The sequence below is a fragment of the Heterodontus francisci genome, chromosome 29 (genome assembly GCF_036365525.1).
Source record: "Heterodontus francisci isolate sHetFra1 chromosome 29, sHetFra1.hap1, whole genome shotgun sequence".
Taxonomy (NCBI): domain Eukaryota; kingdom Metazoa; phylum Chordata; class Chondrichthyes; order Heterodontiformes; family Heterodontidae; genus Heterodontus; species Heterodontus francisci.
Genome location: NC_090399.1, coordinates 13,899,129 through 14,042,266, shown reverse-complemented (window position 1 = coordinate 14,042,266; position 143,138 = coordinate 13,899,129). Strand labels below are relative to the sequence as shown.

General features: G+C 47.0%; 4 protein-coding genes across 14 annotated transcripts in view; 2 read left to right on the top strand and 2 right to left on the bottom strand.

Annotated features, from left to right (window-relative positions):
• csnk2b (casein kinase 2, beta polypeptide) overlaps nt 1-3,955 on the bottom strand; it is a 72,873-nt gene extending 68,918 nt beyond the window's left edge. For 2 of the 4 annotated variants that reach the window (XM_068009478.1, XM_068009479.1), the window contains exon 1: nt 3,791-3,955. The gene's annotated coding sequence lies outside the window, so the exon portion shown is untranslated. Of the gene's footprint in view, nt 1-2,912; nt 3,121-3,790 lie in introns of those variants that run through there. The other 2 variants (XM_068009480.1, XM_068009481.1) reach the window with 2 other exon arrangements.
• nfkbil1 (nuclear factor of kappa light polypeptide gene enhancer in B-cells inhibitor-like 1) lies at nt 3,235-34,180 on the top strand. Of its 5 annotated transcripts, none has more exons than XM_068009476.1 (6): nt 3,235-3,490; nt 14,678-14,756; nt 19,577-19,863; nt 21,157-21,269; nt 24,115-24,241; nt 33,565-34,180. In XM_068009476.1, the coding sequence occupies exons 3-6, from the start codon at nt 19,593-19,595 to the stop codon at nt 34,140-34,142; spliced, it is 1,089 nt and encodes a 362-aa protein (XP_067865577.1). In that variant the 5' UTR covers nt 3,235-3,490; nt 14,678-14,756; nt 19,577-19,592; the 3' UTR covers nt 34,143-34,180. The 5 variants fall into 5 exon arrangements, with proteins under 5 accessions (XP_067865577.1, XP_067865575.1, XP_067865574.1 ...); XM_068009474.1 differs by lacking the exon at nt 3,235-3,490 and adding an exon at nt 3,543-4,048; XM_068009473.1 differs by lacking the exon at nt 3,235-3,490 and adding an exon at nt 3,543-4,794.
• Nucleotides 34,181-42,250: 8,070 nt separating this feature from the next.
• On the bottom strand, nt 42,251-63,198 carry LOC137346144 (TNF receptor-associated factor 2-like). 3 transcript variants are annotated; one of them, XM_068009470.1, is made up of 9 exons: nt 62,951-63,198; nt 55,771-56,044; nt 52,785-52,863; nt 52,149-52,247; nt 51,161-51,232; nt 49,549-49,902; nt 48,011-48,188; nt 46,960-47,108; nt 42,251-43,585 (listed from the first exon to the last, which is right to left on the bottom strand). In XM_068009470.1, exons 2-9 carry the CDS (start codon nt 56,007-56,009, stop codon nt 43,370-43,372), a joined length of 1,386 nt encoding a protein of 461 aa, XP_067865571.1. In that variant the 5' UTR covers nt 56,010-56,044; nt 62,951-63,198; the 3' UTR covers nt 42,251-43,369. The 3 variants fall into 3 exon arrangements, with proteins under 3 accessions (XP_067865571.1, XP_067865572.1, XP_067865570.1); XM_068009471.1 differs by having other exon boundaries at nt 62,965-63,198; XM_068009469.1 differs by lacking the exon at nt 62,951-63,198 and adding an exon at nt 61,697-61,846.
• A 14,218-nt stretch (nt 63,199-77,416) lies between these two features.
• Nucleotides 77,417-139,318, top strand: abhd16a (abhydrolase domain containing 16A, phospholipase). Of its 2 annotated transcripts, none has more exons than XM_068009468.1 (20): nt 77,417-77,524; nt 89,609-89,665; nt 93,481-93,547; nt 95,713-95,799; nt 96,582-96,667; nt 97,821-97,894; nt 101,300-101,425; nt 104,719-104,833; nt 106,756-106,857; nt 109,236-109,299; nt 111,301-111,350; nt 114,362-114,485; nt 115,116-115,220; nt 118,012-118,075; nt 118,893-118,949; nt 125,563-125,625; nt 128,638-128,714; nt 132,376-132,474; nt 133,816-133,862; nt 135,582-139,318. In XM_068009468.1, exons 1-20 carry the CDS (start codon nt 77,456-77,458, stop codon nt 135,663-135,665), a joined length of 1,617 nt encoding a protein of 538 aa, XP_067865569.1. In that variant the 5' UTR covers nt 77,417-77,455; the 3' UTR covers nt 135,666-139,318. The 2 variants fall into 2 exon arrangements, with proteins under 2 accessions (XP_067865569.1, XP_067865568.1); XM_068009467.1 differs by having other exon boundaries at nt 89,606-89,665.
• Nucleotides 139,319-143,138: the final 3,820 nt, after the last annotated feature.

Below are 143,138 nucleotides of genomic sequence, written 5' to 3'. Positions count from 1 at the left end.
TTCTAGCTTTCATCCATTAGCCCACACTATTACAAAGGCTAATTAATTTTGTCACTGATTACTGTCTTAAAGATTCCCCACCACCGAGGTTAGAGTGACTGGCCTACTGTGGCTGGGTTTAGCCCTTGCGTTTTTTTTTAAACCGTTATAAATTTGACACTCCTCCACTCTGCTGGCACCACCGTCCTCTCTAAGGAAGACTTGAAGATTGTGGCCACAGCCTCTGCAATTTGAACAGTTACCCCTCTTATAACCTAGGATGCATCCCATTCAGACAAGGTGATGTTTCTCCTTTTGAGGACTGCCAACATTTTAACTACCCTCTATTTTTATTCAACATTAACACTATGGTATGTTAAGTTTATTGCTGTAATTTTCTAAGTGAAAGTTTCCCAATCTTCCTCTATAGTTACTGTTAAATTCCTGTCAATAAATACACATCGCCAACAGGAAGAATTGTTGAGTTTTGAAACCATACGCATTAATTAAAATCAAATTATTAACAGCTCATTAAAAATGAAATGGCGAAGTCATCTCGAGCTGCTGCTTACGTTGCAGGAACTGACTTGCAAACTCAGAAGACTTTCCAAGTTAACAGCCTTTTCAACACCATTCGCCTCATCTGAAGTGACGTGCCCAACTACAAAAGGAAGGTTTTGCCCAGACGTTTAATTCAATGTTAGGAAACATTGTGGAATGTAAATTTATTGCTGTAATTTTTTTTAATTAAAGCTTCCCCATCTTCTCTTAAGGTTGCTTTAAATTTGGTGCTGGCTGCTGCTGGAAAGCTTGATGTCTTTCAGTTGTGGGTACCACTCTCTCATCTCCGAGTCAGACTCTTGTGGGTTCAAGTCCCACTTCAGAGACTGAGCACAAATATAGAAGCTGACGCTTCAATGCACTGCTGAGGGAGTGCTGCACTGTCTTTTGGATGAGATACTAAACCTCATGGATTAACGTGGATATTTAATAAAAAACAAAATCAATCACTTGGCACTATTTTGAACAGCAGGGGAGTTCTCTTCAGTGTCCTGGCCAATATTTATCCCTCAATCAACATCACCAAAAAAATTATCTAGTCATTATCACAGTGCTGTTTGTGGGTGCTTGCTGTGAGCAAACAGTCTGCGCTTTTGCTGCATTACAAGTGACTACATTTCCAAAGTACATTTGGTGTCAGCAGTGACTCAGTTGGTAGCACTCTCACCTCTGAGTCACATGGTTCCAAGGTTCAAGTCCCATTCCAGACTGCGAGCACAAATATCAAGGCTAACACTCCGATGCAGTACTGAGGGAATGCTGCACTGTCAGAGGTGTCATCTTTCAGATGAGACAGTAAACCAGGGACCCATCTGCTTGCTTGGGTGGATGCAAGAGATCCCATGGCATTATTTCAAAGATGATCAGAGGAGTTATTCCCAGTATCAAAACAAAGTTCTGGAAATACTCAGCAGGTCTGGCAGCATCCGTGATGAAAGGTCAACTAAAATGTTAACTCTCTCTCTCTCCACAGATGCTGCCAGACCTGAGTATATCCAGCACTTAGTTTTTATTTCAGGTATTCAGCATATGCTTTTATTTTGGAGTTATTCCTGAAGTTCTCCAGTCAACGGGCAGAGTATGCTGTCCAAAACGTTGAGATCTGTCAGTTCTTCTTAGAACTCCTATATTTTGCAAGGGAACAACTGCTCTTTTAGAGCTAACTGACATGGTGTAAACCATAAAATCATCTTCCCATGAAAACCTTTAAAGAACTTTGTTTCCCCACAATAAAATCTCGAAAGCTACATAACACTCTGAAGATTTGTAGTCAGCCAAGAGTGACTTGTGAAAGTCACATTAGAAAGTTACAAAAGCATACACCTGTACAGTCTGAATTTGCCCGATAAGAGTGCCCAATCTCAACTTGCCGGGACATAATCCACCACTCCAAGCTCAGAAGTTAGGACAGGCTCTTGTTCACAATGCACATGGGTGTACTGCTCGAGGTTAACCAGATAAAACCAAACACTATCAATGCAGAGAATCGATAAGCCTTTGGCTGCCGTACCTGTTGGGGTGCTGACGTGCAGAGCTTGCTCTTCCAGGCTCTGTGACAGCTTCTCCGTCGTGTTACATTAGTGAGCCAGGCTTGATGGTCAATCCTAAATACTACCTAAAGTACTTCAGACTTGCCTCGTTCATGCACTGGATCACTAGGTCTGCCACTGATTGTCGACTTAATCCTGAATTTTCATCTTGGAGACATTGTGACCCCAAATGACACCTCCATATCTCACCCACTATTCCTAAGATTATCTTTTTAGTTAATTTTTTATGAACCATAGAAAAACAGAAACCCCTTCAGTAAGGTATGCAGAGACTAAAAATACTTAAAACAATCAGCACGATGCCATACATCCAAAACACAGCAATAACTAAGAAGCCCCTACTTTCAACAATAAAACGTTATTTCGTGATTCAAGCAACAAAAAAGACACAATTGCAGATCTAAACATGTGTCATTACTACACACATGAATAAGGAGGCAGAAATGAGCGGTAATTATGACTTACCTGAGCAAAGTATCTTTCACCTAGAAAAACTTTAAAATATCTAATGATGCACAAGATTGCAGTGCTATTAATGAAACAATTTACTCAAATTTATCTTTATAGAAGTTTATATAACTGTGAAATTAAAAACTCGTTGCACCTTCCAAACCTATTTTAGGATTTAAATAAGTGCGATGCTTGCCTACAATTACTCTATTTCCTGGGCTCGTTATCAACATGGCTGCTGCTAACACAACCTGTCGCCCACCAGTTTCACCTGAAAACACCTACAAAACCACCCAGCCCCCTCCACAAAAAAAGACATTCATAAATTTGAAACAGATAATGATCAATTTAAGAGAGAAGTTAGAGCAATACCTCACAAAATGAGACCAAAAAGGCACCAAGAGATTTGAATATATCGGCAGGGAAAGTAGCGGGAGGTAGTCAGGCGCTCTGTTCGGCTTAATCTTTGAACTTACACGCAATATCTTGGGGATTTTTGCACCAAAAGATCCAGCCAACTACCAGCAATACCACAGAATGTGGCCCTGCTCGCCTTGGCTTGGGGGAGGGGCGGGAGCAGCGAGGGAACGCAGTGCTCTGCCGCAGCGCCTGCGCACGGGTGACGCCAGAGCACGCCGGGACTTGTAGTCCGGAAATGGCATCACACCGGCCGCTCCCGCCATGCACCACGGGACAGCCACCTCGCGTCGGCCCCCCGCTCAGGTTGTTCAACACAACGGTGCCTTCGGAATTATACAACGAATTTAAAACCGAAATTATCAAAAAGACAGTTCGCGAACAAAGAAATGAAAAATCTTCCATTGCTACACCGACAGGGTCTGAGTGCGGGTCCCCCCTCCTCTTGACTACCGGAAACGGGCTTTGGTTGAGCGACGTCGCCGACGGACCAATCGGCATACACCATCCCCGGCAGCCTCGCCCACCGATTGGTCAGTTAAGAGAAATGGGCGGGCACGGCTTACGCAACGTTCTCGGTTGCTCCCTGGCTCCCCCCTAGCAACACGGCCTAGCTCGAACAGGCTTCACCGACAGAAACCCCTCCTCCTCCCACGGAGTGAGACGTTTTAAAAGATCGCTTATTACCCCTTTTTTTTCCGCTCTGTTTCAAAAACGTTTTTTTCTACCTGCTTTGGCTAACGCAGCTCTCCGATTTAAATCGCTAGCATTTTCCATTGGAGGGTTTGGTGACATAAGTAAAAGAAATACATTAAGATTTGTAAAAGATTTACCAGTCAGGAGAGTCGCTGATTGTTTTAATATTATATATATAATTTTTTTTTTTGGTGTGTGTGTGTGACTCTCTTGATAACCAGCGACAGGGTCCGCGATTCCCCGGATTGTCCTCAGTCCCCGATCCGCGCGCTCGCCCCCCAACTCAAGTCAGGTCCAACTTCCGCCCCCAGCAGGAAGTGACGACACCTGGGCAACCAGCTCCTGACAACTAGAAACAAGGCCTCAGGCTTCACTTCTTCCCCAAAAAAAAACTGGTAGTAAAAGATATGTCATAATTATGATAACCAAAATTGCTAGTACAGGTAGTTCAAAAGACATACTGGATATTTTCCTTTATGGGCCGAGGAAAAGAATACAAGAGTAGGGAGGCTCTGCTGAAATAAACTGTGGAAGGAGATTTTAAAAAAGATAGGAACAGGAGTAGGATACAACCCCTCAGGTCCGCTCTCACATTCAGTACGATTATGGCTGAGCTCAGCTTCACTGTTCTGCCCGCTCCCCTTATTCCTTGATTCCCTGAGAGATCAAAAAAAATCCATCTCACTCAGCTTTGGGCGTGCAGGCCACAATTTCAGAATTTGTTGGTGAGCCAAGTATTGTGAACTGTGAGGAGGTTAGTATGAGACTTCACAAGGACAGAGACAGGCTGGTGGAATGGGCGGACATGTGACAGATAAAATTTAGGACGTAGCAGTGCGAAGTTGACCGCCTCTTTCACGACGCCTCCACTGTTGCTAAACTTTCAGATTGCAAATCTGACATTCAGTACTAAATGAGCAAAAATTTCTTCAAATTAAATATTGGGAAGACTGAGACCGCTGTTGCCTCCCGGGGGAGGAGCGGGCCTGCGGGAAGAACAAGGAGCGGATAAATAAAGCCCGAGGATCGCAGCCTAGAGTATTTACTTTCCGGGAGAGCAGCGGAGAGGAGTCCAGGCGCTCCGGAGTTTGAAAACAAAGTGAGCATTGACGTCACAGGAAAGCTGTAAGGTGATTGCTTGGTGAGTAACTGCTGTTCGGGAATAACTAAATAGCTGGGTTAGTACACTACTGTTAGGGTGTGTGTGTCTTGTTTGGCCTCCTTGTCTCAAGAGACGATGGGTAAACGCCTGGAGGTGGTCAGTGGTATGTGAAGCAGTGCCTGGAGTGGCTATACGTCTTTAAAGCGGAGACATGGACGGCCGGTGGGTCTGATACCAGTGACGAGCTCGCTGTACAATGTGTCCTTGGGGATCCTGCCATCTTCCATGCGGCGCACATGGCCAAGCCATCTCAAGTGCCGTTGGCTCAGTAGGGTGTATATGCTGGGGATGTTGGCCGCCTCGAGGACATATGTAGTGTGTATGTAAATAGCTTAATAATACCCCCTTACTACAGTTCTTGAGCTTTTGGAATTACAAGAACAAAATTGCACACGATACAGAGTTTGGCTTAACTATGAATTGTTGTTTTATTGAATCCAATAATATCCCTAATACAGACGCCTCTGTGGTTAGTTGAAACAGATATAAAACAAAACTGTCCTCAGTACAAAACCTGCCGCAGTAACTTAAAATTGACACCCCAATTCCCAGCTGAACCCTTCAGCGATTTGACCAGTGTTCCCAGTTACCCAAAACAAAGTCACTACGATTTGGCTGAACCACAAATACGGGCAAAACACTACGCTTTGTCCCAAACCCTCAGACCAATATCACGTCAAATTGGCTGAACACAAATACGGGCAAAACACTATGCTTTTGTCCCAATCCCTCAGAACAAGATCACTACGATTTGGTTGAAAACACTTACAATCACCCACACGGCCTGTCGGTCCTGGTGTTGATTGTAGGTCCTGCGTCAAGATGACCAGCTTTGACCCTTCTTCCGACTGCAGCCCCCACAGTACAAACCCCTTCAAGATTTGACTGAAAAACTTACAATCACGCACACGGCTAGTCATTACCAATGTTGATTGTCAGCCTGGACCTGAGATGACCAGTCCCCGTCTGTCTTCACATAACTGCAGTGCCAAACCCGTCGATCTTGTCCTTTTTATGATGATCCTTATCGAAATATCATGAACACATCTCCTGAAGCCATCCTGCTGGATGGTCAGCACTTAGCACCTTTTAATCTCTTTCCTCTGTTACCTGCCTGGTCCAGACAGATCCATTTAGTGCTGATATTTCCCTGACCGAGAGCAATGAACTCCACCAAGGTGAAGTAGCCCAGGCTCCAGAGCTGATATACATGAAAAAGGTTTCTCTCCTGTCTTGACAGGAGTAAATGCTGTGATCTGGCGATGGTTAGTTGTATCAGTGGCCTCCCCAATTACTTAACATGATGGCAGTTATCCTCTGTCACTGTTACGATAATGTCCCAAATTCCTGACCTTTAACAGTATCAGTTTTGTTGTGATGTTGGAATGTTTGAAATTGACCCATTGGAATGCTGCCTGCCTCTATGTGTTTTGTGTTGAGGTTTGGCTCTCATTCACAGTACTATTGTCCATGGGGGTTGGGATTCCTTCCCCATAATCCACAAAGTCCAGTTTTAAAGTCCAATTGTGGGGGAGGGATTCCAATCCTACAGGGTGTGTGTGTAAATAGATTAATAATAAGGAACAAGTGAGTCGCTGTATTTTTTTAAGTAAGGTTTATTTTAACTAGTGAACTGTATTGATTTTTAGTAGGATTTATCAGTACTAGTCAGGTTTATTAATAATTCTAAGGTGTTGTAGTATTGGTAACTTTTTAGCAGCAAAGGGTCGACCAATAAATAAAGGAATGGCAGGGTTGCTTCAACCTTGAGATTGCACTTCCTGTGCTATGTGTAAGTTCCAGGATGCTTCCCATATCCTGGAGAACCATTTGTGCAGGAAGTGTCGTCAATTGAAGCAGCTTGAGCTCCGAGTTTTGAAACTTGAGCGGCAGCATTCATGAGGATGAGAGCTACGTGGATAGCACGTTTATAGATGTGGTCACCCCACAGCTTAAGAGTATGCAGGGAAAGAGGGATCACCAGACAGTCAAAAAGAATCAGGCAGGTAGTGCAGGAGACCCCTGAGTGCATCTCACTCTCCAACTGGTATTCAGTTCTGAATACTGAGGAAAGTGATGCTTCACCTGGGGAGTGCAGCCAGAGCCTAATCCATGGCTGGAAGAGCCATAGTGATAGGTGATTCAATAGTCAGGGGAGCAGACAGATGTTTCTGTGGCCACAGACGTGAATCCAGGATGATGTGTTGCCTCCCTGGTACCAGGGTCAAAGATGTCAGTGAGCGGCTGCAGAGCATCCTGAAGGGGGAGGATGAACAGCCAGCAGTCGTGGTCCACATCGGAATCAAGGACAGGTAGAAAGAGGGATGTGGTCTTGCAGTCCGAATTGAGAGAGCTAGGTAAGGAATTAGCAAGCAGTACCTCAAAAGTAGTAATCTCCAGATTACTCCCGGTGCCACACGTAATTCAGTATAGAAATAGAAGGATAAGACAGAAGAATGTATGGCTGGAAAGATGGTGCAGGAGGGAGGGTTTCAGTTTCCTGGGACATTGGGACCGGCTCTGAGGAAGATGGGACCTGTACAGCCGGACAGGTCGCACTTGAACAGAGCTGGGACTGCGTTCCTTGTGGGACGTTTTGTTAGTGCTATTGGTGAGGGTTGAAACTTGTTTGGCAGGGGGATGGGGACCTGAGGGTAGACTCGGCTGGAGCAAAATCAGAAATTAAAATGGAAGTCGGAAAATTAATGGATGAGTCTGGAAGACAGAGAAAATGAGGGTTAGAAAATAAAAACAAGAGTTTGGCATTGCTCAAGTGTATCTATTCCAATGCAAGGAGTATAGCAAATAAAGCAGATGAGCTGAGGGCACTGATAGACACATGACAGTATGATATCATAGCTATCATAGCTATTACAGAAACATGGCTTAAGAAGGGGCAGGAATGGCAGCTCAATGTTCCTGATTACAGGGTTTTCAGACGTGATAGGTAGGGGGATAAGAAAGGAGGGGGAGTGGCAATTTTGGTCAAGAAAACTATTACAGCTGTGAGGAGGGATGATATGTTGGAAGGTTCATTAAAGAAGCAAGAGAGGAAATAGCAGAGGGTCTGACCATCATTTTCCATTCCGCACTGGATACAGATGTGGTACCGGAGGATTGGAGAATTGCTAACATTGTACCTCTGTTTAACAAGGGAGCAAAGGATAGACCAAATAATTACAGGCCAGTCAGTCTAACCTCAGTAGTGGGCAAATTATTGGAATCTATTCTGAGAGACAGGATAAACTATTATAACTATTTGGACATAAATGTAGGGGGCATGATCAGATAGTTTGCAGATGACACAAAGATTGGCCATGTGGTAGATAGCGAGGATGATAGCTGTAGGCTGCAGAAAGATATTGATGGTCTGTTCAGATGGGCCAAAAAGTGGCAAATGGAATTCAACTTGGAGAAATGTGAGGTGATGCATTTGGGGAGGTCAACCAAGACAAACGAATACACGATTAATGGAAAAATACTGAGAAGGGTAGAGGAAGTAAGGGACCTTGGAGTGAATGTCCACAGATCCCTGAAGGTAGCAGGACAGGTCGATAAGGTGGCTAATAAAGCATATGGAATCTTTTCCTTTATTAGCTGAGGTATAGAATACAAGAACAAGGAGGTTAGGCTGGAACTGTATAACTCATTGGTTAGGCCACAACTTGAGTACCGTGTGCAGTTCTGGTCACCTCATTCTTTTGGGCCTCCTTATCTCGAGAGACAATGGATACGCGCCTGGAGGTGGTCAGTGGTTTGTGAAGCAGCGCCTGGAGTGGCTATAAAGGCCAATTCTGGAGTGACAGGCTCTTCCACAGGTGCTGCAGAGAAATTTGTTTGTTGGGGCTGTTGCACAGTTGGCTCTCCCCTTGCGCCTCTGTCTTTTTTCCTGCCAACTACTAAGTCTCTTCGACTCGCCACAATTTAGCCCTGTCTTTATGGCTGCCCGCCAGCTCTGGCGAATGCTGGCAACTGACTCCCACGACTTGTGATCAATGTCACACGATTTCATGTCGCGTTTGCAGACGTCTTTATAACGGAGACATGGACGGCCGGTGGGTCTGATACCAGTGGTGAGCTCGCTGTACAATGTGTCTTTGGGGATCCTGCCATCTTCCATGCGGCTCACATGGCCAAGCCATCTCAAGCGCCGCTGACTCAGTAGTGTGTATAAGCTGGGGATGTTGGCCGCTTCAAGGACTTCTGTGTTGGAGATATAGTCCTGCCACCTGATGCCAAGTATTCTCCGAAGGCAGCGAAGATGGAATGAATTGAGACGTCGCTCTTGGCTGGCATATGTTGTCCAGGCCTCGCTGCCGTAGAGCAAGGTACTGAGGACACAGGCCTGATACACTCGGACTTTTGTGTTCCGTGTCAGTGCGCCATTTTCCCACACTCTCTTGGCCAGTCTGAACATAGCAGTGGAAGCCTTACCCATGCACTTGTTGATTTCTGCATCTAGAGACAGGTTACTGGTGATAGTTGAGCCTAGGTAGGTGAACTCTTGAACCACTTCCAGAGCGTGGTCGCCAATATTGATGGATGGAGCATTTCTGACATCCTGCCCCATGATGTTCGTTTTCTTGAGGCTGATGGTTAGGCCAAATTCATTGCAGGCAGACGCAAACCTGTCGATGAGACTCTGCAGGCATTCTTCAGTGTGAGATGTTAAAGCAGCATCGTCAGCAAAGAGGAGTTCTCTGATGAGGACTTTCCGTACTTTGGACTTCGCTCTTAGACGGGCAAGGTTGAACAACCTGCCCCCTGATCTTGTGTGGAGGAAAATTCCTTCTTCAGAGGATTTGAACGCATGTGAAAGCAGCAGGGAGAAGAAAATCCCAAAAAGTGTGGGTGCGAGAACACAGCCCTGTTTCACACCACTCAGGATAGGAAAGGGCTCTGATGAGGAGCCACCATGTTGAATTGTGCCTTTCATATTGTCATGGAATGAGGTGATGATACTTAGTAGCTTTGGTGGACATCCGATCTTTTCTAGTAGTCTGAAGAGACCACGTCTGCTGACGAGGTCAAAGGCTTTGGTGAGATCAATGAAAGCAATGTAGAGGGGCATCTGTTGTTCACGGCATTTCTCCTGTATCTGACGAAGGGAGAACAGCATGTCAATAGTCGATCTCTCTGCACGAAAGCCACACTGTGCCTCAGGGTAGACGCGCTCGGCCAGCTTCTGGAGCCTGTTCAGAGCGACTCGAGCAAAGACTTTCCCCACTATGCTGAGCAGGGAGATTCCACGGTAGTTGTTGCAGTCACCGCGGTCACCTTTGTTTTTATAGAGGGTGATGATGTTGGCATCGCGCATGTCCTGGGGTACTGCTCCCTCGTCCCAGCACAGGCATAGCAGTTCATGTAGTGCTGAGAGTATAGCAGGCTTGGCACTCTTGATTATTTCAGGGGTAATGCTGTCCTTCCCAGGGGCTTTTCCGCTGGCTAGGGAATCAATGGCATCACTGAGTTCCGATTTGGTTGGCTGTATGTCCAGCTCATCCATGACTGGTAGAGGCTGGGCTGCATTGAGGGCAGTCTCAGTGACAGCATTCTCCCTGGAGTACAGTTCTAGGTAGTGCTCAACCCAGCGGTCCATCTGTTTGCGTTGGTCAGTGATTATGTCCCCCGATTTAGATTTGAGGGGGGTGATCTTCTTGATGGTTGGCCCAAGAGCTCTCTTCATGCCATCATACATTCCTCTGATGTTTCCGGTGTCTGAGGCCACCTCATTACAGAGGAATTAACTGCACTAGGGAGGGTACAGAGGAGATTTACGAGGATGTTGCCAGGACTGGAAAAATGCAGCTATGAGGAAAGATTGGATAGGCTGGGGTTGATCTCCTTGGAACAGAGAAGGCTGAGGGGAGATCTGATTGAAATGTACAAACTTTTGAGGGGCCTGGATGGAGTGGAGGTGAAGCGTCTATTCACCTTAGCAGAAAGATCAGTGACGAGGGGGCATAGATTTAAAGTGATTGGTAGAAAAATTAGAGGGGAGATGAGTAGAAACGTTTGCACCCAGAGGGTAGTGATGATCTGGAATTCACTGCCTGAAAGGGTAGTTGAGGTAGAGACCCTCAACTCATTCATAAGGAGTCTGGATATGCACCTCAAGTTCCGTAAGCTGCAGGGCTACGGACCAAATGCTGGAAGGTGGGATTAGAGTAGGTGGATTGTTTTTCAGCCGGCACGGACACGATGGGCCAAGTGGCCTCTTTCTGTGCCTTAAACTTTCTGTGATTCTATGATTGTTTTCGGTCCTCACTCTGTTCCCAGCTTCTGACCCCATCCCTCTGCTCGGCAAAAGTTTGGGACAAAACCAGCCTGTTCGTAATTTTGGTGCGAGATGAGCATCCGACCACATATTCGCACCATCATTAAGACCACCGATTTCCACCTCTGTAACATCGCCTGACCCCGTCCATGTCTCAGCTCATCTGCTGCTGAAACCCTCGCTCAAGCCTTTGTTACCTCTAGACTTCACTGTTCCAATGCACTCTTGGCTGATCTCCCACTTTTTAAACTGGAGGTCATCCAAAACGTTGCTGTCTGTGTCTTAACTCGCAGCAAGCCCAGTTCACCAGCACCCGGTGCTCATTGGCTCCTGGTCAAGCAACATCTTGATTTTAAAATTCTCAGCTTTGTTTTCAAATCTCCCTGTCTCTGAGATCTCCTCCAGCCCCACAACTCCACCATTGGTTGCTGTGCCTTCAGGACCGAAGCTCTTGAATTTTCTTCCTACACCCCTTCACCTCTCTACCTCGCTTTCCCCTTTAAGACACTCCTTAAGACCTACCTCTTTGACCAAGCTTTGGGTCATCTGACCTAATGATTCCTTCTGTGGCTCGGTGTCATATTTTGTTTTGTAATGCTCTTGTGGATGTGCCTTAGGACGTTTTATTACATTGAAGGCGCTCTATAAATATAAGTTGTTATTGTTATACATTTTGGTGGGAAGACCGAGGAGAGGCAATATAAAATAAAGGGTACAATTGTAAAGGGAGTGTGGGAACAGAAAGACCTGGGGTATATGTGCACAAATCATTGTAGCTGGCAGGGCAGGTTGAGAAAGTGGTTAAAAAGGCAGATGGAATTCTGGGCTTTATAAATAGAGCCATGGAGTAAAAAAGCAGGAAGTTATGGAGAAGCTTAGTAAAACGCTGGTTTATCCTCAACTGGAATATTGTGTCCGATTCTGACCACCACACTTTAGGAAGGATGTAAAGGCCTGGAAACAGTGCAGAAAAGATTGAGAAGAATGATTTCAGAGACGAGGAACTTCAGTTACGTAGATTGGAGAAGCTGGGGGTTGTTCTCCTTAGATGGGAGATGTTTGAGAGGAGATTTGATAGAGGTGTTCAAAATCGTGAGGAGTTTAGACAGTATTTAGAGAGAAATTGATCCCATTGGTAAGGTCGAGAACCAGAGAACACAGATTTAATGTGAATGGCAAACGAATCAACGGTAACATGAGAAAAACCTTTTTACGCAGAGTATGGTTAGGATCTGGAATGCACTGCCTGAGTGTGGTGGACGCAGACTCAATCATGGCTTTCAAAAGGGAATTAGTTAGATAAGAGTCTGAAGATAAAACATTCGCAGGGCTATGGGGGAACGGGCAGGGGAATGGGACTAGCTGAGTTGCTTTTGCAGAGAGCCGGCATAGGCCTGACAGGCCGAATGGCCTCCTTCTGTGCTGTGAGTCTATCTTGGGCTTGAATGGACTCAACGATGGAGCATCTGCAGACCTCCAGGGTAGAGAATTCCAAAGATTCACAACCCTCTGAATGAAGACATTTCTTCTCATCTCAGTCCTAAATGATCGGCCCCTTATCCTGAGATTGTGCCCCTCTGTTCTAGATTCCCCAGCCAGGGGGAACAACTTGTCAGTGTCTACCCTGTCAAGCCCCTTAAGAATTTTTTGACGTAACAATGAGATCAGTCCTCATTCTTCTAAATTCCAGAGACTACAGACCCAATTCACTCAGCCTCTGATCTTGGACAACCTTCTAATCCCAGGAACCAATCTAGTGAACCTTTGCACAAGTATACCCTTCCTTCGATATGGAGACCAAAACTGCGTACAGTGCTCCAGGAGTGGTCGCACCCTCCGCCACTTTAACAGTTTCCGTTTCCCTGGCCTATATGTTTCCTTTTCACCATGGATGTCCAATCCCTCTACACCTCCATCCCCCACCAGGTTGGTCTGAAGGCTGTCTGCTTCTTCCTTGAATGGAGTCATAGAGTCATTTATGGCATAGAAGGAGGCCATTCCATCCATTGAGTCCGTGCCAGCTCTCCAAGAAGCTATCCAGTCAGTCCTCCTACCCTGCTCGATCCCTGTAGCCCTGCAGGTTTATAGAGACCCAACCAGAGCCCATCCACCGCCACCCTCCTCTGACTGCCTGAACTTGTTCTCACATTGAAGAACTTCTTCAACTCCACTCACTTCCTCCAAATAAAAGATTTTGCTTGGGGAACCTGTATGGGTCCTAGCTTTTTTGTGGGATATGTGGAACATTCCTTGTTGCAGCCCCACTCAAGGCCCCTTCCCTCACATCTTTTTCTGGTACATTGATGACTGTAATGGTGCCACTCCCTGCTCTCACCCTGAACTGGAAAATTTCATCAACTTTGCTTCCAGTTTCCACCGTTCACAAACCCCTTCTTGAAACTCTCTGTCTCCATTTCTGGGGATAAATTATTCAGCAATATCCACTATAAACCCACTGACTCCCACAGCTACCTCGACTACATTTCCCGACACCCTGCTCTCTGTAAGGACTCCATTCCATTCTCCCAGTTTCTTTGTCTCCATTGCATCCGCTCTGGCAATGTCAACCTTCCACCCTATTGCATCCGATATGTCATCCCTTTTCCTCAGCTGAGGATTCCTCCGCCTCCCCCCACACCCAACAACTGTGGTTGACAGGGCCCTTGACCATATCTGTTTTATTTCCCAAACTTCTGCTGTCACCTCTTCCCCACCCCCTCCCAGAGCCATGAGAGGGTTCCCTTGTCCTCACCTTCCATCCGACCAGCCTTCACATTCAACGCATCATCATTCGCCATTTCCGGCACTGTCAGTGTGATGCCACCACCAAACATCTTCCCCTCTGCTCCCCTTCCCTTTAAGCCTTCCGAAGGGACCATTCCTTCCCTGGCTAACTTCTCTACCACTCCCAACACCTCCGCCCTTTCTCATGGCACCTTTCCATGCAAGCCTAGGAGATGCAACTCTTGTCCTTTTACCTCCTCCGTTCTCACTCCAAGGCCTTAAACACTCCTTCGAGGTGAAACAGCGATTTACTCGTACTTTCAATTCAGTACAGTGTATTCGCTGTTTACACTGTGGTTTCCTCTACATCGGGGAGACTAACTGCAGATTGGGTGACCATTTGGCAGAACATCTCCATTCATTTTGAAAACCTGACCCCGAGCTTCTGGTCACCTGTTATTTTGATTATCTGCTCCACTCCCACTCTGACCTCGGCCTCCTGCACTTTTCCAATGAAGTTCAATGGGAGTGTGAGGAACAGCACCTCATCATTTGATTAGGAATTTTACAGCCTTCCAGACTCGGAGTTTAATAATTGAAGAATCTGCATTTTCAATTAGCATCTCCTCTAGACACAGCTTTTGTTTCTTCACTTGTCCCTTTAGGACTCCATTCTTTTGCCTTGCACCATTATCTCTTTTTGTCATTTAGCCTTCCACCCCATCAGAGCCCTTCCTTTTGTTCTTTCCGCCCCTTCCCCTGCCTCTGTGTTTGCTTTAAACCTGTTATATCTCTAACAGTTTTCCAGTTCTGATGAAAGGTTATCAACCTGAAATGTTAACTTTGTTTCTTTCTCCACAGGTGCTGCTGGACCTGCTGAATATTTCCGGGATTTTCTGTTATTTCAGATTTCCAGGATCTGCAATATTTTGTATTAAAGGTAATGATAGAACTGCGTAAAACTCTAGTTAGGTTACAACGAGAGGACTGTGTACAGTTCTGGTCCCTGCATTAAGGAAGGATGTGATTGCACGAGATAGCCTACAGAGCAGATTTACGGAGGATGTTGCCAGGACCGGTGAATTTTAGCTATGAGGAAAGATTGGACTGGCTGGGGTTGTTTTCTTTGGAACAGAGGAGGCTGAGGGGAGATTTAATTGAGGTATATGAATTATGAGGGGCCTAGTTAGAGTGGATAGGAAGGACCTATTCCCCTTAGCAGAGAGGTTAATAAACTGGGGGCATAGATTTAAATAATTAGTAGAAGGATTAGAGGAGAGTTAAGGAATAATTGTTTTACCTAAAGAGGGTGGTGGGGGTTAGGAACTCACTGCCTGAAAGAGTGATGGAGGCAGAAACCCTGATTGCATTTTTAAAAACTCCTGGATATGCAGTTAAAGTGCTGAAACATACAGGGCTACAGACCAAGAGTTGGAAAGTGGGATTAGGCTGAATAGCTCTTTTTTTTGACTGACACAGACACGATGGCTGAATGGCCTCCTCCTGTGCTGTAAAATTTCTATATTTCTTGTTACTCTGGGAACAGACTGGGACTGAGTTTTGCCTTTTTGAAACCAACCAATAAGGAGATGCTGGGTCACCCAGCAACTTTTTTTTTAAGAGGGGCACAATTAATAAATAACTAAATCAAATAAAGTTAAATAATCACATTATTGCTAATGTCCAGTGTGCACTCCGGCCCCTGTGGTCCCCATCCGTCATGGAAGGTTGAGTTTTGTCGTCAATGTGAGTGCAAAGGGTCCATGATTCTGAGCAGGTTACCAAACCTTAAATTTTTATGCATGCTAGCTCAGAAAACTAGCAAAAGCCCATGACACGAAAAGTAGTAGTTGCGCTAAATTGTAGCAGGGGCGTAGACAAACCTATTCTGCCAATTGTTTGTGCGAATTAGACAGGGTCATGGGAGAAAGCTGGGCTGTGGGACTCAATTATGACAGTTCTTTAAAGGAGGTGGCATGCACAAGGCATGAATGCCTCTTTGTGCTGTAAGGTTCTATGAAGCCTCGGAGCCACAGAAATTAAATGTAATACAAAACAACAAATTCATGGAATATTTTGGTTTTGATCAAACATAGGGAAAGATGATTTGTAAAACAACTGTCCAAGTGCATTGGTTTTACTCAATGCGTTTTGTGTAAGTTTTAATAAGTGATGTCTCCCCACCACAAGATGATGAGGCACAGTTGGAAAATAGATATTAAGTTTCAAGAAAAGACCAGTTCCCTCCAATGTTCTCTGATCTGCTTACTGCTCCTAATCTGGACCTCCTCTGGTCCTTGATTAGCAGTTTTTTTTTTAAATTAAAGAGTCATTATTGCCATGCAAAGTTTGTTCTGGAAAAGTATGGGAATACTAATTATTGTAAACTTTTTTTTTAAATGGTGTAAGGACTTCAGAGTTCAGGACTACTTCCTTGGCTGGGGGGTGGGGGGGTGGTCGGCGGTCATCAGATTTAAAGTTATTCATAAAGGGTGAGGAATGAAGTTTAGAGAAATTTCTTCACAGAAGGTTACTAGAGCATGGGTGCTTTGGCACAGGGAGTAGTTGAGATAGCGAGCACTGCGACTTTTGAAGGAAAGTTGAATGAGTATTGGGGGAGAGCAGGGCAGTGGGGAATAATTTTAGATTTCTCCTGCAAAGAGCTAACACCTACATGTTTGGTATCTCCTGCGCTGTAAACTTCTATGATTTATCAGCACTTATGCAAAATGCAGTTATTAGCCACCCCCGATCAGCATTGATCAGGCTGGTAGGCAGTTTGAGAGAACTGCCCTGGGTAACGTTTCATCTGATTTAGATAGTTACTTTCATGCCCCCGCCCCGACAACTCCACCGTCGCCCTTTCGCTGTCTGAGAAGTAACTGGAATAAAAAAATGGAAAATGCTGGAAACGCTCAGCAAGTCAAACAACATCTGTTGGGAGAGAGAGAGAAAAAGTGTTAACCTTTTAGGACAATGAGCTTTCATCAGAACTGGCAGAAGTTAGAGATTTAACAATTTTTAAGAAAGTGCAGAGCTTGGGGTGGGCGGGGGGCGACGGTGATAGGAGAGGATGGGGGAGGAGAGAACAAAGGGGAAGTTGGTTACACTGTGTGGTTTTCCCCTCCCCCGCCGCCCCCGCCATCTCCACCCATATTCCAACATGACTCAAATTAAGACATCGGCAACGCATCACGTGTTGTTGCAGCCCATTTAATGCATTATTTTCTGACAGTGAATGTGCAATAAACTACAAAGGACTTGATGCAAAATAAACTCATTCAGCCTCAAGAAGACACAGAGTCAGAAAGCATTATCTGAAGGGGTAATAATTATCCACTGCTTGTCAAAAGTGAGTAATTGTGCCCCCAGAAAGTTAACACTGTTCCTTGCATTGCCTAGCTCATATACAACAGTCAGAGTAAGGAGAACAGCTGATGAGCAACTCCGTGTGACCAAAAGTGCCAGCAAATTGTGCACAATAGGGAACGCATGTGAAAGGATTGAAGAAAATGAAGAAAAGAGCCATTTGTGCAGTTTCAGTCTCCACGGTCCTGGAGGGATGTTGAGGCAAAGGAGGGTACAGCACAGGTTCACCAAAATGTTGCCTGACATGAAGAACCACAAATACAAATACATTGGGCCAGTTTGTTATAATAATGGGATCATAGGGAGATTTGAGCGTGGCATTTAAAAATTATGAAGGAATGAGACAGTAGGTAGAAACACAGTCAGTTTCTAGCGATTGAGGGCGGTCTGGAACAAGGGGACACATAAGATTAATTGGAAAAGATTTAGAACGGACCAGGGGAATTTATTTTTTAATAACTGATGGTTCTGGGCCTTTGGAATGCACTGAGATTATGATAGCTGTTTCATTCAAACAGGTTAGTTTGGTGGTTTGAAGGAATGAGTGCTTGTATGGAAGATAAAGAATCGAAAATTGGAAAATTAATGTCTAAATGGAGGAACAGAGATCTGGGGGCACAAATACAAAAATCAAAATAAGTAGCCACGCAGGTCAATAAAATCAAAGTTTAAAAAAAACTAAGCACTGGGGTTACTTTCTAGAGAGATAGAATTGAGCAGCAGAGATGTTCTGTCAAACTTGTCTCGAACCTTGGTTCCACCACACTTGGAGTAAGGAAAACAGTTCTGGTCTCCATATTGTTAGAAAGGTCTTCCATTATTTTTGATATTTTTTTTTAAGAACTTGTGTTAAAACTGAAACGATTCCATGGATGTGTTTTTTCCCCAAAGTTCACTGACAGGACAATATGTTTGAAAGCCACCTGTGATTTGGGCTCAGAAAACAGAACCCTTGGTGACTTGGGGAAAAATGGTTACAGAGAAGCGACATGTCAAGGTTTGTGGAGGTCAGGAGGTCGACTCTGTTTGGGGTTTGGACATTGTTTTCAGTTAGTTGTGGTGAGAACTGTTTGAAGACACTTGGTGTTTTCCTACCAAGGAGAAAATAAATCACCCAGCTCACTTCCTTCTCTACCTTTTTGAAGAAATCCTGCCAAAATTTAGTGTAGAAGAGCAAACAATCCCTGGTGCCGTATAGCTCCTGAGGAGCTGAAAAAAAATCCTGCGATTCAAGTGTGTGCTGGCGGAAACTGACTTCCATATCTTTCTTTTTTCATCAAGAATTAGTGAGTTTTTTTTTAAATAGATCTCTGCAGAATGAATTTCTGTATTTTCATGTGTGTGTGTGTGTAAGTGTAATTGGGGTATTTTTAAAAAGAGAGCTTTCATATTTTAATAAGTGTGTTAATACTTTGCTTTGTTACTGGTTAAGTCTTATTTTATAATAAACTGATCATTTTGTTGTTTATTAAAGAAACTTGATTGGTTTGTTTTATTCTGGGTTAAAAGATAGAGTATATGATTGGCTGTATCAGTAACCAGGTAAACATTTAAATAGATGTTGTGACCTGCGAAGAAGTGGAACTAGAAAAGACAGTGCACTCCTCCCGCCTCAGTTGTAACAATAATATAGAAAGGACATGGCAGTAGAGGCCTACTTGAGGTTGGGAAAACGAACCCGATCGAACCACCGTGGACCCGGCCCGAGTACCTCCGCTTTTGCCCCAAGCCCGACCCGAACCCGACTCAACACGACCCAAGCCAGCCATCCGTTTACTTACCTCCCGACTCGGAACCTCCACGTGATGCGTGATACCTGCTGAGTATTTCCAGCACTTTGTTTTTATTAAATATTATATGGTCAGTTTGGAGCTCTTTTCTCTATTACAGAAAAGACTGAGGGGTGGTCTGGTAGAGGTCTTTAAGATTATGAAAGAGTTTGATGGAGTAGATGTAGAGAAGGTGTTTTTCACTTGTGTGGGAGACCCGAACTAGGAGCCATAAATATAAGGTAGCCACTAATATTTCCAATTGGGAATTCAGGAGAAACTTCTTTATCTGGAGTATGGTTTGAATGTGGAACTCACTATCACAGGGAATAGTGAAGTGAATAGTATAGATACATTTAAGGGGAAGCTAGATAAACATGAGGGAGAAAGGAATAAAAGGATACGCTGATGGGGTTAGATGACGAAGAATGGGAGGAGGCTGAGGTGGAGCATGAACACCAGCATGGACCAGTTAGAAATATGGACTAGTTGGGCTGAACGGAGTCCTAATTTCAATTTGAACAATTGCAGTTTGCTCACACCCGGTTACTCATTCGCTGGATTATCTTGTGATCTTGGTTATTCCTGAACAAGGCGATTTACTTTTTATTAAAAATTTCAGGTTTTTGACCGTTGCCATGGTTTCCCGGAAGCAGGAGAAGTTGCTGCGTTATGTGGAGGATGGGAACGTGCTGAAGTTGAAGTCCTACCTCCGCAAGCATCGCAGGCTGTCTGTGACGTTCGCTGGACGGAGGGGCCGCACCCCACTGCACGTGGCCTGCGTGCGGAGAGACGACGCTGTCACGCGGCTGCTGCTGAAACATGGAGCTGACCCTTCAATCCAGGACCAGAAAGGAAATACCCCACTGCACCTGGCAGCCAGAGAGGCAGTGAAGAAAGGAGGGACAGGTAATGTGACATCTGGAATTAAAGGGGAGGGAATCTTTTTGAGAGGTGGCAGGGGATGGATAGAATCCAAGCTCAGATTTTGGACCCGAATATTATGCTTATCCAAGTAAGGGATGCCGGGGCTGGAGAATGGAATATTTCCCCTTTCAACCACTCAGTCAGCATAAGGCACAGCACAGCAAGACCAGATACCACACAGGTCGGGCCCGAGTCAGGTTCGGCTTGGCTGTTGTCGGTCGGGCTTTAATTTTACACCTGAGCCAGGCTTTACTCCAAACACTCCCAGGCAGGTACAGCAAGGATTAGATACAGAGTAAAGCTCCCTCTACACTGTGCCTCCAAACACTCCAAGGGCAGGTACAGCACAGGTTAGGTAGATACAGAGTAAGGCTCCCTCCAATCTGTCCTATCAAACAAAGCAGGTATCTTTTTGTTGGCTGTGGATTTAAGCTTCACTCTGCTGCCCCAGTTATGTACCTTAAACCTTAAAAGAGCACCCCCTTGGATGACATTTTTCTATTTCCCACTCCAGCCACCAACCAAACTTGGTGTTTGGAATGTCTGATTTTTTCACCCCAGTAGAGGGAATTGGTTACCCATTGGGAACAGGAGTCTGTCCCACTGCATCCATAGAGATAAGTCAACTCAGCAGAGACTGAGGATTGCACCTGGTGTCCAACTTAGCTCAGTGTCACACCTGCCAGAGCATTTACCCAATGGGTGAAGCTGTGCGATTCTTCCACTTTCCTTTGCGTATAGATTAGAAGCCATCAGCAGACACCAGGGCAGAAAATTACAGTCGGCCTCCAGGCCTGATTCTGTGACCTGGAGCTTAAGCTGAAGCAAGGCATGAAGGGTTTGGGGATAAAAGGATTCAGAAAAGAAAATGAAAGACTTGCATTTCTGTAGCACCTTTTCAAGTGTTGATCATTGAGAAACGAGACAGTGAATTTACAGACAGCAAGATCCACAAACAGCAATGTAACGATGATCAGATATTCTGCTTTTTAGTGCTGTTGGATGAGGGATAAATATTGTCCAGGACAATGGGGAGAACTCCCTTGAGCTTCGGTTTAACATCTCATCTGAAAGGCTGTACCTCTGACAGTGCAGCACTCCCCCTGTACTGCACTGGGTGTATCAGCCTGGACTTTGTGCTGAAGTCTCTGGAGTAGTACTCAAACCCACAACCTTCTGAGTCAGAGGCGCAGGCTACCCACTGAGCCGCGGCTGACGCCTGTAAGATCGCAAAGAGCTCTATTGTCTACCTGTAAGCAATCTGTTTCCTTCCAGTCTATGAGGATCTCGTCGTTCCTCTGCAGAAGTGTTGTCCAGCTGCTATGGACGTGCTCAATGAGGACGGAATCACTCCAAGAGACGTACTCAGGTCTATGAAGAAGCAGCAGGTAACCACTGTTATATTCAAGAAAGCCAGTTGGTGAAGGATAGAACCGGAGCCCATCTTTACTCAGTCTAACATTTATCTACAGAGTGAATAATTACAAGCATGCATCTCCTAACTCAAAAACACACCAGTTTTAGTGAGTGTCTCTTTATATCTGCTCAAGTGAACCCTCCACCTGCATATAATTAAACACAATTGATATACAATTAACAACCACCATTTCTGAAAGTGATGCCAGTTGGCCTCCTATTTCTTTCCATGTTAGTGGCTTTCCAACATTAACAATTTAACCAATGTTTAAATTTCGGGCATGCTTAACGTTTCTCAGGAGGAGCTGCTACTGAGCCCAGTTGTACTGGCTTTGCTGCTACCTGGGATGAGATGAGCCAGTTCAGCACAGTCTGGGGATGGAACCCTTGACCTTCTGACCTGTCGGACACATTGGTCGATTCACTGGGGCTGAGCCACTGGTGAAAGCCGCCGCCTTCCAGACTGGAAACATTTCCCCAGCCAGCAGTGATAACAGCAGTGAGAAACCCAACTACCTGACGCAACTTGTGAAAATCTAACAGGTTGGCATTCTGTGAAAGAAGTTTTCACATATTTTAACAAGTGTGAGGCATGGCAAGGCTCATCGCATAATGCTCCACATTGAATAATTGTAGACTCCTGCATCCTGGGACTCGCAGGCAAGGGCAGAGTTTTTAAACTGTCATCAGTTGACAGAATGATGGGTCTGTAAAACTTGACCTCATCCAAAACTCTGCTGCTCGTATCCTAACTTGCATCCAGTCCCATTTACCCATTAACCCTGTGCTCACTGACCTACATTGATTCCCAGTCCGGCAACACCTTGATTTAAAAATTCTCGTCCTTTTCAAATCCTTCCCTGTCTCTGTAATCTTCTCCAGACCTTCAGCCCTTTGAGATCTCTGTGCTGCTCCAATTCTAACCTTTTTTAATGGTTCTACCATTGGCGGTCATGTCTTCAGCTGCCGCGGCCCTAAGGTCTAGAATTCCCTACCTAATTCTCTCCACCTCTCCTCCTTTAAGTCACTGCATAATACCAGCATCTTTGGCCAAGCTTTCGGTCACCTGTCGTAATATTTTTCTTAGGTGGCTCAGTGTCAAATTTTGTCTGATGATGCTCCTGTGAAACGACTTGGAATGTTTTATTACGTTAAGACGCTATAGATAAATGGAAGTTGCTGTTGTCTCCACCTGGCATTGATGGATTGGTGAAGAATTTGTTGTATAACCCTAGTTATTTTGGCAAGTCCGAAAGATTAATTAACAAATTTTTTAGATAATAGTATTTTTTTTATGGGATGTGGGTGTTGCTGGCAAGGCCAGCATTTGTTGCCCATCCCTAATTGCCCTTGACAACTGAGTGTCTTGCTAAGCCATTTCAGGGGGCAGTTAAGAGACAACCACATTGCTATAGGTCTGGAGTCACATGCAGGCCAGACCAGGTAAGGAGATTTCCTTCCCTACAACAGATGGATTTTTATGATCTCTCATGGCACCATTATTGAGACAAGCTTTCAATTCCAGATTTTTGTTAATTAATTGATTGAACTTATTAATTAATTGAATTTAAATTCCACCAGCTGCCATGGTGGGATTTGAACCCGTGTCCCCAGAGCATTAGCCTGAGACTTTGGATTACTAGTTCAGTGACATTACCACTGCACCACCGTCTCCCCCTGTGACCTGGGAGATTTTTAGTTCTTGATATCACCGATCTTATTTTCGACATTGTACGATTTCAGTCACTGAGATAATGGAATGGAGTCAAAAGGTGCCTGAGTTCTGACTAAATTGAGCTATTTTGATGAGTTCTGTTAATGTGTTTTAATTTTTTTTATTCGTTCACTGGATGGGGCTATCACCGGTAAGGCCAGCAATTATTACCCATCCCTAATTGCTCTCAAGAAAATGGTGGTGACTACAATTGAGTGGCTTAATGGGCCACATCAGAGGGCAGATAAGAGGCAACCACATTGCTGTGGGTCTGGAGTCACATTTGGGCCAGACAGGGTAAGGATGTCCTTCCCTAAAGCACATTAGTGAACCAGCTTGGCTTTTACGACAATCCAGCAGCTTCATAGTCCCCATTACTGATACTAGCTTTTTATTCCAGATTTCGGGGAGATGTCAGAGGTAGGTTCTTTACACAGAGAGTGGTGGGTGCGTGGAATGCGCTGCCAGCGGTGGTAGTAGAAGCAGATACATTAGGGACATTTAAGCGACTCTTGGATAGGTACATGGATAATAGTAGAATGAAGGGTAGGTAGTTAGTTTGATCTTAGAGTAGGTTAAAGGTTCGGCACAACATCGTGGGCCGAAGGGCCTGTACTGTGCTGTACTGTTCTATGTTCTATTTATTTAATTAACTGAATTTTAATTCTGCAAAGGTGAGATTCAAGCTCATGTCTCCAGGTCATTAGTCCAGGCCTCTGGATTACTAGTCCAGTGAGCGTAAACATGATGCTACCGCAGCCCTTAATTCGGTGATTCTCCAGACTGCTGCTAGTTATTTCTAATTGAACGCTGTTAATAATCTGGGCAAGTAACAAAGCTGAAGCGTGACACACGTTTCATGTGTAAGTATACCATTTCAACATGCTATTTTAAAAGATTAGCACCGACAGGTACTTTACGGACCTTGGAGTGAATTTCACACTCAGTGCGCCCAACTTTACAATGGAAAATGAATGCAAAATTTAGGTCCGCGTCATGTATGAAAACATTCACAGTGACAACAAGAATGTGCATTAGGTACTTAAATAAAACACACACTCTCAGTTCCAGTACAAAGTTTGTTTTACTTTTCAACCTAACAGCAGCATCCAGGAGCATCATCAGAGGAGGGGAATGTCGCAGGGAAGGATCATGCTGACAGGGAGTGGTACCACAAGCTCTTTGGAGAATGCGAGGATGAATTCTACCAGAAGTGTGGGCGATATGAAGGTGAGAAGAATGGAAAGGTTGGCGCTTTATGTTGTGTTGAAGGCATGGTCTGGGATCTGGAATAATGAAACAGCATAAAAATGTGAGTTCCCCTTCCCCTCCCCCCATACATAAACTTATAGTATTTACAGTCTAGAAACAGCCCATTCATCCCAACTGGTCCCATGCTGGCGTTTATGCTGCACGTGAGTCTCACCCTGCACCTCTTCATCTCCCCCTATCAGCATATCCTTTTATTCTTTTCTCCCTCATATACTTATTTCGCTTCCCCATAAATCCATCTACTCTATTCACCCCAACTACTCCCTGTGATAGCAAATTCCACATACTAACCATGCTCTGTGCAAAGAGGTTTCTTCAGAATTCCTATTTGATTTATTAGTGACTATCCTATGTTTATGGCCACTAGTTCAGGTCTCCCCTGCAACTGTAAACCTCTCCTCTACATCTAACTTCCATCACGTTTTCAAGGTGTCCATATAACAAAAATGAAAATCTCCTTTCTGCTTGTTTCCTGGAAAATTTGGACCAAGTAAATAAGCCAGTTCAGCACTTCCTTCTGAGCATGTTTCTTACAAAATTCTTTCTAAATCCCAGGTTCATTCGACACCTGTCATCACTCACTCACTCCTTTCATTGTTTAGAACATACCGAACGTACCTACTCTGCCCTGCAGCTCAGGCGTCGTCTTAATTAAAAGTGGATCCTGTTTGGTTAGGATTAATGATGAAAGCGAACCTTTTCTTCTCCACTTGGCATGCACGTAGCAAGTTGTGTTTCATAAGAACTCTCGTGTGCATAGAATATCCCAGAAGCAATGCCAGGGGCAGCTGGCGCGTGATAAAGAATCACTTGCCCTATTAAAGTGGCAAATGTCAGCTCTTGGTTATTTTCAGTGGGGGTGTTGAAAATGTTGAAGTTCTGAATTCCAATATGCAAGTTAACATGAGCTTGTAATAATTTGGAATTCACTGTTTTTTTTTAATGTGAGTTTTTGAAGTCCTGGAATGATACAGTACAGAGGAAGGCTATTCGGCCCATGAAAGAGCAAGCCTCTCCCCCTGCCCTATCACCACAGCTGTGCCAATTTTACCCATTCAAATATTTATCCATTTCCCTTGTGAAAATTATTGTTGAGTCTGCTTCCACCACCACTTTCACACAATGCATTCCCAATCACAACTCTCTGCGTTAAAAACAAATTCCCCTTTGGATCTTTCGTGAATTATCTGAAATTTGCATCCTCTGGTTACTCCCCTTATTTAATCTCATCAAAGCCCTTCATAATCTTGAACACCTTTATTAAATATCCTCTTAACCTTCTCTGCTCTAAGGAGAACAATCTCAGTTTCTCCAATCTCTCCACATAACGGAAATTGCCTCATCCCTTGTGCCATTTCAGTAAATCTCTTCCGCACCCCTTCCATGGCTTTCATATCCTCCGGAAAGTGTGGTGCCCAGCATTGCTTACAGTGCTCCAGTGCTTTCAAAAGGTTGAGAATAATGTCCTTGCTTTGTGCACAGCAGGAGCTGTAGGAGGAGGGTGATATAGACATTTTCTGATGCAGCCACATACATCAGCTGGCAGCTGTAGCCGAGGGGAATCTGTGTCACACTTTAAAAAGTTTAAATTGAAAGAAAGCAAGACCGTCCTTTCCAGAGGACAGAGACAGTTAGCAATCAACAGCAAATCCCGACTCACTGACTTACCAACTGATGGGGAGGAAAAGCCCAGCTGGTCCATCAAACCTGCCCCAAAGCATGGAGGCTGCAGCATTTCTCCATCCCATTTCCCCTCCCCCCTTCCCGTCTCCCCCTCCCCCCTTCCCGTCTCCCCCTCCCCCCTTCCCGTCTCCCCCTCCCCCCTTCCCGTCTCCCCCTCCCCCCTTCCCGTCTCCCCCCTCGTCCCTCCCGTCTCCCCCCTCGTCCCTCCCGTCTCCCCCTTCTCCCTCCCTCTCACCTGGAGGCCTGCTACCCGACCCAAACCTGACTGGACCCAACGGCATGTGTTGGGCTCGAGTTGGGTCGGGTCTATCTTTCGGGTAGGGCTTTCAGGATCAGGTCGGGTCGGGCCGGAAACACACGGTAAGTGCTCTGCTGGTAAGTATTGAAATTAAAAAACTTACCTGAGCTGGGAGTCCGGGACAAAACTGAGTCTGCGCAGTGAGCAAGTGACATCACTATGATGTCATCATGCATGAGCTGCAGCTTCCTGGAGGTTCGGTGTCAGGAAGGTAAGTAAAGGGATGGTCGAGTTGGGGGGGTGTGGGGGGGTGGGGGGGAGCGGGGTTCGGGTCGGGCCGGGCCGGGCCCAGGGCTAAATCGGAAGGACTCGGGTCAGGTCGGGCTCGGGTCGGGTTCCTTTTTTCCGACCTGAGCAGGCCACTATTCTCACCTACCCCCTCCCTCTCACTTACCCCCTCCCTCTCACCTACCCCCTCCCTCTCACCTACCCCCTCCCTCTCACCTACCCCCTCCCTCTCACCTACCCCCTCCCTCTCACCTACCCCCTCCCTCTCACCTACCCCCTCCCTCTCACCCACCCCCTCCCTCTCACCCACCCCCTCCCTCTCACCCACCCCTCCCTCTCACCCACCCCCTCCCTCTCACCCACCCCCTCCCTCTCACCTACCCCCTCCCTCTCACCCACCCCCTCCCTCTCACCCACCCCCTCCCTCTCACCCACCCCCTCCCTCTCACCCACCCCCTCCCTCTCACCCACCCCCTCCCTCTCACCCACCCCCTCCCTCTCACCCACCCCCTCCCTCTCACCCACCCCCTCCCTCTCACCCACCCCCTCCCTCTCACCCACCCCCTCCCTCTCACCTACCCCCTCCCTCTCACCTACCCCCTCCCTCTCACCTACCCCCTCCCTCTCACCTACCCCTCCCTCTCACCTACCCCCTCCCTCTCACCTACCCCCTCCCTCTCACCTACCCCCTCCCCATCCCCTTCTCCCTCTCCATCCCCTTCTCCCTCCCCATCCCCTTCTCCCTCCCCATCCCCTTCTCCCTCCCCATCCCCTTCTCCCTTCCTCTCCCCTTCTCCCTCTCATCTCCCCTTCTCCCTCTCATCTCCCCTTCTCCCTCTCATCTCCCCTTCTCCCTCTCATCTCCCCTTCTCCCTCTCATCTCCCCTTCTCCCTCTCATCTCCCCTTCTCCCTCTCATCTCCCCTTCTCCCTCTCATGTCCCCTTCTCCCTCTCATGTCCCCTTCTCCCTCTCATGTCCCCTTCTCCCTCTCATGTCCCCTTCTCCCTCTCATGTCCCCTTTCCCCCTCCTTCTCACCTACCCCCTCCGTCTCACCTACCCCCTCCGTCTCACCTACCCCCTCCGTCTCACCTACCCCCTCCTTCGCACCTACTCCCTCCTCATCGATTCCCCCCTCACCTACCCCCTCCTTCTCCCCTTGCCACTCCTTCACCCCTCCCTCTCCTCTCCCTTTCCCCTATCCACTACCTCTTACCTACCCCTCCCTCTCCCTCTCACCTACCTCTCCCACCCTCATCCTCCCTCTCCATTCACTCCTGCTTTTCCACTCACCCCTCCCTCTCCGTTCCCCCTCCACCCTCTCTCTCCCCTTCCCTCCTCCACACTCCCTCTCCCCTTCTGCCTCCCTCTCCGCTTCTGCCTCCCTCTCCGCTTCTGCCTCCCTCTCCCCTTCTGCCTCCCTCTCCCCTTCTGCCTCCCTCCCCCCTTCTGCCTCCCTCTCCCCTTCTGCCTCCCTCTCCCCTTCTGCCTCCCTCTCCCCTTCTGCCTCCCTCTCTCCTATCCCTTCCCTATCCCCTCCCTCTCCCCTATCCCCTCCCTCTCCCCTATCCCCTCCCTCTCCCCTATCCCCTCCCTCTCCCCTATCCCCTCCCTCTCCCCTATCCCCTCCCTATCCCCTCCCTCTCCCCTATCCCCTCCCTCTCCCCTTCTCCCTCCCTCTCCCCTATCCCCTTCCCTTGTCCCCTATCCCCTTCCCTTGTCCCCTATCCCCTTCCCTTGTCCCCTATCCCCTTCCCTCTCCCAGATCCCCTTCCCTCTGACATACCCCCGCCCTCTCTCCTCGTCCCTTCCACTCCTCTCACTTTCTCCGTCCACCCTCCTTCTGCCCTTCCCCCTCCCTCTCCCCTTCCCCCTCCCTCTCCCCTTATCCCTCTCTCTCCTCTCACTTTTTCCCTCCCTCTGCTCTCACTTTCTCCCCCTCCCTTTACCTTTCCCCCTCCCTTTCCCTTTCCCCCTCTTCCCCCTCTCTTTCCCTTTCCCCCTCTTCCCCCTTCCCCTCTCCCCCTGACCCTCTCCCCCTCCCCCTGACCCTCTCCCCCTCCCCCTGACCCCCGCGCCCTGACCCTCTCCCCCGCGCCCTGACCCTCTCCCCCGCGCCCTGACCCTCTCCCCCGCGCCCTGACCCTCTCCCCCTCCCCTGACCCTCTCCCCCTCCCCTGACCCTCTCCCCCTCCCCTGACCCTCTCCCCCTCCCCTGACCCTCTCCCCCTCCCCTGACCCTCTCCCCCTCCCCTGACCCTCTCCCCCTCCCCTGACCCTCTCCCCCTCCCCTGACCCTCTCCCCCTCCCCTGACCCTCTCCCCCTCCCCTGACCCTCTCCCCCTCCCCTGACCCCCTGACCCTCTCCCCCTCCCCTGACCCTCTCCCCCTCCCCTGACCCTCTCCCCCTCCCCTGACCCTCTCCCCCTCCCCTGACCCTCTCCCCCTCCCCTGACCCTCTCCCCCTCCCCTGACCCTCTCCCCCTCCCCTGACCCTCTCCCCCTCCCCTGACCCTCTCCCCCTCCCCCTGACCCTCTCCCCCTCCCCCTGACCCTCTCCCCCTCCCCCTGACCCTCTCCACCTCCCCCTGACCCTCTCCACCTCCCCCTGACCCTCTCCCCCTCCCCCTGACCCTCTCCCCCTCCCCCTGACCCTCTCCCCCTCCCCCTGACCCTCTCCCCCTCCCCCTGACCCTCTCCCCCTCCCCCTGACCCTCTTCCCCCCCCCGACCCTCTTCCCCTCCCCTGACCCCCTGACCCTCTCCCCCTCCCCTGACCCTCTCCCCCTCCCCTGACCCTCTCCCCCTCCCCTGACCCTCTCCCCCTCCCCTGACCCTCTCCCCCTCCCCTGACCCTCTCCCCCTCCCCCTGACCCTCTCCCCCTCCCCCTGACCCTCTCCCCCTCCCCCTGACCCTCTCCCCCTCCCCCTGACCCTCTCCCCCTCCCCCTGACCCTCTCCCCCTCCCCCTGACCCTCTCCCCCTCCCCCTGACCCTCTCCCCCTCCCCCTGACCCTCTCCCCCTCCCCCTGACCCTCTCCCCCTCCCCCTGACCCTCTCCCCCTCCCCCTGACCCTCTCCCCCCCCCCCGACCCTCTTCCCCCCCCCGACCCTCTTCCCCCCCCCCGACCCTCTTCCCCCCCCCCGACCCTCTTCCCCCCCCCCGACCCTCTTCCCCCCCCCCGACCCTCTTCCCCCCCCCCGACCCTCTTCCCCCCCCCCGACCCTCTTCCCCCCCCCCGACCCTCTTCCCCCCCCCCGACCCTCTTCCCCCCCCCCGACCCTCTTCCCCCCCCCCGACCCTCTTCCCCCCCCCGACCCTCTTCCCCCCCCGACCCTCTTCCCCCCCCGACCCTCTTCCCCCCCCGACCCTCTTCCCCCCCCGACCCTCTTCCCCCCCCGACCCTCTTCCCCCCCCGACCCTCTTCCCCCCCCGACCCTCTTCCCCCCCCGACCCTCTTCCCCCCCCGACCCTCTTCCCCCCCCGACCCTCTTCCCCCCCCCGACCCTCTTCCCCCCCCCGACCCTCTTCCCCCCCCCGACCCTCTTCCCCCCCCCGACCCTCTTCCCCCCCCCGACCCTCTTCCCCCCCCCGACCCTCTTCCCCCCCCCGACCCTCTTCCCCCCCCCGACCCTCTTCCCCCCCCGACCCTCTTCCCCCCCCCGACCCTTTTCCCCCCCCCGACCCTCTTCCCCCCCCCGACCCTCTTCCCCCCCCCGACCCTCTTCCCCCCCCCGACCCTCTTCCCCCCCCCGACCCTCTTCCCCCCCCCGACCCTCTTCCCCCCCCCGACCCTCTTCCCCCCCCCGACCCTCTTCCCCCCCCCGACCCTCTTCCCCCCCCCGACCCTCTTCCCCCCCCCGACCCTCTTCCCCCCCCCGACCCTCTTCCCCCCCCCGACCCTCTTCCCCCCCCGACCCTCTTCCCCCCCGACCCTCTTCGCCCCCGACCCTCTTCCGCCCCCGACCCTCTTCCGCCCCCGACCCTCTTCCGCCCCCGACCCTCTTCCGCCCCCGACCCTCTTCCGCCCCCGACCCTCTTCCGCCCCCGACCCTCTTCCGCCCCCGACCCTCTTCCCCCCCCCGACCCTCTTCCCCCCCCCGACCCTCTTCCCCCCCCCCGACCCTCTTCCCCCCCCCCGACCCTCTTCCCCCCCCCCGACCCTCTTCCCCCCCCCGACCCTCTTCCCCCCCCCCGACCCTCTTCCCCCCCCCGACCCTCTTCCCCCCCCCGACCCTCTTCCCCCCCCCCCCGACCCTCTTCCCCCCCCCCCGACCCTCTTCCCCCCCCCCGACCCTCTTTCCCCCCCCCCCCGACCCTCTTTCCCCCCCCCCGACCCTCTTTTCCCCCCCCCCGACCCTCTTTTCCCCCCCCCCGACCCTCTTTCCCCCCCCCGACCCTCTCCCCCCTCTGACCCTCTTGCCTGCTCCCCCACCCCTGGCCCTCTCACTCACCTTCACAAGGCCCCCCCCCCCCCCCCCCACTCTTTTTCCCCTTCACAGCCATAGAATCTCCTGGGAGACAAAAAAGGAAAAACAAACCCAGGGCCAATTTGGAAAATCATGTTTTGAGGGCTATCTCTCTATCCTCGTCAGACAATCTGAACCCATCCAGGAGTCTCTCAGACCAAGTTGATGCATTTTCTGGCCCAGTGAAGAACCAGTCTGGCACCCAGTTTGAGGCAACGCAGAGAGTCAGCACAAACCACGTAAGCTGGCAGTCCATTGTAGGCACTTCAGGATCCACATTCTGTTTTAAAAAGTACATTTAGTCATTTGTCATACAGAACTTGAGTATTGCTGAAAATAGAGAAATGTTGTCAAAGCTTTTCGTCTTGTACTTATCAGGACAATCCGCAAGAATACCAATATAAGGGAAAAAAATAACTTTATGCTGTTTGAGAAGATTGGTTAGCAAATGACTTCTGATTGGTGGAGGCTTACTGCAGACAGAAAGAACATGTACAAACATTGCATCTGTTTCAGCTAAACAAAATACGTGACAACCGTTCACTGATTCATTCCTCAGGGCAATGCCTTGACCAATCACAGTCAAGCTGCATGGTTTAAATTTCAAACAAAGCTTGGCAGCTAAATGTCAGTCACCGTAAACTGGTGCATTCTCCATGGCAATGCCTCTACCAATCAGAGTTCACTTGCCAACCAATTCTCATCTCTTCTCATACTGTATAAAGTTGTTGTTTTCCCTTACTTTGGTATTCTTGCGGATTGTCCTGATGAGTGCAAGGGGAAAAGCTTCAACGCCATGTCTATATTTTCAGCAAAAAGTACATTTAACAAAATAGCCAATCTGATCCCTAATATACCCAAGGATCTGGCTGAGGGCTATTAACCTCCCATTGACCCAGCAAGGCACACCGGTTACAACATCTGGCCTCAAAGGAGCACCCTAAATTGCACTGTTGCAGCTGAATACTGGACTGTAGGCTACAGGGTGTAATGCATTTATCTATATATAAAAAAATAATGCCCACCTTCCCACATACCCTACTCAGTGTCACGGGTAATCCACTAGTACAAATAAGAAAAAAATAAAATGGAAAAGGAGGTTCACGTCATACAGTGTACAGTGGAATAGCAACAATATCAGGATTGTGTAGAAGCCTCTCAGTTAAACTCTGATTTCGGATTTAGCCACTCAACCATAATGTCCACTGATCACAGTAGATGTTATCTCAGTTGGTGAAGCTGTTACAAAGTTACGTCTGCCACAGGTACCCTGTCAGTCCCCTCACACAAGTGGTCTAAACATCTTAGTTTGGTGAGAGTTGATCCACACCACTCTGTATCTGCTTGGACAATCATGTGACCCTGCAGGGATGGGGGGGGATGGTTCTCACTTTGATACCCTCCTGTGACCTGAAGGGGGATTTTTGTGTCCTTTTTGCCCAGTGCAGAGCCTCCTCTCCCTGAAGTCTCCTGTCTGTGCTTATCCCCTTCAGCCTGACTCCAGTGTTAGTTTTAGTCAAAACTGACTACCCCTACTCAAGATCAGAATCTGCCAGTCCAAAATTGGCTGAGTTCAAATAAACATCCCATCAGCAAATGGAAACAGCCATTATGATGTGAAACTACCTTTCATTGTCGCCAGCACACTGGTTCAGGGGCCTCGTTTAAATTCTTACATACATCTCCCGCCTCTGCTGTCTTGTGATTTTATCCCTTTGAAAGCTAACATTAGCTCAGTGGTGGCATTTTTGGCATATATTACTCCAGGGTATTTCCCCACCCCACTATGGGTGCATAGTAAGAAATTTTGAAAGTTAGAGTGTGGTGTCAGCTGCAATGGCTCACATTCGTGCCTCTAATTAAGAGGTTCATGGGTTCAAGACCCACTCCAGTGATGTGAGCACAGAATGTAAGCTGACACTCTCCTGCAGTACCTCACACATGCTAGATGTTAAACTGAGGCCCCTTCTCCCCTCTCAGGTGAATGTAAAAAAAATCCCATGACATTATTTCAAAGAAGAGCAGGGGAATTCTTTCCAGCTCTCCGGCCAATGTTTATCCCTGAACCAATATCACAGGAAAAAAAAACACAGGTTATGTGGTGATTTTCACATTGCCGTTTGTGGGAGCTTTCTGTGCGCAAATTGGTTGCTGCCTTTCCTGCACTACCACAGTGATTGCACTTTAGATGTACTTCATTGGCTGTGCAGCGTCATCCAACAGTGCAGCACTCCCTCAGTACTGCACTGGGCGTGTCAGGTTAAATTTTGCGCTCACGTGTCTGGAATGGGACTTGAACCCACGAACTTTAATCCAACTGTTGCAATTCACAGTGCAATGCAAATCAACAAGGTTAAATAGAGTACATGGTGTTCTGGGGTGCCTAAATATACTTACAATACATTATATTAAACCTTCTGACTCTGAGGCAAGAGTGCTACCCACTGAGCCACAGGCTAACAGTGATGGCTCATTTGAGGTCTATTGAGGGTGGGTGAGGAGGGGGGGAGCGGGAGGTGTGGTGCGCCCTGACATTGACGATCAAGGCTACGAGTTAATCAAATTGCACTGATTCACCGTTTCTTTGCTTCCACTTGAATCAAGAGGACTTCTTCGTGCCTGATCCTGAGCCACAGACGTACAACGACTGGGCCGACCGCCTGGCGAAGGAGTATGCCAGCAAGCGGGCCCGAGCGGCAGGCAGCGGCTGTCGGGGGAAAGCCCCAAGGGTGGCGGAAGAGGAGAAGCGCAAGGAAAAGGAGCGGCGGGAGTTCCAGGAGCAGCTGGAGGCGGAGCATCGGCGTTACCTGGAGCGGGCCGTGCGGAAGGAGGAGGAGTTGACCCACAGCCGCAAGAGCCGCTACGAGCGTGGCTGCGCTGACGTCTTTGGCCGGACTTCTGCAGAGGCTGTTGACGGCAGTCGGCTGACATACAGGGACATCCCCTGGCCTGCCCCCAAGGGCACGGTGGAGGAAATGGTAGCGGTGATTCTCCACGGGGTGGACCGGAGCGATCGGGTGTCCTACCGCCGGTACCTGCGGCAGCAGCAAGCGGTCTGGCACCCCGATCGCTTCGCCCAGCGCTGTGGAGAGCGCCTGGCAGAGACAGACCGCCACAGAATCCTGGACATGGTGACGGCCCTCTCGCAGGCTTTGAACAAGTTGTCCGAAAGTGTTCGATAATGACTCATCTGCCTGGGGTGGGCGGGGGGGGCAAGTTAAAAGTTCTTTCCCATCTCAAAGAGTCCCTCTCTGATGTGGTGGGGTGGGGTGTTCCTCTACTTGATCAGCCATAGTACCACATGGCCAGCTGGCGAGAGACATGAGCTTCAACAGGCGGGAGGTGACACTAGAGTTGGCCGTATTCCTCGAGGTTTCATCCTCCGACCTGCCACTTCCGACTGCCTCACCTCACGAAAAAGCCTTCAGTTTGTGGGAGCTTGCTGTGCGCAAATTGGCTGCCACGTTTCCTATACTACAACAGCGACTACACCTCAAAATTATTTCACTGGGTGCAAAGCGCTGTGCGACATCCTGAGGTGTGAGGGAGTAGCCCCTCACTGTGCGGGCTACCACAGCTGTCGCAGCGTCATTCAAACTGCAGGGGCTGCAAAGCCGAGTGCGACATCAATTACCAGGAAGCTGTTTAAACTGTGACCTTACCGCCGACAGAAAATGAGATTGAGCCTGTTCTTAAAGCAGGAAGTAACCAGCGGGAGCCCAAAATGCTCAGCTTGAGGGCCGTCTGGAATGGCTCCAAGTTTTCAAATCGATTGAGATTAATATGATGCCGTGTTGATCCAATGCGGGGGAAATTTTAACCAGTGCACTACGTTGAGTGAAATTAAACTTCATTCCCGGCACTTGGATGTTGACTTTGCTTTCTTTTTGATCTTTAAGCTCAGTGCAGGTCTGGCTTCCTTAGTATTGATCTGGATACTAGTTTCCAACTGATCCTTGCAGTATTCAATGGGAAATTCAGGGGACACTTTAGCCAAAACCCAGATAGAGGTATTTCAAATTGATGAATGGGTTAGAGTCCTAGAGAGATACAACACCGAAACAGACCGAGTCTGTGCCGACCATCAACCACCCATTTTATACTAATTTTATGCATCAGAACCGGATGTAGGGTCACTGATCTGAAATGTTAACTCTGTTTCTCTCTCCACAGATGCTGCCAGACCTGCTGAGTATTTCCAGCGTTTTATTTTAGACTATAAATATAAGACGGTCTCCAATAAATCCAGTAAAGAATTCAGGAGAAACCTCTTTTCTCCAAGACTGGTGAGAGTGTAGAACTCGCTGCAGCAAGGTGAATGGCGTAGACTCATTTAAGGGGAAGCTGGATAACAACACAAGGGAGATAGGAACAGAAGGATATGCTAATGGCATTAGGTGAAGGAGGGTGGGAGGAGGCTGCTGTGGAGCAGAAGCACCAGCGCACACCTGATGGGTCGAATTGCCTGTTTTTGGGCTGTAGATTGAATGAAACACACTTGCACAGCAGCATTCCATTTAAGGAGCTCATGTGACAGGAAACATTGGTGCAATGCTTGGCTTGGACTGAACCTTGGAGAACCAGTTTCAGTTGTAAGCTGACAGTGTCAGTGAGCTGAAATGTATGTTTTTCCAGCAATATCATGGTGCCCCACTTGATGTAGACTGTTGCATAATTTCTGGTCGATGCAGAATAGTAAATTCAGAATCATTTAACTAATACAGCTGAGGAGGAGGCCATCTGGCCCATCATACCTGTGCTAGCTCTTTGGAAGAGCTCTCTGATTCGTCCCACGCTTTCTCCCCCTTGCGCCTTTTTTCCTTTCAAATGTTTATCCAATTCCCTTTTGAAAGTTACTGTTGAATCTGCTTCCACTGTCCTTTTCAGGCCGTGAATTCCAGATCACAACAACTCACTGCATAAATAAAAATGCTCCCTCTGTTGTTTGTCATATATTTTAATGACTTGGATGTGAATGTAGGGGACATGATTAGTAAGTTAGCAGATGACACCAAAATTGGTGATATAGTGGACAGTGAAGAAGGTTGTCTAAGGTTACAACAGGATATAGATAAACTGGGAAAGTGGGCAAGGGATTGGCAAATGGAATTTAACGCAGACAAGTGCAAAGTGATGCATTTTGGGAAGTTAAACCAGGGCAGGACATATACAGTGAATGGCAGGGCCCTGGGGAGTGTTGTTGAGCAGAGAGACCTTGGGGTGCAAGTACATAGTTCCCTGAAAGTGGCAACACAGGTAGACAGGGTGGTGAAGAAGGCGTATGGCATGCTTGCCTTCATTGGCCGAGGCATTAAGTACAAGACATGATGGAGGTATATAAAATTATGAGAGGCATAGATAGGGTACATAGCCAGAGTCTCTGTTTCCCATGGTAGGGGTGACTGAAACTAGAGGACATCGATTTAAGGTGAGAAGGAGGAGGTTTAAAGGGGATCAAAGGGGTAAATTTTTCACACAAAGAATAGTGGGTAATCTGGAATGAGCTGCCTGAGGAGGTGGTGGAGGCAGGAACAGTCGCGAGATTTAAGAGGCATCTGGACAGGTACTTGAATGAGCAAGGCATAGAGGGATATGGAATTAATGCAGACAGGTGGGATTAGTATAGATAGGCATTAAGGTCGGCATGGACGCGGTGGACCGAAGGGCCTGTTTCTATGCTGTACGACTCTATGACTCTATCTCCCATCTGGCTTTTTAGCCAATTATCTTAAATCCGTGTTCTCTGACTACTGACGCTGCATACAAGTGGAAACAGTTTCTCTTTATCCTTTCTATCAAAATCCTTCATAACAGAAATTTGCTGTCCTTTGTGTATTAGAAACAGGAGGATGCTATTCAGCCCCTTGTGCCTGCTCCGCCATTCAATTAGATGATAACTGATCTGCATCTCCACTCCATTTGGCCGTCTTTGCTCCATGTCCTTTTGATACCTGTACCTAACTGAGGTCCATCGTTCGCTGACTGGAAAGTTCCGATTCTCCCCCAGCATCTGCAGGCATTGGGGGGTCAAGAGTTCCTGATCTCCACTACCCTTTGTTTGAAAGCAAAGTGTTCGAACACTGCAGCAATTTCTGGGTGTTCTTTTCCCTTTGAAGCAGTGAGCTCTTCTGCTGATCACTCACCAACAGTAAGTCAGGAGGCAGCAAACAGATGGAAATTGTCAACACTTCCCTTTTAACCTGATGGAACTTATGAGAAATATATTGCTGTTTGCACAGTGTAGAATCATAGAAAGTTTAAGGCACAGAAAGAGGCCACTTGGCCCATCATGTCTGTGCTGGCCACCTTCTAATCCCACCTTCCAGCATTTGGTCCGTAGCCCTGCATCTTATGTCACTTGAGGTGCATATCCAGACTCCTTTTGAATGAGTTGAGAGTCACTGCCTCAACTATCCTTTCAGGCAGTGAGTTCCAGACCACCACCACCCTCTGGGTGAAAACGTTTTTCCTCATCTCCCCTCTAATTTTTCTACCAATCACTTTAAATCTATGCCCCCTCGTCACTGACCTCTCTGCTCAGATGAATAGACCCTTCACCTCCACTCTATCCAGGCCCCTCAAAATTTTGTACATTTCAATCAGATCTCCCCTCAGCCTTCTCTGTTCCAAGGAGATCAACCCCAGCCTATCCAATCTTTCCTCAAAGCTGCATTTTTCCAGTCCTGGCAACATCCTCGTAAATCTCCTCTGTATCCTCTCTAGTGCAATTACATCCTTTCTGTAATGAGGTGACCAGAACTGCACACGGTACTCAAGTTGTGGTCTAACCAATGAGTTTTCCAGTTTCAGCATAACCTCCCTGCTCTTGTATTTCTATCCCTCGGCTAAAAGAGGATTCTATATGCCTTCTTAACCACCTTATCGACCGATCCTGCTACCTTCAGGGATCTGTGGACATTCACTCCAAGGTCCCTTACTTCCTCTACCCTTCTCAGTATTTTCCCATTTATTGTATATTCCTTTGCCTTGTTTTACCTCCCCAAATGCATCACCTCACACTTCTCCAAGTTGAATTCCGTTTGCCACTTTTCTGCCCATCTGACCAGACCGTAAATATCTTTGTGCAGCCTACAGCTATCCTCCTCGCTATCTACCACAATCTTTGTGTCATCCGCAAACTTCTTGATCATGCCCCCTACATTCACGTCCAAATTGTTAATATACACCATAAAAAGCAGGGGACCCAGTACTGAGCTCTGCGGAACACCACTGGAAACAGCCCTCCAATTGCTAAAACAGCCGTCAACAATTACCCTTTGTTTCCTGTCACTGAGCCAATTTTATATCCACCTTGCTGCATTTCCCTGGATCCCACGGTTTTTATTTTTTTTAACCAGTCTGTCATGTGGGACCTTGTCAAAAGCCTTGCTAAAATCCATGTAGACCATATCAACTGCACTACCCTCATTTATCTTCCTTGTTACTTCAAAAAAATTCAATCTAGTTGGTTAAGCAACATCTTCCCTTAACAAATCCACGCTGACTATCCTTGATGAACCTGTGCCTTTCTAAGTGATAGTTTATCCTGTCTCTCAGATTAGAGTCCAATAATTTGCCCACTATTGAGGTTAAACTGACTGGCCTGCAATTATTCGGTGTATCCTTCGCTCCCTTTTTAAACAGAGGTACGACATTAGCAATTCTCCAATCCTCCGGCACCACACCTGTATCCAGTGAAGACTAGAAAATGATGGTCAGACCCTCTGCGATTTGCTCTCTTGCTTCTTTTAACAGCCTAGGATACATTTCATCTTGCCCTGGTGATTTATCAATTTCAATGATGCTAATCCCATTAATACGTCCTCTCTCCCTATGTTTATCACATCCACCACTTCACACTCTTCCTCCTTAACTACAATATCTGCAACGTCCCCCTGTTTTGTGAAGACAGACAAAAAGTATTCATGAAGAACCATACCAATATCTTCCACTTCTACACATGGTACCTTTTTGGTCTTTTATGGGCCCTACTCTCTCTCCTTAGTTATCCTCTTAAAACATCTTTGGGTTCACCTTGATTTTGCTTGCCAATATTCTTTCATGCCCTCTCTTTGCTTTTCTAATTTCCTTTTTGATTTCACCCCTCCACTTTCTATACTCCTTTCGGCTTTTTGTAGTATTGAGTTATCGGTGTCGGACATAAGCTTTCCTTTTCTGCCTTATCTTACCCTGTGGGCTCCTTGACATCCATGGGGTTCCAGATTTGGCCGCCTCACCCTTTTTCTTTATGGAAACTTGTTTACCCCGAACCCCTTGAATCTCCCCTTTGAATGCCTCCCACTGTTCTGACACTGATTTCCCTTCAAGTAGCTGTTTCCAGTCCACTTTCGCTAAGTCACTCCACGGTTTAGTAAAATTAGCCTTGCCCCAATTGAGCATTCTAACTCCTGTTCTATCTCTGTCCTTTTCCATAATTATGTTAAAACTGATGGAATTATGATCATTACCACCAAAATGTTGGACTTGCTACATACTGGGCAAAAAAGTTCTGAATGCACCTCAAGAATTCCTCTCCCTCAATTCCTTTCACACTAAAACTATCTCAGTTAATATTGGGGTAATTAAAATCCCCTACTATTACTGCCCTATTGTTCTTGCACTTCTCAGAGATTTGCCTACATATATGCTCTGCTGTCTCCCTCTGACAGTTTGGGGGCCTATAGTGCACTAACTGCAGTATGATTGCCCCTTTTTTGTTCCTTAGCTCAATCCATATGGCCTCATTTGATGAACTTTCCAACATATCATCCCTCCTCACAGCTGTAATAGTTTCCTTGACCAAAATTGCCACTCCCCCTCCTTTCTTATCCCCCTCCCTATCGCGTCTGAAAACTCTGTAACCAGGAACGTTGAGCTGCCATTCCTGTCCCTCCTTAAGCCACGTTTCTGTAATAGCTATGATATCATACTGCCACGTGTCTATCTGCACCCTCAGCTCATCTGCTTTATTTGCTATACTCCTTGCTTTGAAATAGATATCCTTGAGCACTGCCAAACTTTTTTTTATTTTATAACCCGCGTTTCCTCTGTCTTCCAGACTCATCCATTAATTTTCTGCCTTCCATTTTAATTTCTGATTTTGTCCCTGCTGAGTCTACCCTTAGCTCCCCATCCCCCTGCCAAACCAGTTTAAACCCTCCCCAACAGCAAGGTAAAAGCCTGCTACCCGACCTGAACCCGACGGGACCTGACGTGTCAGGTTCGGGTTGGGTCGCTCTTCCGGGTCCAGCTTTCGGGCTCTGGTCCGGGTCGGACATACACAGCAAGAAGTGTTAAAAGTAAAAAACCTACCTGAGCTGGGAGTCCGGAACGTCAAAGAGGGAAACTCTGAGTCTACCCAGTGAGCGTCCCTATGACGTCATCACGCTCGTACTGCAGCTTCCAAATTCAGTTGGAGAGTGAGATGCACTTCCTTTTGATAACGCTCTTGTGAAGCGCCTTGGGATGCTTCACTGCATTTACAAGCGCTATATAAATGCAAGTTGTTGTTGTGGGCCAATGTAATAATGCATAGGGTACTGCAATGTGGGCTGTCCACCCTCACCCCAATGAAAATTTTAAGTGGCCGAGCTGTTTGGGTGGCTGTGCAGTTTAGTTGCAATAGCTCTTCCCTAGGGCTGCTGGGGAGTACGGATTCCACCAAACCCACCCCCCCCCACCCCTGCAAAACCCTGATACTGGCACATATGTACCATGCATCCTTCTCTGGACTGGTGGAACTGTAACCCAGCACAAGTCAGCAAGCGTGTGACATGAGAAAAAGATTTTTGCCTCAACTGGTCAGTTAATTTACACAGAGCTATGGAATCATTAAATGACACCAGAGGAGGAGACCATTTGGCTTATCGTGCCTGTGGCGGCTCTTCGAAAGAGTTGTTCAATTAATCCCACCACCTTCCTATGCCCCTACCACCACCACTACCTCTTCCCCATAGCTGTGCAAATTGTTCCCCAGAAGCCAAGCCACAATGTATCAAATCTTCTCTTAGCTTCTCCATTGTAAGAACAATCCCAGCGTCTCCAATCTATCCACAGAACTGTAATCCCTCATCCCCGGTGAGTGAATAAGTCAAATTTCACTTTTATTTGGAGGAATACATTTAGTAATTTTTTTCCATTTGTATTGAGGGGCTGACGTGGTCTGCATGGTAATGTGTGGAATTCGAAAGCTCCTTCTCAACTTGTCCTGCCACCTTCAAAGGTTTGTGTCTGTGAACCTACGGATCCCTTTGCTTTTTGTACCCTGATAAAAATGTTGCTACTGCCTCTCCTCATTCTTCCTTTCAAAATGCATCAAATGTACTGCAGTAAGGAGTCAACACCTTCAGGAGCAGGGAGCGAGAAGTTGATGGGGCAAGCAGCAGGAAAAAAAATCTGATTTATCATCATGAAAAATATTTTAATCTTTACATTTATGCATTGAATCTGTCCAGTTCCTGCGGTTTTCAATAATAACAACCTTCGTGGAATCATCAAACTCTACGGCACAAAGAAGGCCGTTGAACCCATTGCGCCTGCACCAGCTCTTTCTAAGAGCAATTCAGTTAGTCCCACTCCCTTCACTCTTTTCCCCATATTCCTGAAATTTTTTCTCTTAAGTATTTATCCAGTTTCCTTTTGAAGGCTACTATTGAATCTGTATCAACCACGCTATTCCAAATCCGAACCACTCGTTATGTAAAATGGTTTTCCCTCACGTTGCCTCTGGTTCCTTTGCCAATCACCTTCAATCTGTGCCCTCTGGTTATTGACCCTTCAGCTAGCTGTTGGGAACAGTTTCTCTTTATTTGCTCTATCTGAACCCTTTATGAATTAATTTAAACATCCTTTATCCAATCTCCTCTTCTCTGCTCTAAGCACAGCCCCAGCCTCTCCAGTCTATCTAATAAATCCCTTCTATCTTGTGTCCAAAGTATTCATGTCCCTCCTCAAGTGTGGTGCCCAGAATTGGACATAACCCTTCAGCTGGGAGCAAACTAGTGTTTTATATGTTTAGCTTATCTTCCAGTCTTTTGTACTCAATGCCTCCACTTATCATGCCCATTAACTGAGTGTATGATCCTTTCAGAAAGAGAGAACTTGCATTACTATAGCACCTTTCATGACCATAGCAAGTCCCAAAGCACTTTACAGCCAATGACTTTTGAGGGGTAGTAACTTGTAATGTAGGAAATGCGGCAGCCTATTTGTGCACAGCAAGCTCCCACACACAGCAACGTGATAATGACCAGATATTTTGTTTGTGTAATGTTGATTAAGCATTTATTAAGGATTTGAATATCAAAAATACAATTCTTCAGGATTAAATAACAACTTTAGTGTTTTAATTGTGTAAAAATTGGAATCTTTAGTCAACATCAAAGCAATGTGATAATTTGTTAAATTAAAAAAAACACAGCTGCCATATAATGACTCTAGTAGTCCCAGCCACAATGGGTAATTCTTCTGTCAATCTCGTCTGGAGATTACATTGCAGTAAATTTTATGTGCATCATTTGTATTATCTAATGAACTGCCGCTGGTGAAATTATACTGTGTGCTGTAGTTTCAGTCGTTAGTTCAGAGACTCTGTAAATTAAAACAAGTGCCTCCAACTCATTGGCTGACACAATGGTAACTCATCCCATTCACAACTTGCCCTTTCTTTGCGAGGTGGAGGGCGTTTGTCTTTTTGCCTTTGCAGTTCTTCAGCTCAGCCCAATTTAAAATAAACCCATCAGAGCCAGGTCTGTAGGGAGCCACCAATCAGGTACTGAAGATCATCATCCCCTGATCAGCCCGCTGGATTATTAGACCAGGCCTATTGGATTACTCGTCCAATAACATAACCGCTATGCCACCACACCCACTGTGACCTGCGCTGGGTGTCTGTTTCCCTCGAATTGTGTGAGCCATAAAGGGACTGAGTGGAGCAGAGTCTGAATATGTTCATGTTCTTGGCTCTGAGGGACTAAATAATAGCATTACATGGAAATTATAGCACAGAAACAGGTCATTCAACCCAACAGGTATTTATTGCCATCTCGCCCCTATCTATAAAAAAGTTCAATTATCATTTACATTGTAAAAAAATATATATACATATTTCTAATACTGAAGCTTATATATTGACAAAATAAAATAGTTAAAATCCGTAATCTGAGTGTAATCAAGAGTTCTAAGATTTCAAAGAAAAAGATGCATTGGAGCCAGGTCGGCAGAGGGTCACTGTTACTCATGCTTCTCCTGTATGCTTCTCACGTACTAAAGATGACCGCAGCTGGACAATAGTTGGCATCATGACCAAGTGGCTAAAAGGAAGCGTAAAACTGCAATGCCCGATGTTGCCTGCGTTAAGTAGAGAGGCTGACCGGCAAGCTGTCACCATGGAAACCAGCCACAAGTCCCTTTAAGGGTCCACGATGGCTTTTATGAACATGACGTCATCGGTAACATAGCTGTGCCAGTTGGCGCGGAGCTGGGCGAGGGAGAAGAACTCTGGGCAGCCGCTGGCAACGTTCATAGAATGGACAGGTCTTCGGAAGGAGGCAGAGTTCACGTCTGGTTTGAAGGCTGATACCACTTGTTGGTGTCTCTCACTCTGATCCAACAGTTTAAAGGTTACCTGGAGTTAAAGAAGAAAACAGTTCACTCTTTTTGCTCCCTTTTGCTTTTTGAGTTCTGTTCTCATTTTGAAAATGCCTAGATTTTTCTTTTTCAGGTGTTGCTACCCAGAGAGTGGTTAGAATGTGGAACTCGCTACCGCATGGAGCAGTTGAGGTGAATAACTGATGCATTAAACACAGAGGGAGAAAGGAATGGAAGGATAGGGTGGGGTGAAGTAAGGTGGCTGGAGGCTCGTGCAGAGCATAAACACAGCACAGAGCAGTTGGGTTGAATGACCTGTTTCTGCACTGTAAACACTATGCAAACATATTTCTCTGAACCTCATTCCTCACTGTTGAGTTGATCCTTTCAAATTGATGACCCTCTCCCCTCCCACAGTACTGACTCCCCAGTCAGAGGAAATAGCCTTTCCTGATTAACTCCATGAGAACCCTTCACCGTTTAAATGTCCTGTTGGGCCGAATTGCCTGTTTGTGCACAGTAAAAGTTCATGTAATATCGCTGTTCTCCTCTCCTTCCCTGAAAGCCTTGACTTCCAGCTGGGCATTCCAATGCCTCAGCCAAGTGACAATTCCTCATGGCGTGTTTATGTGCGGAGGGAGGTGGGCGGATTTTCCCGACCCGTGCTTGGGGTTGTTGGACGGCCCAGGTGCAGCGAATACAGAGGGAAAGGAGTGGAATGTGTCAGGGACGTGCGCTCCTCCTCACCCAATTTTCCTTCATTCCATGCTCCCGGCCGATCCAATGAGCTGAGATGCAGGAACAGAAAACTCAGCTCCAAGGAGTGCCAACAGATCATTCAACCTCAAAAGGACATCACAGATGAGCTTGATCCTGTTCCGTGAAGGCTCTAAGGTGGTGGCATTACCTCTGAGCCAAGGCAAGGTGTCCTGCCAGAGCATAGGTTTGAGCTCTAGTCTATGGCAAATTAGCCAATATCAGCCAGTCTGGCAGTGGGTGGTGCTTCTATTAACTCTGCACCCGGGCAAGGAAGAACAGAAAGGATAAGAGCAGTAACAACCTGTATTTATATAATGCCCTTAACATAGTAAAACGTCCCAAGGCACTTCACAGAAGCATTATCGAGCAGGGTTTGATACCGAGCCACATAAGGAGGTACCTGGACAGGTGACCAAAAGCTTGGTCAAGGAGATAGGTTTTAAGGACCGTCTTAAAGGAGGAGAGAGAGGGAATTTCAAAGCTTAGGGCCTCAGCAGCTGAAGGTACGGCTGAGAATTCCTCGCTGCAATGCTACACCTCACCTCCAGCAAACTACCCGCAGGCGTGGAGATAATCCACAAGAACAGATGGGAAACTGTTCAACCTGTGCCACCTTCAATCCAAAACCAAAGCCACTCCAAACTCAGTCGTTGAGCTTCTGTATGCTGATGACACTTGCATGTGCCCTCACTCCAAAACTGAGCTCCAGACCACAGTCGACTCCTTCTCTGAAGCTTATAAGAAAATGAGTCTTTCCCTAAACACTTAGAAAATGAAGGTCCTCTTCCAACGTTGTCTCACAGCACAACACCGCCCCCTGTCAATCAAGATCAATGGCAAGATCCTAAAAAAATGTGGAACATTTTCCATATCTTGGGAGCCTCCTCTTGGTGGATGATGAGGTTCATTAACGCCTCCAATGTGCTAGCTCAGCCTTTGCCGACTGAGGAAGTGAATATTTGAGGATCAGGATCTCAAACCAGAGACTAAGATCTTGGTTTACCGGGCAACAGTGATCCCTACGCTCCTGTATTCTTCGGAGACCTAGAAAACCTCAAAGCACTGCCAGAGGTGCCTCCACAAGATCCTTCAAATCCGGTAGCAAGAAGGCAGTCCAGCAGCCGTGTCCTCTCCCAAGCCAACCCCAACCTGCCCAGCTCCGGGGCGTTAATTACCCAAAACCAGCTCCACTGGGTGGGGCATGGCCTTCGCATGCCTGACACCAAACTCCCAGAGCAGCTGTTCTACTCAGAACTTAGTCATGGCAGGAGGCTCCCAGGAGGACAGCAGAAACGCTTTAGTGACGTCCTCAAAGCCTCCCTGAAGAGATCAAACATCCCCGTCGACTCATGGGAGCCCTTGGCTCATGACCATCCTAGATGGAGAAAGCTCATTTGGGAAGGCATCGTAAACCTCGAGGGACTTTGTCGGGGAACATGTGGAGGCGAAGTTGAGGTATCAGCGGGAGCACACAAACCTCCAAACGACTCATCTACCTGATCCTTCAAGCACCACCTGCCCCTCACATTGGCAGAGTTTGCAGATCATGCATTGGACTGATCGGCCATCTCAGAACAAATCTATCCAGAGTGAAAGCAAGTCATCCTCGATGCTGAGGGACTGCCTAAGGGAAAGGGATTAAAAATCGTGGATGCGCAGGAGGCCAGAATTGGAGCCGCACATACATCTCGGAGGGTTGAGGGCTGGAGGAGGTTACAGAGATAGGGCCGGGTGCGAGGCCATGGAAGCAAGGATGCAAATTTTTTAATTGACCCGTTGCTGGGCCAGGAGCCAATGTGGGTCAACGAGCACAGGGGTGATGAATGAGCAGGACATGGTATAAGTTAGGATACAGGAAGCAGAGTTTTGGACGAGAAGCCACCTGGTCATTGCTAATCAGTGACCCAGGTCAGAAAGTGAGGATATGCGGATACTGGGCATGAGTGGCCTGGCTATGCTACCTCCACAGTTTGATAGCTTGTGTACACTCACTGCTGACGGTTGCATGGCTGCTTGGACAAAGTATTGGAGAGTGACTGGCACCTAAGAACCAACTCTACCCCAGTGAGACGGTTAACTGCTTCAGAAACCTGGATCCGTTCCTGGTCTGCATGGCTCTGTACCGCAAGCCTTCACCCATTGAATCAACAGTGGGCACTTAGGGATTTTTATTTTTATTTCTATTTAACACCTCTTTGAATATTTAGTTCAGTGCATTGCGTACACATAGAATTGCATAGTATTTATATCACAGAAAGAGGCTATTCACCTCAAATCCACGCCAGTGTCCATGCTCCACATGAACCTCCTTCGACCTTACTTCATCTCACCCTATCAGCATATCCTTCTAATCCTTTCTCCCTCCTGTGCTTATCTAGCTTCCCCGAAAATGCTATTCGCCTCAACTATTCCATGTGGTAGCAATTTCCTCCGTCCAACCACTCCAAGGAAGTAAGGAAGTTTCTTATGGATTTATTAGTGACTATCTGATATTTATGGCCCCTAGTTCTGGTCTCCCTGTCCCCCACCCACCTCCCCACTAGTGGAAACATTTTCTCTATGTCTACCCTTCTCAAACCCTTCCATAATCAAGGACACCTCTATCAGGTCAACCCTCCATTCGTTCCCCATTGTATTGCGAAGTTTAATTACCTTCTTGCTGAATGGCCACTCTAAAATAGCATCGTATTTTCCCTTCATTACGACCAGGAAGAGTGAGAGATGAGTATTTGCTCCCACTCCATCTCCATTCAAATAGAGCCTCAGGCAAAGCATGTATCCACAGTGAGACGTGAAGAACGCTGCAAGAGAGAGAAAGATGAGTGATAAATATTCTGTGCAGGATTACACTCGTAAACACTGTCACACAGAAATTCAGCTTTTAGCTTTCGCCTAATTGAATCATTATTTAATTTTGACCTTTTTATTTACATTAAGAAACCAAATGAAAGTCTCACAGTACAGAACACTGTCCGGTTGAAAAGAGTTGGAGAGAAGTCAAAGTTTGGTGATTGCAAGAGGAAGGATGCTAAGAAATTCCAGGTAAAAGAACATAGCAACAGGAGTAGCCCATTCAGCCCCTCGAGCCCGTTCCCTTATTCAATTCGATCAAAGAAAGTGTTGCACTGATATGGCTGCTCTCTCGACCTCAAGATGTTCGAAAGCGCTTTACAGCCAAAACTCCTTCAGTTCGTTTAACGTCAGCTGCAGAGATTTCAGTCACGTTCAAGTGCCTCCTAACTCTGGAACTTTAAGTAAATATAGATTACATTAAAGCAGTGACTACACTTCTGAAGTGTACTCACTGTTAGAATGTAGAAAGTGCGGCAGCAAATCTGCACACAGCAATGTGATAAATACCAGATTATGTTTTTTTTAAGTGATATTGGTTGAGGAATAAATATTGGCCAGGACACCAGGGAGAACTCCCAGGCTCACCTTTGAAATAACAGCCGTGGGATCTAAGTCCAGCTGAGAGGGCAGTCGGAGCCTCAATTTGGAACCCTCTACTGCAAAAGGCAATTGATGGGAGATCAGTTATTTTTTTTCAATATGAGATTGATAGATTTTTGTCAACCAAAAGTATCAAGGGATATGGGGCAAAGGTGGGTATATGGCATTAGGTCGCAGATATGAAGGGTTTAAAGTCATAAATCACTTCAGAACACTTACATCGGTTAGTGAATTAGTAATAAAGTCTTACGTGGGGAGAGAATTGAGGGAACCCGTCCGTCAATGGCATCTTGCATCTTGCGGGTGAAATCAGAGATTGCCCAGACTAACGTGCCATCGTACGAGGTGTGTTCCAGGGCGTCGAGACGAAGCTGAAGGTCAGCTATCACTAAGTCCTTAAGGCAAAGTGATTTTTCGTGCTGCCGTATCTGGTAAAATTATTTTAAAATAGTAAAAAACCTGAAGCTTGCCATCACAGCCAATTAACAACAGGGTCCTCATTTGCTGGTATTGTATCAACAACAAAACAAAACCCTCCTCAGTGGTTCATGCACTCCACCCAGTGTTTTACTGAGTCAAACAGAACGCAAAGGTTTCAGATTCTATTGTGGTCGATTGGTGAAGAAACTGATATCGACCAGGGCAGCAGTGTGGTTATACATTCTCCCTCAGTACCCTTGGGGCTAGGAAGGTGGGTGGGGAACTTATGGCATAGAAACAGGCTATTTCCCAGTGTCCTTTTTATAATATGGAGACCAGAACTGTTCGCAGTACTCCAAGTATGGTGTAACCAGGGTCCGACACAAGTTTAAATAAACCTTCCTGCTTTTCAATTCTGTCCCTCTAGAACCTGTGCTTTGTTTGCATTTTCATGGCCTTTTTAAACTTGTGTATCTGTAACCCCAGGACTCTTGGTTCCTCTACCCCATTTAGACTCTTACTTTCCAAGGATTAGGTAGCCTCCTTACTCCTCCTACCAAAATGCACCACATCACGTTTAGCTATATTGAAGCTCATTTGCCATTTGCGCACCAATTCTGCACATTTTTTACTGTGTTCTTGTGTTTTCTTGCAGTCCTCCCCGGTATTAACTTCCCCCGCATCCCAACCCCCTGTTTGGTGTCATCCGTAAATTTCGAAATTGCATGACTGATTCCCGAGTCCAAATGGTTAATGTGCAGCCAGGGTTCCCATTTCTGATCACTATCCAGTGACTGTTTCCAGTGGCAGAAGGGTCGGTAACCAGAGGGCACAGATGTAAAGTAATTGGCATAAGAACCAGAGGTGAGATGAGGATTTTAAAAATTGCACAGCGAGTTGTGATGATCTGGTGTGCACTACCTAAAAGGGTGGTGGAAGCAGTTTCAACAATAACTTTAAAAAAGGATTTGGATAAATACATAAAAAGGAAAAAAATGCTAAGGGCAAGGGGGGCGGGGGCAGGGGGGTGGGTGGTGGGGTGGGTAGTGGACTAATTTGGATAGCTCTTTCAAAGAGCTGGCAAGGCCTCCATGGGCCGAATGGCCTCCTTCTGTGCCGTATCATTCTTTGATACCAAAAGGTCCACTTGTGTGGATTTTCAAATGAGAACTGAATCAGGCTCAGCTGTGATGCTCTTCACAGTCTAATAGCCTTCCAACAACTCAGTAACTAGCCTTATATATGAAGAGCCACTGGGATGAGGTGGCCTCCCAAACCAAAACTGTTGACATACAACAAATGGGAGGACTGTAGTTATACAGGCAATTCACCAATAAGGTATAAATTGGTACCTTAATAAATGTTTACCTTGTTTTTTAGCTGTGCAGTCACTGCCTCTTGGTCCTTCAGCAATTTCCCTTGTGTTAACACGGTATTTGACGTGTCTTCCACTTCGCGGTTCAATACAGTGACAATGTTTTCAAAAGTCTGTACTTTCACTTTTAGCCCCTCTAGTATCTTGACTTGCTGAAACTCCTTGCCCCTTGTCTCCCTGTTGAACTCCACATCCTTCTCCTTGTGCTTCTCGATCATTTCCACCAAGCTGGGGCATTCACTCGATACACTGGCCTGTTTCATAAATCCCTGTAGGCTGCGGAGCATGCAGTCCAGATGCTGCCGAATGCAGGCCTGATTATGTTCCTGGACCTTGTGGCTGGAAATCTGCAAAGACACGATCGGCAGCAGCTCATTAAGCAGCTCATTGCGGTTTGGGAAGGATTTGTCCGTGTTCTGACAGGAAACGGCCAGTCAAGGAAACATACAGCAGTCAGTTAAGCACAGGAACAGGAGACGGCCATTCAGCCCATTTCGCCAATTTGCCAGTTGGATTGCGGCTCAGCGTTAAGGGTGTTGCCCGCAAATTTTGCAATTGTACTTCCGATTCCTGATTACACAGAGCGCGCAGCACAAAGACAGGCCATTTTTCCCAGCTGGTTCGTGCTGGTGTTTATGCTGCACATGAGCCTCCTCCCACCAAATATAAATGGTGAACAACAGTGGTGCCAGCACCGATCCCTGTGAAACGCCACTTCCCACCCTTTGCCAGTCTGAGTAACTACCCGTAACCCCGACTCTCTGTTTTCAACAGCAGCAACTTGTGTTCATATAAGCACCTGTAACATAAGCAGCTTCATGTGGGGGGGGGGGAGGGGGGGAGGAGGAACATATAATAAGCAGGAGTTAGGCCGGAGTTAGGGAGGTGATTAAAGTAGCAGTCACTGGTTTTTGAAGCTGAGGAGCGATAAAGTGACAAAAAGGGATTGAGGAAGAGAATGGGTCACGATGGGCTGAAATTTATACAGCGATTTCGGAGTGGACACTAGACTAGAGTTAAAAGAGCAGAGGGCGCAAACTAGGATGCAGAGCTGCAGCAAGTTACATGCCAGGCTATGGAGGGATTAGTAGATGAGGACAAAGATTTTGAGTTTTTTTGAGTCCCCACTCCAGAGGCTTCAGCATAAAATTTAGGCTGATACTCCCAGTGCCAGTAGTGAGGGAATTCTGCACTATCGGAGGTGCCATCTCTCGGAGGACACATTAAACCCTGTGGCCCTGACTGCCCTGTCATGTGGACGTAACAAAACCCATGGCACTATTTCAAGGAAGAGTAGGGGAGTTATCCCCAGTGTCCTGACCAATCTTTATTCCTCAACCAACATTACTGAAATAAAATTAAATTATCTGGTCACTGTCACATTGCTGTTTGTGGGAGCTTTGTGTGTGCAAATGGGCTGCTGTGTTTCCTATAATACACCAGTGACTACACTTCAAAAAAGTACTTCATTGATTGTGAAGTGCTTTGGGACATCTTGAGGTCATGAAAGGTGCTATATAAATGCAAGTTCTTTCTTTCTTATTATATCCATTTCATGTGCACTAAAACTCAGCCCCTCCTCTCCTTGCACGGTTCGACACTCACCATCTCTGTGCAGCCGACGATACTAAAGGGGCATTTCAGCAGCTTTTGCTCGCAAGTGCTTTTGTGCTTTTCCTGGAAAGTCAAGAACAAACTTACAATGACTAATTGAAATTACAATAAAGGATAGCAGGTCAAAGCAAATGATGTTTATTTCCCCAACCCCTCTCTTGAAAGTGTTGACTCCTTGCTGAGTATGGAGCCGTGGCCACAGCAACCTTGCCTGAGAAGTCGCTCGTCACGTGAAAGTCCAGACAATTGATTGCCATTGGGCTATTTCACTGCGAGAGGCATCACAGCTAAATTCAAACCCTGGCCTCACCCAATGTTCATGCACTACAGACACACGAATTCCAGAAGGGATACTTGGACAGTGATTAGCAGAAGGAACTGCGACCGATTTCACCCTCTCCCCTCTCAGCCCAAGTCAAGGAACCAACTGTCGGAGCCATAGTACCAATCTGGCTGAGCTCAGCTAACTCAGCACAGACTGAGAATCGAACTTGGGAACTTTCTTGATTTGTATTGCCCAGTCCCACTTTTCGAGGGAAGCAGGTTCATCTTCCTAAGTGAGCTGTAGTTATGTCCGCACTAACGATTGTTATAATACGTCGCAACCGAATATCAACAGAGCTCTTTCCAAAAACAATTCGTATTTCTCCGATCAATCTCGCACTACATCGCACTTTACTTGTTTTGAAGGGGAGTCGCCCACGAAAATAAATCATTGAGGTCAGGGTCATTCTCAATTAACACTGAATCAAGTGTGATCTTTTGCGGGAGGGGGGAGGGCGGGTAGGTGTGGCGGGAAGGAGGTGTATCTGAACTCTGTGCATGACAACAAAAGCTCACCACCACCTTCTCAAGGGCAATTAGAGATGGGCAACAAATCCCATGAAAGAATAAAAAAAATTAAGTATGCATCTTTGATCATTATGCAGATACTTGCAGTGAAGACAAGATATCACGATGCTTTATCATTGTGATTTACCTCCAGTTCTCTCAGGGGACCAGTCCACGTACAGCCCTGGTTTTGACAGAATACTTGAAGGTTTAGAATCTCTTTCCTGATCGCCCTGTCTTTAAAACACTGTAATACACAGAGAAGGCCATAATCAATAAAAAATAAACACTGACTTCATTCATCATAAATGTCATCAGTCTGATTTACGTCGGATTAGATAACAAGGGGATGTTACATCAGTGGTATCCAGGAATCATGAACATTTTGACTGCTAAAGTCAGATTATTTTTAATATTCTCTTAATGTTTTTCGTTAAGTAAACTTTCTTGAGAGGTACACTTTGAAAGATGAATCCTGAAGATCCACGAGTCATGCTTTCCAGTGGGCTGATAATGCACAGGCAATGCAACTTACATTGAGTGATATACAATGCCCGAGTTGGATAAAAAATAAATTGTCTTTGTAATGTCTTCTGTTTGTACCATTGGTTAAAAAATCGATTAGGTAAAGAATTTTGTGGAGTTGATTAAGTGAAGAAGTTACTTTTAAATAGGACACTGGTTCAAAACCTCCCATTGCGAATGTTTTCCTAATTTCCAGTCGTCGCCTAATTGAAATGTTTCAATGATGTCTCTTGATCTCAAACAGAACATGAATGCTTACTTTCTCTAACGAGGCCACTGAACCATTCGCAACTATTTCATTATCTTTCAAGCAGGACGGGCATGTCAGAGATTCTTTCCTGTTGGCAAAAAAGGGTAAAAACATTTTAATTAGAGGGATTCATTTAAACACAATAACATATATACAGTATTTCTCAGACACCACCCAGATACCAGCCTGTGTGTCGATGATAGTACTGATACAGTAGCTTAATATCGGTACATTTGGAGCGCTGGAATTTTGGAGTTTAGTTTAGTTTAGTTTAGAGATACAGCACTGAAACAGGCCCTTCGGCCCACCGAGTCTGTGCCGACCATCAACCACACCATGTTATACTAATCCTACACTAATTCCATATTCCTACCACATCCCCACCTGTTCCTATATTTCCCTACCACCTACCTATACTAGGGACAATTTAAAATGGCCAATTAACCTATCAACCAGCAAGTCTTTGGCATGTGGGAGGAAACCGGAGCACCCGGAGGAAACCCACGCAGACACAGGGAGAACTTGCAAACTCCACACAGGCAGTACCCAGAATTGAACCCGGGTCACTGGAGCTGTGAGGCTGCGGTGCTAACCACTGCACCAGAGTTATACTGTCGGCTCGCAGCACTCTCTAATCTCTAACTCCACAATGCTCAAACAACATCAACTTGCATTTATATAGTGCCTTTAACATAGCGAAACATCCCAAGGCGCTTCACAGGGAGCATTAGCAGATAAAAATTGACATTCAGCAAAGGCGATTTTCAGACAGGTGATCAGAAGCTTGGTCAAAGAGGCAGGTTTTAAGGAGCATCTTAAAGGAAGAAAGAGGGGTAAGAAGGCGGAGATGTTGAAGGAGGGAATTCCAGAGCTTATGGCCCAGGCAGCTGGAGGCATGGTCACCAAGGTGGAGTGATTAAATTCGGGGATGCAGAATAGGTCAGAACTGGAAGAGTGCAGATATTTCAGGGGGATGTAGGGCTGGAGGAGGCGACAGATAGGAAAACACATGCAAAAGGGCTCCAAATGCCATTAAAGTTCTTAAGAGTTCAGACTGCTCTCTGCTGATGTTGAAAACCTTAACATGATTCAACAGACCACCCAAAAGCTTCACAGAGACTGTAGTTTATTTCAGCCAGTCCAAAGCTACAAGTACCTTCACATTATTGAGAAATACTGAAGGACTTGACAGGGTAGATGCTGACAGGCTGTTTTCTCCAACTGAAGAGTCTAGAATTAGGGTCATAATCTCAAGATAAGGGGTCGGTTATTTAGGACTGAGGTAAGGAGAAATGTCTTCATTCAGAAGGTTGTGAATCTTTGGAATTCTCTACCCCAGAGGGTTTGTGGATGCTCAGTCATTGAGTATATTCAAGACGGAGATTGATAGATGTTGGACACAGAGGGAATCAAGGGACATGGGCAGTGAGCAGCTAAGTGGAGTTGAGGCGGGAGATCACCCATGATATTGAATGGCGGAGCAGGCTCCTGCTCTTGTTTCTTATTAAGTGAATTCTGTGAAGGTGAACTTGCTTCACTTCAGGCTATCTCGATTGTTGGATCAGCTTGTGCAGGGATTGGCTAATAAGGAAGGCCCCAAATGCCAGTCCGTGCTGTGTTAGCTGTTCCCATATTGAGTTGGCACGATGAGTGCAACGACTAGGCCTCTGCACCTGGACTAGGGGGGGGAACCAGACAACATTCTCGCTCTGGATTGCTCTCTAGTGCCTCCTGCTGATAAATGCACCTGTGAGGACAGGGTTCGGCTCAGCTATGATGCTTCCCTTCAGCCAATCAGCCTGGCATCACTTGCTGTCAAGGTTCACCATGAATAATGGGCCACTAGGGCATTAATTCCTTCAGAGAGAGAAGAGGAGGTGAGTGTGAACAACTGCCCATCTATGGTTGCAAGAAACCTATTTCGCGCCAACATGGGATGTGCAGTCCAATTGCTCCATGTCATCTGTCTGCATTTACCCACACATCTATGAGAATACGGACTGTATCAAGGGATACTCCGCTATTAGGATTATTAAAATTTATTCACATCCAGAGAAACACAAGGGGCAAGATTGTGGACACCCATGGGGCCTTGTACACAGTAGAAACCTCATCATATCGCAGGTGTACTTCTCGCCTGTGACATTAAGGGGATGGATAATTGTGGGCAATGATTCCATCTACTGAAAACAAGGCCCCACCGGTACTGGGGAATCTTGGAAAAGTTCTGGCCAGGAACTTTTTAGCAGAAAGAAGTAATGTTCATTTATAAAAACATGATCTCACTCACAGTACTTTGCTGCCAAGTCAACATGCTTAAAGTGCAGTCTCTGTTGTAAGGTTGGAAAAACAGCAGCCAACAGTCCAACAGCAAGCCCCTACAAATCACAGTGCAGTGATGAGGGGGCAATTGTTAGCCAGGGGGAGAACTCCTCTGTTCTTACTTGAAATAGCAGTTGTGGGATCTCCGACATCCAACACAGAGAGCACCTTCTATAGGACAGCACTCCCTCAATATTACACTGGGAATATCAATCCAGATTATATGCTTAAATCTCCAGAGTGGGACTTGAACACACAATCTCCTAACACAAAGGCAAGAGTGCTATCAACTGAGTCACTGCTTGAGTGCCGAATATTAAAGGGGTGATCTAATTGAGGTGTTTAAGATGATTAAAAGATTTGATCTGACAGATCTAGTGAGAGAGTCCAGAACAAGGAGGCATAACTGTAAAATTAGAACTAGGTCATTTAGGGTGGTGTTAGGAAGCGGTTCTTCACACAAAGGGTAGTGGAAATCTGGAACTCTGTCGCCCAAGAACAAAATCCTATGTTGCCATTTTGCGTCACCGACCGAGACAAATTTCCACCCTGTAATTTCTTCCTTGCACCCCTTTTGTACTAGATCCTTTCAACTGGTAATGTATGCCACAATTCTATCTCATTCACCATGAAAATATGGTCATTAGTAGATCTGAGTACAGCTGAAACTTACAGTAGGGCTTTGTGACATCTCTCGCAAAACCTGTGCCCGCATTCTGTCTGAACTGGATCCTTCATCAGACGTTCACACGCCCCGCAATAGTACTTGCGGTCATATCCCTCGTTGGCGCTGGTCGCATAATGCCCATTCTCCTCATCTTCGCCGGCATCCAAGGATGGAGGTGTCTTCCACTCACACGGCGATTTGTAGCTCAGGGGCCCATCTGCATGCTTCAGAGCGAACAAACTCATGGCAAATCTTTGATCAATGTGGTTGGAAGAAGAACCTTAAGTACCAATTACAGTAAAAAGAGCTTGTTAATAACAGCTTTTTCGTTTCATCAAAGTGAAACCCATTTAAGTCATGCTGCATCATTGCACCCCCCCCCCCCCCACCCCACCGTGATATCTTTCATGAAAGGGTTTGTCCTGTGACGGACAGCATTACAAGGTTCAAAAAAAGTCCCATGACATTTAGGGCGTGAATCCAAAAAATGATCTCCCTGTACCATCTTCACTGGAAATGTCACCCACATGCAAAACATTTGACTGAGATGACAAACTATTTTTAATTTCAGTTTTGATTCCGATTGTTTCAGTCTCTTTCATTTTCCCCTCTTGCGATCTTGCCAGATACAGAAAAGTCATGTTCAAGTGCGAATTAGATTTTCTTCCATTCGATCTTTGCCTTTTATATGTACTCAGTGAGTGACCCACATGTACGGATTCATTTTTTCTACTTTGTAGAAATACTTAATATTAGTTCTCTCAGTTAATACTTCTATTATTCTGATGTTTCCAAGCCAGGTGTCCAGAACAAGGGGGCATAACCTTAACTTTAAAGCTAGGTCATTCAAGAATGATGTCAGTGGGAGCTTCTTCACACAAAAGCTGGAGGAAATCTGGAACTCTCTTCCCCCAGAAAAGCTGTTGAGGCTGGGCGTCGATTGAAAATTCCAAAACTGAAATTGATTGCTTTTTGTTAGACAAGGGCATTAAGGTTTACAGAACCAAGGCAGATGGATAGAGTTAAGATACAGATCAACCACGATCTAACTGAAAGGTAGAACAGGCTCGAGGGGCTGAATGGCCTCCTCCTGTTCTTATGTACCCAGATTCAAAACAGTGGAAGAAAAGATGAGATATACTGAAGCTGAAGTTAATGAAGAACAAAAGTTTTGAAAGTGTGGTGATCGTAGGAGCAAGAAAGAAGAAGGGCAACAGTTTTGAGATGCTGAGTAGGAATCGATTAGAGTAGAAGCCAATGAGATCCATCTTAATATTTACATGTGTAATGAATTTTTTTTTTAAATGGCTGGAAATGTTCCGCAGGTCAGGCAACATCTTTGGAGAGAGACAAAGAGTAATTGATTTCAAACCACTGACTGACCTTCATCAACAATCTTAAATGCTAACTCTTCTTGCTCCACAAATGCTGCTCGACCTGCTATTTCCAGCATTTTCTAGTTTAATTTCAGATTTCCAGCATCTGTGGTATTTTGCTTTTTGCATATGAGTAATGAGATGGCATTGTAAACATTTACTGGGAATGAGTGCCAACTGAGATGTCTAGGCCATAACATTGTATCAAAAGTCTCGCAGGCATCTCAGTGATAATGGATCACTTGTCCCATGGATCATCACTTGTACCATTGACCATCACTTGTCACATGGATCATCACTTGTTCCATTGACCATCACTTGTCCCATGGATCATCACTTGTACCATTGACCATCACTTGTCCCATGGATCATCACTTGTACCATTGACCATCACTTGTCCCATGGATCATCACTTGTCCCATGGATCATCACTTGTACCATTGACCATCACTTGTCCCATGGATCATCACTTGTTCCATTGACCATCACTTGTCACATGGATCATCACTTGTCACTTGGATCATCACTTGTTCCATTGACCATCACTTGTCCCATGGATCATCACTTGTCCCATGGATCATCACTTGTACCATTGACCATCACTTGTCCCATGGATCATCACTTGTTCCATTGACCATCACTTGTCACATGGATCATCACTTGTCACTTGGATCATCACTTGTTCCATTGACCATCACTTGTCACATGGATCATCACTTGTACCATTGACCATCACTTGTCCCATTGACCATCACTTGTACCATTGACCATCACTTGTCACTTGGATCATCACTTGTACCATTGACCATCACTTGTCCCTTTGACCATCACTTGTACCATTGACCATCACTTGTCACATGGATCATCACTTGTACCATTAACCATCACTTGTCACTTGGATCATCACTTGTACCATTAACCATCACTTGTCACATGGATCATCACTTGTTCCATTGACCATCACTTGTCACATAGATCATCACTTGTTCCATTGACCATCACTTGTCACATAGATCATCACTTGTTCCATTGACCATCACTTGTCACATAGATCATCACTTGTTCCATTGACCATCACTTGTTCCATTGACCATCACTTGTCACTTGGATCATCACTTGTTCCATTAACCATCACTTGTCACTTGGATCATCACTTGTACCATTGACCATCACTTGTCACATGGATCATCACTTGTACCATTAACCATCACTTGTCACTTGGATCATCACTTGTACCATTGACCATCACTTGTCACATGGATCATCACTTGTCCCATTGACCATCACTTGTCACATGGATCATCACTTGTTCCATTGACCATCACTTGTCACTTGGATCATCACTTGTTCCATTGACCATCACTTGTCACATGGATCATCCCTTGTTCCATTGACCATCACTTGTCACATGGATCATCACTTGTTCCATTGACCATCACTTGTCACTTGGATCATCACTTGTTCCATTGACCATCACTTGTCACTTGGATCATCACTTGTTCCATTGACCATCACTTGTCACTTGGATCATCACTTGTTCCATTGACCATCACTTGTCACATAGATCATCACTTGTTCCATTGACCATCACTTGTCACTTGGATCATCACTTGTTCCATTGACCATCACTTGTCACTTGGATCATCACTTGTACCATTAACCATCACTTGTCACTTGGATCATCACTTGTTCCATTGACCATCACTTGTCACATGGATCATCACTTGTACCATTAACCATCACTTGTCACTTGGATCATCACTTGTTCCATTGACCATCACTTGTCACATGGATCATCACTTGTACCATTAACCATCACTTGTCCCTTTGACCATCACTTGTACCATTGACCATCACTTGTCACATGGATCATCACTTGTACCATTAACCATCACTTGTCACTTGGATCATCACTTGTACCATTAACCATCACTTGTCACATGGATCATCACTTGTTCCATTGACCATCACTTGTCACATAGATCATCACTTGTTCCATTGACCATCACTTGTCACATAGATCATCACTTGTTCCATTGACCATCACTTGTCACATAGATCATCACTTGTTCCATTGACCATCACTTGTTCCATTGACCATCACTTGTCACTTGGATCATCACTTGTTCCATTAACCATCACTTGTCACTTGGATCATCACTTGTACCATTGACCATCACTTGTCACATGGATCATCACTTGTACCATTAACCATCACTTGTCACTTGGATCATCACTTGTACCATTGACCATCACTTGTCACATGGATCATCACTTGTCCCATTGACCATCACTTGTCACATGGATCATCACTTGTTCCATTGACCATCACTTGTCACTTGGATCATCACTTGTTCCATTGACCATCACTTGTCACATGGATCATCCCTTGTTCCATTGACCATCACTTGTCACATGGATCATCACTTGTTCCATTGACCATCACTTGTCACTTGGATCATCACTTGTTCCATTGACCATCACTTGTCACTTGGATCATCACTTGTTCCATTGACCATCACTTGTCACTTGGATCATCACTTGTTCCATTGACCATCACTTGTCACATAGATCATCACTTGTTCCATTGACCATCACTTGTCACTTGGATCATCACTTGTTCCATTGACCATCACTTGTCACTTGGATCATCACTTGTACCATTAACCATCACTTGTCACTTGGATCATCACTTGTTCCATTGACCATCACTTGTCACATGGATCATCACTTGTACCATTAACCATCACTTGTCACTTGGATCATCACTTGTTCCATTGACCATCACTTGTCACATGGATCATCACTTGTACCATTAACCATCACTTGTCACTTGGATCATCACTTGTTCCATTGACCATCACTTGTCACTTGGATCATCACTTGTTCCATTGACCATCACTTGTCACTTGGATCATCACTTGTTCCATTGACCATCACTTGTCACATAGATCATCACTTGTTCCATTGACCATCACTTGTCACTTGGATCATCACTTGTTCCATTGACCATCACTTGTCACTTGGATCATCACTTGTACCATTAACCATCACTTGTCACTTGGATCATCACTTGTTCCATTGACCATCACTTGTCACTTGGATCATCACTTGTTCCATTGACCATCACTTGTCACATAGATCATCACTTGTTCCATTGACCATCACTTGTCACTTGGATCATCACTTGTTCCATTGACCATCACTTGTCACTTGGATCATCACTTGTACCATTAACCATCACTTGTCACTTGGATCATCACTTGTACCATTAACCATCACTTGTCACTTGGATCATCACTTGTTCCATTGACCATCACTTGTCACTTGGATCATCACTTGTACCATTAACCATCACTTGTCACATAGATCATCACTTGTCACTTGGATCATCACTTGTCACTTGGATCATCACTTGTTCCATTGATCACCCCTTGTCCCATTGATCATCACTTGCTCCATTGATCACCCCTTGTCCCATTGATCATCACTTGCTCCATTGATCACCCCTTGTCCCATTGATCATCACTTGCTCCATTGATCATCACTTGCCCCACTGATCATTATGTATCACATCGATCATCACTTGCCCCTCTGATCATCATGTATCACATTGACCAACACTTGCCCCTCTGATCATCATGTATCACATCGATCATCACTTGCCCCTCTGATCATCATGTATCACATCGATCATCACTTGCCCCACTGATCATTATGTATCACATCGATCATCACTTGCCCCTCTGATCATCATGTATCACATTGACCAACACTTGCCCCTCTGATCATCATGTATCACATCGATCATCACTTGCCCCTCTGATCATCATGTATCACATCGATCATCACTTGCCCCTCTGATCATCATGTATCACATTGACCAACACTTGCCCCTCTGATCATCATGTATCACATCGATCATCACTTGCCCCTCTGATCATCATGTATCACATCGATCATCACTTGCCCCTCTGATCATCATGTATCACATCGATCATCACTTGCCCCACTGATCATCATGTATCACATCGATCATCACTTGCCCCACTGATCATCATGTATCACATCGATCATCACTTGCCCCTCTGATCATCATGTATCACATTGACCGACACTTGGTCTATGGACCATTACTGCACAGTCCCTGCCTTGCTCCTTTTCCCCATCTCCCATCTTGCGGCTGGCTCCGTAGAATTCTCTGAGCCTCCCGACCTTGAACCAATGACATTTCTCTCCTCTTCATTGTTAACATGGGAAACAAGGCAGAAAGGTTGACAGCTTCAAGAAAGGGAGTCAGAGACGGAGACAAATCAAGAGTGGGGGGTGGGAGAAGCCAAGGGATAGGGAGGCTGAGGCAGGAGAGAGAGGCTACTCGACATTCATGTCCTGAGAAACTTTCAGGGACAATTTGAACTGATTTCACATTCAAATTGCGCCTAACACGTTTAACATCACGTTTGAAAAATACATACATAGCTTCGTAACAGGAACGTTCTTACACCAAGTCGTGACTACATTAATTTCTCTGCGTACAGCATAATGTTGTTACTCACCCTGTGCTGTCGAAGCGCCACCTGATATGTTTGTGCCCTGCAGGGTCTCAGGAAAGGAACTGTAATGAATCTGTTATGCCTTTATTATGTACAGAGCGGTTTGGAAATTCCAGTTTCGGCTGGGTGTGGGGTTTTCAACTTGTTTCTCTTTTACTTCCTCTGGAACTTTTATACATGTGTGTTAGTGAGTGTATAAATCCCCTTGAAATCCGCTTCACTTTCGGAGTTTTGACAGCCAATCGTGGGCATCAGTCAGTCAGTACGGGGGAGTTGATACATGGACATAGAGGCTAGCTTTCTGACTGTCTTCTCGCCCTCTCTGTTTCACACACATGTCAGTCTTCCCATGTTTCTGGATGACCGGTTGCTCCTGCATCACATTCCCATGTTGAATAGTACAGGCAGGTGCCCCCTCCCCAGTTGTCGCATCTCTCCTGATGTTTGGTCCTCTCCCAAGTCTCTCTGTTGCACCACTGCTTCAGTCTCTCTCTCTCGCTCTGCTACATTGTCTCTTCTCTTTCTCTTGGACTCTCTCTCTCTCACTAGCTCCTTCAAAGTATCCCTCTCTTTCGCTGAGTCTCTCCCTCCCCCCTATCAATATTTCCCCCTTTAGTCTCAATCACCCCAAGTCCCTTTCACCCCTCAGTGGTGTTGCCTCGTTTTTTCTCCCTGTCACTGTTTTAATCTCCGTCGCTCTTCCTCCTCGTCTCTCTCTCTCACCCATTCGTACCTCCCTCCCTCCGTCACTCTCTCCATCCCGCTGCCCCTCTCGTTCTCTCTCTACCCCCTCTTTCCCTCCCTCTCCCAATCCCTCTGCCTCCTCTCTCTCTCTCCCTCCATGTCTAACGCCCCTCTCCCTCCAGTTTCCTCTCACTCCCCTCTTAACCTCCCCTCTGCCTGCCTCTATCTCTCCTTTAACCCTCTAATCTTTCTTCCAGGTCTCTCTCGCCCTCCTCAGTCTCTTTCTCCTTCCTCATTTCCTGAGTTTGTCTGCCTCTTTTTCTGTCTACTCCAGGTTTTTTTTGGTCTCTCCGTTTTACCCTCCCCACCATCAGGATCTTTCCCTATTTGAATATCTTTGTCTTGTGTGTGTATTTATGTTGCGGGGTGGGGGGAGCTCTCTATTCTTTTGTTCCCCTTGTCTGTCTCTCAAGCCTCCAATCCAGCCCCCAAGTAACAGAAACACTGAAATCACAGAGGGGGACAAGGTGAAATGGGACGTGCCCCTTCAGCAAGGGAGTGTAAGGTACTTACCCGGGCCCACTCACCATATGACTGGCGGTGCAGAGTTGAGTAGAGCTTGACTCGGTGGCATGACTCGAAGATGGGGTAATCCACAGCCCCCCGGGTTTGTACAAAGAGCTGACATTTGACCAGACACTAGAGGGCGGATCAGTGAGTGTTTCGGAATTCCCCTGTCTGGAAATCTCGGAACCAGCCAGAAAGAAAAATCCCCACAACTCTTCAATCGACATTTCCTCTTCTTGCAATGACCCCAGAAGGGAATGGGCAGAGAGACGGGAATTTCATTGTAACTGGCTCGGGGGGGGGGGGGGGGGGAGGGGCTTTAAGAGTTGGAGAATCTATGTCATCCTTCAAGTATGTAATCACAGCAGCTTCCTCAAACCTTGGACTGAAATAAACTCGGCAGTTCAGGACAGACGTCGCCCTGTCTCCTGTCATTTCCCCTCCCCACCTCTCTGTGTCTATGTCTATTATTGTCTGTCTCCTTTGCCTCTGGCTATATAAATATAATCGCGACCACTGGCTGCCTTTTATGTCCTTCTCTGCCCCTGGACTGCATCCATTTTTTTGCACGGTGTGGCCAGTGTGTTCGCGGGGGGCTGACTCATGGGGCCCACTCCCTTCCCTGAAACACAAGTCATCCGGAGCTGAGTCAAGCCGGACTCGGCTAGGCAAAACCCAGGGGTGAGCGCAAGCCAGATTTACTGGAGCAGGTCTCCCGAAGCTGGGGAACCGGTCAGCCCGCCGTCCTTCATGCCAACCTTTCAGTCCTACAGCGCGTTGGTGATGATGAAGTGGCAGGAATGCTGCTGTATAATGTAGCTGTGCCTTTCCCACCAACTCGGTCCCTCTGGTTCTCTCTCTATCCCTGCAGTGTTTTATTCTTTCCTGGGATGTGGGTGTCGCTGGCAAGGCCAGCATTTGTTGCCCATCCCCAATTGCCCCTTGCTAGGTCGTTTGATAGTCAACCACATTGCTGTGGCTCTACATGTAGGCCAGCAGATTTCCTTCCTTAAAGGGCATTAGTGAACCAGGTGGGTTTTTACAACAACCAATGATAGTTTTGTGGCATCATTATGAGTTAATTACATTTAAATTCCACCAGCTGCCATGGTGGGATTCGAACATGTGTCACCAGGGCATTAACCTGGGCTTCTGTCCAGTAACAGTACCACCACACCACTGTCTCCTCTGTTTCTACCTATGATTCCTTCTCTATCCATGTGTACACCTCTGGTTCTCTTTATCCCTGTGTATACCTATGGTTCTCCGTCTCTCCTTGTGTATACCTCTGGTTCCCCCATCCTTGTGTGTACATACGAACATCATCAGCCCCTCGAGACTGCTCCACCATTCAACAAGATCACGGCTGATCCGATTGTAACCTCGACTCCACATTCCCACCCACTCCCAATAACCTTTCACCCACTTGCTTATCAAGAATCTATCTACCTCTGCATTAAAAATATTCAAAGACTCTGCTTCCACCACCTTTTGAGGAAGAGAGTTCCAAAGACTCACGACCCTCTGAGAAAAAAAAAATGTCTCCTCATCTCTGTCTTAAATGGGCGACCCCATATTTGTAAACCGTGCCCCCGAGTTTGAGATTCTCTCACAAGAGGAAACATCCTTTCCACATGCACCCTGTCAAGACCCCTCAGGATCTTATATGTTTCAATCAAGTCCCTTCTTACTCTTCTGAACTCCAGCGAATACAAGCCTCGCCTGTCCAACCTTTCCTCATAAGACAACCCGCCCATTCAAGGTATTAATCTATTGTGTTCGTATAGAGAGAAACTGTTCCCATTGGCATAGGGCCAAGAACCAGAGGACACCGATTTAAAGATTGGCAAAAGAATCAATGGCAACATGAGTGAAAACTTCTTTTTATGCAATGAGTGGTTACGATCTGGAATGCAGTGTCTGAAAGTGTGGTGGAAACAGATTCAATCATGGATTTCAAAAGGGAATTGCATGGACAATGAAGGGGACAAAATGCAAGGCTACAGGGAGAGGGACTACCTAATTGCTCTTCCAAAGAGACAGCATGGGCTCAATGGGCCAAATGGCCTCCTTCTGTGCTGTAATCATCCTATCATTGTACTCATACCTCTCCCTTCCTCTGCCTGTTCTCCCATCGTTCTCCCTCTTGTGCATTCCTGCTCTCCCTCCCCCAGTGCTAATCCCATACTGTCACCTGGATCAAATACTATTTATGTGTCCATGTTTCCGTCTCTCTCTTTGTTTGCCCATGCTTGTCTGTTCACCTCCATGTTTCGCTCTGTCCCTCTTCCTCTGTTTCCATGCTTTTCCCTCTTCCTCTGTTTCCATGCTTTTCCCACTTCCTGTGTGCCCATCCTTGTCCTCATCTCACTCCATCGGAGCAGTGGTAAAAGCAGTGAGATGGGCCATTAAGCACTGATCCCTGTTCACATGGAAATAGATACAGATGTGCTGTTCAGAGGCTAGGATTGATGGTGATTAATGCCAGGATTGTGATGAGTATATTTCACATGTGGAATGTGAGGAGGCATCCACTTTCGGATTGGTAGGTAAATCATATCCATGGAGTTGCACAAAACAAACGGCATTCAGCCCAGTAAGCTGAATCATTCCACCCATTCTGTGAAATTGCCCCTTATGGTGGAGTCTGCCTAACTTATGGGTTTAAACCCACACTCTCCGGTATTTGAAAACATGTTGATATCCATATGAGATTGCTCCATGCACTACATTGACTAACCCATCTCCAGTAAGTGGGCTAAACAATGCATTGAAATGAAGCACAGGGGATTTTATACAAACAGAATAACAACAGGAACTCTAACTCTTCAGGCTTCCAAAAGATAGTTCTTTAGTTTCCACTCCTCTCTCCCATAAAATTCCAGAAAATTGAAGCCTACCACTGATGATAAACCATAACGCATGAACAATGAATCGCTGATTTTTTTTAAAAAAAGAAACTTGGCAAAATTTGTGTTTGTGCTTAAATTTTAAAAATGATGAATTTCCCCATGAGCTCAATTATTCTTAAACGCAGCTCTGTTTTTGAAGTCAGTAACCTCAGACACGGCAGAAGTTCCACCCACTGATCACAAAAGAACCGTTAAGAGGCAGAGATCAAGCTGTGCATGCACCCACACTTCTGCAATTCTGACTTGCTCTGACCTGGACCCAGTACTCTGATCAGGACCCATGGCTGTAATCCTGATGTCGTCCTGTAACCTGCGTCTCTACCGTGTCTGGGATCCACAATTGTGACTTGGACCATCTTCTTCTGATCCTGACACTCCACTGTGACCTGGGCACTCTACTGTGACTCAGAGCCTTTACTGTGAATCTGTCTCTGTACTTTGACCTGGACCCTCTACTGTTACCTGGATCCTTTACTATGACCTGGATCCTCTATAATGCCCCTGACCCTCTAGCATGACCTGGACCCTTGGCCGTGACCCAGTCCTTCGACTGTGAATCAGACTGTCTACTATGAATCTGATCCTGTACTGTTACACTGAACTTCCACCATGACCTGATTCCATGACGGTAGCCTGGACGCTGGCTGCTCTGATCCAAACTTACGGCTTTGCAGCCAGCTCTCCCACAGTCCTGAACCTGCAGTTTAAGTGTTCCCAGTATGGAAAGAGTTAACTGACATATTAAATCAATGTAACAGTAAAGTTGATCAACATGTCACCATGGCTACTAACTTTTTTTTTATTCATTCATGGGATGTGGGCATCGCTGGCCAGGCCAGCATTTATTGCCTATCCCTAATTGCCCTTGAGAAGGTGGTGGTGAGCTGCCTTCTTGAACCGCAACTCATGTGGGGCAGATACACCCACAGTGCTGTTAGGAAGGGAGTTTCAGGATTTTGACCCAACAACAGTGAAGGAGCGGCGATATAGTTCCAAGTCAGGATGATGTGTGGCTTGGAGGGGAACTTGCAGGTGGTGGTGTTCCCATGCATTTCCTGCCCTTGTCCTTCGAGTTGGTAGAGGTCACGGGTTTGGAAGGTGCTGTCTAAGAAGCCTTGGTGCATTGCTGCAATGCATCTTGTAGATGGTACACACTGCTGCCACTGTGCGTCGGTGGTGGAGGGAGTGAATGTTTGTAGATGGGGTACCAATTAAGCGGGCTGCTGAGTCCTGGATGGTGTCAAGCTTCTTGAATGTTGTTGGAGGTGCACCCATCCAGGCAAGTGGAGAGTATTCCATCACACTCCTGACTTGTGCCTTGGAGACGGTGGACAGGCTTTGAGGAGTCAGGAGATGAGTTACTTGCCTCAGGATTCCTAGCCTCTGACATGCTCTTGTAGCCACGGTATTTATATGGCTATTCAGTTTCTGGTCAATAGTAGCCCCTAGGATGTTGATAGTGGGGGATTCAGTGATGGTAATGCCATTGAATGTCAAGGGGAGATGGTTAGATTCTCTCTTGTTGGAGATGGTCATTGCCTGGCACTTGTGTGGCACAAATGTTACTTGCCATTTATCAGCTCAAGCCTGGATATTGTCCAAGTCTTGCTACATTTCTACACGGACTGCTTCAGTGTCCGATAAGTTGTGAATGGTGCTGAACATTGTGCAGCCATCAGCGAACTTCCCCACTTCTGACCTTATGATTGAAGGAAGGTCATTGATGAAGCAGCTGAAGATGGTTGGGCCTAGGACACTACCCTGAGGAACTCCTGCAGTGATGTCCTGGAGCTCAGATGATTGACCTCCAACAACCACAACCATCTTCCTTTGCGCTAGGTATGACTCCAGCCAGTGGAGGGCTTTTCCCCTGATTCCCATTGACCTCAGTTTTGCTAGGGCTCCTTGATGCCTTACTTAAATGCTGCCTTGATGTCAAGGGCAGTCACTCTCACCTCACCTCTTGAGTTCAGCTCTTTTGTCCATGTTTGAACCAAGGCTGTAATGAGGTCAGGAGCTGAGTGGCCTTGGCAGAACCCAAACTGAGCATCAGTGAGCAGGTTATTGCTGAGCAAGTGCCGCTTGATGGCACTGTTGATGACACTTTCCATCACTTTATTGATGACTGAGAGTAGGCTGATGGGGCGGTAATTGGCCGGGTTGGACTTGTCCTACTTTTTGTGTACAGGACATACCTGGGCAATTTCCACATTGCAGGGTAGATGCCAGTGTTGTAGCTGTTCTGGAATAGCTTGTGTGGCAAGTTCTGGAGCACAGGTCTTCAGTACTATTGCTGGAATATTGTCAGGGCCCATAACCTTTGCCGTATCCAGTGCCTTCAGTTGTTTCTTGATATCACATGGAGTGAATCAAATTGGCTGAAGTCTGGCATCTGTGATACTGGGGATTTCAGGAGGAGGCCGAGATGGATCATCAACTCAGATTTTTGCAAATGCTTCAGCCTTATCTTTCGCACCGATGTGCTGGGCTCCCCCATCATTGAGGATGGGGATATTTGTGGAGCCATCTCCTCCAGTTAGTTGTTTAATTGTCCACCACCATTCACGATTGGATGTGGCAGGACTGCAGAGCTTAGATCTGATCCGTTGGTTATGGGATCGCTTAGCTATGTCTATCGCATGCTGCTTACACATTTTGGCATGCAGATAGTCCTGTGTTGTAGCTTCACCAGGTTGACACCTCATTTTGAGGTATGCCTGGTGCTGCCCCTGGCATTCCCCCCTGCACTCTTCATTGAACCAGGGTTGGTCTCCTGGCTTGATGGCAATGGTAGAGTGGGGGATATGCCAGGCCATGAGGTTACAGATTGTGGTTGAGTCCAATTCTGCTGCTGCTGATGGCTCACAGCAACTCATGGATGCACAGTTTTGCATAGCTAGATCTGTTCAAAATCTATCCCATTGAGCATGGTGATAGTGCCACACAACACGAAGGAGGGTATCCTCAATGTGAAGGCGGGACTTCGTCTCCACAACGACTCTGCAGTGGTTACTCCTACCAATACTGTCATGGACAAATGCATCTATGGCAGGTAGATTGGTGAGGACGAGGTCAAGCATGTTTTCCCCTCTTGTTGGTTCCCTCACCACCTGCCACATACCCAGTCTAGCAGATATGCCCTTTAGGACTCGGTCAGTAGTGGTGCTACCGAGCCACTCTTGGTGATGGACATTGAAGTCCCCTACCCAGAGTACATTCTGTGCGCTTGCCACCCTCAGCAGGAGGTTTCCTTGCCCATGTTTGACCTGATGCCACGAGACTTCATGGGGTCCAGAGTCGATGTTGAGGACTCCCTCCCGACGGTATACCACTGTGCCGCCACCTCTGCTGGGTCTGTCCAGCCGGTGGGATAGGACATACCTGGGGATGGTGATGGCGATGTCTGGGACATTGTCTGCCAGATATGATCCTGTGAGTATGACTGTCAGGCTGTTGCTTGACTAGTCTGTGGGAGAGCTCTCCCGACTTTGGCACAGGCCCCCAGATGTTAGTAAGGATGACTTTGCAGGGTCGACAGGGCTGGGTTTGCCGTTGTCATTTCAGGTGCCTAGGTCGATGCCGGGTGGTCCGTCCAGTTTCATTCCTTTTTATTGACTTCATAGTGGTTCGATACAACTGACTGGCTTGCTGGGCCATTTCAGAGAACATGTAAGAGTTAACCACATTGCTGTGGTTCTGAAGTCACATGTAGGCCAGACCAGGTAAGGACATTAGTGAACCAGATGGGTTTTTACAACAATCGACAATGGTTTCATGGCCATCATTAGACTAGCTTTTTAACTCCAGATTTATTAATTGAACTCAAATTCCATCTTCTTCTGTGGTGGGATTTGAACCCATATCCCCAGAGCAATATCCTGGGTCTCTCGGTTACTAGCCCAGTGACAATACCACTACACCACTGCCTCGTGGGAGTTACCGAAGAGCTTAAGGCAGTTTCTGTAGAAGTTTTCAGGAAGCTGTTTGAGTTGGTAACAAATTCAAATCCTGACGTACAGTGAGTATGTGGCAGGAGACGGAGAGGGCTGCAATGTTTCCATGAATACTGCAGGAGAGTTTTCACCTGGACAAATTGAGAAAGAAAATGAGGGAGCAACTTGAAAAGCAGGTGTCATGCGGCATCAAGGAGCCCTAGCAAAACTGAAGTCAATGGGAATCAGAGGGAAAACTCTCTACTGGTTGGAGCCATACCTAGTATCCAGTTCAAAAAGGTGGTTTTTGTTGTTGGAGGCCAAAAACCTCAGGCCCAGGATTGCTGCAGGAGTTCCGCACAACCATCTGCAGCTGCTTTATCAATGACCTCCCTCCATCATAAGGTCAGAAATGGGGATGTTCGCTGATGATTGTACAATGCCCAGTACCATTCATGACTCCTCAGAATGACCATCTCCAACAAGAGTCAATCTAACCCATCTCCCTTTGAAATTAGATGGCATCACCATCTCTGAATCCCCGACCATCAACATCCTGGGGCCAACCATTGACCAGAAACTGAACAGGGACAGCCACATACATATTGTGGCTACAAGAGCAGGTCAGAGGCTGAGAATCCTGTGGCGAATAACTCACCTCCTCACTCCTCAAAGCCTGTCCGCCAGCTGCAAGGCACAAGTCAGGAGTGTGATGGAATACTCTCCGCTTGCCTGGATGGGTGCAGCTCCAACAACAGTCAAGAAGCTCAACACCATCCAGGACAAAGCCACCCGCGTGATTGGCACCCCATCCACCACCTTCACTCACACTCACTCCCTCTCCTCCTGGCACTGTTACGACCTCAGAGAGATCGCTCAGGTGAAAAATTACAAGATATGAATCCCCAGACCAATTTAACAAATTACATGACAAGATTTCATGTTTTAAGACTTTTATTATAATGGTTAAACGAAAAGAAATTCCGCAATTTATAAGTAACTGATCCTCCAAATTACGAACAAGGGTATTTTCTTCACTTATTCAACATTTGGGAACCTTACACCACATTTAGATATCACAGTCCTTTTTGATGACAAAATCCTTTGTGGTTAAAAGTCCCAAACTTCTCCCAGTTGCAATGGGTTGGATCTCCCAGACTTTTCAAAATCAATATTCTCTTCGCTCCCTTCTCTGAGCACTTCCGGCCTGGAGGGATATTAAAGGGATATTAACTGGAAATTTGTATGAGAAACTAAATAAAAGCTGGGATCCCCTCTCCCACCATCCCCCACCCTACCAATATTCGTTTTTGGGCCTGTCCCATCCAAAATAAAGTTAATTCCTAACCCGAACTTTCCCCCCCGAACCTTGCTACCTTTGCCCTTCAACCTCTTCCCATCATCCCCACAACCAATTACAATAGTTCTCCCCTCTCCCCCCAGCCCTGAAATTTTCACCCCTCCCCACCAGTGTCACGCCTCAGAACTCCGTATGGTGGCCGGAATATCGGCGTGGGACGGTTGGTTGCTACCAGCTAGGTAATTATTCTTTAATTTTACTCTCATTTTCACATTAAAATGAAGGCCCCGCCGCTGGAGCTGCACAGAGGCCTCGCTACCGCTAGAAAAAAAAAGGCGGTGCCTTCTTGGCGTCGGAGGTCGTGGCAGGCCTCTCCCAGGCACCCCCCAGCCATGACCCCCGACGTTGGAGGAGTCAAAAAATTCAACCCCATTAGTCTGATTTCACAAAGGCAGTCAGGCCTTTCCATTGTCCCAGGTGTTAACACCTGCCTTGTTTATTTGCATGTTCTGAATTACCAACTCCTTGTTTTACGACCCAAAATTCTGGGACAGTGAAACCCTCAGTTGTTATTGCTGTAGTCTCTGTTTTTTAAGACAATAGTCTTTGATCTGTATTCTCCATTGTTCTTTTGCAGAGTAGAGGTGAGGTCACCTGACCTTCCAGACTCCTTCTTGAAAAATTACAATTTTTTTAAAGACAAACCCAAGTTTCAGCGTTCATAACAGGCACACAGTGGCAGCAGTATGTACCACCTACAAGATGTACGTCAGCAACTCACCAAGCCTCCTCCAACAGCACCTTCCAAATCCACAACCTCGACCACCTAGAATGACAAGGGCAGCACCGAAACCACCATCTGCAAGTTCCCTTCCAAGTCACACAGCATCTGCCGTTCCTTCACTGTCACTGGGTTAAACTCATGGAATTCCCATCCTAACAGCACTGTGGGTGTATCCACACCAGATGGAATGCAGCGGTTCAAGAAGGTGCTCAGCACCACCTTCTCAAGGGCATTTAGGGATGGGCAATAAATGCTGGCCTTGCCAGCGACGCTCACATCCCAAGAATGAATAAAAAAAGGCCGACATTACATTTGCGTTTTCGATTGCCTTTTGACCCTGCCTCCTAGCCTTAACTGATTTGTGTACTTGGACACCCAAATCTCTTTGCGCCTCCACAGTTCCTAAATTCTCACTATTTAGAAAATAGGCTGATTTGATTTTCTTGGATCCTCACACTTCCCCATGTTGAACTCCATTTGCCACGGTGTTGCACACTCACATAATCTGTATATGTGGCTTTGTAACTTCCTAATCTCAATCATATTACTGACTGGGCCTCCCAACTTAGTGTCATCTCCAAGCTTTGATATACAACTTTCTATTCCTTCATTGAAGTCATGGAGAAATATGGTGAAAAGCTAAGGTCCCAGTACCGATCCCTGGGGAAAAACATTTGTCACATCCTGCCAATCTGAGTACATAAAGCAAAAGAAAGAACATTTATACTGCACCTCTCACAATCTCAGGGCTGCCCAAAGTGCCTTACAGCCAATTAAGTACTTTTGAAGTCACTGCTGTAATGTAGGAAAGACATCAACTAATTTGTGCACAGGAAGGTCCCACAACCAGATAATCTGTTTCTTTTTAATGATGTTGGTTGACGATTAATATTGACCAGACCTCCCCTGCTCTTCTTCGAAATAGTGCCGGAGCATCTTTTACAGCCACCTGAGAGAGCAGACCGTGCCTGGGTTTAACATCTCATCCAAACGATGGCACCTCCAACAGAGCAGCAGCTCCTCAGTACTGCACTGGGAGTGCCAGCCTAGATTTAAATCTCATACCCACAGCACTGAACTCACTGGCAAGAGTGCTATGGCTGACACCTTTTCCTTACCCTCTGTCTCCTATCTCCCGATCAATTTCTAACCCATTACATAAGGCTGCTCAAATTGCTCGCACTTTCATTTTTGCTAAGAACCTCTTGTGGGGAACCCGATCAAATGTCTCATAAAATGCCTTCTGAAAGTCCAGACAGATCCATAAACACTCCCTTGTTCATTGTGTTAGCGACAGCCTCGTAAAATTCAATTAGTCAGACTTGATTAACCCTTCACAAATCCATGCTGAATCTCTGACCAGTTTACTATTGCCCAAGTGCCCACTCACTCTGTCTCTAATGACAGATTCTAGTAAATTCCCCAAACTTACATGACACTGACAGGCTTGTTGTTCCCTGGTTTCTATATAGGAACAGGAGTAGGCCATTCAGCCCCTCGAACCTGTCCCGCCATTCAATGAGATCTTGGCTGATCCGCGGCCTAAATCCACATACCTGCCTTTCTAATGTCCACCCTTCTTCAGTCGTGCAGAGATATTTGAAATTTCCCAGTCTAATGCCACAATTTCCAAATTAAGAATACTTTGGAAGATTATGACTATGTGCAAGATTATGTGCAATTTCTACACCTACTTTTTCTTTAAAAAAAAACGTATTTTTAAAGCCACTAACTTCTTCCCTTTAATTAATCTTATTTTCTCTTGTGCCATTCATATTTTACCTTCTTCCTCTGCTATGAAAAGTACATATTGAACGGTGAAGGTGTATGCTAGGATATATTACTGGACTAGCAATCAGGAGTTCAAATCTCACCGCAGTTGCTGGGGAATTGAAATTCAATTAATTACATAAATCTGATCGTATCAGTAATGGTGAATTTGAAACTGGCTATTTTGTTTTTCATGGGATCTGAGCGTTGCTGGCAAGGCCTGCATTTGTTGCCCTTGAGGTGGTGGTGGTGAAATGCTGTTTGGAAAGAAAATCTGCTGTCCTTTGCTGGTCTGCCCTGCATATGACTCCTGACCCACAGCGATGTGGTTGACTCTTAAATGCCCTCTGAAATGGCCCAGCAAGCCACTCAGTTGTAATTGAGGAAGAAGCTCACCATCACTTCTCAAGGGCAATAAATGCAGAGCTTGCCAGTGATGCCCACGTCCCATGAATGAATAAAGTCTGCCATATCCTTATTGTTGATGACAGTATCATCCGGGTCTGTCTTTAATTGGCATACATTTCCCTGAGCCACTGTCTTTCTCTTAATACATTTATGAAACCTTTTACTGTTTGCTTTCATAGCCCCTGCAAGCCTTTTACTGCTATTCATTTTGCTGCTCCTGATTTTTACATTGCTCCCTTTGTGTCAGCTGAGGCTCAGTTGGTAGTGACCTGACCACTGAGTGAGAAGGTTGTGGGTTGAACACAAAAATCAAGGCTGACACTCCAGTGCTGTACCGAGGGAATGCGGCACTGTCAGAGGTGCTGAATTTTGGATGAGTTGTTAAACTGAGGCCCTGTCTTTCCTCTCAGGTGTACAGATAAAATCGCATGGCACTATTTCAAAGAATGTGCATGAAAGGTGTTATATAAATGCAAGTTTTTTTAAATTTTGTTGTCTTTTTTAGCTCTCTCTTTCTGCTAGATTTTCACTTGTCTTTGCATTTGTGTAAGCCTCTTTTAGCTTTATACTGTCTCTTTCTTGTTTGTTGATCATCGTTCCCTAACCATGCAAGTGGTGCTTAGATCCCATGGCTCTATTTTGAAGAGAAGGGGAGTTATCCCTGGTCCCGGCCAATATATATTCCTCAATCAACATCACAAAAACATATTATCTGGTCTTTATCACATTTCTGTTTTCGGGAGCTTTCTGTGCACAAATTGGCCTCCGCCTTTCTACAATACCACAGTGACTCCACTTCAAAGGTACTTCATAGGCTGTAAAGTGCTTTGGGGCATCATGAGATCATGAAAGGCACTATACAAATGCAAGTATGGGAATCAGGGGGAAAACCCTCCGCTGGCTGGAGTCATACCTAGCGCAAAGGAAGATGGTTGTGGTTGTTGGAGGTCAATCACCTGAGCTCCAGGACATCACTGCAGGAGTTCCTCAGGGCAGTGTCCTAGGCCCAACCATCTTCAGCTGCTTCATCAATGACCTTCCTTCAATCATAAGGTCAGAAGTGGGGAAGTTCGCTGATGATTGCACAATGTTCCGCACCATTCACAACTCATCAGATACTGAAGCAGTCCCTGTAGAAATGCAGCAAGACCTGGACAATATCCAGGCTTGGGCTGATAAGTGGCAAGTAACATTCGTGCCACACAAGTGTAAGGCAATGACCATCTCCAACAAGAGAGAATCTAACCATCTCCCCTGACATTCAAAGGAATTACCATCGCTGAATCCCCCACTATCAAAATCCTAGGGGCTACCATTGACCAGAAACTGAACTGGAGTAGCCATATAAATACCATGGCTACAAGGGCAGGTTAGAGGCTAGGAATCCTGAGGCGAGTAACTCACCTCCTGACTCCCCAAAGCCTGTCCACCATCTACAAGGCACAAGTCAGGAGTGTGATGGAATACTCTCCACTTTCCTGGATGGGTGCAGCTCCAACAACACTCAAGAAGCTCGACACCATCCAGGACAAAGCAGCTCGCTTAATTGGCACCCCATCTACAAACATTCACTCCCTCCACCACCGATGCACAGTGGCAGCAGTGTGTACCATCTACAAGATGCACTGCAGCAATGCACCAAGGCTCCTTCGACAGCACCTTGCAAACCTGCGATCTCTACCAACTCGAAGGACAAGGGCAGCAAATACATGGGAACACCACCACCTGCAAGTTCCCCTCCAAGCCACACACCATCCTGACTTGGAACTATATCGCCGTTCCTTCACTGTCGTTGGGTCAAAAATCCTGGAACTCCCTTCCGAACAGCACTGTGGGTGTACCTACCCCACATGGACAGCAGCGGTTCAAGAAGGCAGCTCACCACCACCTTCTCAAGGGCAATTAGGGATGGGCAATAAATGCTGGCCTGGCCAGCGACACCTACATCCCATGAATGAATTTTTTAAAACGATTTTTTCGCTATTTAGTGCTCGGGCACTAAATAGTTCTCTGAATACTTCCTGTTGTTTGTCTGTAGGTTTATCTGTTAACTATTTGGCCCAGTTTGCAGCGGTCAGCTTATGCCTCATTTTTTCAAAGTCAGCCTTACTTAAGTTTGAAACTTTAGTTTGTGATCTCCCTTCTCCCTCTCAACTTTTACATCAAATTCAGTTGTGTTAGTAACTCGAAACTGCTTAGGCCTTCCCAATTTATATTTGATTGATTCAAATGCTGGCCCTCAGAGACCCTTCCTTTCTCTCCACAGAACAAGCAGTCATCCTTCTTATGATGACCTGATGCAGCAAAGCCGTAACATTAGCTTTGTTTTTTTCAAACACTGAAGAGAAGTTTAACCTTAGGAATTTATTTGCAGCTTTCCACCTCCCACAACTTCAACCTCCTCCTAAGTGTCCCTGACACATTACCTCCTTTTGACTGCCCATTATAAACTAGACTGCTATAGTTAGCTGTGGTCCCGTGGGTAGTCTCTCGCCTCTGAATTAGATCATGGGATTGAGTCCCACTCCTGAAACTTGAGCCTATAGGTCAGGCTGGCCCTCCCAGTGCAGTACAGAGGAAGTGCCCTACTGTCAGAGGTGCTGTCTTTCAGATTAGTTGTTGCTGTTAAACTAGTGGGAGGAGGCTTATATGGATCAAACATTGCCCAGTCAGGTGGATGTAAAAGATTCTGAAGAGCAGAGACTTTTCCTAGTGTCCTGGCCAATATTTAACAGACCATGCAGTCATTTATCTCATTGTTCTTTGTGGGGACCTTGCTGCAGGCAGTTTGGCTGCATTTCCTACATTAGAGTCAAAGAATGGCTACATCACAGGAGGCCATTCAGCCCGCCCCGTGGCCCTGCAGTGTTTTCCTTTTCAGAATGACTGCACTTCAAAAAGCACCTCAGCAAAAAAAAAAATTCAAGTTTCTCTTCCCTTTTCCATGCTGAATTTGCTGCCAAACTTTTGGAATTAGCCATTTAAATGCATCCTTGAACCCAATGCTACAGGGAACATCGATCCTGGCTAAATACCGAGGGATGAATGTTTAATTTCCAACCGAATCCCCCCATTATCATAAAATGAGACAACACAGAAGCAGGCCATTCGGCCCATCCCGCCTGTGCCAGCCCTTTGGTAGAGCTAAGCAAATAATTGAACTTGCCCACCGCTTGCTCCTTTGCCCACAGCCCTGCACAAACAAAGCTGCTCTCTAATTCCTCCCCTTCAAGCATCCTTCGCCATAGAATAAGTCGATCAATGATATGCAATAAAGGAACAAAGATGCCCTTCCCGCCCCACATTCTGAGGCTCCGTATCGAAGTGCTTGCGGTCGCGTTTGCTGCGCGCACGCGCGTCCCTTGGGCGCCGCCGTAGTCGGCAGTCGGTGACCGAGCAGCGAGGATGACCACCTTGTTTCGCTGCATTTTTGGACCCAAACTGCGCCGGGTTCACCGCGGCGCCGACGGCTCGGTAAGCGGGAGAGGGGGTGGCGTCCTCCCCGGGACATTTACAAACCTCGGTGCTCGGGGAGAGAGAGGGGGGGGGGTAAAGAAAGGAGGTGAAATTCGGGCGTCGTTCGCCGCCGAGTTCGGGGCTTAGCCCCGCCCCCTCACCTTCCCGCAACTGCCCCCTGCTATTGGTGGAACCGTGCCGATGTAGCGTTTCTGATTGGCCGGGGTAACTGTCGATCACATGGTTTGGTCAGGTTAGGTTGGGTTGGTCGCGGTGCAAGAGTTAGTGTGACCGGCGCAGGACCTGCACGACTGGGGGTGGGAAAAAGAGGATAACTGCACTGGGAGAGGGGAGAATGAGGGTAACTGCACTGGCAGAGGGGAGGGGAGGGGGGAGAATGAGGGTAACTGCACTGGCAGAGGGGAGGGGGGAGAATGAGGGTAACTGCACTGGCAGAGGGGAGGGGGGAGAATGAGGGTAACTGCACTGGCAGAGGAGAGGGGGGGAGAATGAGTGTAACTGCACTGGCAGAGGGGACGGGAGGGAGTGAGGGTAACTGCATTGGCAGAGGGGAGGGGGGAATGAGGGTAACTGCACTGGCAGAGGGGAGGGGGGGAATGAGGGTAACTGCACTGGCAGAGGGGAAGGGGGGACTGAGGGTAACTGCACTAGCAGAGGGGAGGGGGGACTGAGGGTAACTGCACTGGCAGAGGGGATTGGGGGAATGAGGGTAACTGCACTGGCAGAGGGGAGGGGGGGAATGAGGGTAACTGCACTGGGAGAGGGGAGGGGAGAATGAGGGTAACTGCACCGGCAGAGGGGAGAATGAAGGTAACTGCACCGGCAGAGGGGAGAATGAGGGTAACTGCACCGGCAGAGGGGAGAATGAGGGTAACTGCACCGGCAGAGGGGAGAATGAGGGTAACTGCACCGGCAGAGGGGAGAATGAGGGTAACTGCACCGGCAGAGGGGAGAATGAGGGTAACTGCACCGGCAGAGGGGAGAATGAGGGTAACTGCACCGGCAGAGGGGAGAATGAGGGTAACTGCACCGGCAGAGGGGAGAATGAGGGTAACTGCACCGGCAGAGGGGAGAATGAGGGTAACTGCACCGGCAGAGGGGAGAATGAGGGTAACTGCACCGGCAGAGGGGAGAATGAGGGTAACTGCACCGGCAGAGGGGAGAATGAGGGTAACTGCACCGGCAGAGGGGAGAATGAGGGTAACTGCACCGGCAGAGGGGAGAATGAGGGTAACTGCACCGGCAGAGGGGAGAATGAGGGTAACTGCACTGGCAGAGGGGGAGGGGGGGAAGGAGGGTAACTGCACTGGCAGAGGGGGAGGGGGGGAAGGAGGGTAACTGCACTGGCAGAGGGGGAGGGGGGGAAGGAGGGTAACTGCACTGGCAGAGGGGGAATGAGAGTAATTGCACTGGGGGAGAGGGGGGGGTGAGAGAAACTGCACTGGGAGAGGGGGGGGTGAGAGAAACTGCACTGGGAGAGGGGGGGGTGAGAGAAACTGCACTGGGAGAGGGGGGGGTGAGAGAAACTGCACTGGGAGAGGGGGGGTGAGAGAAACTGCACTGGGAGAGGGGGGGGTGAGAGAAACTGCACTGGGAGAGGGGGGGGTGAGAGAAACTGCACTGGGAGAGAGGGGGGGTGAGAGAAACTGCACTGGGAGAGAGGGGGGGGGTGAGAGAAACTGCACTGGGAGAGAGGGGGGGAATGAGAGAAACTGCACTGGGAGAGAGGGGTGAATGAGAGAAACTGCACTGGGAGAGGGAGCGGGGGATGAGAGAAACTGCACTGGGAGAGAGGGGGGATGAGAGAAACTGCATTCTGAGAGGGGGGCAGGGTGGGGTGGAATGAGAGAAACTGCACTGGGAGGGGGGGGGATGAGAGAAACTGCACTGGGAGAGAGGGGGGGGATGAGAGAAACTGCACTGGGAGAGAGAGGGGGGATGAGAGAAACTGCACTGGGAGAGAGGGGGGATGAGAGAAACTGCGCTGGGAGAGAGGGGGGTGGGGGATGAGAGAAACTGCACTGGGAGAGGGGGCGGGGGATGAGAGAAACTGCACTGGGAGAGAGGGGGGGTGGGGGATGGGAGAGAGGGGGGGTGGGGGATGGGAGAGAGGGGGGGTGGGGGATGAGAGAAACTGCACTGGGAGAGGGGGCGGGGGATGAGAGAAACTGCACTGGGAGAGGGGGGGGGATGAGAGAAACTGCACTGGGAGAGAGGGGGGATGAGAGAAACTGCATTGAGAGAGGGGGGCAGGGTGGGGTGGAATGAGAGAAACTGTACTGGGAGAGAGGGGGGGATGAGAGAAACTGCACTGGGAGAGGGGCGGGGGGGGATGAGAGAAACGGCATTCGGAGAGGGGGGCAGGGTGGGGTGGAATGAGAGAAACTGCACTGGGCCTGCATGAGGATGGGTGAAATGAAAGAATCTGCTCTAATTAAATGTAGTATATTTTAAACTCCTAGTTTTGGAATGCTGTGCCCACACACACACGCACGCAGTTATCAGTGGTAGGCTTAGTGGGAGTGTTGCCACGATTACCTTTTTGCAGTGGATTTCTCGATCTGAACTGAGCCCTGTGGAGCTGAAGGTTGTTTTCCAATGCATTCAGATGTGGGTGGTGGTGTCGTCTGCCATCGGTGCCTTGGGGACAATGATAAGCTGCCTGGGTTTCCCGGAAGGGGCTGGGGAATGTTTTCTCACATTAACACTGAACCACATCATTTTGAATGTAAGAGGCCTATTTGTCTCCTCCACTCTGTTCTGCCATTCATTTAGATCATGGTTGAACAGTATCGCATCTACATCTACCCTTCTGGCATTAGTAACCCTTAAAACTCTTGTCCAACATAAATTGAACAAGCTTGGCTTTAAATTTTCCAAGTGACCTCCCCCACCCCCTGCCTCACTGGCTTACTGGGGTGGGGGAGGGGAGGAGTTCCAAATTTCCACTGCACTTTGCTTCCTGACTTCAACGCAAATGACCTCGCTCTAACTTTATAATCTAATTTATATCCACTTGTTCTGGATACTGCTATCAGAGAAAATAGTTCCTCCCTCTATCTACCCTATCAACTCCTTTTAATTGTTAAGTATATTCAAGATTGAGACTGATACGATTTTTGGACACCCAGTGGGTATAGAGATTGGGTGGGACAGTGGAGTTCAGGTAGATGGTTCAATCCTGTTAAATGGCTATTTCAGCTGGAGGGGCTGTACACTGACTCCCCCTCCTATTTCTTACGTTTCTTATAAAATTATGTCATTCCTTAAATCTTCTATACTCGAAGGAGTAAAAGGTGTGGAACCTCAATGTTCGGAGGGACTTGAGTGCACTTGCATAAGGAGCACACCAAGCTAGCCTGCAGGTGCAGCGAGCAATTAGGAAGGCAAATGACATGTTGGCCTTTATTGCAAGACGATTGGTGTACAGGAATAAAGAAGTCTTGCTACAATTGTACAGGGCTTTGGTAAGACCACACCTGGAATATTGTGCGCAGTTTTGTGTCCTTTATCTGAGAAAAGATTTTTTTTAAAATAAGGAATAGGCGCAGGAGTAGACCATTTGACTCCTCAAAGACTGCTCTGCTATTCAGTGCGGTCACAGCTGATCCTTTGCCTCAAATCCACTTTCCCACCCGCTCCCTATATCCCTTGATTCTCAAATCAAAAATCTATCGATCTGCGTCTTAAATGTATTCAACGATGGAGCAACCCCAACCCTCTAGGGTAGGCAATTCCAAAGATTCACAACCCTCTGAGTGAAGAAATTTCTCTTCATCTCAATCCTGAATGATCCGTCCCTTATCGTGAGGCTGTGACCCTGAGTTCTAGTTTCCCCAGTCGGGGGAAGCAACACCTCAGTGTTTACCCTGTCAAGCCCCTTCAGAATCTTGTAAGTTTCAATGAGATCATCACTCATTCTTCTAAACTCCAGAGAGTATAGACCCAGTTCACTCAGCCAGTCATCGTAGGTCAACCCACTCATCCCAGGGACCAATCTAATGAGCCTTCACTGCTGTCACCAAGGCAAGCATGTCCTTCCTTAAATATTGAGAACCAAATTACACACTCTATTCCAGGCATGGTCTCACGAAAGCCCTGTACAATTGTAACAAGACCTCTTTATTCTTGTACTCCAAACCTCTTGCAGTTAAGACCAGTGGGCCATTTTCCTTCCTAATTGCTTTCCGTATCTGCATGCTAACTTCATGCTCTTTGTACGAGTATACCCAAGTGTCTCAGCATCAACATTAAAAAGTTACAGTCCTTTGAAAAACATTCTGTTTTTCTATTCAGAGCCCACACTTCCTCACATTATACTCCATGTGCTGCCTTGTTGCCCATTCACTTAACTTGTCCAAATCTCTCTGCAGTTTCTTTTGCGTCCTCTTTACAGCTTAAATTCCCAGATGACTTTGTATCGGATATACTTGCCCTACTACATGTCCTATGAGAGGCTCAGTAAATTAGCCCTATACTGTCTGACGTTTCGAAGGATGAGTGATGATCTCATTGAAACATACAACATTCTGAAGGGGGTAGACACTGAGAGGTTGTTTCCCTTGGCTGGGGAATCTAGAACATGGGGGCCCAGTCTCAGAATAAGGGGTCAATCATTTAGCATTGAGATGAGAAATTTCTTCACTCAGAGGGTTGTGAAACTTTGGAATTGTCTTCCCCGGAGTGTTGTGGATGCTCCATCATGGAGTATATTTAAGGCTGGGACAGATCGATCATTGGTACGGGGAGCGGGTGAGAAAGTGAAATTGAGATAGAAGATCAGCCATGATTGTAGTCAATGGAGGAGCAGGCTTGAGGGGCTGCATGATCTACTCCTGCTCCTGTTTCATCTGAATACAAGCCTCGTCTATGCAATCAAACCTCATAATGTTAACCTTTTATCGAGCCTGTTCGGCCATTCAGTGTGATCATGGTTGATCTGCGATGTAACTCCATGCACCTGCTGTTGCCCCATATCCCTTAAAAGCTCTGGATGACAAAATATCAATCGCAGATTTAACATTAACAATTGATCTGGCATCAATTGCAGTTTGTGGAAAGAGTTCCAAATTTCCACCACCCTATTTTGTGTATGAATGTTTCCTAATTTCACTCCTGAAAGCCCTGGCGCTAAGTTTTAGACAAAAAGCCACAGCATCGTTATAGTGCAGAAAGTGGCCATTTGGCCCCTCATGTCCATGTAGCGCCTCTGCGAGAGCAAATTAGCTAGTCCCACTCCCCTACTCTTTTCCCATAGTCTTGCAAGCTTTTCCCCTTCAGGCGCTTATCCAAATCCCTTTCGAAAGCTGCAATTGAATCTGCCTGCACCACAGGCAGTGCATTCCAGATCATAACCACTCGCTGTGCAAAAACAATGTTTTCCCTCATGTCGCCATTGGTTCTTTTACCATTCACCTTATATCAGTGTCCTCTGGTTTTTGACCCTTCCGCCAATGCGAAGTTTCTTTATTTTATTTTTATTTAGAGATACAGCACTGAAACAGGCCCTTCGGCCCACCGAGTCTGTGCCGACCAAGAACCACCCATTTATACTAACCCTACAGTAATCCCATATTCCCTACCACCTACCTACACTAGGGGCAATTTACAATGGCCAATTTACCTATCACCTGCAAGTCTTCTATTTACTCTGCCTAGTCCCCCTATGATTTTGAACACCTCTGTCAAATCTGATGTCACCTTCCCTTTAAGGAGAACAGTCCCAGCTTCTCCAGTCGATTCATGTAACTGAAGACCCTCATCCCTGCGATCATTCTCGTAAATCTTTTCTGCACCCACTCTAAAGCCTTCACATCCTTCCGAAAGTGTGGTGCCCACAATTGGATACAATACGCCACTTGAGGCCCAATCACTGTTTCTTCATAACTTCCTTGCTTTCGTATTCTATGCCTGCATTTATAAAACCCAGGATCCTGTATGCCTTCTTAACTACTTTCTCAACCTGTCCCACCACCTCCAACAATTTTTGCACCTGTCTTTCTGTTCCTGCACTCACTTTAGAATTGCACCCTTCAGTTTATATTGCCTCTCCCTTTCTTCCTACCAAAATGTAATGCTTCACACTTCTCTGCATTAAATTTCATTTGCCACATATCTGCCCATTCCACCATCCCTTCAGTGTCCTCTTGAAGTTTATCACTAGCCTCCTCACAGTTCACACTACTCCAAGTTTTGTGACGCCTGCAAATTTTGAAGTGGTGCTCTGTCTACCCAAGTCTTGGTTATGAATATATATCAAGAAAAACAGCAGTCCTAGTATGGGCGGCGCAGTGGTTAGCACCGCAGCCTCACAGCTCCAGGGACCCGGGTTCCATTCTGGGTACTGCCTGTGCGGAGTTTGCAAGTTCTCCCTGTGTCTGCGTGGGTTTTCGCCGGGTGTTCCGGTTTCCTCCCACATCCAAAGACTTGCAGGTGATAGGTAAATAGGCCATTGTAAATTGCCCCTAGTGTAGGGAGGTGATAGGGAATATGGGATTACTGTAGGGTTAGTATAAATGGGTGGTTGTTGGTCGGCACAGACTCGGTGGGCCGAAGGGCCTGTTTCAGTGCGGTATCTCTAAATAAAAAAATAAATACCAATCACTAGGAAACCCCACTGTACGCCTTCCTCCAGTCTGAAAAAACAACCATTCAGCACTTCTGTCTGTTTCCTGTCACTCAGCCAACCTCGTATCCATGCTGCCACTGTCTCTTTTATTCCTTGAGCTTCATCTTTGCTGGCAAGCCTGTTAAGCAGATTGTTAAATGCCTTTTGGAAGTCTGTGTACACCTCATCAGCCCTCTGTTAATTCATCAAATTAGTTAAACACAATTTGCCCTTAACAAATCTGTGCTGACTTCTCGTTTTCTCACTTACCCAGTGAGGCGAGCCCCGAGAGGCTCTCGCTTCTGGTCGGAAGCTCCCGGGTGGACAAGACTAAGGGCCAAGTGCTGGAAAATGGGATTAGAATAGTTAGGTGCTTGATGGCCAGCTCTGACACAATGGGTCGAAGGGCCTGTTTCTGTGCTGTATAACTCTATGACTTTCATTAATTAATCCACACTTTTCTTTGTCTCGGATTATTGTTTTTAAAATCTTTCCCACCACCACGGTTAAACTGACTGGCCTGTGGGTTTATCCTTGTGCCCTTTTTTTGAACAAAGGTGTAACATTTGCAGTTCTCCAGTCCTCTGGTACCACCCTTGTAGCTAAGGAGATTTGGAAGATTATGGCCAGTGCCTCTTCAATTTTTTCCTTTACTTCCCTCCGTATTGTCAGATACATCCAATCCAGTTCTGGTGACTTATCAACTTTAAGTACAGCCAGTCTCTCTCATACCTCATCTTTATTAATTTTTTAGCCTATCCAGTGTCTCAACTAACTCCTCTGTCACTATGACTTTGGCAGAATCTTCTTCCTTGGTAAAGACACGTGAAAAGTACTCATTTAGTATTTCAGCCATGCCTTCTGCCTCCATGTGTCTATCCCCTTTTTGGTCCCTAATAGGCCCCACTCCTCCTATTCCTGCACTTTTACTATTTATAGGCCTTCAAAGACTTTTGTGTTTCCTTTTATGTTGACTGCCAGTCTCTTCTCATGCTCTCTCTTTGCCTCTTATTTCCTTTCTCGCTTCCCCTCTGAGCTTTTTGATATTCGTTCTGGTTCTCACTTGTATTATTTGTCATATGCCCCTCTTTTCTGCTTCATTCTGCCTTTATCTTTTTCAGCTAGGGAGCTCTGGATTTGTTTGCCCTGTCTTTCCACCTTATGGGAATGTACCATGATCTTACATGAACTATCTCCTCTTCAAATGCAGCCCATTGTTCCATTACAGTTTTGCCTGTCAGTCTTTGATTCCCATTTACCTGGGACAGATCTGTTGTCATCCCACTGAAACTGGCCTCCTTCAATTAAGTATTTTTAGTCTAGATTGCTCCTTGCCCTGTTCCCTAAATGTTCCCCCACTGACGCTTGGCTTACCTCATTCCCCAGAACCAGATTCAGCAATGTCTCTACTGCAATGGAAACATACAGATCAAGAAAATTCTGCTGCACACACTTCAGAAACTCTTTTCCCCCCCTCCCCCTTTACCATATTAGGGGACTATGTCCCCAGTTCTAGATTTCTCAGTCAGTGGAAATAGTTTCTCTCTACTCTTTTTCTGTTTCTCTTGATATTTTGAAAACTTCCATCAGATCACCCCTTAACCTTCTAAATTCAAGGACATGCACACCTCCGCTTGTGTCATCTCTCCCGGTAACCGATCATTCTGATAAGCCTATGCTGAACCCCCTCCGAGGTCAGTATATTCTTTCTAAGGTGAGGTGTCCAGAACTGCTGCAGGTCAGACCAGGGCTTTGTATAGCTGAAACACTGCTGTTACCCCTTGTATTCTCATCCTCGAGATATAAAGGCCAGCGTTCCATTAGCCTTTGTGATTTTTTTTTTGTGCCTGTTTGTGACATTTTTTAATGACCTGTGCACCTGGCTCCCAAGTCTCTCTGGACCTCCACTGTTTCTTGCTTTTCACCATTTAGAAAGTACTCCGTTCCATCCTTTTTCGGTCCAAAGTGGATGACCCTACATTTACCTACATTGAAATCCAGTTGCCACAGTTTTGCCCATTCACTCGATCTATCGATTTTATGCTTCCGTCAACCAAAAGAAAAAAGTCTGAGAACCACTGATTTAACTGAGTTAATTTGTGGGCATAACTTTAAAACTCATCACCAAAAGAAGGAAGGCCTTTCAGGACCTCCAAGCGCTTAGGAGCATCAGAGCAGGAGTAGGCCATTCAGCCCATCGAACCTGCCCCGCCATTCAATATGATCATGGCTGGTCATTCACTTCAATGCCTTTTTCCCACACTATCCCCATATCCCCTTATGTCATTGGGATTTAGAAATCTGTCAATCTCTGCTTTAAACACACTCAATGACTGAGCTTCCACAGCCCTCTGGAGTAGAGAATTCCAAAGATTCACAACCCTCTGGGTAAAGAATTTTCTCCTCATCTCTGTCCTAAGTGGCTTCCCCCTTATTTTGAAACTGTGTCCCCTGGTTCTAGACTCCCCAACCAGGGGAAACATCTTAGCTGCATCTACCCTGTCTTATCGTTTTCAGTGTTTTGTAGGTTTCAATGAGATCATTCTTGGAAACTCTAGAGAATCCAGGCCCAGTTTCCCCAGTCTCTCCTCACAGGACAGTCCCGCCATCCTGGCAACGGGTCTGGTGAACCTTCGCGGCACTCCCTCTATGGCAATAATATCCTCGCTAACGTAAGGGGACCAAAACTGTGGTCCAGTTGGCCTAACCAAGGTTCTATACAATTGAAGCAAGACTTCACTACTCCTACTTCACAATAAATGAAGCACTTTTTGGAATATAGTGACTTGTAAGGTATGAAATGGGGTGGGCAGTTTGCACACAGACAGATTCCACAAACAACAATTAAAACATGAACAGATAACCTGTTTTTCAACGATGTTGTTTGATGAATAAATATTGACCAATACTGGGAGCATTCCCCTGCTCCTCTTCAAAATAATAGCCATGGGATCTTTTACCTGCGAGGGCAGATGGGGCCTCAAGTAAACATCGCACTCCAAAGACGATGCAGCACTGCCTCAGTACAACACTGGTATCTCAGCTGAGTTTTCGTGCTCGTGTCTCTGGAGTGGGATTTGAACCCACGACCTTCTGACATAGAAGCGAGAATGCTACCCACTGAGCCACAGCTGACACCTACAAAAATAAAGGGAAAGGCCCGGAGATTTGTTTTTTTTTGACCCAAAATGTTGGTAGGGTATAGATTTTCTGATTGAAAAAAGCAGAACACGCAAATAATTTTGGAAAGGGAAGAGGAAAAAGAATTTGTGGAGGAAAAAGAATGAAAAGGATTTAAGAAAAACTGGACTCAGTGGTTAGGTGTTCCAGGGAGCCAGCACAGATATGATGGGCTGAATGGCCTCTTTCTGTGGCTGAAGCTAGCCAGTTTCGTCAGCGCCTTTAGGAGAGGAGGCGAAAAAGCTACAGGGAAACATTATTGAAAAGAACACGAGCCAAATAGTGCGGCTGCTGGAAATCTGCAGAAACCTAGAAAAGATGTTGGAAATACTCAGCTAGTCTGGTAGCACCTGTGGAGAAACGGAACGGAGTTAGTGATTCATGTTTATGAACTTTCACCAGAATGCAAAGTTCAGGATCTTACAGTTTATAAACAAGTGCAGAGCCAAAGGAAAAGAAGTGGGCGGGCAGGGTGGGGAAAGAACAGAGGGAAGGTCCGTGATGGGGTGGAGGGTAGGAGTGATTAAATGGTAAAAGGCTGATGGTGTAAGGCAAAGAGAGGCGTTTATGAGACAGGTAAAGAAACAAAAGATGGGTCTAGAATCACTGTAAATGGCAGCAGCAGAATAATTACCAACGGCTGCTGTCCAAAAAAAAAGGCAGATGGTTACGATCTGAAATTGTTAAACTCCGTGTTGAGGACAGACGGCTGTAAAGTGCTTAATGGAAAGATCTGGTGCAGTTCCTTAAACTTGTAGGTCGTGGGTTAAAGACCCACTCCGGAGACTTAGTACAACATCTAGGCCGACACTCCCAGTGCAGTACTGAGGGAGTGCTGCACTGCCCGAGGTGCCGTCTTTCGGATGAGGCGTTAAACCGAGGCCCCATCTGCTCTCTCGGGTGGACGTAAAAGATCCTGTGCCACTGTATCAAAGAAGAGCAGGGGGGGGGAGTTATCCCTGGTGTTCTGGGCAAGTATTTAACCCCAAAATCAATGTTGCTAAAAAGCAGATTATGCGGGTGTTATCATGTTGCTGTTTGTGGGAGCCTGCTGTGTGTAAATTGGCTGCATCACTAACTACATTGCAACAATGACTACGCTTCAAAAAGAACTTAATGTAAAGCACTTTGGAACATCCTGAGGTGGTGAAAGGTGTTATTTAAATGCGAGTCTTTCTTGCATTGAGGTTCACCGGAACGTTGCAAAAAAAAAGTAAGTTTTGGGAAGAAACCTGCGACCAGCCAATTTATGGCAGGTAGGACCAAACTACTTGCTGCATTTTGAGAGGTGGCTGCCTTTTTAATTTCAGTATCGTCTCTGCACTTTTCTTCATTTGCAATTTTAGTTTTTTTTTTTGCTGAGTGTTATGCGCTGGGCAAGGCGTAGGGTGTTACTGCTGGGGAATGGAATATTTCTTATAATTAGCATCAAGTACAGTAAACCTCCCTCTCCTGTGTCCCAAAATTTCCCTTCGTTTGAAACACTGCACCACACTAACTCAATATGACCTTTTCACCGCTCTCTCCACCTGCCCTTGTTGATCCTGCTGAGTTAGATTGCCAACTCAGTGTCGGGATTGGGGGCTCCACAATCCACCACCACATGGTTTGAGACTGCCCAGGCTCATTTCAAATAGACCTCTGACAGCCGGTAGGTAGGAGCAAATGCAATTTTAGGGGCCCGGACTGGGTGTCAGAGGTGGTTGACCCACTGCCCCACCCAGTCCCAGAGGGGGAAAGGACAGTGTCTGACCCACTGCCCCACCCAGTCCCAGAGGGGGGAAAGGACAGTGTCTGACCCACTGCCCCACCCAGTCCCAGAGGGGGGAAAGGACAGTGTCTGACCCACTGCCCCACCCAGTCCCAGAGGGGGGGAAAGGACAGTGTCTGACCCACTGCCCCACCCAGTCCCAGAGGGGGGGAAAGGACAGTGTCTGACCCACTGCCCCACCCAGTCCCAGAGGGGGGAAAGGACAGTGTCTGACCCACTGCCCCACCCAGTCCCAGAGGGGGGAAAGGACAGTGTCTGACCCACTGCCCCACCCAGTCTCAGAGGGGGGAAAGGACAGTGTCTGACCCACTGCCCCACCCAGTCTCAGAGGGGGGAAAGGACAGTGTCTGCCCCACTGCCCCGCCCAGTCCCAGAGGGGGAAAGGACAGAGTCTGACCCACTGCCCCGCCCAGTCTGCTCATATTTTCAGTTGAGAAGGAATGGATTTTAGCTTTTCTATATAACACTGTAACTTGCTGTTGAGATGGCAGATGGTTTTTTGATACTAGTTCTCTATTAGCAGGGATTTTACTATCAACCAAGGAAGGTGGAGAAACATTCGGACAGCATCCTGGGATGGGTAAGTGTTCAATCTCTTGCTGTTTTTTTTTCTAGTATATGTGGTTTCCCTGAATCTTGCAGATATTCCTTCCTGATAGTCATACGAGGAAGACCAAAAATATCTGAGTCAGTATCTTTGTTGAGTGCATACTGAAAGCTATCTGCTGTGGAAAGCAACTGACTGTCTGATTGTGAAGATGAACAAGCACTTAAGTAGGACTTGGAATTACCTTAAATAAAAACAGAAAGTGCCGGAAATACTCAGCAGGTCTGGCCGCATTTGTAGGGAGAGAACAGAGTTAACGTTTGGTGTTCAACGGTATTACCATCACTGAATCCCCCACCATCAACTTCCGGGGGCGGGGGTTAGGGTCACCATTGACCAGAAGCGTAATTGGAGCAGCCACATTAATATTGCAGCTACAAGAGCAGGTCAGTGGGTAGGTTGTACTGAGTAACTCACTTCCTGACTCCCCAATGTCTGTTCACCATCTACATGGCACAAGTCAGGAGTGTGAGTGAATCCCTGGATTGCTTGGATGAATGCAGCTCCAACAATGCTCAAGAAACTCGACACCATCCAGGACAAAGCAGCCCGCTTGATTGGCACCCCATCGTCCACCAACTGATGTGGCAGACAAAAGACACCTACACGAGATACTTCGTATAAACACTTCGATTAAGCTACTCGTTATTTCACTTGTTAAACTACTTGTTACAATAAATCACGAGTCACGGCTTGGACTTAAATACTACCCGTGGCAAGTGATCAGTCTCCCTCCCAATGGGTTCTCTTCACTGAATCCCGGACTCAAAGAGTTCCCTTCCGCGATGGAGAATGTCCTTAGTCATGTACACCCATGACTTGGAGTCATTTGTTTGCTTAGCTACTAGTTGCAAGACAAAGTATATCTGCTGGCCTTGTTCTTCTTATGTATCCTTGTCTAGCAACCTTCGTAACCGCAGCAGTCTCTCATATCTTATCACACACTGCCTATTCAGCAGGCGGGGTTGGTTAAACTGCAACTGCAGCTGTTTCATAGTCCTTGTCCTTGTGTAAGGCTGGCTCTTTTTCCCTTCATGCTTAGCAGTTAGCCATCCAGCTACAACCTTAAACATTCACTTCCTCCAGCACCAACGCACGATGGCAGTAGTGTGTACCATCTACAAGATGCACTGCAGCAAATTGCCAAGGCTCCTTTGACAGCACCTTCTAAATCTATGACTTTTACTGCTTAGAGGAACAAGGGCAGCAGATGCAGAGGAACTCCACCACCTGCAAGTTCCCCTCCAAGTTACACTGCATCCTGATTTGGGAATGTACCTCAACTGTCACTGGGTCAAAATCTTGGAAAGCCCTACCAATGTTCCCGTTAAAATTTAGCTGTTGGCCAGTGTTATCAGTGCTCTGTCTCTCTATAAGTTTTTCGTTGTGTGGAATTTTATCATGGAACAAGGACTGAGCAGTATCTTCCAAGCTATTGCCTATCCCGCAGCTTGCCTGGAACATTGCTTGCTCCCTAACAGCACTGTGGGCGTGCCATCACTGTGTGGACTGCAGCGGTTTGAGAAGGCATCTCACCACCACCTTCTCGAGGGCAATTAGGAATGGGCAACATATTCTGGCCCTGCCAGCAATGTCCACATCCCACGAGCAGATTTTTAGAAAGAAAGTTACAACAGGTTAGGGCGGCGCAGTGGTTAGCACCGCAGCCTCACAGTTCCAGGGACCCGGGTTCGATTCCGGGTGCTGCCTGTGTGGAGTTTGCAAGTTCTCCCTGTGTCTGCGTGGGTTTTCTCCGGGTGCTCCGGTTTCCTCCCACAAGCCAAAAGACTTGCAGGTTGATGGGTAAATTGGCCATTATAAATTGTCACTAGTATAGGCAGGTGGTAGGGCATTATAAGGACAGGTGGGGATGTTTGGTAGGAATATGGGATTCGTGTAGGATTAGTATAAATGGGTGGTTGATGTTCGGCACAGACTCGGTGGGCCGAAGGGCCTGTTTCAGTGCTGTATCTCTAATTTAATCTAATCTAAAGGTGTTTGCACAGCAAGATCCCACAAACTGCGATGATGTCAGCCAGTTCATCAGTGTTTGGTGAGGGAGGACTGCTGGCCTGGACACCGAGAGAATTCATCCAGTAGGCCTTTAACATCTGCCAGAATGGGAATGCCAACTTCATTCTGACATCTCATCTGAACCTCCCTCAGCGCTGCACTTCCTCAGCGCTGCACTCCCTCATTCTCACGCTGCTAGTCTAGATTATGGACTCGAGTCTGAACCAAGTCCTTCTGTACTCCAAGGTGAGAGTGCTTCCAGCTGACAGTGTTAAGCTACAAAAATAAATACCTGAAACAACAAAAACAGCAACTTCCATTTTTATACTGTGCCGAAAACATAGTAAAACCTCACAAGGCACCCTCGAGGAGCTTTTTAATCAGACAACGAGCCACAGAAGGAGATATTCGGACAGGTGACCACAATCTTGGTCAAAGAGACCAGCTTTAAGGAACATCTTAATGGAGGAGCGAGAGATAGAGTGAGATGGGGAGGTTCAGGGAGGAAATTCCAGAGTTTGGGGCCGAGGCAGCTGAAGGCATGGCTACTGATGGTGGATTGATGCAAATCAGATTGTGCTCCTCCCAATTCTGGACTCTTGCACAGAGATCTCCGAGAGGTGTAGGTCTAGAGGAGATTACGGAGATAGGGAGAGGCCAGGCCATCAAAGGATTTGAAAACCAGGATGAGAACTTTAAAATCGAGGGGTTGGCGGACCAGGAGCCAGCAAGCGGAGGGGTTGATGGGTGAACAAAACTTGGTGCGAGTTAGGATTGAGGTAGCAGAAATTTGGATGAGCTGAAATTTACAGTGGGTCATAGGTGGGAGGCCCGCCAGGGAAACAAGGTTGGTCGAATCTGGAGGTAACAAGAACACACGTTCACATGAAAAGTTTGGAAACACTACCTGTTCTCTTAGCACAGTACAAGGGGTTAACACGGCGAGCAGCTGAGTGAATCAATTGGGAAGGCCCTGGTTTTAACCCCAGGCCCTCCACAGAGTTCGGTCACCTCAAGCAGGAAAGCTGTAAATCATTGCATCTAACCCTGGGCTGAGAAGGGAATATCACTAGGAAAGAAAGGGAAATTCACAGAATATACACAGAAAAATAAAGTTCCGAGAAAAAAAAATCCACTGGGGCATCCTGTTTATCAAATGTTAAACGTGTTCAACCAGCAGAAATGATCCAAAGTGCACAAGTCTAAAATGTAATTAAATGTACAGTTGCACTATAATAATTTTTGGAAGCTTAAAATTAGTCAGAATGAAACTAAAATCTTGTTTAAAGAACAAACAAAGAACAGTACAGCACAGGAACAGGCCATTCGACCCTCCAAGCCTGCGCCGATATTGATGGGACTGGGCGGGGCAGTGGGTCAGACACTGTCCTTTTTCCCCTTCTGGGACTGGATGGGGCAGTGGGTCCGACATGGTCTTAAATTAATCCATTCTCTTGACCGTTCTTAGAGACAGTTTGTGCTGTTGGCCACTGCTTGTGTACAGGAATGCCTTTGCGGCATCTGTCTTAAATTTGTTTCCACGGACCTGAACATGTGTGCTCTTTTACTGTGACAATATTGTTTTGCGTTTAATTTTGGTGCTGTGCTGGGTCTCTACGCCTGGAGGAGGTCCTACCTGAGCCGTCTCACGGCATTGTCGAAGAGACTCAGTTTGCTCAGATGTTATACGATGATATCCTGTAAACTGTGAACTTCATGACTGCCTGCTGGAATGCCATAACCTTCTGAGATAATTTCTGTTTTATTTAACGCAGGCATATATCCTGTGGTCTGTATCCTACTACACGTCCCCATTACTACTGTTTTACTGCTACAGGAAAGGTAAGAGGCGTGACTGAAATTCGTGGTGTGTTTGAATGTAGGCTTGTTCTCCCAGCCACGGGAGGTACCGAGTGATGGAACTCGCCAAAAGATTTCTGGAAAAATGCATATTCAGACTGTGCAAATAAATGTTATGGTCACTTTTGTAGAGGGTACATTATCCCACAAGGAATCATTAATTACAAAACATTCAATGGGCACACTATCTTCAGTATGTCCCTTATACAGAATCTCAGTTAAAATATTTGATGAATAGAATCCTATATCCACTGCCTCTACAACAGCCAGTGTTTCAGCAGCTGAAGTACTTTTAAAAACCTTTTTTTATTAGCTTCCCAAGCTAAAGGACAGCATTTCCAGTTTTCACCCAATCAGAACTATTCAGAAAGCAGCTGCACTTGAATATCCATCAGGAAGATTAGCATGGCGTCCCTAAAAATTACAAATTACATGTTCTTTGGGTCACCTAAGGATAGGAACTTAGGTACGCATTTCTCCTGATTTAATTTTTTTAAATGTTTTATTTGACCTTAAAACATTCTCTACTTTAGGATATTTCACTGAGGCACTTAACTCCAACACATCAAAGCTAGCATCTGGTTTAGTCTGCGTGCCTAACCAGATCAACTGACCAATCAAGCTTCGCAATTGATGTCTTTTTAGATTTAACATCATTTTTGTGATGACCTAGCACAATTAACTAGGATGAGAGCAGCACACTCTAAATGGAATTGATGATTTAAAGTTATTCCAGACCTACTCTGATTAATATTTTCAACTAATATATTTAAAAGCTCTCGAAGCCTGACTCCCAGTTTTAAATTCCACTCTAATCTCCATTAATAACATTTCTCTCATTCTGCAGTACCACCCCATAAGATATCATCAACATGCATCATGAAGGTGCCTAAAGGTTTCCTGTCAGGATACCAATAAGACATTGCAGGATCTGCTTTTCGTTGAACACAACCTATTTGCAGCAAAACAGATCTCACTGAAAAATACCACATCCTGGAAGCATCATTCAGGTCGTAGACATGTTTGTTTAGTTTCCATAGGTTTCCTTCTGCATCTGTTGCCTCTTTGGATGGTTTCAGAAGCACCTCTCTCTGAAAGGTATCGCCCTGCAGAAATGCGGCTTTTATGTTGCTTGATCTGCGCTCCCGAGCGTATGTGGCCGAAGGAGTTAAAAACATTTTTTTTAAAAGTTACTTTCCCAGCTGTGGGGAGTCCACTGTTAACATCTGTATCATGCAGTTGCTCTTCAAAGCCCCCAGCAACTAGCTTCGCTTTAGCTTTATAAGTCCCATCTGCAAGGACTGTTTCAGTACAAATCCACCAATGTGACCAGGTTGGTTTGCCGCTTATCTGGTACCTCAGAATAAACACCAAACTCTCTTCAATTATCTAATTCCTTTTGTTTTACCTATTGTTTAGTTTATTCTCAAGTGTATTGGCAGTCGCCAAGACTTCACGGTCATGAGAACTTCTGGTTCTAGTTCTGTGACCTTCATTTCATGGTATAATCTACTCAAGCTCCTGCCTCTACTTGCACTTTTATGTCTGTCGGGCCTACTACTGTGAGATCTCCCTCTCCCACTACTGGAAGATCTTTCTGTGGTACATGATCATTTTCTGACACGAGAGTCACTTTCGGACCCACTATCAGAACTTGCACTGTGCTTTTGTATACTCCATATTTTTCTTTAGAAAAGACAAGACTTAACCTGATGGAGGTCTTTAAAATATGAATGGGTTGGGCGAGATAGATGCGGAATATTTCTACTTGTGGGAGAATCCAAAACTAGGGGCCATAAATGCAAGATCGTTGCTAATAAATCCAGTAGGAGAATGAAGAAAAATTTCTTTACCCAGAATGTGGTTAGAGTATGGTTGAAGCAAGTAACTTGGATGCTTCCAAAAGGAAACTGGACGAGTACATGAGAGAAAAGGGAAAAACAAAATATGCTGAAAAGCTGAGATGAGGTAGATGGAATAGGAGGCGCCTCGTGCAGAGTGAAATGGAGCAGTTAGGCTGAATGGACTGTTTCTGTGCTGTATATTCTGTGTATGTAACGATGGTCATCCTAGCCCAAGTGATGCACAGTGCATTTACCAAACAAATTGCTGTCAAATCCACCCTGGTGTATTTTCTTTTTGTTTAGGTTACTTTGCTATGTCCAAGATCATCCCTGCTACTTCATATGCTAGTGTGCTGTTGCTGGTACTCACTGGTGTGGCCTGTCTCAGAGGTAGGAGAATTTAAGTTTGATTTCTCACCGGTAAATCATCTCATTCTTTTTCGGCACCTCGGTGCTCTGGAACTCTTTACATCCCTTCAGCAATCTACAGCTCACTAAAAACCTAAACCCGGTGGAACCGAATCACCCATCTAATTGCCTCAATTTTGCCATACTCTTTTTTTTTTTCCCTGCTATCACAGTTTACCCTTGGAATCACAGAATGCTGGCACACAGAAGAGGCCATTCGTCCCGTCGTGCCTGTGCCGGCTCTTTCACCCAGGTTTTTCAGTAAAAGAGAAATGTGATGGAAGGGCGACGGCAAGAGTTCGGGGAGAAACGTGCGCTAAAAGTAGCACCCGGTCTGGCGATGCCTCGATACTAAATTTTTTATTTTTGTTTTCGAATCCCTTCGTGGCCTTGTGCCCTCTTTATCCAGGTGACCACCTCTAGCCCTCTGAGAGCTCTTTGCTCCTCCATTTGCTGGCCTCCTGTGCATCCCCGATTCTAATCAGTCCACCAGTGGTGGCCGTGCCTTCAGCTGCCTGGTCCGTAACCTCGGGTTCCGTCCCTAAACCTCTCTTCCATGGAGAAGCTCTGTAATTAAAATCTTCCTCTTTGACCAAACTTTTTTTCATCTGTTCCAATATCTCCTCCTTATATGGCTCGGTGTCAAGTGTTGGTCTTTTTTGATGCTTCTGTGTCGCGCCTTGGGACATTTTAGCATGTTAAAACCTCTATAAATGCACGTTATTGCTGCAACTGTTGATTTTTTGTTTTTTGCTGCTTTCTAGGTATGGGACGATGGACCAATCCTGAGTACATGCAGTTTCTCACCATTTTAGAAGAAACCAAAAGAAATAACACAGCGGAAAACAAGGTAGAGCAGTGAGTAAATCTTGAAGCTGTAGATGCTCCCGACACTGTCCAGTCCCACTGCTGGCTTACATGTTGCACAGGGTAAAACACTAGTGTTGCCGCCAGGTTTTTTTTGGCACTGTACAACTGTGTTGTGAAACTGCTGCCCTGACATAAAATTTACAGCACGCAAACAGGCCATTCGACCCAGCTGGTTGACGCCTACACGTAAGCCTCCTCCCCACTCTACTTCATCTCCACCCTATCGGCATATCCTTCTGTTTCTTTTTGCCTCATGCACATAAGGGAATAGGAGTAGGTGTAGGCGATATGGTCCCTCGAGCCTGCTCTGCCATTCAATATGATCACAGCTGACCTTCTATCTCAACTCCACTTTTCCGCTTTGTCCCCATATCCCTTGATTCCCTTAGTGTCTTAAAACCTGTTGATCTCGGTCTTGAATGTATTCAATGATGGAGCCCTCTGTGGAAGAGAATTCCAGAGATTCACAACCCTCCGAGTGAAGAAATTTCTCCTCATCTCAGCATCTACCCGGCTGAACCCTCAAAGAACTTTGTATGTTTCAAGGAGATTGCCCCTCATTCATCTAAACTGCAGAGAATATAGGTCCATTCTGCTCAATTTCTCTCATCTCAGGAATCAATCTAGCTAGCCTTCATCGCACCCTCTCTAAAGCAAGTATACCTCCGATCAAAGTTCTCAAGATATCAAGGGAAACAGATAGAGAGGAACTATTTCTGCTGATTGGGGAATCGAGGACTAGGGGACATAGCCTCAGATCTTTCAGGAGTGAAATTGGGAAATAGTTCTACACGCAAAGGGTGGTAGAAGTTTGGAATCTCTTTCACGAACGGCAGGTCAATTGTTAATTATAAATCTGAGATGGATAGATTTGTGTTAACCAAAAGTATTAAGGAATATGGGGCAAAGACATGTATATGGAGTTAGGTTGCAGATCATCCATAATCTCATTCAATGGTAGAGCAGGCTTGAGAGACTGAATGGCCTGCTCCTGTTCCAATGTTCGTATGTCCTCCCTTAAGTAAGGAGACCAAAAGTGTACGTTTCTGGCTTCCACTTAAATTCATCTGTGCTGTTCACCTCAACTAGTCCTTGTGGTAGTGAGTTCCGTGTTCTTCTTTGTGTCTCTGCAGAAGAAGTTGGCCGCTTACAGCTTCGACTTTGAACATTGGCCGAAAGACTTCAGCTGGAACGAGGTCAGCAGCCAGTAAGTGTAAGAAAGAACTTGCGTTTATGCACAGTGTCTTGCCCAGCCTGAGGACGTCCCCAAGCGCTTAACAGCAAATTAAGTCAATTTGTGTACAGTAAGATCCCACGAGCAGCATTTTTTTTTCATTCGTGGGATGTGGGTGTCGCTGGCAGCATTTATTGTCCATCCCTAATTGCCCTTGAGGAAATGGTGGTGAGCCACTTCAGTCCATGTGGGGTAGGTACACCCAACGTGCTGTTAGTGTGGTATTTCCTGGAGTCTTATCCAGCAACAGTGAGGGAATGACCATTATATTTCCGAGTCGGGATGACTTGTGACTTGGAGGGGAACTTGCAGGTGGTGGTGTTCCCATTCATCTGCTGTCCTCGTTCTTCCAGAAGGTAGAGGTCACAGTTTGGAAGGTGCTGTCGAAGGAGCCTTGACGAGTTGCTGCAGTGCATCTTACAGATGTATTGCATTAACTGTGTGCCTGCGTTGAAAGGAGTAAATGTCTAAGGTGGTGGATGGGGAGTTGATCAAGCGGATTGGTTTGTCCTGTAAGGAGTTGAACTTCTAGAGTGTTGTTGGAGCTGCACTCATACAAACAAGTGGAGAGTATTCCATCTCACTCCTGACTTGTGCCTTGTAGATGTTGGACAGACTTTGGGGACTCAGGAGATCACAGCATTCAGAGCCTCTGACCTGCTCTTGTGGCTGGTCCGGTTAAGTTTCTGGTCAATGGTAAACCCCCCCAGGTGTTAATGGTGGGGATTCAGTGATGGTAATGCCATTGAACGTCAAGGGGAGATGGTTAGATTCTCTCTTGTTGGAGATGGTCATTGCCTGGCACTTGTGTGACATGCATGTTACTTGCCATTTATCAGCCCAAATCTGAATGTTGTCCAGGTCTTGCTGCATGCGGGCATGGACTACTTCAGTATCTGAGGAGTCGCGAATGGAACTGAACATTGTGCAGTCATCAGCGAACATCCCCACCTCTGACCTAATGATGGAGGGAAGGTCATTGATGAAGAAGCTGAAGATGGTTGGGCCTCGGACACTACCCTGAGGAGCTCCTGCAGTGATGTCCTGGAACTGAGATGATTGACCTCCAACAACCACAACCATCTTTCTTTGTGCTAGGTATGATTCCTGCCGGCAGAGAGTTTTCCCGATTCCCATTGACTTCAGTTTTGCGAGGGCTCCTTGACGTCATACTCGGTCAAATGCTGCCTTGATGTCAAGGACAGTCACTCGCACCTCCCCTCTGGAATTCAATTCTTTTGTCTGTATTTGGACCAAGGCTGTAATGAGGTCAGGAGCCGAGTGGCGGAACCCTAACTGAACATCGGTGAGCAGGTTATTGGTGAGTAGGTGCCGGTTGATAGCACTGTCGAGGAGACCTTCCATCACTTTGCTGATGATTGGGTGGTAATTGGCCAGATCGGATTTGTTCTGCTTTTAGTGGACAGGACATTCCTGGGCAATTTTCCACATTGTCGGGTAGATGCCAATGTTGTAGTTGTACTGGAACAGCTTGTCCACCAGTGCATCTAGATCTGGAGCATATGTTTTCAGTACTACGGCCGGGATGTTGTCGGGGCACATAGCCTTTGCTATATCCAATGCCTTTCACCATTTCTTGATGCCAGGTAGAATGAATCGGATTGGCTGAAGTCTGGCATCTATGACGCTGAGGACTTCAGGAGGAGGCCGAGATGGATCATCCTCTCGGCACTTCTGGCTGAAGATAGTTGTAAATGCTTCAGCCGTGTCTTTTTTGCACTGATGTGCTGGGCTCCCCCCATCATTAAGGATGGGGATATTTGTGGAGTCTCCTCTTCCAGTTAGTCACCATTCGCGACTGGATGTGGCAGGATTGCAGAGCTTTGATCTGATCCGTTGGTTGTAGGATTGATTAGTTCTACTATAGCATGTTGTTTCTGCTGTTTAGCATGCATCTAGTCCTGTGCTGAAGCTTCACCAGGTTGGCACCTCATTTTGAGGTATGCCTGGTGTTGCTCCTGGCATGCTCTCCTACATTCCTCATTGAACTAGGGTTGGTCCACTGGCTTAATGGTAGTAGAGTGGGAGATATGCCGCACCACGAGGGTTACACTTTTGCTGCTGCTGATGGTCCACAGCACCTCATGGATGCCCAGTTTTGAGCTGCTAGGTCTGTTCTGTTCCATTTAGCATGGTCGCGGTGCCACATGACACGATGGAGACTGTCCTCAATGTGAAGATAGGACTTCGTCTCCACAAGGACTATACGGTGGTCACTCCTACCTGTGCGGTCGTGGGCAGACGCATCTGCGGCAGGTAGATTGGTGAGGACGAGGTGAAGTAGTTTTTTTGCTCCTGTTGGTTCTTTCACCATCTGCCGCAGACCCAGTCTGCAGATTTGTGCTTCAGGATTCTGCCGGCTCGGTCAGCAGTGGTGCTACCAAGCTGCAGTTGGTGCTGGGCATTGAAGTCTCCCATTCAGAGTACATTCTGTGCCCTTGCTACCCTCTGTGCTTCTTCCAAGTTGTGTTCAACATGGAGGAGCAGCTGAGGGAGGGCAGTAGGTGGTAATCAGCTACTGGATCAATTTTTTTTTTAAGCGGTATTGTTTGATGGCCCCAGGATACAAGGGAAAATGCCCCTTGCTCTTTAAAATAGCAGCTTTAGATCCACGAAGAAGGCTGACAGGGCCCCAGTTTAATGTCTCATCCAAAAGTGCCGTCCAGCTGTTGAAGTGCAGCTTTCTAAATGTGCTGGAGGCGCCTTTCGGTTGTAAACCCGTTGGTCACTGTGCTGTCGATCTTGATTATGATTGAGCATCTGTGAACCCTGGCTTCGGGGGTGGGGCACAACCAGCCAAGGCTCGTGCTGTTGTCCAGGAATTCCTGATGGAGGGTGCACATTGGTTAAATGAGAACTGGATTGGGCTCGGCTGTAATGGTGGCCCCTCACTTTGAGGGCAGGTTGCCTAGGCTTATTTTCCCTTGAGTGTGGAAGACTAAGCGGTGACCTAATTGAGGTGTTTAAGATGATTAAAGGAGTTGATGGAGTAGAGGGAGAGAAACTGTTCCCTCTTGTGTGGGGAGTCCAGAACCTGGGGGCATAATCTTAAAATCAGAGCTGGGCTATTCAGGGGTGATGTCAGAAAACACTTCTTCACACAAAGGGTATTGGAAATCTGGAATTCTCTCCTCCTTTAAAAAAGCAGTTTGCGACTCAATTGGAAAATATTAAAACTGAGAATGATAGACTTTTGATCGATAAACCAGATGGAGTTGAGACACAGATCCGACATGATTTAACTGAATGGCGGAATGGGCTCGAGGGACTGAATGGCCTCCTCCTGTTCCTAAGTACTGGGAAACCCGCAGTAGTTCTTTTGATGCCTGCTGACGTCTCCCATTCTTCGTGTTCCAGGAAGGACCATCAATTGGCAAAGATGTCCAAGGCCGGAGTTCCTCTCCTGAAGCCGGAGCCTAAGTACAGAGGGACAATGGACAACTTTCTCGGGCAGATTCTGAGAATCCCTTGCCAGATTATCGGGTAAGCTCACTGCGCAATGACGACTTTTATTTTTAAACGGAATTGCATCGAATTTTTCCGCACAGAAACTGGCCGTTTTGGTCCACCTGGTCCATGCTGCTATTTCTGTTCCATATGAGCCTCCTCCGACTCCTACTTCATCTGACGTTATTAAAGTATGTTGAACTACCTGGAGTAATATCTCAGCTTTGTCCGAAGCCTAACAACAAAAATTCCCCAAGAGCTGTAAGCTGGGTCTTGCATGACCATGTTAAATCAAACATTGCGGTGGCAAGGTTAGTTAAAAGTATATCCTTCCAAGTTCCCATTTCTCTCATCGTGCAGTCCTTGTTCACAGACCGAGTCTGCACCTTCAAAATCCTTTTCGCTATTTCATTTTAAGCACAAAGTTTATTCATGTTGGGCTGTCGGGGGGCGCAGGCCTGACTGTGATGTGCCCAACCCATTTTTTCTTTTTCTTTTTTAGTGTTGTTTTTGCTGGTTCATTTTTTTCCCCTCTCCCACCCCTTGTGTCTTTCTTAATCCATTTGCTTTGTGCTTGGACAGCTGCTTTCCTGTCATTTACACCTCATCCCAGACTTATCTTTTGTTTCTTCACTTGTCCCTTTACTTTGGCTTTGTACCATTACTTTTGTCATTTAATGTCTCCTGCCCTCCACCCTGTCTCACGCCTTCCCTTTTGTTGTTCTTCTCGGCTCCCCCCTTTCATTTGCTCAAAACCTATTACATTTCTAACTTTTGCCAGTTCTGATGGAATGTCACACGGACCTGAAACGTTAATTCTGTTTCTCTCTCCACAGATGCTGCCTGAGCTGCTGAATATTTCCAGCGTTTTCTATATTCTTTGCTTCACCATTGGCGGCCGTGCCTTCAGCTGCCTAGGCCCCCTAAGCTCTGGAATTCCCCTTCTAAAAATCTCTACGTTCCTTTCCTCCTTGAATAATCTCCTTAAAACCTATCTTTCGGTCACCTGACCTAATAGCTCACTAAGGCACTATGTAAATGCTAATTGTTTTTGCCACTAAGCGACTGCTCCAATAGCTGGGTGCATCGACCAACATTTGGTACGTTCGCTTTCTCCTCGAGCCAAAACCTTCCAGTAACATGGAGAGCTGGACCTCACACTTTGGAAGCACTGGGCAAGATACAAGAATCGTCCATTTAGCTCAATTGGCTGCCCATTTTTTAACAAGCATTTAGGAAGACAAATGATGCGTTGGCCTTTATTGTAAGGCAGTTGGAGTACAAGAATAAGCAAGTCTTGCTGCCATTATATAGGGCCTTGGTGAGACCACAGCTGGAGTACTACGCACAGTTTTGGTCTGCTTACCTAAGGAAGGTTCACATTAACATATTGTTTGCCTTTGCTCCATGACCTTTTGGTCAGCTATGTGGCCTTGTCCAATCTACACCTTCTCCTTTGTTATCTCTTGCCCCACCCCCACCTCACTTGCTTATAACCTGTGACTTTTTTAATATTTGTCAGTTCTGAAGAAGGGTGACTGACCCGAAACGTTAACTCTGCTTCTCTTTCCACAGATGCTGCCAGACCTGCTGAGTGGTTCCAGCATTTCTTGTTTTTATTTCAGATTTCCAGCATCCGCAGTATTTTGCTTTTATTCACTAGATTGATTCTTGGGATGAGAGAGTTGTCTTATGAGGAGAATTTGAGTAGAATGGGCTTACACTCTGGGGTTTAGAAGAATGCGAGGTGATCTATTTGAAACATAAGATTCTGAGGGAGCTTGACAGGGTAGTTTCTGGGAAGATGTTTTCCCTAGCTGGCAAGTATAGAATACGGGTTTACAGAATAAGGGGTCAGCCATTTCTGACTGAGATGAGAACTTCTCTTAGAGGGTTGTGACAGGAATTCTCAACCCCACAGGGCTGTAGATGCTCAGTTGATGAGTATATTCAAGACAGGGGTCAATAGATGTTTTGGATTCAAAGGGATAGGGCAGGAAAGTGGAGTTGACTTGGAATATCAGCCATGATCTTATTGAATGGCTCATGAGGCCATATGGCCTCCTATTCCTTATGTTCTCATGTTCATTTATCTGGGTGCCGATCAACCCTCCGCCAGTGGAAACGGTTTTTCCCTATCACCTATCAAAACAGCTCATCATTTTGAACTCTGCTATTAGATCTCCCCTTAAACTTTTACTGCTCTAAGGAGAACAACCCCAGCTTTTAGTTAGCCTTACATCGAGTCTATAGCTATTGCTTATGTTCCACACGACCTTTCTCCTTCACTGCTTCATCTAACCCTGTCAGCATATCCTTTTGTTCTTTCCTTCCTCATTTACTTATCTAGCTTCCCCTTAAATGCAGCTATGCTATTGTCCTCCAGTACTGCATATAGTAGCGAGTTCCACATTCTCACCACTCTTTGACTCAATAAAGAAGTGTATTCCCTGAATTCCTTATTGGATTTAGTAATGACTATTTATATTCATGGCACCTAGTTTTGACCTTCCCCGCAAATGGAAACACCTTCTCTTCATCTGCCCTTTTAAACACTTCCATAGTTTTAAAGACCACCATTAAGTCACTCTTCACTTCCCTTTTCCAGAGAATAGAGCCTCAGCCTACTCAGTCTTTCCAAATAGTTGTGCCCTGTTAGTTCTGGTCTCAGACTAAAACCCAACCTCCCCCAATGGCTCAGTGGGTGCATACCACACTGTGATGGAGTGAGTCAGGGTGGCAGCTTTAATTTGGCGGTGAGTTTTACATTTCGTCTGATTGCCTTTTACCTATCGTTGAAAATTGGGCCACCGATTCACTTTTTGTTAATTGGAGATTAATTGTATGCAAGTGGTGGACATTTACTGGAGATTCATTTGTGCTCCTGTAAATAGGAGCAGACTGAATGAAACTGGTGGTTGGGTTAGGAGATGCATGTTTGTCATGTGTATCTCTGTAAATAAATGCTCATCAAAATATGTAAAGATTGGCTCCAGTTCTATCCTTCACCACCTGGCTTTCTGGAATATAACACTCTTCACCTGTTTTTCACTTGGCGATTTGAAAAAAAAACCCTCCCCTTGGTGAGATATTTACTTGCTGAGCCATTTTGGGGAGGTTTTGTTATAATTTGAAATGCAAGATTTTCTACACGTTGGCCTTTTTTGTTTTTTGAATTTTTAACTCCCTTTCTTGTCTATTCTGACCAGAATGATGAGTAAGCTTAAAACAGAGCAACAACCAATTGCCCAGCCAGGAGAGATTCTCCACCACCACACCCCCCCCCCCGGCAACCCCATTAACTGACCGTCTGTTTGTTTGTTTTGCAGCTACTTAATGGCCATCTCCTTTGGCCGACGGATGCTGTACCCAGGCTCGGTCTCTTTGCTACAGAAAGCCATCATGCCCATGCTGCTGCAGGGACAGGCGCGTCTGATGGAGGAGGTAGGAGCGATCACTTCAGTGCTGCCCGGATAGAGTAAAGATGGGTCAAGAGTTGGGTGGGCGGTGGTGATACTAGATTAGTAATTCAGATAACCTGAGCAGGTTGCATGGCAGATTACACCCTCTGAAGGACATAATCTAGGCTGACACTCCCAGCGCTGTACTGAGGTAGAACCGCACTGTTGGAGGTGCTGTCTTTCAGATGAGACTTTAAACCAAGGCCCCGTTTGTCTCTCTCGGGTGGTTGTAAAAGATCCCATGGTAATATTTCAAAGAGGAGGAAGGGGGTTCTTCCCAGTGTCCTGGCCAATATTTATTCCTCAACCATTATCACTATTTAAAAAAAAAAAGTCTTGTCATTACTTTATTTCTGTTTGTGGGAGCATGCTGTAGGCAAATTGTATGTCACATTTTGTGATACTACAGCAGTGACTTGCTTTCAAGGTTACTTAATTGGCTGTCAAGTGCTTCAGGATATCCTGAGGTTGTGACAAGTGCCATGGAAATGGTCAAATAAGGTAAGCTAACTGTATAGTACTGCGCACAATGAAGGCTGTTATTGGCAGCGCTCTCAGAACAATAACCTCAACAAGCATTGGTACCATAAAGAGAGCATGAGGGAAATGTCCTGGAGTGTTAGGTTGTGCTCCGATGGGTTTCCCCCAACTCGTCTGTTTACTAGCAATATTTCCACCTGCCTTCTGGGCTTGAGCCGTCTAACTCCCTCTCCTGGTTACTGCTCCACTCCCTGTTGTAGCGACGAACATCAGCAGCCTTGATTCTCTCTGTAAACACCGAACCTAGCAACTCACTCGGGATTCTGGAAATCCAAAGCAACAACATCCAGTCCTGGAAAGGCATTCAGCAGGCCCGGCAGCATCCGTAGGGAGAGAAACAGAGTTAGCGTTTCAGGTCGATGGCCTTTCATAGAGTCGTAGAGGATCAGAACGGAGTTAGAAATGGCGATTTAATGGTTAATAAGCAAGTGCGGAGTTGAGGAAAGTAGGGGAGGGAGGGCAGAGGCTAGAAAAAAAGGGGACGTTTGTGATTGAATGAAGATACAAGGCAAAAGTGGTTGGTAATGGGACAAGTTAAGAAACAAAAGATGGGTCTAGAGGGGCTGTAAGTGGGAACAGAAGAACCACAGAATGACTGACTGACTGCTTTTTCTTTTTGATTTTCCTCATTCTCTTTCCCCCTCCAGTCCCTGCCATCTCTACCCAAATGCATCAACTTTGAGAGAAAAAGTGGATAGATGATGTGCCTGGACTTTTATTTCTCCCGTCCCCCCCCACCAACCCCCAACCCCCCCCCCTGCTGCCAACTATCCCTTTTCACCAACACCTTAAGCTGAAGAAAGAGGCTCAATGGAACGCCCAGACCTTGGAAACAAATGCCACTATGTTTCAAAGCACAAAGCATCAATGCTTTGTTTCTGATGTATCATAAACGTCAAAGCTTTGGCGAGGCTGGAGAGGAGATTTACTGGAATGGTACCAGCGATGAGGGACTCGAGTTAGTGGGAGGTCTGGAGAAGCCGGGGCTACTCTCCTTTAGAGTAGGGAAGGGGAGGTTTACCAGAGGTGTTCATAGTCGTGAAGGGCTTCCGGTGGCAGAAGGGTCGGTAGCCTGAGGACACCAATTAAAGATAAGTGGCAAAAGAAGAGATGGGGGTTTTTTTTTAAACAGTTGATATAATCTGGAATGCACTGCATGATGGGGCAGTGGAAGCAGATTGGATAGTAAACTTTCAAAAGGGAATTGGATAAATACTTGGCAGGGGTAAATTTTGTAGGGGATTGGGCTTGACTGGATTGCTTGAACAAAGAGCCAGCACAGGCTGGATGGGCTGATTGGCCTCCTTCTGCGCTGTATTAGTCAATGATAAAGGTGGTACCCCGTTTTCTCATTCTCTTACCCAGCACGGGGGGAAGCGAGCCAAGCTGATCGCCTGCGATGGGAACCAGATCGACACAGTGTTTGTGGACCGGAGGCAAGAGAAGACCGAGCATGGGAAGAAGCTGGTAAGGTACCGCGGGGCTTGGGTCATGACCCAGGTGCGCCAAGGCCCATTTCACATGATGCGGAGCTCTGGGACCCTCTTGTTTAGTGGGTCACGCTCAAATCCCATATGTAAAAGGAAGAGGCAAGCTTGCTTCCTTCTCCCTATCCACGGTGGTCGTGTCTTGCATTGCGAGCCAACTGGCCAGCTTTCTGCCCATGGAATTTTATAGACAACCAGTAGAGGGAGCAGAGACAGTCCCTGGAGTGGGAGCTAAATGGTACAATTTTAAAGGGAGTGCAGAGAGACTTGGGTTGGGGGTGGAGGGGGAAGAAGAAGGGGTGTATGTACACAAATCTTTTGAAGGTGGTAGAACAAGTTGAGAAGGCTGTAATAAAAACAAGAAATGCTGGAACCACTCAGCAGGTCTGTCCGCATCTGTGGAAAGAGAAGCAGAGTTAACGTTTCGGGTCAGTGACCTTTCTTCGGAACTGACAAATGTTAGAAATGTCACAGGTTATAAGCAAGTGAGGTGGGGGTGGGGCAAGAGATAACAAAGGAGAAGGTGTAGATTGGACAAGGCCACATAGCTGACCAAAAGGTCATTGAGCAAAGGCAAGCAATATGTTAATGGTGTGTTGAAAGACAAAGCATTAGTACAGGTAAGGTGTTAACGGACTGAAGATGAACAGCAGCAAGTGCAAACATGAAAAAAAAACAGTGGGTAAGCAAACTGAACAAACTAAGATGAAATGAAATAAATGCAAAAAAAAAATTGTAAAAAATGGAAAAGAAAAAAAGAAAAAATAACTAAAAATGAAAGTAAAATGGGGGGCTACCATGCTCTGAAATTATTGAACTCGATGTTCAGTCCGGCAGGCTGCAGTGTGCCTAATCGGTAGATGAGATGCTGTTCCTCGAGCTTGCGTTGATGTTCACTGGAACACTGCAGCAATCCCAGGACAGAGATGTGACCACGAGAACAGGGGGGAGTGTTGAAATGGCAAGCAACCGGCAGCCTCAGTGTCCTGCTTGCGGACTGAGCGGGGGTGTTCCACAAAGCGGTCACCCAGTCTGCATTTGGTCTCCCCAATGTAGAGGAGACCACATTGTGAGCAGCGAATACAGTATACTACATTGAAAGAAGTACAAGTAAATCGCTGCTTCACCTGAAAGGAGTGTTTGGGGCCTGGGATAGTGAGGAGAGAGGAGGTAAATAGGCAGGTATTACACCTCTTGCGATTGCAGGGGAAGGTGCTATGGGACGGGGACGAGGTGGTGGGGGTAATAGAGGAGTGGACCAGGGTGTCGCGGAGGGAACGATCCCTTCGGAATGCTGACGGGAAGGGAGGGGAAGATGCGACTGGTAGTGGCATCACGCTGGAGGTGGCGGAAATGGCGGAGGATGATCCTTTGGATATGGTGGGGTGAAAAGTGAGGACAAGGGGAACCCTGTCACGGTTATGGGAGGGAGAGGAAGGGGTGAGGGTAGAGGTGCGGGGAATGGGCCGGACACAGTTGAGGGTCCTGTCAACCACAGTAGGGGGAAATCCTCGGTTGAGGAAAAAGGAGGTCATATCAGAAGCACCGTCATGGAAGGTAGCATAATCAGAGCAGATGCGTTGAAGACGGAGAAACAGGGAGAATGGGACGGAGTCCTTACAGCAGGTAGGGTGTGAAGAAGTGTAGTCCAGGTAGCTGTGGGAGTCGGTGGGCTTATAATGGATATTAGTAGACAACCTATCCCCAGAGATGGAGATAAAGAAGTCAAGGAAGGGAAGGGAAGTGTCGGAGATGGACCATGTAAAGGTGAGAGAAGGGTGGAAATTAGAAGCAAAGTTGATAAAGTTTATAATTGACATTGAAACCTTGGAGAGGGTGCAGATGAGATTTCCTAGAACGGTAGCGGGCATGAGAGACTGGCGAAGCTGGGGTTATTCTCCTGGGAGTGGTGATGGTTTTGGGGAGGTTTGTTAATGGCGTTCAAAACTGATGATTTTGACAGAGGAACTAAGGAGAATCTATTTCCCGAGGCAGGGTGTAGGTAACCGGAGGACACGGGTTTAAAACAGTTGGTAAAAGAACCGGAGAGAGGAGATGAGGAAAAATCTTTTTATTTTTGTCTATGCATTGAATTGTGATTTGGAATGCACTGCCTGAAAGAGTGGCGGAAGAAGTCAATAGTGACTTTCAAAAGGGATAAATACTTGAAGGTGTGAAATTTGCAGGGGGAGAAGGGAAGAGCAGGGGACTAATTGGATTGCTCTTTCAAAGAGCCATTATGATGGGCCGAATGGCCTCCAGTGCTGAGAGTTTCTAAATGGGGAGATAGACCTTGGACTTCAGGGAGCATCTCTCAGCCTGCTCCACAGTAACTAATGTGTTTTTTTTTATTGACAGGTGATCTGTTGTGAGGGGAATGCCGGCTTCTATGAAGTTGGGTGTGTCACCACCCCGCTGGAAGGTACTGCACGTCCTTGAAGCATCTTGCGTGAAACAAGTTTGGGCAGACTCCTAGGGCTGCAAAGCCACTGTACCTTTAAATTACCCCCCCTCGCACGAAAGGGGCCAAATGGCAATTTGGAAAGTGTCTTGCTGGCGCATTAAGTTGAGGTTGGGTGCACTGTTGGGGTGGAGCTGAGAAAGCTTCAGGGCGAACGGTGCTGCACCTACTCTCTGCCGCATCGTGCTGTGGGATCTTTCTGCCCACCTGTGGGGGAAGATGGGGCCTTGTCTTAATGTTTCAAATCTCTGAACTGTCAGTAGAGGTTAATCTGAGTATTGTGAAGATCTGGAATTCACTGCCTGGAAGGGCGATGGAAACTAATGCAGTGGTTACTCTCAAAAGGGAACTGCAGGAATACTTGAAGGCGATAAATTTTCAGGGCTGTGGGGAGAAAGAGCAGGGGGCCATGGGACTAATTGGACAGCTCTTCCAAAGAGCTGGCATAGACTCAGTGGGCCAAATGGTCTGCTTCTGTCCCATATCGTTCTGTAATATGATTCTAAGTATCTGGACTGGGGCTTGAACCTGCAAACTTCTGACTCGGACGAGAGTGCTACCTGCTGAGCCAAAGCTGAAACCTGAATGTCACAGTGTGAGGATGGACCCATTTCTGTTGCAGTGACGCAGAACTTTCCCCTTGGGATATAACATGGTGGGTGGTGGGCTGCAGATAGAACTCCTTCCCCACCCACCAACCAAGCATCCCATATTCTATCCTGCATGAACATGAGGTCATTCAAAACTCTGCTGCCTCTATCCTAACTTGCACCAAATCACGTACCTCCATCACCCCTGTGCTTGCCCCAGTTAAACAACGCCTAGACTTTTAACATTCTCAGTCTTGTTTTCAAATCCCTCCGTGGCCTCACCCCTCCCTATCTCCGTAATCTCCTCACGCACTACATCCAGCTGCTCATCTAATTGTGGCCTTTTGAGCGTTCCCCAATTTTAATCGCACTGCCATTGGTGGGCGTGTCTTCAGCTGCCAAAGCTCCCGAATTCTCTTCCCCAAGACTCTCTACCTCTTCCTCATTTAAGATGCTGCTTAAAACCTGCCATTTTGACCAGTCTTTTGGTCACCAGCCTAAATATCTCCTATGTGGCTCGCTGTCAAATTTTGTTTGACGCTCCTGTCAAGCGCCTGGGAGTGTTTTACGAAGCTAATGGCACTACATAAATGCAGATAGTGGTTGTTAACTTGAAGCAGAAAGGGAATTGAATATCTTGAATGTTCATTTTCCCAATTGCCCATCTCTCCTGAAAGCACGAACCATTCCAAATATCTGGGTCCGCTCAGAATGAGCACAGTGCCAAGCAGTCTCGGTGTTGAGTGCGCCGGCAGGGTGCTTGGCCGCCAGGGAATCGCTCCCGAGCCCAGTCTTGTGCCTGCTTTGCAGCTACACTCGGGGTGGGGGGGGTGCCCTCCTGGCCAGATTGATTGTTCTGGAGAAGGAGTGAGAGGCTTTCTGATCGTTGGAGTGGGTGAGGGAATTTGCTAGAATGGTACCAGGGATGAGGGACTTCAGTGAAGTGGAGAGACTGGAGGGGCTGGGGTTGCTCTCCTCCTTAGAGCAGAGAAGGTTAAGGGGAGATTTAATCGACGCATTCAAAGTGATGAAGGATTTTGCTAGGATAAATGAGGAGTCACTGTTCCCACTGGCAGGAGAATTGGTGACCACAAGAGACACTGATTTAAGGTGATTGGCACAAGGTGGTGATCATGAATGCACTGGAAGCAGATTGAGTAGTAACTTTCAAAAGGGAATTGGCTATATAATTGCAAAGGAGGAAGTTTGCAGGCCTGTAGGGAAAGGGCAGGGAGTGGGACTGATTGCATAGCTCTTTCAGAGAGCCAGTACAGGCACAACAGGCCAAATGGCCTCCTCCTCCTGTGCTGTATGATTCGATGATTTTTTTTCCCCGAGTTAACAATGTCTCCTTTTTTTTTGTTCTTTGCAGCTGGGTATTCAGTCCTGGGATGGAACCACCCTGGTTTTGCAGGAAGCACGGTGAGTAGGTAAATGGACGGCTTGAGAGTGGTGCTGACAAGTCATGAATCCTGCAGAACATTGGCAGTGATTTTTAAGAACACTTACTTCCAGCGTCCATGGTCCATGTGACACTATTTGACACAGGGCGTTGAGCGTTTAGGAACAAAGACTGGGAGATTGCATTCAGATATAGACCAACCAGGACCTAACAATGGCGGAACAGTCTCGAGGGGTCCAATGATCTGGACCCGTGACCTGAATCGCCAGCTACCCTTGTGTGAAGAGTTTGCCTCTGCGGAGTTAAAACATTGGGCTTTCCCCCTGCCCCCCTGTGTGAGGGGCATGTGCTAAACAAGCCACTGTGCAAGAGGAGGAGATTTTAACTTCAATGTTTCAGCTGGCTTTATACTACCCAGTCCCAGAGGAGGAGAGGACAGTGTCTGACCCACTGCCCCACTCATTCCCATAGGGGGAAAGGACAGTGTCTGACCCACTGCCGCGTTCAGTCCCAGAGGGGGAAAGGACAGTGTCTGACCTACTGCCCACCCAGTCCCAGAGAGGGAAAGGACAGTGTCTGACCTACTGCACCACTCAGTCCCAGAGGGGGAAAGGACAGTGTTTGACCTACTGCCCCACCCAGTCCCAGAGAGGGAAAGGACAGTGTCTGACCCACTGCCGCGCTCAGTCCCAGAGGGGGAAAGGACAGTGTCTGACCCACTGCCCCACCCAGTCCCAGAGAGGGAAAGGACAGTGTCTGACCCACTGCCGCGTCAGTCCCAGAGGGGGAAAGGACAGTGTCTGACCTACTGCCCCATTCAGTTCCAGAGGGGGAAAGGACAGTGTCTGACCCACTGCACCACTCAGTCCCAGAGGGGGAAAGGACAGTGTCTGACCCACTGCCCCATTCAGTCCCAGAGGGGAAAGGACAGTGTCTGACCCACTGCCCCATTCAGTCCCAGAGGGGGAAAGGACAGTGTCTGACCCACTGCACCACTCAGTCCCAGAGGGGGAAAGGACAGTGTCTGACCCACTGCCGCGTTCAGTCCCAGAGGGGGAAAGGACAGTGTCTGACCCACTGCACCACTCAGTCCCAGAGGGGGAAAGGACAGTGTCTGACCTACTGCCCACCCAGTCCCAGAGAGGGAAAGGACAGTGTCTGACCTACTGCACCACTCAGTCCCAGAGGGGGAAAGGACAGTGTTTGACCTACTGCCCCACTCAGTCCCAGAGAGGGAAAGGACAGTGTCTGACCCACTGCCCCACCCAGTCCCAGAGGGGGAAAGGACAGTGTCTGACCTACTGCCTCATTCAGTCCCAGAGGGGGAAAGGACAGTGTCTGACCCACTGCCCCACCCAGTCCCAGAGAGGGTAAGGACAGTGTCTGACCCACTGCCGCGCTCAGTCCCAGAGGGGGAAAGGACAGTGTCTGACCTACTGCCCCATTCAGTTCCAGAGGGGGAAAGGACAGTGTCTGACCCACTGCACCACTCAGTCCCAGAGGGGGAAAGGACAGTGTCTGACCCACTGCCCCATTCAGTCCCAGAGGGGAAAGGACAGTGTCTGACCCACTGCCCCATTCAGTCCCAGAGGGGGAAAGGACAGTGTCTGACCCACTGCACCACTCAGTCCCAGAGGGGGAAAGGACAGTGTCTGACCCACTGCCCCATTCAGTCCCAGAGGGGGAAAGGACAGTGTCTGACCCACTGTACCACTCAGTCCGAGAGGGGAAAGGAAGGTGTCCAGCATGGCCCCCAAGAACTAGTCTGTAAGGAAAATATACGCAGCATTGTTACAGCACACAAGGAGGCTATTTGGCCTGTCCTATCTGCACTTTTTCTCCGAGGGAGCAATTTACGTCGTGTCACTCCCCTGCTTTCTCGCCTTGGCCCTGCACAGTCTTTCTTTTCAGATAATCCATTTCCCTCTTGATTGAACCTGTCTCAACCACACTGTCAGCAAGTGCATTCCAGATCCCAACCACTCGCTGCGTGATCAGGTTTTTCTTCATGTCCACACGCAGAGGCCTGGAGCATGATGCTGTTGCTTAGATAGTCAGCGAAATTTAACTTCAGCGAAGTGTTAATTCAGTAAGATGGCGAATTTGTCCCTTTAACCAGGCACGTGTGCGCACACAGGTCGGTGACGCAAAGTGTGGTAGCATTGTGCAGCTGATTCCCACAAAGAGAAATAAATTCTAGCTCGGTTGATAACTTGAAGTCAGTAATCTATCGATTTATAGCTGGACGAGGGCATAACAGAATACCGGGCCATGGATGGAGTTAAGATACAGATGACTCCTGATCTCATTGAATGGTAGAGCAGGCTTGAGGGGCTGAATGGCTTACTCCTGTTCCCATGTTCCTATTAACTTGTTATCCCTAGACTTCCAGTACTCTCTTGGCTGGCTTCCCATCTTCGACTCACTAAACGTAAACTCATACAAAACTCTGCCTGTATCCTCTCACCAACTCCAATTCGCCCATCACTCCCTTCGCTCGCTGAACTGCATTGCCTCCAGGTCGTCCGTGCTTTTAAAATTCTCGAATTTTTTTCAAATGCCTTCCTGGTCTCGCCCCCTCCCTATCTCTGTAACCTTCTCCTGCCCGAAAACACTCTCTCTCTGATCCCTGCGCTCCTCCGGTCCTGGCCAATTGTGCATCCCCGATTTCCTTCGCTCCACCATAGGTGGCCGTGGCTTCAGCTGCATAGACCGTAAGCTCTAGAATTCCTTCCCTAAACCTCTTCCCCGACTCGCTCTCCTCCTTTAACCTACTGCTCGCGACCTACCTCTTTGGCCAAGCTTTTGGTCACCTGTCCTCCTACCTCCTCATGTGGCTCGGTGTCAGATTTCTGTTTGATATTTGCTCCTGTGAAGCACCTTGGGACGTCTTACTATGTTAAAGGTGCTACACAAGTGCAAGGTTGTTGTTGAATTTGCAGGTGAGGAGGCATGTGTGAGGTTTTATTCCAGTGGTGGTCATGTGAGGGTCGTGGCTGGTATTGACGCCTGTGTGTCTTTGACTCTGTAGGGTGTTCCTTTCCCTCAGAATGAGGCCAACGCCATGGATGTGGTGGTACAGTACGCCATCCACAGCCTTAACTTCCAAATCGAGGACATCATCGTCTATGCCTGGTCCATCGGTGGTTTCACAGGTATTGCCTGCTCCCCTGACCTTTCCCCCTCCTTCCCGTTCCTGACCGACGTCCAGGGACCCCTGTCAGAGTGCGCGTGTGGCACTGTTTCAATTTAAGAGCACTTCTCTTCAGTGTCCTGGCCAGTGTTTGTCCCTCAGGAAACCGCTACTTTGTTTAATAAAAAGAGGTCATCCAGTCATTATCATATTGTTGGTGGGAGCTTGCTGTGCAAATAGCTGCCACGTTTCCTAAATGACAGCAGTGACTACATTTCAGAAGTATCTCATTGGATGTATAGTGCTGTGGGACGTCCTGAAGTTGTGAAAAACGCTATATAAATGCACTCTCTTCCCAGCTTTTCCTTTATTGCTTTTCTTTTAATGGAGCTTGCTTGATTTCCCTGTTTGTTTTTATGTAAAGAACAGGCTCCGTTACAGACGTGCCCTCGTGCTTGCTGGATTTTCCTGTGTTTGCTGTGCTCTGGCACTTCAGTAGCCCAGGTGCAGGGACAGAAAAATCTGCCCCTCTTTGTTTCAACTCCCTAGCCATGGAACAGTACCACACACAGTCAGGGGTTGAGCAGAGTAAACTAAACCGTTTGTTGGTTCAATCCTTCTGGTGTTTAAATTTAACAATTGTCTTTTTCAGCTACCTGGGCAACAATGACCTATCCAGAGATCAGTGCCCTGGTCTTGGATGCTTCCTTCGATGACCTTGTACCCCTTGCCCTGAAGGTCATGCCGGAGAGCTGCAGTAAGTGACCTTTAACCTTTCGTCCCAACTCCCCCGAGTTGGAGAGAAATTGTGAGAAGGGAGGGGAAAGGTGACGGGAAAATCTGAAAACAAAGGGAAAACTAGAGGTGAACAGAAAGGTATTAGAAGATGAGTAACAGGACAGTTACAGGAAGGCAGATAGGAACATAGGGCCTCGGAGCAGGAGTAGGCCATTCGACCCTTTGGGCCTGCTCTGTCATTCGATAAGATCACGACTGATTTGATTATGGTTTCAACTCTACTTTCCTGCCTGCCCGCCCCCCCCCAATAACCTTTGACTCCCTTGTCTATCAAAAATCTATCCAACTCAGCTTTGAAAAAGTTCAATGACCCAGCCTCCTCTGCTTTCTGGGGAAGAGAATTCCGCAGATTAATGACTGAGAAAAAAAAAATTCTCCTCGTCTCCATCTTAAAAGGGAGACCTCTTATTCTTAAACTGTGTCCACTAGTTCTAGTCTCCCCCACAAGAGGAACCATCCTCCCAGTATCCACTCTATCAAGTCCCCTCAGGATCTTGTATGTTTCAATAAGATTGCCTCTCATTGTTCTAAACTTCATTGGGTAAAGGCCCAACCTGTTCAACCTTTTTTTTTTCATAAGATAGGCCCTTCATCCCCAGAATTAGTCGAGTGAACATTCTCTGAACTGCTTCTAATGCAGTTATATCCTTTTTTAAGTAAGGAGACCAAAACTGTACGCAGTACTCCAGATGCAGTCTAACTAAGGCCCTGTACAGTTGTACTAACACGTCTCTACTTTTATACTCGATTCCCCCTTGCAATAAACAACAACATTCCATTTGCCTTCCTAATCACTTGCTGTACCTGCATAATAACTTTGTGATTCATGTACCAGGACACCCAGATCCCTCTGTACTGCAGAGTTCTGCAATCTATCTCTATTTAAATAATATATTGCTTTTCCATTCTTGCCAAAGTGGACCAGTTCACACTTTCCCACATTATAGTCCATCTGCCAAATTTTTGTCCGCTCACTTAACCTATCTATATCCCTTTGCAGACTTCTTACCTCCTCTTGACTACTGACTTTCCTTCTGATCTTGTGTCATCAGCAAATTTAGCTACCGTACATTTGGTCCCTTCACCCAAGTCATTGACATAAATTGTAAGTAGTTGAGGCCCCAGCACTGATCCCTGTGACACTCCACTAGTTACAGCCTGCCAACCTGAAAAAGACCCGTTTATCCCTACTCTTGGCTTCCTGTTAATGAACCAGTCGTTTTATCTATGCTCATATGTTACCCCCTACACCATGTGCTCCTATCTTGTGTAGTAACCTTTGATGTAGCACCTTATCAAATGTTTTTCTGGTCATGACAGTGCCTTGGGGAGTACACCTACCGTGTATCTATATTATCAGCACGCACACTGTATTTTCAATTGCTGGCCCTTTGTCAAAGGCAGGCGGAGGGCCAGTAGTGCAGCCCTTGGGAATGAAAGCCAATCATTGATATTTGGGTGTGCTGGTAACCATTGAGAGGCTGACCTTTGCCTGTTTTAGCTAAAACTCTCACTCAAGGAGATTCCTGGTGTCTGAATGCTATGGCAGTGAGGAGAGTCACATGAATCAGCTCCAGTTGTATGTAAGGCAGGATAGGTTATGTAATATTTATGTGCCCATATTTACCTGTTACTTTTTTGAGTGGAACTAAACCTCGAATTATTCACAGCCAGATCCTCATGTGACTCAATATCACTGCACAGCACAACTTAAGCTACAGTCCACATTTTTTCTATTCATGCGTGGGATGTGGGCGTTGCTGGCTAGGCCAGCATTTATTGCCCTTGAGAAGGTGACGGTGAGCTGCCTTCTTGACCCGCTGCAGTCCTTGAGGTGTAGGTACGCCCACAGTGCTATTAGGAAGGGAGTTCCAGGATTTTGATCCAGTGATAGGGAAGGAACGGTGATATAGTTCCAAGTCAGGATGGTGTGTGGCTTGGAGGGGAACTTGCAGGTGGTGGTGGTCCCATGCATTTGCTGCCCTTGTCCTCCTTTTAGGTGGTAGAGGTCGCGGGTTTGGAAGGTGCTATCGAAGGAGCCTTAGTGCGTTGCTGCAGTGCATCTTGTAGATGGTACACACTGCTGCCGCTGTGCGCTGGTGGTGGAGGGGGTGCCAATCAAGCGGACTGCTTTGTCCTAGATGGTGTCGAGCTTGTTGGACCCATCCAGGCAAGTGGAGAATATTCCATCACACTCCTGACTTGTGCCTTGTAATTGGTGGGCAGGCATTGGAGAGACAGGAGATGAGTTACTCTCCCCAGATTTCCCAGCCTCTGACCTGCTGTTATAGCCACAGTATTTATATGGCTACTCCAGTTCAGTTTCTGGTCAATGGTAACCTCCCAGGTTGTTGATAGTGGGGGATTCAGGGATGGTGATGCCATTGAACGTCAAGGGAAGATGGTTAGATTCTTCCTTGTTGGAGATGGTCATTGCCTGGCACCAATGTTACTTGCCACTTATCAGCCCAAGCCTGGATGTTGTCCAGGTCTTGCTGCATATGGATATGGAAAATCTTCAAGTGATGAGAATGAATATTATTTAAGGACATTTTCTTTAATGTATTCATGTTGTAACTTGTGGGCTTAGCCCAAAAGGGGATGATGTAGATTATAATGTCCACCTGCTTTATGCTGGTATGTTATCGAGTGAAACTCCTCCTGCTGCCTGTTGTGATCGAGCGACTTTGGTTTCTAACTTTCTCTCTCTCTCTCTCTCTCTTTCCCCCCCCCCCTTATGTTGTCAACAGGAGGTCTTGTCACTAGGACGGTTCGGGATTACTTGAACCTCAACAATGCAGACCAGCTGTGCAAGTGAGTCAGTTCTGGTTAAAGATCCCGATCCCACCAGCACTTGCCCCGGCTGCGTCTCTTCCTCACCACCGACACCTCCCCCCAACGGAACCCTGCGGCCAGCTGACTGTGCTTTGCGCAGTCTTATCCAGAGCTTTAGCCGGCCTCTCTGCTCCTCTTTGCTACCGCTTGGAGATGAGTGATAGTCCGGTGTGAAGTCGGAGGAGCGTCTTCTCTCCTGCCTGCTGCTGTTGTTGCTGGTGGCATGAGCCTTTTGTTATTGTTTCTGATGTACTGCACTGTCATTGGCAGCCGTCAGTTGAGCCACCTAGGCTCTGAGCTCAGTAGTTCCCTCGCGAAACCTTTCAGCTTCTCTCTCCTTTTTAAGAGACTCCTTTTAAAACCTAGCTGTTTGATCGAGATTTTGTCACCAGTTTCGGTATCTCCTTGTGTGGCTCAGTGTCAAATTTTGTGTGTTTTTAAGGGGCGCCTTAAAGGAGGAGAGAGAGAGGTGGGGAGGGAAGTCCAGAGCTTGGGGACCAGGCAGCGCAGCCTGCAATGGTGGAGCGATAAATATTGGGGAGGCACCTGAGAGCAGAGCTGGAGGAGCGCTGAGATCTCGGAAGGTCGCAGAGCGAGAGTTACAGTGATAGGGAGGGGCAAGGCCATGGAGGGATCTAAGAACATGGGTGAGAATTTTTAAATCGAGACGCTGCCAGGTCAGGTGGTATTAATAAAATCTCTGCCGTTGGATTCTGTGTGTAAATCGTGAATCGTTTAAAGTGAGGTTACTGAACTCTGCAGTCACCTGAAGCTTCTCGCGTGTTTTTTTTTTAAGGTACCAGGGACCGGTGTTACTGATCAGGCGAACAAAGGACGAGATCATCACCACCACGTAGGTAGAACGGGCTCTCGGGATTGGCTGCAAAGCACCTACTGTCTGAGGGGGCCCTTTTAATCCTCCCCACCTTCACCAGCCTGCTGTCCCCAGGCGATGAGCTGGGCGTGTCCCTTGCCCTTCAGTAGCACCGAACAGATCCTCGCTGGTGGTAGTGGGACCACCCACTCCCTCAGGCCCTGCTGAGCTGCACCCAGATGCCTAGGGGCCTGCTGGTGGACCCTTTGTAAACTGTTGCCCGCCTTTCCGCTGACAATCCACGTTTCCTAACAGAACTCCTCACAAATAGGAGGATGTCCTATCGGTGCTTTATAAGAAAGATTTGCATTTCTGTAGCGTCTTTCACAACCTGGGGGGTGTCCCAAAGCACTCTGCAGCCAGTGAAGTACTTTATTTCTTTGAAGTGCAGTGGCTGTTGTAATGTAGGAAACGCGGCAGTCAATTTGTGCACAGCAAGCTCCCACAAGCAGCAATGTGATCATGAGTAGACAGTCTGTTCTGGTGATGTTGGTTGAGGGATAGACATTGGCCCAGGACGCCGGGGAGAACTCCCCTGATCATCATCAAAATAGTGGCCATGGGATTTTTCTTTATGCCCACCCGAGAGGTTTAACATCTCATCCGAGAAACACCAAGGGAGGTAGACCCCCTTCCCTACTTCCACCCACCCGCCCAAGGAAGGGTGTAAAGATAGAAGGCACATAAAAGAGAGTTTGTCGGAGGTTTTTGAGCCCAGGAAAGGGAGAGGTATTGAAGTGAAGTGGTTTCAGAAGAGTTCCAGAGAGCAGGAGCGTAATGGATAGTGTCCAAGGGAGGTGGGGTGGGGAACTGAGCGGTAATGTGGAAATGGAGGAACTGTGGCTGCAAGCAGCACTCACCACAGGCTGTTTCCTAACTGTGTTGGGGTAAGGCCCCAAATCCTCTGGCTCCTTCTCGCATTCACTGCCAATCTGACCGGGCTATTAAAACCCTCACTATGGTCAGGGAGATTTGCTAATGCTGTTGGGGAGGGTTTAAACTAAATTGTCAGGGGGTTGGGAAGCAAAACTGGCAACTTGCCAGGGGTGTGGGAACCAGGAGCAAGTATCAAAGGGGAATGCCAAGGAGTACAGAATACTGGGGGAGATAGGTTGTAGTAGAGTAGGGGATAGTAAGTTATTAGGTGGGGTCAGAGTAAGGGAGAAAGTAATAAAGTCTAAATTGGGCTTAATGTGCATGTACGTGAATGCATGGAGTGTGGTTAATAAGACTGGTGAGGTATAGGCGCAGATTGCCCTATGGAAATATGTTGTGGCTATAACAGATGTGGTTCAAAGAAGGGCAGGACAGGGTGTTAAATATTCCTGGATACAAGGTGTTCAGGATAGATAGGAAAGGGAAAATAGGGGGAGGGATGGCAGTATTGATTAAGGAGAACATTTCAGTGCTGGAGAAAAAGGGATGTCTCAGAGGGGTCGAGGACAGAATCAATTTGGTTAGAGCTAAGAAACAAAAAAGGTGCAGTTACATTGCTCGGTGTTGTCTATAGGTCACCAGCTAGTGGGAAGGGCATGGAGGAACAAATTTGCAAGAAAATTACAGAAAGGTGCAAAAATTATAGGGTAGTTATAATGGGGGGGCTTTAATTATCCAAACGTAGACTGGGATAATAGTAGTGTAAAGGGCAGTGAGGGGCAAGAGTTCCTCGGGTGTGTTCAGGAAAATTTTCTACAACAGTATGTTGCTAGTTCAATGAGAAAGGAGGCACTGCTAGACCTGGTTCTTGGGAATGAGGTGGGCCAAGTAGATCAAGTATCAGTAGGAGAGCATTTAGAGGACAGTGATCATTGTATCATAAAGTTTAGACTGACTATGGAAAAGGACAAAGAGCAATCCAGGGTAAGAATAATTAACTGGGGGAAGGCCAACGTCAATGGGGTATAAATGGAGCTGGGATGAATAAATTGGAGTCGAAAGCTGGCAGGGAAACCAGTAGATGAACAATGGGCTACCTTCAAAGAAGAGATGGTTCAGGCACAGTCAAGGTATGTTTCCTTGAAGGATAAAAGTAGGGCAAATAAATCCAGAGCGCCCTGGATGACAAAAGATGTAGAGATTAAGATAAAGAAGAAAAAGTGTGCTAATGACAGATGCCAGGTAGAAAATACTATTGAGAACCAGCCTGTATAAAGAAGGTCCAGAGGCGAAGTAAAAAAGCAAATGAGAAGCAAAGAGAGCATGAAAAGAGACCGGCAGCTTGCATTAAAGGAAATCCCAAAGTTTTCTACAGGTATATAAATAGTAAAAGGGTGGTAAAAGGAGGAGTGGGGCCGATTAGGGACCAGAAAGTGGATTTATAGATGGAGGCAGAGGGCATAGCTGAGGTATTAAACGAATACTTTGCATCTGTCATTACCAAGGACAAAGATGCAACCCACGCAATGTTGAAAGAAGAGGTAATTCAGACACTAGAGGGCTTAAAATTGATTTTAAAAAAAGGATGTATAAGATAAGCTGCCTGTACTTAAAGTGGATAAAGTACGAGGGCCAAATGAGATGCATCCAAAAATGCTGAGGGAAGTGAGGGTGGAAATTGCAGAGGCACTGGCCATAATTATTCAGTCTTCCTTAGACTCGGGTGGTGCCAGAGGACTGGAGAATTGCAAACGTTACACCCTTGTTCAAAAAAGGGTGTAAAGATAAGCCCAGCAACTACAGACCAGTCAGTTTAACTTTGGTGGTGGGTAAAGTTCTAGAAAAAATTATTTGGGACAAAATCAAGTCACATTGACAAATGCGAGTTAATTAAGGAAAGCCAGCATGGATTTCCTAAGGGAAAGTCACGTTTAACTAACTTGCTGGAGTTTTTTGAGGAGGTAACAGAGAGGGTTGATGAGGGCAATGCTGTTGTGTGGTGTACACGGACTTTCAAACGGCGTTTGATACAGTGCCACACAGCAGACTTGTGAGCAAACTTGTAGCTCATGGAATGAAGCCTGCTGCCAGGCTTATGTTGATGCTGTTCTGAATCCAGCTGTCAGAACGTTCTCAGAGTCAGTGAGGAATGACCCTCGCTGAACAGGAGGTATTTCCCTCCTCGGGCTCAGGAGTAGGCCATTCCTGCTCTCCAGCCTCTTCTGACATTCAATTAAGTCGTAATAAAAAGCAACTGCAGAATGCTGGAAATCTGAAATAAGAACAAAAAATGTTGGAAACTGCTCGGGTCTGGCAGCATCCGTGGCGGGAGAAACTGATGAAAGGTCACAGACCTGAAACATTAACTCTGCTCCTCTCTCCGCGGGATGCTGCCAGACCTGCTGAGTATTTCCAGCACTCTCCGTTCCAGTTAGCTTGTGCTTGATCTGTACCTTAACTCCATCATTACCCACCTTTGACCCATATTCCTTAACATTCTTACTTAAAAAAAGAAATCTCTCGATCTCCGTTTTGACATTTTACAATTGTACTCCCCCCCACCCCCCCCCCTCCTCCCCCAGCATTTACACCTTTTTGGGGGAAGGAGTTCCAGATTCCCTCTTCCCTTTGTGCCCAGCTCTAATTTTAAGGTTATGCCCCCTTGTTCTGGACTCTTAACCCTGCCAGAGGAAATAGTTTCTCTTTTTCTACCCTGACCACTCATCTTAAACACTCAATTAGTTCACCCCTTGTACAAATGGGTGCCATTCAGCCCATTTATCCTGTACTGGCTCCTTCAATGAGTCAAAAGTCTGACTCGGCCCTGCTCTTTCCCCATAGTACTGCAGATCTCTTCCCTTCAAGTATTTATCCAGTTTCCTTTTGAAAGTTAGTATTGAATCTACTTCCACTGCCCTTTCAGGCAGTACATTCCAGATCGCGACTTGCCGCGGAGGTTTTTTTCCCCCCCTCGTCGTACTGCTGATTTTTTTTGTTTTTGTTTTGCCAGCTCCCTTATATCCGTGTCCTTCTCATCTGCTGAACTAAAACTAGATGAAAACAGTTCAATTTTTGGCAGAATTGGGTCTCATCAACCTGTGTCTTTAAAACGCAGAACGCACACTCCACTCTTCCATTTTGAGGGTGGGCATCAGGTTAAAAGCTCTCAAATAATCTCATAGGAATGCAAGTCTAGTCTACGCAACCAGTCCTTCGTAATTTAACCCTTTTAACCCGCTGTTGTCCTGATGAAACTGCACTGCACCCTGTCCAGCATATCCTGTCGTGAGGTGCAGTGCCCAGACCCAAACGCAGTAATCTGCAGAGCCACACGGCTCAAATCAGTAATCTTTTCAGGGAGGGGAAGGAGGCGGGAGGGAAAGGGAGCACAGACGCACACCCCAACCTGCTGCTGTGTGTCTCCCTGCACAATGGATTTCTGATGATGAACTGGACACCTTGCATAGCAGGGCTGAGGGAGTTCAGTTATGTGGAAATATTGGGGTTCTCCTCGGAGCAGAGAAGGTCAGTGGGAGATTTAACAGAGGTGTTCAAAATTATGAAGGGTTTTGATAGAGTAAACAAGGGAAAACTGCTGCCACTGGCACAAGGGGCAGTAACCCGAGAACGCAGATTCAAAATAAAAGAGCCGCAAAAATCATTTTTTGTGCTGTGAGTTATGTGGAAGCAGATTAGTAGTAACTTCAGAAAAGGAATTGGGTTAAAAACCTGTCATATTTCTAACACAGAAACAGGCCGTGTGACCAACAGGTCTTTGCTGGCGTTTATGCTGCATGTGAGCCTCCTCTCACCCTTCATTTAACCCCATCATTATATCTTATCTATTCCTTTTCCCCCCCTGTTTATCTGCCGTTGATATTTTGCAATCTTATCATCGTGTCTGCAAAAAAAACAACAACCCGGCCCGAGTTCTTCCATTTTTACCCGTGTCCGACCCGACCCGACCCAACCATCAGTTAACTTACCTTCAGTTTTTCACTTTGTTCCTTAATTGCCCACGCTTAAAATAACTTTAAAAAAAAACACCTTTCTCGTCAAAAAATTACATTAGCAGTGGAGCCACTTAGCTACGATGGAGCGTGTCCGACCCGGTCCAACACGAGCCCAAATGCCAGACCCAGATATAACACGCTCCACCATTGTTGACTGTGCTTTCTGCCATTGGGACCTTAAGTTCTGGAATTCCCTCCCAAACCTCTCGCCTCCCTCTCTACACATGTCGTCTGGTCCCTTCGGGTTCGGGTCAGATAGCCGGCCTTTAGTCTAGTTCTGCTTTGAGCTGGACTGTCAGGAGCCAGCTGCCACCTGGTGGTGTGTGTGAATAACTGCGCCATCAGATGACTGAGTGACATGAGGGAGTGTGGGGGATGGGGAGGTTTGTCAGTGAATGCCCAAACCTCATAGCGGCACAAGTGAGTCTGAAAGCGGAAATTTTGGATCAGTAAGAACGGGATCTCAATGTGCGGGTGTCTAATTTCAGAATAAGCGCTGAAAGAAGTAAATGTCTGTGCAGTTAGCATAGTTCTGGCGAGTTCCTCGGCCCAGTCGAGCAGGTCCGAATGACTCCCTGGGCCATCGAAGTGAAACTTGCAGAGTTTGTCCTGTACCAGGTCGTGTTTACAGTCAGCAACCCACTCCAAACAACAACCTGCAGTTATACGTCACCTTTAACAGAGAAAAGCACCCCCAAGGTGCTTCACAGGAGCAGATAGCCAACAAGAGTTGGCACTGAGCCATGATCAGCGGATATCAGGACAGGTGACGAAATGCTTGGTCAAAGAGGTTGGTTTTAAGTAGCGTCTTTAAAAAGAGGAGCATAGAAGTTAAGGGAGGGAATTCCAGAGCTGAGGGCCTAGACAGCTGGAGGGACGGCTGACAATGAAGGAAATCGGGGATGCGCAAGAGGTCAGAATTGCAGAGGTCACAGGGAGGGTTGTAGAGGTAGAGGAGTAGAGAGAGGCGAGAGGTTCGGGAGGGAATTCCAGAACTTAAGGTCCCAATGGCAGAAAGCACAATCAACAATGGTGGAGCTTGTTATTTTCTCCCGTCTCCTGTACGTGCAGTGACTGTCGCACAGCAATCCTTCCAGGGAGCCCTGGCTGGTTTTCCACCCTCGTCTCCCTACTCTGAGACACTGAAGTGCTCCAGCTGCTGCCCGGGTTGATATCTAACTCAGCACAGGCTCGAGGGCTTGAGAGCTATTGGTTTATAGAGTTCGGGGTGACTTCAGACAGTGCCTTCATACACTTGACCAATGGGACAGTTATATTCCACTCAATAAACCCTCGTCATAAAATCACACTGGTTCACGAATGTCCTTCAGGTGAGGGAACCAGTAAGTGAACCCAGTATCAGGACTAGTGAATTACTCTCCATTCTGGGGGCGTGGGTGTCATTGGGCAAGGCTGGCATTTATTGCCCATCCTTTGTTGCCCCTTGAGGTGCTGTTGGTGGGCTGCCTTCTTGAACCGCTGCTGTCTGTATGGGTGAAGGTGCTTTTTAAATTGGGGAATTCCAGGGTTGTGACCCAGCGCTGAGGAAGCCCAAGTCTGGGTGCTGTGTGACCCGGAGGTGACGGTGTTCCCATGACATCACTGCTCTCATCCTTTTTTGGGGATAGCCTGGGAGAAATGGTAATCGGGACTGCATTTATCTAGTGCCTTTTAGCAGCTGCCTTTTTCTCCTCTCCTCTCAGGGTTCCAGAAGATATCATGTCCAACCGTGGAAATGACCTCCTCCTAAAGCTCCTCCAATTCAGGTAATGAACCAGCATTTGGCATTTTCTCTCTGTTATTGACCTGTGTCTTTTTCATTCCCGCCTCTACCCTGAAGGCACGATTGTGCCAGTGTCTCGGCTTCCCTCTGATGCCTCACCAACCAGTCGTAGCTTTTTACGCAGGAGGCTAAATTGCGAGCGTTGTCAGGTTTCTTGACCATGGGAGTCATCGCAACCTGAGCCCAATATGCACTTATGCGTGCTGTCCAGCAGGGGTCACTGAATAGTAGTCTGGTGGCCTGGATCCCTCCTCCCTCAGTCCGAGTTAAGTGGGGATGGTAGCATATTGGTAATGTAGTTGGACTAGTATTCCAGAGGCCTGGACTAATGCTCTGGAGATGTGAGTTCAAATCCCACCACAGCAGCTGGGGGGGAATTTAAATTCAATTAATCAATATATCGGGAATAAAATGCTAGAATCATTAATAATGATCATGAAACTACTGGATTGTCATGAAAAACCCATCTGGTTCACTAATGTCCTTTTAGGGAAGGAAATCTGCTGTCCTTACCTGGTCTGGCCTACATGTGACTCCAGTTCCACAGCAATGTGGTCGACTCTTAACCGCCCTCTGAAATGGCCTAGCAAGCCATTCGGTTGTAGGTGGCTCACCATCACCTGCCCGAGGGGGATGGGTAATAAATGCTTGCCTGGCCAGCAGTGTTTACATTCCAAGAATGAATAATTTTTAAAAAGCTGAATGAAGCTGTATGTTTATTACATAACTAACTTTACCTGATAAGCTGTTGGGAGAGCTCATTTAATCCTTTCTCTTTCCCGTCCCTCCCCTGACTCCCATCCAACTTTATCTTGGTGAAAGTTACATTCAAACATACAAAATTCTTAGAGCTCAACAGGGTAGATGCAGGAAGGATGTTGCACCTGGCTGGAACCAGGGGACACAGTCTCAGAAGAAGGGGCAGGCTATTTAGGACTGAGATGAGGAATCTCTTCACTCCGAGTGGTGAAGGCTCAGTGAGTATGTTCAAGACTGAGATCGATAAATTTCTACATGATAAAAACATCAAAGGATGTGGGGATCGTGCAGGAAAAAGTAAAAGATCAGCCATGATCTCATTGAATGGCAGAGTGGGCTTGAAGGGCTGAATGGCCTCCCTATTTCGTATGTTCTAACATAGAATTATATTTAATGTATAGAACAGAAACAGGCCATTCAGCCCCAGCTGGTCCATGCTAGTGTTTATGCTCTGCACAAGGCTACTCCCACCTTACTTCATTGCACTCTACAGTATATCCTTTTACTCCTTTCTCCCTTGAGCTTTCCCTTAAATGGTTCCATCTATGAAAGATGATGGACACACAGCAAACTATCCATTTAGGTGGGGTGTCATCTCTTGGTGCACCTTTGCTGATGGCTGTGAAGGCCAATCCTTGAAAGGCAGGTTCTGCCACAAGTGCCGCACATGAAGCTGCCAAGTGACGCTGTGAGTTGTTGTTTTTGACGTTGGCACCTGTTGCCAAACTGCTGTGGCAACTGGTCATCGTGGTTGTGGACTGACGTGCACTGCATGTGTCGCTGTTTCCCCTCTTTCACCAGATTGTGGCTCCCAAGTGCGATAGTCGACATTTAGGGCCTTCATGTCACATCCTTGAGGTGGAGCTCTGGGCGCCCCACTGGTCGTCTGGCCCCGGCTACCTCACCATACAGAAGGTCCTCGGGTACGCGACTGTCTTCCGTCCTGTGGAGTTCTCTGTGCAGCTGTGCTAAACGTGCTGGGAAATATGTTAGATCTGCTTTGCCACTATTCGTGTGGTGGGTTTATTCTGCTGAGTACGTCACGGGTTCCGTATCTGGGCAGTGTTGTTCCGTGATTACACTTGCACACTGCTACTACTAGATGTAGTTCAGAATCTGCATGTCCCCACAGTATCACCAGGAGAGACCGAGGGAAATTTGCTTTGTCCTGACTTTGCCTGGACAAAGCCTAAAGGAGATCCAGACATACATCAATAATTCACTCTGCTTTATCCTGCATTCACTTCGTGACGTCGTAATGTGGGGAAATAAGTTGTCATTCCACTGTAGTGGGGTTTTAATGTAGGTCAGTGAGTAACAATTCCCAATGGCAATGTTATGTGGATTGGTTGGGGTGACTCTCCTGCTGATGAGGGTGTATTCAGAATCTCAGAATTGGTACAGCACAGAAGGAGCCCATTCGGCCCTTGTGGGTCAGTGGGTGACTATCTCTCTGGTGTAATGTGGGTCAGTGGGTGGCGATCTCTCTGGTGTAATGTGGGTCAGTGGGTGACGATCTCTCTGGTGTAATGTGGGTCAGTGGGTGACGATTTCTCTGGTGTAATGTGGGTCAGTGGGTGGTGATCTCTCTGGTGTATTGTGGGTGAGTGGGTGACGATCTCTCTGGTGTAATGTGGGTGAGTGGGTGGTGATCTCTGGTGTAATGTGGGTCAGTGGGTGACGATCTCTCTGGTGTAATGTGGGTCAGTGGGTGACGATCTCTCTGGTGTAATGTGGGTCAGTGGGTGACGATCTCTCTGGTGTAATGTGGGTCAGTGGGTGACGATCTCTCTGGTGTAATGTGGGTGAGTGGGTGACGATCTCTCTGGTGTAATGTGGGTCAGTGGGTGGTGATATCTCTGGTGTAATGTGGGTCAGTGGGTGACGATCTCTCTGGTGTAATGTGGGTCAGTGGGTGACGATCTCTGTGATGTATTGTGGGTCAGTGGGTGGTGATATCTCTGGTGTAATGTGGGTCAGTGGGTGACGATCTCTCTGGTGTAATGTGGGTGAGTGGGTGACGATCTCTCTGGTGTAATGTGGGTGAGTGGGTGACGATCTCTCTGGTGTAATGTGGGTGAGTGGGTGACGATCTCTGTGGTGTATTGTGGGTCAGTGGGGGGTGGTCTCTCTGCGATGAAGGTATAGTGTGCATTTGTGAACTGAAATTCGAGTGAAGCTCTGTGATAACCATTATCCGCTGCCACAGTTTAAACCTTCACACTTTCACCGTCAGGTACCCGAAGGTGATGGCGGACGAAGGAATCCGAGTAGTGCGAGAGTGTCTGAGTGCTTCAAACCCGCTCCAGGAAAGTAAGATGAGTTTGCATTATTAGCTTTGGTGATTTTGTTTGAGCGTTTTAACCCGCTGTGCACTGTTCGATTGGTTGAGTGGTGCTCTGTGTTTGGGTTTATGACCCAAATCATGGCAAAAGCTCAAGTTGTTTTTCTTGTGTCATGGTCATTTACGGCACAGCGGAGGCCATTCGGCCCATCAAGTCCACGTTGGCTCTCCAGGGAACTATCCAGTTAGTCTCACTCCCCTGCTTAATCCCCATGGCCCTGCAAGTCTGTTTCTCATAAGTGGCCATCCAATTTCCTTTTCAAGTCATTGACTATCTCCATTTCCGCCACCCTTTTGGAACTTGCTGCCCACGTCATTACCACTCATGGCATTCCAAAAAAAAAGTTTTAGCTTGGCCAATAAGAAAGATACAGATTTAAGGTAGTTGACCAAAGAGCCAATAAGAAGTTGACCAATAAGAAGTAGGAGCGGGAGTAGACCATTCGGTCCCTCAAGCCTGCTCTGCCATTCAGTGCGTTCATCCTCTGCCTCAATTCCACTTCCCTGTCCACTCTTCCTGTCCCTTGATTCCCAGAGAGACCAAAAATCTGTCTGTCTCTGCTTCAAATAGATTCAGAGACGGAGCATCCACAAACCTCTGGGGTAGAGAATGGCAAAGATTCACAACCCTTTGAGGGAAGGAATTTCTCCTCATCTCAGTCTTAAATGATTGGTTCCTTACCCTGAGTCTGCGCCCCTGTGTTCCCGATTCCCCAGCCATGGAAGCAACCTCTCGGTGTCTACCCTTGGTCACTTAGGGCACAGAAGGAGGCCATTCGGCCCATGTCAGGCCCCTTCAGAATCTTGTGTTTCTCACCAGAGGTGAGATGAGGGCAAAAGAAATGTCCGCAGCCACTTGTGACCTGGAATGCACTGCCTGAAAGGGCAGTGGAAGCAGATTCAGTCGTAAGTGCAAAAGGGTAATTGGATGAATTCTTGGCGAAAGATTTGCAAGGCCACAGGGCGAAGGGGCTGGAGTGGGATTAATTGGATTGCTCTTTCAAAGAACTGGCACAGGCATGATGGACTGAATGGACTGTACCATTCTGTAAGGCGGGCAAGACCCAGAGGTGTGACACCAGTGGGCAAACAGTGTGTTCATTCATGGGATGTGAGCGGCACTGGCTCGGCCAGCATTTGTTGCCTGTCCCTAATTGCCCTTTGAGAAGGTGGTGGTGAGCCGCCTTCTTGAAGCACTCCCGTCCACGTGGCGTAGGTGCACCCACAGTGCTGTTAAAGAGGGCGGTTTAGGTTTTTGACCCAGTGACAGTGAAGGAGTGGTGATATCTTTCCAAGTCTGAATGGTGTGTGGCTTGGTGGGGAACTTGGTAGTGGTGGTGCTCCCATGTGTTGCCTTAGCTTAAATGAGCATGGCTATATGGCTCTGTATTGTTGGGGTTGAGGGATTTGGGTTCCCTCACCCCATTATGTTGCCTATTAGGCAGAAAGGTGAGGAGGCCAAGGTACCTGTTCTTAAGTGTAGGGAGAGCTGGCTGTGCCCAGGCTGTACATGGCCTGGGTGGGTGTGTGGACCTCTTTGCAACAGATTAGATAGAGGATGCAGTCCTGTATATTTGCACTCCTGGTGCCAGTGACTTAGATCTATACTTGTGTCCAGGAGCAGAACTAATTTTTTAAAAACTTTCCCTCACTCCAGGGTTCTGAGGCAAACTGAAGCACTGTTGGAAATAAAAACAAAAAGTGCTGGTAATACTCAACAGGTCTGGCAGCATCTGTGGAGAGAGAAGTAGAGTTAACGTTTCGGGTCTGTGACCTTTCATCAGTTTCTCTCTCCACAGGTGCTGCCAGACCCGAGCAGTTTCTAACATTTTCTGCTTTATTTCAGGTTTCCAGCATCCGCAGTATTTTGCTTTTGTTGCGACTTAAAAGTTCTCCTCAACCGAGGATTCCCCCCACCCCCTCCGCCAACTGTGGTTGACAGGGCCCTCAACCGTGTCCGGCTCATTTCCCGCACCTTTACTCTCACCCTTTCCCCTTCCTCCCAGAACCGTGACAGGGTTCCCCTTGTCCTCACTTTCCACCCCACCAGTCTCCACATCCAAAGGATCATCCTCCGCCATTTCCGCCACCTCCAGCGTGATGTCACTACCAAACACATCTTCCACTCCCCTGTCAGCATTCCGAAGGGATTGTTCCCTCTGCGCCACCCTGGTCCATTCCTCCATTACCCGGGACACCTCGTCCCCTTCCCACGGCACCTTCCCATGCAATCGCAGGAGGTGTAATACCTGCCCTTTTACCTCCTCTCTCTCACTATCCCAGGCCCCAAACACTCCTTTCAGGTGAAGCATGATTTACCTGCACTTATTTCAATGTAATATACTGTATTCACTGCTCGCAATGTGGTTGCCTCTACATCGGGGAGACCAAACGCAGACTGGGTGACCGCTTTGCGGAACACCTCCACTCAGTCCAAAAACATGACCCCGAGCTTCCCGTCACTTGCCATTTCAACACTCCCCCCCCCCCCCCCCCCCCCCTGCTCTCATGCCCACATCTCTGCCCTGGGATTGCTGCAGTGTTCCAGTGAACATCAACGCAAGCTTGAGGAACAGCATCTCATTTACCGATTAGGCACACTACAGCCTGCCGGACTGAACATTGAGTTCAATAATTTCAGAGCATGACTAGCCCTTTTTTTTATTTTAATTTTATTTTAGTTTGTTTCATCATTAAATTTTTTTTTAACCATGTGCCTGCCCACTTTTTTTTTGTGTTTGTGCTTTTGGCTAGGGCTGTTCATTATTCTGTCATTTAACACCCTCTCTGCACTAATGCTTTGTCTTTCACCACACCATTAGCACACTCTTTGCCTTTGCCCCATGACGTCCTTGTCAGTTAATCTCTCTGACTCTCTGTCCTATCAACACCTTCCCTTTTGTTCCCTCTTCCCCCACCTGTGCTTTATTTGCTTAAAATCTATTACATTTCTAACCTTTGCCAGTTCTGAAGAAGGGTCACTGACCTGAAACGTTAACTCTGCTTCTCTCTCCACAGATGTTGCCAGACCTGCTGAGTATTTCCAGCATTTCTTGTTTTCAGATTTCCAGCATCTGCAGCATTTTGCGTTTATTGTAGCGCTGTTAGCCTTGTCCTGACTCAGATCAGCTATCTCAATTGAGTACTAGCTAAGATAATATACTGAGTCGGAAGCTTGTGGGTTCGGGGTCCCACTTCAGAGACTCGAGCACGTAACCCAGACCGACCCTCCCAGTACAGCGCTCAGGGCACACTGCACTGCCGGAGATGCCATCTTTCGGATGAAATGTTGAAACCCCGATTGCCCCCCCTGAAGTGACTATTAAAGGTCCCACAGTCACTATGTGGAGGAAGAGCATGGGAGTTTGCCCAGCTGTTATCTATCCCTCCACCAGATGATCTGATCATTTTCTCATTGCTGATTGTAAATTGGCTTCCAGATTTCTTACATTACCATGCTGAATGCTCTTCAACAAGTGCTTCATTGGCTGTAATGCACTGTGGGACACTCCGAGGTAGTGAAAGGCACTATATAAATGCAAATTCTTTCTTTCAGGGACTGGGCGCCAAATGTGGGATATTGCTGGTCTGTAGTATAGGTTAACTTTTAGATTTTTTTTTTGTTGACAGCTGCTCTCTACAGCCGGTACGAGGTGGATGATGACTGGTGCACCTCAGTCTTGCAGTCATACAAATCAGAGCACGGAGAAGTGTTCCCCTGGACTGTAGGTGAGTGCAGTGTTTGAATCCATTATAGTATCTACAGCCCAGGGACAGGCCATTCGGCCCAACTGCTCCGTGCTGATATTTATACTCCACTGGAGTCTTCTCCCAGCTGGCCTCATCTCGCCTTTGTCAGCATAACCTTAAATTCCTGTCTCCCTCATCCACTTCATTCCTGCATTACAACAGTGAACTGCGCTTCTGAAGTACTCTATTGGCCGTCTGAAGCTAAGGGACATTGTGAGGTTGCGAATGGCGTTGTAGCCACTCCAGGCGCTGCTTCACAAACCACTGACCACCTCCAGGCGCGTATCCATTGTCTCTCGAGATAAGGAGGCCCAAAAGAAGAAGAAATGTAGCTTCCCCTTAAATGTGTTTGTGCTATTCACCTCACTGCATGTGGTGGCGAGCTCAACATTCTTACCACAGTTTGGGTAAAGAAGTTTCTCCTCGATTCCCTTTTTGATTTATTAGTGACTCTCTTAAATTGATGACCTCTGGTTTTGGACTCCCCAGTTCCTGGTATCTCACTGGTTCTTATTGGTGATCCCTCGTTTTGGGCTCCCCCACAAGTTCACACGTTGTCTCTAGCTCTTACCCTATCAAAGCCTTTCATCATTTTGAAGACATCGCTCAGAAAAGAACCCCTCGCCCGTTCAGCTTTTCCTCAAGTGTATAACCTCTCCGTTCTGGCATCATTCTAGTAAATCTCTTCTGCGCCTTCTCCAGTGCCTCTATACGCTCTTCTGTCCGATTGTAAAACGGGATGTGGGGTATTTTCCTACATTACAACAGTGGCCACACTTCACATAGTTAAAGCACTTTGGGACATGGAAGGTCATGAAAGGCGCTACATAAATGCAGGTATTTTTTATGCGTTTAAATGCTGTGCATGGGAATGTAATATTGCTGCTCTGACTCAAGTGCACAGCATTTATCTTAAATGCAGAAATGGGCTTTTGCTGTCACTTGCCTGAAGATAGTCTGAATGCACAATTTCTCAGCACACATCTGTTGCGTTTAGTCAGTGCACCTGCTGTGATGTCTCTCTCCAGTTTCCGGCAGTTTACATTTTGTAGTGTTGCTAAATGGTTCAGGAAAGTGGGGATTGTAGTCGAAGGCTTTGCTCCCCTGACCCAGGAGTGCTGAAACCCATCAAAGTGCCCGAGAGCTGCTCTGACAGAGCTCGGATGGCTTGGCACGGAGTCCAGGATTGAACCTCGGGTGGTCATGGTGAGAGAGGGTGACTCGGCACAGTTGTGCTGTTTACTCATTCAGCCACTGGGGAAAACTGAGGCCATTTTTAACCTGCCTGGGTCTCACTATCATCTTGCTTTTTTTTTTAAGGGGAGGACATGACATCAGAAGGAAGAAGACAGCTGGCGATATTCCTGGTGAGTGACAATGTGTCAAGAGCTGAGTAAACCCAGTGCTGTTGCATTGCTGCCTATTATATTTCTTCTGTCAGCTGTGGAAAGGGATGATCCGATTGAGGTGTTTAAGACAATAAAGCATATGATAGGGTGGGTAGACAGAAATTATTCCCTTTTAGTTAGGGAGCCCAGAGCAGGGAGAGCACAACTTTCAAACTACAGTTAAGCTGTTCGCTCAAAGGGTAGTGGAAATCTAGAATTCTCTTTTCCCCTTTCCCCCACTCTCCTCCGCCTCACCCACCCAAACTCCCCCAGAAAAAGTTGTTGAGGCTGGGGGGTCAATTCTAAATTTTGACGCTGAGAATTTTGTTCGGGAAGGGTATTGCGGGCGACAGAATCAAGACGGGTAGATTTTTAATTAATTTATTTTTTATTCCTCCTTGGGATGTGAGCGTTGCTGGCCAGGCCAGTATTTATTGCCCATCCCAGCATAGGGTCCATTGGATTTCTTTTTAAACGCGCAAGTGTGGGCCTCAGAGGATGTAACAAGCAGGGTGGTTAAAGGAAGATGTACTGTATTTGGATTTCCAGAAGGCATTCAATAAGGTGCCACACAAAAGGTTACTGCACAAGAGTTCATGGTGTTAGGGGTAATACATTAGCATGGAGAGAGGGTCGGCTAACTAACAGGAAGCAGAGAGTCTGGATAATTCGATCATTTTCAGTTTGACAAACTGTAACTAATGGAGCGGCACGGAGATCAGTGCTGGGGCCTCAACTATTTACAATCTATAATAATGACTTGGATGAAGGGACTGAGTGTATTGCAGACAAATTTGCTGACGATGCAAAGATAGTTTGGAAAGCAAGTTGTGAGGAGGACACGGAGTCTGCAAAGGGATATAGATCGGTTAAGTGGGTAGGCAAAAAAACTTGGCAGACGGAGTATAATGTGAGAAAATGAGGTTATCCACTCTGGCAGGAAGAATAGAAAAGCAAAATATTATTTAAATGGAGAGGCTGCAGAGTGCTGCGGTACAGAGAGATCTGGGTGTCCTCGTATATGAAACACAAGATTAGCGTGCAGATGCAGCAAGTAATTAGGAAGGCAAATTGAACTTTGGCCTTTATTACAAAGCGGGTGGAGTATAAAAGTAGGGAAGTCTTGCTACAACTGTACACTTAGTGTACTGTGTACAGTTTTGGTCTTATTTTAAGGAGAGATATTCTTGCATTGGAGGTAGTTCAGAGAAGGTTCACTAGGCTGATTCCTGGGATGAAGGGGTTGTCTTATGAGGAAAGGTTGGGCCTATATTCATTGAAGTTTAGAAGAATGAGAAGTGATCTTACTGAAACATATAAGATTCTGAGGGGCCTTGTCAGGGTGGATGCTGAGAATGTTTCCCCTTGTAGGGGGATTTAGAACTAGGGGCCGTAGTTTCAGAATAAGGGGTCTCCCATTTCAGACAGCGATGAGGATGAGTTACTTCTCTCAGAGCATCGTGAATCTTTGTAATTCTATACTCCAAAGAGCAGTGGTGGCTGGGTCATTGAATATATTCGAAGCGGTGTTAGACCCATTTTTGAACTATAGGGGAGTTCTGGATTATGGGGAATAGGCAGGAGAGTGGAGTTTGAAACTATGATCAGATCAGCCCTGATCTTATTGAATAGCGGAGTGGGCTCAAGGGGCCGTGTCACCTACTACTGCTATATTTTATGTTATGTTCTGTGTTGCAGGCACACAAGTACATGAAGAATTTTGACGCCACACATTGCACGCCGTTGCCATCACACGAGTTCACGCTGCCCTGGTCCTTGTAGCGGGTCGGGACGGGACAGCCGAGTGTGAGCAATGCAAAATGAGTTGCACCGCGGCCCGATGCCCCGTTTCTCCAGACCCTGGAGGTTCTGCTGCTGCTGCTATCAAACTCTCAACTGGCTCCAAGCAGATGGACTTGACCGGCCTGTGTGTTTTCTGTTCTCCTTTAGAGGATCTGAGAGGACCGTTTCTAGTCTTCGACTGTAGATCTGATGTTGTAATGATTTTTTTTTAAATGTCTGAAGTGAGGTCGGAGTGGCTTATCGGCTGGGAGGCCCCCGACTTGACTACGTGGGTCCCTTTTTTCTCTCTTTCCCGTTCTCCTCCCTTCCTGTAGGTGCTGGGTTCTGGTGCTCCTGAGCCCCTCCAGAATCTCACCTGAGCGGCAGTTGCTCACTCTTCAGGCTCACCCCTGCACGTCGGCCAGCTGCTTGACTCGGTGGGGGGGGGGGTGGGGGCATTGCGGCTGAGCTTGGTCTGCCCCCTCAACACTTGGACTTTATAGCTGATGTCGCTGCACAGTGTTTGATGGTTGAGGGAGTGATGGTGGGAACTCTGTTGATGCTCTTTCGTCCTTCACACCCATCCCTCCCCCCCTCGCCCCCGGAAGGACAAGACAAGGTCACCTGTACCTGCTTCACTACCATTCCTGCTGTCTCAGCGCAACCACAGGGGAGCTGAACCCGATGCAGTCCTGTGGTCTGCGTGGCTCAGTACCTTTATCCACTACGTTTATTGTCTGTGAACAATTTTGCAGCGGTGGTGACGTGTCTGTAATTGCATAAACTTCCCTCTCATCCATCATCTTCAGAAAACTGGCGAGTGGCGGGCTGGCTGCGGGGGGGTGTTTGGGGGAAGGAGGAGAGCCATGTGCCTATTAATGTCCTGTCACAATCTCCAGTGTGTGTGTCGAGCATGGCTTGTTCAGTAGCCCTGCATGTCATTGTATAGTGCAGCTGAGGTTTGCAAGATAGATGAAGGGTCTGGGTGCCGTTTAGATCAGCCTGCTGGGCCAGCTGTCCGTGCGCTGGGCATTCCTCGCACTCCAACCAGAGCAGTTCGGCCATCGGTAGAACCTGGGCCGTGTTCAACTTACTGCCTCTCAAAATACCTCCCAGCCCTTTTACTTATGTTGAGTTGCCCTAAAACCTACATGTTTTGATCTTGAGGGTGCTGCCCTTGCTGTGTCCCGCTCACCTGGGCTGATCAGGAAAAGGGTGTTGTTGCGCATGGGGACCATCCAAAAACAGGCAGCAAGTAAAGCTCAGAAGGGTAGAGACTTGCAACAAAGAAACAGGCCTCTCAGCCCATCTGGTTTACCCTGTGTTGATGCTCCACACGAGCCTCCTCCAAACCCCTGTTCACCTCACCCTATCGGCAGATTCCTTTCTCCCCCGTGTTTATCTAGCTTCTACTCGCTGAATGATCCTCCCTTCTGTCACAGCTCAGGGAGAATCTGAAGGAGCTGAGGACCTCCTCTTTACCTATCTCCCTGTCATTGTCGCGCTCTCTCACTCTGTTGTCTGGCCTCCCTCCCCTTGTTATCCAATCTCTCTCTCTTCTTCCCCTTATTGTCCAGTCTCTCTTTCTTTTTTCCCCCCTCTCTCTGTCCCTCTTTCTCTCCTCTTGTCCAATCTCTCCTTGTTGTTCAACGTGTATATAATATATTTTATATATATTTCGCACACACAATCTCCATGGGACATCAATACCCTTGCAAAGTCTTTGGTTGCCTCCCCTTCCAGTTGGACACTGGGAGCAGGGTTTCCCTGGAGGTATCATCTCATGACTCTCCTGTCTCTAACTGCCTCGCCTCACCGCACGCATCTGCCATTGGTCTCCCCACACATCCATCATCATGATGTCTCACCTTCCCTACCAATAGAAAAGTGAAAGCTTTTCATTACCTGATTGGATAGACTGTCAAACAGTCTTTTTCTCCCCCGTTAGAACGAATACTTCAAAGTGTTCAAAGAAAATGAATGAAATTAGTTTTCTTTTTTTTCAATGCCCCTATGGTTTTTCTCCCAGGTGTTGTTCACAGCAGTGCCAGGTGAATAGTCTTTACTTCCTGGAGAATCCAGGACGATTGGCACCCCCTCCATGGCAGGAACGCTCCTGGACAGGACTTGCTTCTAGCCTCATATGCGCTTTATATTTCCAATGGCTCTCTAAAAGGTCCAGTTCCCTCTTATTCGAGTGCTCTCCACCTTTTCCTCCTGTTTGCCGACAGAGTCTGGGTGGTGGTCCACAGTTGCTGGAAGCTGTCTGGTACCTCACTGCAAATGGCCATGAATCAGTTGTGTGGCAATGTATATCACTACCTTGTCCTCATCCAGTGCCATCCCACACTCTCCCACGTATCCCAGCAGGGGTCACTGGATGGTAGTTAGGTACATGAAGGCAATTTTGCCCCGGCCGCTGTTTTTCCCTCAGCCCTGGGATGCAGAGGCCACAGGAGAGATTTCCAAACCCACTTCAGGTCAGGAGTGGCCCTACAGCAAACAAATCCCCTAATTCTGCTGAAATTTGCGCACTTGATCATACTTTGACCTGACCTCCGAAACATACTAACTTATTTAATTAAATGTTTGGTTATATACTAGTTGCGGGGGTGAGGGGGGTGGGTGAGGGGGGGGGGGGTGGGGGGGAGCGGGTGGAGTTGGTGATGCAGGGGAATGTGTGCCATTTTAACCTAAATCCCCAGTTGGGAATCCCACGGGGTGAGGTGGAATGGTGTTTTACACTGGGTGCGATATTAACCTCACTGGAGAGTCCAGTTGGTCCAAGGTGACAAACCAGCTTTCTGCCCGATGCTGTCAGTTTCCTGATGGGCGAGTTAGGTTAAAATTGACCCCCCCTCCCCCATGAGCACACTCTGTAATACCGGCAGGGGGTTAATTATTGGCATGCTTCGACTGTAATGGGTCCACAGAGTGGATAAGTTGGTCCCATTTATACCTCCTTTAAATGGGTAAAGTCTCTTCTAAAACATGGCAACAAGAGGAGGTCATTCAGCCCCTCGAGCCTGTTCTGCCATTCAACGAGACCATGGCTGATCTGTCGATCTGTCTCCAAACTCAATCTCCCTTTCTTGGCTCCATATGCCTTAATGGCCTCGTCCAGCAAAAATCTATTGACAGCTTCAAAATTAATAATCGAGCCAGCATCTGCGGCTTTTATGGGAGAGTGTTTCATGTTTGCCCAGTGTTTCCGATTGCTTTCCTGAATGGCCTGGCTTTTGTATTAAGATTGTGTCCCCTTGTCCTAAGCTTCCCACCTTGGTTGATGGCTCCTCGAAACGTGAATAAGAAAGTGGACTTTGGGTCATGAAGTAAGGGAATGCTTCCTTTTAATTATTTTTGTTCTGTTGTCCAGGTGATAGTTGCAGGCTGGGGAAGAGAGGTTCCCTCTGCGACAGATTTGTGTAATGCTATCAGTCTGTTTTCTTCCACTTGCGAGTTTGGACCAAATATCGAACAAAAAAAAAAAAATCTCCTGCCCCACTTTGCCCCAGGTGATTTCTGAGAATGCATAAAGTGCATCATTGGGCTTCATATTTGAAGAGTGGTTCATATGTGAAAATATAATTTAGAGACAAAAAAAAAATCACCATTAAAGATTGCTCCTGTCTTGAATGGGGATCTCCGTATCATTTCAGAAGTTTTTGTTTTTGTGTTCTTTTTCTCCCCCTCCCCCCCCCCCCCCCCCCCCCCGCCGATCTCATCGCTTGCCTTTCGTGACCTCACGATGTCCCAAAGTGCTTTACAGCCAATCTAGTTCTGAAGTGTAGTGACCATTGTAATGTAGGAAACGCGGCAGGTAATTATACGCACAGCAAGGTCCCACAAACAGTTATGTGTGATACTGACCAGATAACTCTTTTCTTCAGTGATGTTGTTCATGGATTAAATATTGTCCAGGGCATTGGAAAGATAGGGAGAATCTCAAAGTTAATAGTGATAATTTGTGTCCTAATATCCCTATCCTTAACATTCAACTGTGAATGCTCTTGTCTTTTCCAGTTCCGTAATATTATTGTTGTTTGATGCCTACTTAACGTAGCTGGGAAATTACTTGCCTGGTCCCTCCTCAGCAGAGGTTTTAGCCCATTCAAAATGAACACATTACCTGGCAGGACAGTGAAATGTTACGCGAAGAGGTTGAGTGTTGGATAGAGGAAGGTCTTGGGGGCGAAAAAGTTGAACGTTCATCTGCTGTTAGCACCGGTAGTAAGATCTCCATTGGCAAAGCTGTCTCTTTTTGAAGTTTGGTTTTCTGTTTTTGTATCAAACACATTTCCCCCTCAACAGTATATAATGCTCCATGAATAAAGACAGGTGTGCGATAGTGGTACAGTGTACCAGTAAAGAGCCTCTGCTTGCTGGAAGGCAAGGAACAATGGCAAAAACCCAAAGCCCTTCCAAGACATGAATACGTTTCCAAAATTTGGGGAGGCTGTTCTATCACCTCTGCCTTGCTACCAGTCAGTATCCTAGATAACATGATCTGTTAGGCCTTCCTGGTCTGCGGTACTGAATCCCAAACTGGGCAATATGTTTACCCACTAGGCCTGCAGTAGCCCAATTTTGTGGTTCACTTGCATCAAACATACCTGCTATGGTTTTGCTTAGGTATCTATCTTGTTCTGGGTGCCACACCAGCTCTTCTTCCAGCAAAGCCTCTTCCTCTAATCTCGTGAATTCGTGCGCAAGGTAATGTAGCAAGACCAGAAGTTGCCCAGAAACTGTTCTTGCTGTAGTTAACTTAGTGCGTGTCATATGTCACGAGGACTCTTGTGACCTTGTACACTTTGGAAAACAATTGAATAAAGATCATGTTGTGGCTGGGCTGTACACTACACAGCAGTAATACCAATTTCTATGTGGGGTTTTGACAAGAGTCACTGAGGTTCCTGGCCCTGTTTCAATGTCTTCAGGTATTCATGATTTGGCCGAATCTATGAAATACACATTCCATTCTCTTTGAAATTCAAACAGGAACAAATGAAGACAACTATGTATCTCCAAATTGCATCAGACTGTCAAACATCCACACAATTTAAAACATGACTTGCCTGCTTGTACCATTTCATATTACAACTTGGGATATGGGAATGTGAAAGGTGTTTGCAGTAAAAACGAGTTTAGCAACTTAATACAAAAGGTGGAAAAATGCAGTCGGGCAGCATTTTAGGTATGTAGCCTTCAGATTGGAAAAGAGAAATGAACAATGGTATGAAAAGAAGAATAGAGGAATGTTAAACAAACATCAGTGGTATAATAAAAACTAAATACTGCGGATGCTGGAAATCTGAAATAAAGAGTCACAGACCTGAAACATTAGCATCTGCGGAGAGAGAAGCAGAGTTGCCCGACCTGCTGAGTATTTCCAGCACTTTGTTTTTATTTCAAGCATCGGTAGTATGATTGTTAATATAACAGAATCATAACCAAGACATAAAAGAAAGATATGCAATTTAAAGTTTCAGTCGCTTGCCATCCAGTCTTATGTTTATGTGACTTCTGCATTAAACTTGCTCGATCAACGAAAATGGCTAAATAATGGACTGAAAGTAAGCAAGACTTAGCGAGCAATATGGACAAAGAGAAATACTGGGGCGAAGAACGGGCAGTAAGTTGGGGAGTGACACTGGGGCGAAGAACGGACAGTAAGTTGGGGAGTGACACTGGGGCGAAGAACGGACAGTAAGTTGGGGAGTGACACTGGGGCGAAGAACGGACAGTAAGTTGGGGAGTGACACTGGGGCGAAGAACGGACAGTAAGTTGGGGAGTGACACTGGGGCGAAGAACGGACAGTAAGTTGGGGAGTGACACTGGGGCGAAGAACGGACAGTAAGTTGGGGAGTGACACTGGGGCGAAGAACGGACAGTAAGTTGGGGAGTGACACTGGGGCGAAGAACGGACAGTAAGTTGGGGAGTGACACTGGGGCGAAGAACGGACAGTAAGTTGGGGAGTGACACTGGGGCGAAGAACGAACAGTAAGTTGGGGAGTGACACTGGGGCGAAGAACGGACAGTAAGTTGGGGAATGACACTGGGGGCGAAGAACGGACAGTAAGTTGGGGAGTGACACGAGGGTAAATATCAATTAATTAAACCATGGACGTGGAAGTCTGGAATTTCGAAGTTGGAATAGGAAAATGTTACAACTTAGAACATTTTAAAATGTGAAGAACTTAATTACAAAGCAGGAGAATACCAAAACAGATTACTTAAAAAAGCAATGTTTAAAGAAAGTCAGTCAACTTCAAGGTTGAAAAGAAGTGTGCAAAAATAACAATTCATCTGCATAACCTTACAAACCATTCCTTATGGACTAGTCTTCCATAGTGGAAATCAGGAGTGGCTTGCTAGAAGCCAATCAAGGAGTTTGGAGCACAAATGGAATAGCGGATACTGCCCTTTTAGTTCCAGACAGCAAACTCATCAAGGAGTTCAGATGGTATATGGATAGAATATTATGTGAGTTACAGACTGGGAACTATTTGAGAAGTTTGGTTTTTAAAAAATATAATAATGGATATTTGGGAGTGAGTTGCAGGTTGGGATCTGATCAAGGGTGGTATATAGAATAATGGATAGCTGGGAGTGAGTCACAGACTGGAATTGAATTGGTGTTTTGGACGGTTTATATGTAGAATGGACACTCAGAGTGATTAAGGTATCCTAGGCCTTTAATTGCCAATCCTCAATAATATCAGTATTAGCAAGAGGATGTTAGAGGCTGTTATTGATTCACCTGAACAGTAGGAATAGTTACTCTTGCTAGTGGTGCCGAGAGGGGAGATAAGAATGGAATTATTTAGTGAGCTACTGTGTGTCGCACATGGGTCAATCATCAACTGGCCCCAAAGACCTGTGGTTTCAGGATTGGCCTGCTAAGTCACCTGAGGCCACACAATTCATGAACCCTGGCAGACGTCAGCCTCATTTCAAGGGACCGATGATGCTGCCCCGAAGAAGCCAGTGCTTGGAGTTTCTTTTAGCTGTTGTCAACATTTAAACTTGCTTGTGCTTTTGATTTTCCTAATTTGTCTTCCCTTCTCTCCTGCACACCTTACCTTGTTGTTGGACTGTGGATCTCACAAACTGCTACTACCCAATCTTCATTTGTATGTCTGGACAGTGACTAGCAATGGGATAATTGGGGATAGGGGGGGTGCATCAAAACACTGGCAGAGCAATCCTTAACTGATGTTGAGCCATGTGCCGTTTCCAGGAGGACATCATGGGATAGTGATCAGGAACGAGTGTCAAGGTCAGATGTCATGTCCTCGCCCAACTGTTACCCCAGCTGCAATTAGCCAACTCAACACGGACTACGCACAGAAACCAACTAAACTTTAGCAAACATTTTATCTATAATAGTCAAGCTGCCATGGTATTGCACACATGGAGCAGAAGTTTGTGCGTTGTGACATCCCAACACGACGGGAATGTATTTAACATT

Coding starts and splice junctions, on each gene's coding strand:
- abhd16a (XM_068009467.1), top strand. CDS start 77,456: ATGACCACCTTGTTTCGCTGCATTTTTGGACCCAAACTGCGCCGGGTT. Junction 89,666..93,480: donor CGGACAGCATCCTGGGATGG/GTAAGTGTTCAA, acceptor TATTTAACGCAG/GCATATATCCTGTGGTCTGT. Junction 97,895..101,299: donor TGGAACGAGGTCAGCAGCCA/GTAAGTGTAAGA, acceptor TTCGTGTTCCAG/GAAGGACCATCAATTGGCAA.
- nfkbil1 (XM_068009476.1), top strand. CDS start 19,593: ATGGTTTCCCGGAAGCAGGAGAAGTTGCTGCGTTATGTGGAGGATGGG. Junction 19,864..21,156: donor AGTGAAGAAAGGAGGGACAG/GTAATGTGACAT, acceptor GTTTCCTTCCAG/TCTATGAGGATCTCGTCGTT. Junction 24,242..33,564: donor GAAGTGTGGGCGATATGAAG/GTGAGAAGAATG, acceptor ACTTGAATCAAG/AGGACTTCTTCGTGCCTGAT.
- LOC137346144 (XM_068009470.1), bottom strand. CDS start 56,009: ATGAGTTTGTTCGCTCTGAAGCATGCAGATGGGCCCCTGAGCTACAAA. Junction 52,864..55,770: donor AGATGTCACAAAGCCCTACT/GTAAGTTTCAGC, acceptor TTTTGCCAACAG/GAAAGAATCTCTGACATGCC. Junction 52,248..52,784: donor CAGTGGCCTCGTTAGAGAAA/GTAAGCATTCAT, acceptor TGTGTATTACAG/TGTTTTAAAGACAGGGCGAT.